General features: G+C 34.1%; 8 protein-coding genes, 2 long non-coding RNA genes and 1 pseudogene across 13 annotated transcripts; 7 read left to right on the top strand and 4 right to left on the bottom strand.

Annotated features, from left to right (window-relative positions):
• Positions 1-14,742: 14,742 nt before the first annotated feature.
• Positions 14,743-18,356, bottom strand: LOC121206489 (signal peptidase complex catalytic subunit SEC11A). Of its 3 annotated transcripts, none has more exons than XM_041077447.1 (8): positions 17,374-18,356; positions 17,152-17,270; positions 16,779-16,896; positions 16,568-16,680; positions 16,162-16,207; positions 15,736-15,823; positions 15,471-15,506; positions 14,743-14,903 (listed from the first exon to the last, which is right to left on the bottom strand). In XM_041077447.1, the coding sequence occupies exons 3-8, from the start codon at positions 16,846-16,848 to the stop codon at positions 14,843-14,845; spliced, it is 414 nt and encodes a 137-aa protein (XP_040933381.1). In that variant the 5' UTR covers positions 16,849-16,896; positions 17,152-17,270; positions 17,374-18,356; the 3' UTR covers positions 14,743-14,842. The 3 variants fall into 3 exon arrangements, with proteins under 3 accessions (XP_040933381.1, XP_040933382.1, XP_040933380.1); XM_041077448.1 differs by having other exon boundaries at positions 17,152-17,327; positions 17,405-18,356; XM_041077446.1 differs by lacking the exon at positions 17,152-17,270.
• A 25,255-nt stretch (positions 18,357-43,611) lies between these two features.
• Positions 43,612-44,732, bottom strand: LOC107899572 (uncharacterized). Its single transcript, XR_001684729.2, has 3 exons — positions 44,299-44,732; positions 44,109-44,163; positions 43,612-43,986 (listed from the first exon to the last, which is right to left on the bottom strand). It is a non-coding gene; the product is annotated as an uncharacterized lncRNA (long non-coding RNA).
• A 12,406-nt stretch (positions 44,733-57,138) lies between these two features.
• On the top strand, positions 57,139-58,518 carry LOC107898259 (probable leucine-rich repeat receptor-like protein kinase At1g35710). Its single transcript, XM_016823784.2, has 3 exons — positions 57,139-57,695; positions 57,786-57,983; positions 58,065-58,518. The coding sequence occupies exons 1-3, from the start codon at positions 57,394-57,396 to the stop codon at positions 58,516-58,518; spliced, it is 954 nt and encodes a 317-aa protein (XP_016679273.2). The 5' UTR covers positions 57,139-57,393.
• A 463-nt stretch (positions 58,519-58,981) lies between these two features.
• On the top strand, positions 58,982-59,884 carry LOC107898260 (MDIS1-interacting receptor like kinase 2-like). The gene is made up of 2 exons (XM_016823785.2): positions 58,982-59,264; positions 59,496-59,884. Exons 1-2 carry the CDS (start codon positions 58,982-58,984, stop codon positions 59,882-59,884), a joined length of 672 nt encoding a protein of 223 aa, XP_016679274.2.
• A 3,514-nt stretch (positions 59,885-63,398) lies between these two features.
• LOC121206488 (probable leucine-rich repeat receptor-like protein kinase At1g35710) lies at positions 63,399-66,530 on the top strand (annotated as a pseudogene).
• A 24,519-nt stretch (positions 66,531-91,049) lies between these two features.
• Positions 91,050-91,963, top strand: LOC121206487 (uncharacterized). The gene is made up of 2 exons (XR_005901526.1): positions 91,050-91,156; positions 91,505-91,963. It is a non-coding gene; the product is annotated as an uncharacterized lncRNA (long non-coding RNA).
• A 3,286-nt stretch (positions 91,964-95,249) lies between these two features.
• On the top strand, positions 95,250-98,443 carry LOC107947984 (probable leucine-rich repeat receptor-like protein kinase At1g35710). Its single transcript, XM_041076100.1, has 3 exons — positions 95,250-95,304; positions 95,420-97,729; positions 97,813-98,443. The coding sequence occupies exons 1-3, from the start codon at positions 95,250-95,252 to the stop codon at positions 98,205-98,207; spliced, it is 2,760 nt and encodes a 919-aa protein (XP_040932034.1). The 3' UTR covers positions 98,208-98,443.
• LOC107948715 (cullin-3A) lies at positions 98,439-102,256 on the bottom strand. Of its 2 annotated transcripts, XM_041077444.1 has the most exons (3): positions 101,729-101,887; positions 100,989-101,065; positions 98,439-100,674 (listed from the first exon to the last, which is right to left on the bottom strand). In XM_041077444.1, exon 3 carries the CDS (start codon positions 100,659-100,661, stop codon positions 98,634-98,636), a length of 2,028 nt encoding a protein of 675 aa, XP_040933378.1. In that variant the 5' UTR covers positions 100,662-100,674; positions 100,989-101,065; positions 101,729-101,887; the 3' UTR covers positions 98,439-98,633. The 2 variants fall into 2 exon arrangements, with proteins under 2 accessions (XP_040933378.1, XP_016738834.2); XM_016883345.2 differs by lacking the exon at positions 100,989-101,065 and having other exon boundaries at positions 101,729-102,256.
• A 26,567-nt stretch (positions 102,257-128,823) lies between these two features.
• Positions 128,824-132,546, top strand: LOC107938954 (uncharacterized). Its single transcript, XM_016872229.2, has 14 exons — positions 128,824-129,142; positions 129,227-129,343; positions 129,380-129,383; positions 129,426-129,528; positions 129,640-129,748; positions 129,821-129,892; positions 129,973-130,032; positions 130,123-130,252; positions 130,373-130,482; positions 130,585-130,769; positions 130,877-131,004; positions 131,094-131,383; positions 131,472-131,697; positions 131,789-132,546. Exons 1-14 carry the CDS (start codon positions 128,885-128,887, stop codon positions 132,403-132,405), a joined length of 2,409 nt encoding a protein of 802 aa, XP_016727718.2. The 5' UTR covers positions 128,824-128,884; the 3' UTR covers positions 132,406-132,546.
• Positions 132,547-133,670: 1,124 nt separating this feature from the next.
• On the top strand, positions 133,671-135,512 carry LOC107926286 (40S ribosomal protein S9-2). Its single transcript, XM_016857107.2, has 3 exons — positions 133,671-133,794; positions 134,131-134,512; positions 135,159-135,512. The coding sequence occupies exons 1-3, from the start codon at positions 133,767-133,769 to the stop codon at positions 135,340-135,342; spliced, it is 594 nt and encodes a 197-aa protein (XP_016712596.1). The 5' UTR covers positions 133,671-133,766; the 3' UTR covers positions 135,343-135,512.
• A 1,949-nt stretch (positions 135,513-137,461) lies between these two features.
• Positions 137,462-140,168, bottom strand: LOC107926294 (probable leucine-rich repeat receptor-like protein kinase At1g35710). Its single transcript, XM_016857120.2, has 2 exons — positions 138,131-140,168; positions 137,462-137,897 (listed from the first exon to the last, which is right to left on the bottom strand). The coding sequence occupies exons 1-2, from the start codon at positions 140,129-140,131 to the stop codon at positions 137,874-137,876; spliced, it is 2,025 nt and encodes a 674-aa protein (XP_016712609.2). The 5' UTR covers positions 140,132-140,168; the 3' UTR covers positions 137,462-137,873.
• Between the last annotated feature and the right edge of the window lie 4,011 nt (positions 140,169-144,179).

The following is a 144,179-nucleotide window of genomic DNA, read 5'->3' as shown; positions in this document are numbered from 1 at the left end:
ACAACGAATATTATGTCAGGTCAGGATGTTGTCAAGTAAAGCAGATCTAACAGCCCGTTTTAAGTTAAATCGGAACAATAGTTTCGGGACCATAAATTTGACTTTAAAAAAATTATTTTATTATTATTTTAATATCTATAGTATAATATTAGAGTTGTGTGAAATTTTCCAAAGAAATTTTATTGTGTGAGTGCTCAATTTGATAAAAAGGACTAAATTGCATAAAGCGTAAAATATGAGTTCTATTAGTTAAATGAGCCAAATGAATATAGAAATGAAATGATGAGCACTTGCATGGCAATTAGACCAATTGAATTATGAGTGGACAATATTGGCCATGGGTTAGATGAATTTTATTGTTATAATTAAAGGTTATAATAGTAATTTAATAATTAAAGTTAGTAAAATAATAAAAATGAATGGCTATCATATTTTTCCTATCTTTCTTCCACCGAAAATGAAAAGAAAGAACAACCATGGAAGCTTGAGTATTCGGCCAAGCTTTGAAGCTCAATTGGTGAGTGGTTTTTGCTCGGTTTTTAATAATTTCTACGTTTTTGGAGATCGTTGCTTCGTAATCTAGCTAGCCCATGCCTCCGATTTCGAAACTGTTAAAGATTTTGATAGTTTCCATTGTTGAATATATGTGTTAATTGATATTTGATGATGGATTATGAAACTTTGTTGTTAGTTTTACAAGTTTTATTAAGCAATTTTGAGGAAAAATGCAAAATAGGGACTAAATGGTGAATTATTAAAATTATGTGGCTAAAATGTTAAATAAATTATAAATATGGGATGTTAAGGATGCTTGGGTAAGGGCTTAATTGCATGAAATTGTGATATTATGTGATAATGACTAAATTATAAAAATGTGAAAGTTTAGGGGTAAATGTGTAAAATTACCTTAATGTGAATTTTGGATTAAATTGAATGATTTGTTGATTAAATAAGTAAAATTTGATATTATATAGATTGAGAAAAACGAGATTTGGATCTAGAATGGGGGAAAATAAAGTATTGGATTAGTCGACATAATTCGTAGTTTCAGTGAACGAGGTAAGTTCGTATGTTTAATAAGCATTAAATTATATATGATAAATGCTTAATTGATATAATTATGGTGGATACTTTAATATTGAATTTAATTGTGAATACAATGCTTCGAAAATGTTTGACGGAGATTCGACAAAGTAAAAGTCCCTGTTGAACCTTAGGAATAGATAGGATACAAATGTCATGACATTAAGGTTATTGAGATTACGTGTAAGACCATATTTGGGATATGGCATCGGTATGAGATTTCGTGTAAGACCATAGCTGGGCTATTGGCTTCGATACAAGATTACATGTAAGACCATATCTAGGATATGGCATTGGTATGGTACTATGTGTACTAGATTCCTGAGCATCCTTTAGTAATTCCAAATGGTTCAATGGGAAAATTTGATAAAACGTGGTTACAAGTGATGGTATGACTCAGTCAAGGTACTTGTGATAGAAATCGACAAGTAAGTGATAGTATTAAATTTCATATGATGAGTAAGTGGAAAATTATGAGAATTCATATGGTTTTATTGATTATGAATATGTAATAAATATTGGATTGAATGTGAAATATCTTGAATTGCTTATGTATATGTAAATGTGAATGAATTGGTAAGAAAGTGCTTGATCCATATGAAAATTGAAATGAATAAACTTGTGAATCTCTCGGTTAACTATGTGAATGGATTCATAGTATAAAGGTCAAAACATATGAGTAACATTATAACATATGTAAATGCTTAGTATGTGTTTATTTGATAAGTTGAGTTTATTATCATACGAGCTTACTAAGCTTTATAGCTTACTTTGCTTTCTTTCTTATGTTTATAGAGTTTCAGAGGCTTGCTCAGGTTGGAAGTCGTTGGAGATTTCATCACACTATTCAGTGATCGTTTTGGTACTTATAAACTTTGAGAATTTGGTTATATGGCATGTATAGGCTAGTTGGTTATGAAGTGTATAAGTGATCTTTGGCTATTGATTGCTATGTGGTTGGAAATGGTTATATTCATGCTTGATATTCATGATTATATTCAAAATTTTAATTTTTCACTGTGACTGAAAACTATTTTTCTAAACTAGATTTTTCCAATAAGTGTTGCTAGTTTTCGAGCTAATTACCACCCGCCTTTTTCTTCCTCCCACCAACCTTTTGCTTCTTTTTTTCTCCTCATTCACTCTATGTGCCTTCTCTATTTTCAATTTGTAGATTTATTTTATGGGTATCTTCATTGCCTGCACAAGTTGCGATGGACAGGTAAAGGTGTCTGTTGTCGTTGAACCTCCACCAACTACCAACAATTTTTTTTGGAAAGTGGATTGATTGTAGATATTTGAATGATGGCACACCATTGGTGTAACACCCCAAAAATCTCTTATATTTATTTTCATGTGTTTGTGACACAAATAATTGTCTGCTTTTGTGGTTAAGTGCTCTATGTGTGTGTGTGTGAGGTCCCAAGTTCAAGCCATGACTTGGGAAAATTTTGGTATTTTTATGAATAAAGCCCTATATCTGATCAGTAGGCTTATAATTAAATGTGGGTAAAATATGTCAGAATGGGACTGCTGGTTTGGTGGTTAAGTGGAGAGCAAAGGAGCAGGAGGTCTGAAGTTCGAGTCTTTGTGCAAACAAGGGATTTATTTTGCTGATGTGTCGTATGGGTGTTTTGGTTTAGCCGAAATACTACAGTGTTTGAGTGAGGGTTGAATTCAGTTGTTGAGGAGATTATGGTGGACGGTTTGGGGGATTTTGAGGGTTAGTAGGAGTGTGATAGACGGTTTAGGAGGGAAATTAGGGATATGGGGAGAAAAGTAAAGAGTGGGGAGTTGGTTTAGATAAATCTGAGGAGAATTTAGGGGGGTTATTAGGAAATCTTTTTGATAATACTCTAGAACGACATATTTTATGTGCTAATTGCATGATTATTTTGAGTATGATCCTACTAGTTTGGATTATTTTGTGGTTTTTTATCTTTTAGGGACAAAATCAGAGACAAGAGGAAATTTAAGGGTAAAAAGTGCAAATTTGAAGATATAATGGGCCAACATGCAAAGAAAGAGAGAAGCGGTGCCAAAAATGCAAACATGGAAGACCCAAGGGCTAAAATGCAAAAAAAAAGATTTTGTAGCAAAAGACTCTATTTTAATTTCAATTATATTTGGCTAATTATTAAGGATTTTTATTTAGATTTAATTTTAGGATTTATTTTCATTTATCTTTATTTATCTTTATTTATTTGTATTTATCTTTTAGAATTTCATTAGGAATAGACTAGGTTTTCTAATACTATAAATAGGGGATGGAGTGGCACATATTGGAAATCTTTTTTTTTTCTGTAATCACTCCCTCTCCCAAAAAACTCTGTCTTTTTGTTCTCTCCATATTTTCTTCAATAAAAATCTCACTTCTATTATATTTATTTCTTTCCCAAAAACCATGAGCTACTAAAGCAATCTAGCCGAAGGTTGTCAAAATTTCCCAAAAAGGTTCATGAGGCCTAGAATTCGCACTTAGCCTTCTTAGCAGGGTATTCATCGCTTCTCCGCATTACGAGACTGACGCTTCCGTCCATGTCCCTTAATAGGTAATCTTTTCAACTTGTGCAAGGAACGGCCGCTTTGTACGTTTTGGAAAGGTTGCACAGTCGGTTCATTGGTTTTCTGCGTCAAAGGTTGGCGGATCCAAGAGAAAAAACGGCGTGGTATTTGCCATTGGGAAGAGGTGATCTAGCAGAAGATAGTCCCACAAAAGCGATTATTGGCTAGAGTCAGGCTCTGCCAAATCGTAAGTCCAAATCCATGGAGCTGGTGGTCGTAGGCGTCCTCTTCCACTATAACTGGCTTATCCTACTTGAGAAGGGTTACTTAAAAGCCAAGGATTGAACCCAAGGCGAAACGAGACAATCGGAGGCTGGAATCTCGCCACATAAGAAACTTTCTCTTTTCCCAACTCTATTTATTTTTATATTCCTCATTTTAATTTCTTCAATTTATTTAATTTCGCAATTTCAATTCACTTTAAATTCTGTTTTTATTTTTCTAGATTCTTAATTCTATTTTTTTATTTTTCAGGAACGCAGGTTTTCTTGGCCAAGAAATTGTCCAGGATTTCAAGAAACGAGCATTCATACAATTCGGTCCCTGAAGATTTAACCCTACTTCCCCTTTACTGTTATTTTTACTATTTTATAGGGAACATGATATTTTTGGCGCTCTCAACGACCGCATCACTTTTTAATTTTCATTTTTTTCCCTTACCGAAATTTTTCCCTTTTCCCAAAAACCTCTGTTGTTTTCTCTCTTTGCTCCCCTTCTGTCGAATTCTGCTTCTCCTTTCCCCTACCTTTGACTTTTTCATTTTGCCTTTCCCTTGCTTCAATTTGTTTTGTGTTGCAAACTATGTTGCCGTTTCTCTAGTAAGTTAAATAAGGTAGAGTTTGTTTCTTCCCAATTTTCGGTTTCTCCCCTTCTTACTGAAAGTCTCTTGACGTTTTCCCTTTTTCTTTCCCTAGCCGAACCTTTGCCTTGCTTCTTCCCCCTTTTTGATTCTTTTTATTTCTTCTTTCTTTTTGCGCATTGTCCTCTCCACCCTCTCGGTAAGTTTAGTCTTGAGTACACTTTAAACTAGGATGTGGTCAAGTATTGATAAGGATTCTTTTAGTGATTAGGGGTTTATCAAAGGGCTGTTTATCATTCGTCAACGTTTTGAAGGCGGGGAATTCCTGCTACTGGATTGAAGGTAATGGCTTACAGCTCGAAAGTGAATACTTTGCTTTGGGATTTAGATGTATTCGATGGGTTAATCTTTTAATCAAGTGTATGTTGCTGATTTTAGGTTCCGGGAGTGCTCGGGAGTTTTAGGCTTCAAAATCCAAGCAGGTGTATAACCACAATACTAAAAATGGCAATCGGTGAAAAGCTGAAAAATGGGGCTGTGGACGCCACATAGGCGTATGAAATTTTTGGGCCAAGCTGTGAGATCCACACGGCCAAGGCCAGCCACACAGTGGACAAAATGGGCGTGTGGGCCCATTTTCACTGTTTTGTTGTTAAGGTTGCACGAGTCACCCGAGTTGACTGTGGACCCACTGTAGGGTCGGTAAGCTTACTTAGACCTCTAATTAAAAAATGACTGTATGACTGATTTAAATGAATTTATATGTTATCGAGCATGATGATATTTCACTGAATTGATATTGTAACACCCCAAATTTTGGGCTTTGGGTTTGGGAGCACCTAAAATTTTTGAGAGCAAGAAAGTGACACAAATTGCATGTTGGCTTTAAGTGGCTAAGTGTTTGGGCATATTTGAGAGTGTTGGAAAAGTCCTGGGTTCAAACATGGGCTTTAGCTAAATTTTTTATTTAAGTGAATAAAACCCTTGGTATTTGGAAGTAAGCCTTTTAAATAATTAAGATTAAAATGTGACATAAGATGAGCTTGTACTCCAGTAGTTGTGGCGTCATTAAGGTGGCAAGGGAGTTTGAGTTTGAGTTCAAGTCACTCTATGCACAAAGGAGTATTTATTTTACTGTACAAAAGAGTATTTGGTGGAGTTTGAATAAGACACTACAAGGGTGGTTGGAATTTGACCTGGTCAAGGAATGGATTATGGAGAAAATCATAGAGGTTGAGGTGTGGGAGAGGGGTGTGTCATTTTTGAACTGTAAAGCACTTAGGAATTTCAGTTTCGAGAAGTGAGTGCAAAAAGAGTTTCTAATAGTGCCTTTTCCCTTTGCTGGTTTTGGTTGTACACTCTTCTTTAAGTTTCTCGACTCTCATCCTTTTGCCTCTTTTACTCTCCTCCTTCTAAAACTATTTCTCTTTCTTTCTCTTTAAACCGAATGCATACTTCCTCCCTTACTCAAACCCTATCTTTTTTTTTCATTTATTATTTTTGTAGCCTGGAGACTGTGGCCGATTTAATTAATCTTCTTCTCCTTCCTTTCTCAATTGCTTTCTCTCTAGATTGATTATTTTTAAACCTTTTTTTCCCCTCTCAACATTTTCGGTTTTGACAAGTTTTTCTCTTGGCCAATTATTGTTTGGTTCCTCTGTGAAAGCAACTATTTTTCCCTTCTTTTTCTTTAGGTTGTTGTTTTTCCTGGGGTTACTGTCAGAAGTTGGGGATTATTACTAAGTTAGAACGCTCCCTTGTTCTCTGTTATTACTGATATTCCATCGTATTTTTACCCTCACTGTGCCGAAATTTCTCTTTTTCCTTCTCTGCTGACTTTGAATTCTATTCGGTTCTACATTCATGACTTCAGTGAGTATGTGTTTCGCTAAAGATCAATTATTTTCGTAAATATATGTTAATAGGAGGTTCGATTTGTTTGCAGATATTAGTCAAGGAGTGGGTAATCGCTCTTGATCAATAGTTTGGTGCGAATATTCTTTGGCTCAAGCAAGGGTAGGTGGTTATGGTTTAAGTGACTAAGTGTATTGATTAAGGCTAGTTGTATTTCTATTGACATGTGATTAATCGTGTGTTGTGAATGGATATAGGTTTTGGTACTCGAGGACTATTCGCATTGTTTTCACAAACAGGTGTGTAACCACACCCTTCCTTAATGTAGATTGGCAAAAGCCGAAAAGTCGAAGTGCCAAAACCTCGGCATTTGAGGCCTCACGAGCGTGCGATCACTCATAGGGTAAACTGAGCCCACAAATCATGGGTGATAGACTGTAAAGACCACCACGAGCGTTTCCATGGACGTGGGCGATTATGGGCCACGTTGGGCCAAAATGGGTTGTGTGGGCCCAATGGGCTCATGGGCTCCACACAGATTAAATCCACGGTAATTGATAAATATTGGATTGGGCTATGTAAGTCATATAGTCGTAACTGAATTTAGGCTAAATGTGCCACACAAGCGTGCGGGCCCACTTAGGCCGAGTAATGGGCCTTGGGCCCATTTACACCGTTATGATCATTGAGGTTATCTGTGTCGCACGAGGTGACTGTAGACCTTCGGGAAGGTTGTTACCTGAGCTGAAACCCCAAAATAGGTAAAATGACCATTATGCCCCCGAAGGGCAAAATGACTAAAATGTCCCTACATGTTATATGATTGTTATTGTATGCCATTTATGATATGTTTGCATTCATGTAAGATTATGCTGGATGGGGGACGGGATCATTGGTTTGAAGGATGTATGACTTGTTAGGGTCGCATGGTCGCCTGACGATTGTGGATCCATCGACGGCTTAAAGCCATTATGTGATTGGCAATTTTGCTGCAAAATTGGTTAGTGTCGCAACCGGTGCTACCTCAAGAGTGTAGGAATGGGTGGGTTGATTAAAACCCCATAAGATTGTAGGGTTGGATGGGATGCGGAGTGCAGGGTTAGTTGAGTATTTGTGCATTGCATAATTCGATTCTGATTGTGACATGGGCTCAGGCCCAACTAAGGCTACTATGGGCTAAGGCCCAAGTGCCATCATTATTGTAATGGGCTAAGGCCCAAGTGTCATCATTATTGTAATGGGCTTAGGCCCATATTGATGCGATGCATGCTTTATGATCGATGAGGGTTGTTCATACTGAGTTTTCATAAACTCACCTCTCTCTTTTAAATTTTCCAAGTAATCCTCAGTAAGAGGTTCGACGTGTGGGAGGACTCGGAGGTGGCCACACTACGAACAGCTTTAAATTTTCGCTTTTTCTTTTACATTACTTAAATTACTTTTTCTTTGGGTTTTTGATGTAATAAGGCCTTTTCTCTAATTTGCTAGCTTTTAATTTGGGGTCTTTTTTAACTATTATGATTTATTTCTGTTAAAAGTAGAGCACGGTTTTCCAAAAGGATATCTATTTTCAAAACATCACGTTTTCGCAACAAACATGTTTTTAAAAGTAAGGCTGGTTTAAAATGGTTAACAAATAATTAAGTTGACTTTAGAATTAAACAAAATGGGCTTTTATCTTTCAAGCGAGATTTATTAATAAGACAAAGTTTTTTTTCGAAAAAACATTTTAAAGTGACACGCCAGATTCGGCCATAACGTCTAGGTCGGATTTGGGGTGTTATAGATATCAGAAATGCTTCTGCAACAAACATGTTTTTAAAAGTAAGGCTGGTTTAAAATGGTTAACAAATAATTAAGTTGACTTTAGAATTAAACAAAAGGGGCTTTTATCTTTCAAGCGAGATTTATTAATAAGACAGTTTTTTTTCGAAAAGCATTTTAATGTGACACGCCAGATTCTGCCATAACGTCTAGGTTGGGTTTGGGGTGTTATAGATATTGTATGTATTACTAGCATGTCAGAATTGTATATTGCATTGCATCAGGTTAGGGGTTGATATTGTTCGAAAGAAGTGTACTGAAAGGCTTCGAGCCTATTTTATTGGAAACTCAGCTGCAAACTACTGTCTAGTGCTGTACTCAGTACTACTTGGAGTGGAGGGATGGGTGGGTTGATTATATCCCCACATGGAGTGTAGGGCTAGACGGAGATGGTGTGTAGAGGCTGATTGGGTAGGATTTTGTGACTGCATATCTATTACTTACTGATACTGATTACTGATATTGTAATGGGCCAAGGCCCTAATGCATGACTGCTTCTGCATTGAGATGGGCTAAGGCCCTAACTGAAACTAAATCTAAAACTGGAAAGGGCTTAGGCCCAGACTGTGATTGCATTTTATCTGCTTGTTTTATATGGGGATTACACACTGAGTTTTTGTAAACTCACCCATCTGATTTATCTGTACAGGTAATCCCCAGGTTTAGGTGGATTGGTGCGGCGGAGGACACAGCGGTGGCGACACGACCTCTTTCTTATTGTTTAGTACTTAGTTATGGATTAAATTTTTATTGGGAGATTTTTTATGTAATATGGCCTCTATGGATTTTTACTTTAATTTAGAATTTTTAATGTTTTTGGATTATAGCTGCTAGTGTTAGGAAAACTCGAGTTTTCAAAAGAAACAAACGTTTTAACAAAATACTCACAAATACGCAAATTGTTTTAAAAGCTTCCACATTGAATAAATATTTTGAAAACTTTCGACTGATTAAATAACGCGATTTTAGAATTAATAAGTAATAACGAAAAGTTTCTAAACGGGAATTATTTTAAGCAAAGTTATGGTTTTCAAACACACTACCATGTGACATCGCCTGATCCGGCCATAATGTCCAGCCCGAGTTTGGGGTGTTACAATCGACTTCTTAATCTGTATATGTTTTGAGAGTATTTCAGAAAAATAAATTATTTCATGAGTCCCTTCGGACCCGTGTTATCTTAAGTTTTATTTTTGTTGTTGTTTGTTTTCCATTGTTTAATAAGTCTTTACTTTTGAATTTTTTTTGTCTTGTCTTGTACAAGTTTTTAGTCTGTCTTACGCATTTAGTCTTACTTTTACAAGTTGTTCTAGGGATGATTTTGTCGTCGTCCTCTCTAGTTTGGTGGATGCTCGGGTTTTGTCGATTTTGCCCGCCAATTTGAACCATCTGATGCTGCTTTCCTACCATGATATTTGATTACAATCACTTCAAATATGTTGTGCTTGAGTTGTGACCAAGTCGATTGTCAATGTGTCATAATGTTCTATTGATACTAAGGTTGTCGTGTTGTTGGAGCTTATCTTTCACTGGCGATGAGTGTTTGTTGTTTTTTTTCCTTTTCCCAAATGATATGATCTCATTCATGGAATAAATTTATGATTTTTTTTCTTTCAATTTTAATGAGTTTAGTTTTTGTTTTTAAATAAATTGAAAAAAAATTAAATTAGAAAAAAGTGATGGAACAGTAACCAAGAAATTAGTGTTAAGATGGAAGTCAATTTAACCAAGTGTATTCCTTGTATATTTTGGTTTGAGCCCAGTGGTTACGGCTTGGCATGAGAAGCCTATGGCCCACGCAGAAACCATCATTGTCTTCACAAGCAGCATTCGTAGAAACTAGATAGAAACCATTAACTATATTTAAAATTTCGCCACCGAGTAAATCAACATTGGTTTAATAATGCATATTATGATTTTATAAGATGTTTGTGTTATCTTAATTTTTATTTTTCTATTGTTTAATAAGTTTTTACTTTTGAAAGTTTTTATAATTGTCTTATACAAGTTTTTCAGTCTTGCTTTTGCAAGTGATTTTAGGGAGGGTTTTGTCATCATTCCCTTTAGTTTGGTGGATGCTCAGTTCTTTTGTTGATTCTGCCCGCTACTTTAAACCATCCGAGGCTGATTTCCTATCGTGATAGTTATTTGCAATCTCTATAGATATGTTGAGCTTCAGTTGTGATAAAGCCGATTGTCAGCGTGTAATAATGTTCTATTGATATTGAGGATAAAGCTTTTGTCGTGTTGTTGGAGCTTGTCTTTCACCGCTGACGAGTGTTTGTTGTTTCTTTTTATTTTTCTCGAATTGTATGATCTCATTCATGGAATGAATTAATGATTTTTTTTCTTTTAATTTTAATGAATTTAGCTTTTGTTTAAAAAGAAATTGAAAGGAAAAAAAGTGACGGAACACTAGCCAAGAAATTGTGTTTGAATAAAGATGAAGATGGAAGTGAATTTAAGCAAGTGTATTGCTTAGGAAGTCAAGGTCTTCCTTGTATATTTTGGTTTGAGCCCAGTGGTTACGGATTGCCATGAGAAGCCTATGACCCACGCGGAAACCATTATTGTCTTCACAAGCAATATTCCTCGAAACTTGATAGAAACCATTAACCATTACTGTCAACATATTACACTCTCCACCAAGTAAGTCAATGTTGGTTTAAGCATGCATATTATGCTCGCACTTCTAACATGGAGCCCTTGATGGAATTTAAGTCTTCTAACTTTGTGCTTCAATCTACACAAAATCAATTTATTTGATTACTCTCATTTAAGTAGTTAGTAGAAAATGAGTTTCACATATACCAAAAAGTGTTATTTAAGCATTAGAAAATTAAGTAGTCATAAAATATGTTTGATATATATCAACAAGTGTTGGGTGTAATTGTAAGACACATTATACTTTTAAAAGAGAATATATGTTCAATCTTAGAGACAATGTTGTTGAAAAGGGTGTTCATGAACTCCGAACATGGACCGCAAAACAGACATGTAGAATTTGTGATATAAATGAAAATTTTGAAGTTTAAAGGTAAAATATTCAAAAGATAATGTTAAAAGAAATAAAATGAAATAAAAAATTCTACATTAAGTGATAAGTAACACTTTATCTATTTATCATTTTTCATACTTCATTATTGAAACAAATTCTATAATTTATTTTTTTATCGAACATGCTTAAAAAATTAAGTGAATAAAAATATTAAATTTTAGATGATTTAGTTTTTTTCAATTGATTATCAAACAATGGCAAAGTTAAATCTTAATTTGGTTTTAGAATTAAAATTAAAACTAAAAGTTTGGTTTTAGATCAAGGGGTTAGAACAAAATTTTAAACCATAACGGGACAAGTTGAGTTATTTTTAAAGTTTGGTTACTTTAGTTTGTAATAATAATTTAGACGTAAGATTTTATGATTTCTATCAATTTGATCATGATTATATTTAAAATGATAAAAAAAATAAAATTCTTTTTAAAAACTTAAAAAATTAAAAATTATGTAGAAGTGAATATTTAGTAATATTTTTCTAAAAATAATATAAGAGTTGATTTTCCAAGTCTTTGCAATATTGATTCTGGATGTTCTTCAAAAGCATGAAAGTCAACTAGAGAATATTACTAATTTGGTTTCAAGAAATCAATTACAACATTTCACGTTGGTGTGATAATAAAAAAACAATATAAGAAAATGTTTTGTCAAGCATTGCTATTTCTGGACCCATCAATATAAACATGTAGGGAAATGTTAGGTAAAGACTAGTAAAGACTTTGAACTTTCAAGTCAATAATGGTCGATTGATCTCTTATGGACATGATTTTTAGTTGTTCTACAAGTTTTTTCAGGGCATCAATAGTAAATAATTAAGAGAGATGATAGCATGTGGAAGCAACGCATTACTAACTTTTATTGTCGAACTGGAATATATAATTTCAACGCATTACTAAATTTGAAAAAATATTTTCTAAGATAGAATAGTATGTATATACATATATCCCTTTTATTTATATATAACCTAAAGTTGAATATTATATGAGATAGTCCTTTATGATATAATTACAGGTCCTATGCCAGCAGTTGTTGGAAATTTGAAAAATCTTGTGAGTTTAAATATATCAACGAACAAATTGGTTGGTCCAATCTGACATTGCTTTATGGAGTGGTATTAGTAAAATAAAAAAAAGCATCGCATTTTATTCAATTATCACCTTCTTAGAAGCTTCAACAAAGAAAGACACAACATTTGCTATAACTTCCAGTTTACTTCTAAGAGACGAAGACAAGTCCTTAACATAATATTAATCAATCTGTGTTAGACAATGCCTAAAGACTTTGAAATTAATATATATCCAATGAAAAATATTATAATACTACTTACAAGATTACAGATTCACTAAAAGCAGTACTGAGTTGTAATAGTTAATTCCTAAAACCTTACAAAAATTTTCTGAAGAATACCAAATTATTGAATACGTAGGAAATTAAATTAAGCAAATTATAAAAATTCAATAAATAAAAAAAATCAGTCAATTAGCGGTACTTTCAAAAGTTACTTTTTGCATAAGCACTTGAGCTTGGCACCAAGCAAAGCTTCAATGGCCCAATGCTCCAAAACAAAAAATACTTAATGATAACACATCTTTAAGTGCTCAATATTTGTAAGTGACACATCATGAACCCTACAGATTGCCAATTCGTCAACATCTTAGCTATAAAATGCATGACATTGCTCAAAATGGTGAACCATAATTTAAACATTTTAATCTCAAAATAACAAAATTGCTCAATTTAACATAAAATCCGAGGCAAATACAAATGCGAACATCCACTACATTAAAGGTCTTGAAACAAAACTCAAACCATGTCTACTAATGTAGGAAATGGTAAGTTCCCATCAGAGGCTCTTTTAGGAGTGCCCTATTGCCAATACTAGCTTAAGGTTTACTCGTCTTCCTCCTCATCACCATCTCCACCAGCGGCCTTCTTGCCAGCTGCTTTTTGATTCTTTCTCTTCACTCTTCCGGGACGGCCACCTCCGAACGGACTTGTCAGAGAGAAGTCGATATGTTTCTGGGAGTCAACCCTCACCATAAAGGATGGAATGTTAATCACCTGCTATTATAGCCCAATTTTACCCACTCTTAAACCTCAACCATTCACCGGAAATCGCTCAGCCCTCTCCCCTCTCTCCTTTTTTTTTTCTTTTCCCAGCTCCCAAATGATTTTTTTTTTCTGATTTTTAGGCTATTTATAGCCTCTAAAAAGGGCACCGTTTTGACCTTGGGATCCAGGGCATAAAACGACGTCGTTTTGCCCTGGATAGGGTCGACCCGACCCTACCCACTAGGATCCGTGTGTTTTTATAGTGGAAGGGTTAATTGCGCTTTTAGCCCTCCGCATTTTTATTATTTTTCAATCAAGTTTTTAGTTATTCTAATTTGGCCCAAAATACGTCGTGTTTTGCAATTTGGTCCCCCGTGCTACGCTGCGTTTTGACTAGGGGATTTATTGCTGTTTGGGTCCTCCTAGGTTACGCGCGTGTTGTGTTTTGATCCTTTTTCCTTATTTAGTTTTAAAATCGCCCCAGAACATCGTTTTTGTTTCAAATTTAGTCCTTTTTCTAGATTTAAGTTATTTTCACATTATCTTTTTTATTTTATTCATTTTAAATATTATTTATATTATTCTCATGATTATTACTCTTGTTATTACTATTATTTTTATTCCTTTATTATCTATTATCAATATATTATTACTATAGCTAATATTATTATTCTAATATATACTATGCACATATTTTTATATTATAATATAGTTATGTGATATTATTAATAAGTTGTTTTTTTTTACATTGTTAGTATGTATATTATGTATGTATTATGTAAATATTCTAATAGTATATTATATATATATATGTATTTTTCATATCATTATGCATATATGTTTTTATTATCATATTCTTATATGTTGTTATGCATCACTACACCAAAACAGGCTTTTAGCGGCGCTTTTTTAGGCCTTTAGCGGCATTTTTTAGCGCCACTAAAAGTATGCTAAAAACGCCGCTAATGACAGCGTCGCTAACTTTAGCGGCGCTTTTCCCACAAACGCCGCTAAAGACCATGACCTTTAGCGTCGCTTCCCTACAAACGCCACTAAAGACCAAGACCTTTAGCGGCGCTTCCCCACAAACGCCGCTAAAGACCAAGACCTTTAGCGACGCTTTTCCCACAAACGCCGCTAAAGATATTGAGCTTTAGCGGCGCTTTTTCCCACAAACGCTGCTATAGAATAGACCTTTAGCGGCGCTTTTAACACAAACGCCGCTAAAAATATATCTTTTAAAAAAATAATTTTTTTCAAATAATATTTATTACTATGATAAATATTATATTATGTTTTAAGGATAAATAAAAATATTATTTAAATTAAATTTTCTACGAAAATTTTAACTTTAAAACTAAATATAAATATAACAATTAATGAACTTAAATTTAGAATTTAAAATAATAAATTAATAACACAATTAAAATCCAAAAGTTAGACCACTTAAGTAAAAATACAAATTTAGAATCAAAACTAAAATAAATAATACATATGCAAGGTAATAAAATATACAATGCATTTTCTTAATCAAGTAAATCTTGGTAATAAAAGATATAATACATTTACTTAATCAAGGAAATCTTGTAATGAACTCAAAGCAATGAGCCTTAGAGAAAAACTTTTGAGCATGGCTTCGAATTTGAACCGCAAATTTGGCTCCTACATGCTCTGCAAGAAAATAAGAGTAACTTAATCTGTTCAAACCATAGTGAACATGGCAAAGATACGTAAATCAATTCAACTTTTTAAGATAGTTTTATAATGTTATAGTAAATTAGGTGTCTTATAATATTATAGTAAATTATTAAAAAAATACATCTAAAAAATATATCTCAACTTTTTAAGATTGTTTGTGGAATAAAAAAAGTACACTACTGATATATCTACTCACTTAAGTCAATATAGGTGGAAAGTATTCATCAATATAAATTTAAAATATTAGAACATATCATGCTTAAATTCCAGTTAAACCCTTAAGCCTATATTCTTAAATTCCAATTACCATCAACAATTGCAGAATCTTCTAATTAGCTTCTTTGTAGAATATTTGAACATGATATTCCATAGTCAGAATACATACATCAACAGGTTAAATCAAAGTATTAGAACATATCATGCTTAAAGATAATAATTAGATTTATCTAAAATCAAGCCCGATTTAACTGGTACTAAGTAAACCTATTTCAAGTTTTTTTTTTCTGGGCAGCCTAATTTTTGGAAAAATTTAGAACAAACCTCAGGTAAGCATAAGTGAACGTTATGGGATCCTTTCTGCCATGCAGAAAACATAAAACATTAGTTCAGAGAAGATATATAAAATTAAAAATACAATAAATAATAAAACAGAAGAGTAATTTTACTATTGAAGTGTGATGAACTTGAAACTCAAAGCATACAGCACAAATGGTGATGCAAGAAAATCCTAATCAGAGTGTTTTACAAATGTTTTCACTTCTAGAACTTGTTAACACTTTGAGAAATATATAGGTGTTTGATTTACCCAACAGCTCTGCCCATGATGTATTTTTGTTGCAACCAACGATTACTAGATGTGTACAACATTCTGTCATCGTAGAGATTAGCATCTCCTGATGAATATGTCCAGTCAAAAGATTAAAAAGGTTAGCATACTCAAGCAGTAGCTGTACATATGAAGATATTTAAAGAATGATCAACCACACACACACACACACATATGAAAAAATGAGAAGAACTTGGAATGTATTTAAGACCATTCCACAAGTAAACAAACAAAACTATTTGGAAGTGTCCACTCTCCACTTCATTGGTGCGGAAAGAGATTTTAATAGTCAGAAAATATTTTCATGATTGATAATAAAAAGTTTAAAGTTCGTTGAAAACAAGCAAACAAACCATAACTTGTATTTGCTCACATTCAACTAGCTTGATATCAAGGATATGCTACCTTTAGTGAGTATATCAGCTTCTTTGCTATCTCGCTGCTCATGAACCTGACAAAGCATAACCAAACATGCAATGTACTAAATCCAGCATACAGAATAACCAGGCGGGGACCCGTTAATTCAAATAATTTACAGCCATAACACCTATATAAATTTCAGAAAGAAAATGTTCAACCACTAGTACACAGCTCATGAACAAGACTGTTAGAGTTGACCATGGTGTTAACCTTATCAAAACTATTTGTTTCTACTTTCTAGAGATTTTCTACATCAGAACATAAGAACCTTCTGTCACTTGTCGTTCAAGCAGTTCAACATTTGGCAAATTTAAATTTATATGACTATCACAAATCAAAGCTCAAAATTTTTAAATACTTAATTTTAAATACGTGTAAAAAATTGGCTCACTCGTTTGAAACCGGGTTTCATACTCCCAGATAGCACAACCACCACCGGCGACTCGCTCCCAATAATGCAAATCAATCCTTTCCATATTATCAGTGCCGATGAAATAACCATTCCTTAACGAGATTTAAACTAAAAATTTCAATCATTATCCGATGGAATTTTTTGAAGTATAAAAGGATTTTAAAGAATTAAGAGAAAAGTGGAAACGCACCGAGGCTGATGGCTTGAGAGAGAATTTGTCCAATAAGAGTTGATTTCATATTTTCTTCAATCCACCCCATTGGAGATCAATGCTTTTCTTGTCTTAACGATTTACAACACGCTGCAGGCTGCAAAAAAAGAATGGAAATGAAAAAAGTAACAAAAATAAGAAACCTGCAAAAGGAAAAAAAAAGAAAGAATAATGTGCAAACATAACAAGAATAATTTAAACATACTCGATTAGTTTGAGACGTAAGCTTAATTTGATTAATTCCTCTAAATCGAATTCATTTTCTAGTCCGAGTATATCCAACAATTAGATTCACTTTTAATGCACATACTGAATGCACCTAATAAAAATGATTATATATAAAAAAACTTACATGAATTATGTACCAAATTGCAAATGTTAGGCAAGAAGCTAAAGCCAACAAGGAGCCTAAGACTTGATCGCCAACAGCAGCATGTTTGGTGCTAGTATGATGGTGTCCACCATGTTTGACTATGTTTATGTTGGTTGACCAAAGATTAAGTTCTTGAATTATTCTGGTATCAAAACCTATACACTAAAAAAAACAGATTATATGAGGAATTGTGAAAGTTACCTTTCAAAGATGAAAGCAAGTGGAGTTATACAAGCAGTGGCGAAGATGAATCTGTAAGCAATGAGTGCTCTCATGCTCATTCCCTCAACCACGGCCAATTTATAGAACGCAATCACAGCTGCAAAATAAAAATCAATCATCCAAGAAAATAAATACTGGGTCACAGACACCAAAAAGCTTCTGGTTACTCAAAGGGTCTGAGAGTTGCCTTTGGCTTCTGAACCTCTGAAACTGGACTGGAGCAAGCTACCAAGCTCCTCTTCCCACGAATCACTACTAAATCGCGGCGTAATTGAAGTTCAATCTTTTCGATATTTCTTCTCCTCAGCTGATGGTCGATTGGCCTGACACTTCCCCCGGGTGGGTGACTGCCCTTATCGTGATTCCCTCCTTCTTTCGGGTAAAGGTTAGAGTGATGAAGGGAAGGCTCGAGGTCGAGGTGGAGCACCCACCATTCCCTCTTTTAGTGTTATCAAGTCTTCTGTGGAGGTAGGAAGCCAGCTTCTCCCTTTTTTGACGCTCCGCTTCAACATGATTTAGAGGCTCTTCTCTTCCATTAGTCGATTTTCTCCCCTATTTTTGAGGCCTCTTTTCAGGCTCTACGACTGGACTACTATCGGCCTCCTTAACAACGGAAGCTTCAAGATCAGAGTGATCTGAATCCTCGGCACCCCATTTGATTTCACCACACCAGATGAAGGTAAAATTACACCTGAAGTAAACGAAAGCATAGCTTCTTCGTTGCTCCCTCTTGAATTAGGCGACCTCTTCTTGTTCTCCACGGCGAACGGAGAGTTTCCTGTGAACAAATTCCCATTCCCACTTCTCTTACTCTCACCAAAATTCAATATCTCTCCAGATTTAGGTTTCAACAAATGAGAAGATGAATTCCCATTCCTCACACTGCTACTCTCATCAAAGAAGATGAATCATCTTTGGTACCTCCATTTTAGGGGGAAATTTGGGGTTTTTTCGTTTTTGGGTTTTAGGGGGGAAATTTGGGAAAAAATCAGCGCAAAATTTTTTAAGTAAAATGAATTTTGTGGCGTTTTTATAAAAAACGCCACTAAAAATAAAATTAAATTTTAATGATTGACTTTTTCTTACAATTTTATATTTAATTATTATATAATTCATATCAAATTTAAATAAATAAATTTTGAAAATTTAAGTAATATTTTAGATAAATTTTAAATTTTTTATATAATTTTTTATGTAAGAAAACAAAAACAAAAACAAAAAATTTTAAAATATGAAAAAAAAACTTTAAAAAACTATATTAATGATAATTTTAATAAATTAAAATTCATATTATCTCTTTTATTGTCAATCTGTTACATTAATTTGTTACATTAATTTATTTATTTATCAATTTTTTCAAAAATCTAATATTTAAATATATCAAATGATTTAAACCATTTAATCTAAATTTAGATTAAATATTTTTAAATATAAAAACATTAATTAATTGTATAAAATTTCATCATTTAACAAATATAAAGTAAACCTTAAATCCTAAACCATTTAATATGTATAAAATTGATCTATTATCTCTTATATAATTCAAACTATAATCATAATTTTAATATATTAAAATTAATATTATCTCTTTTACAATTATATAAGAAATTATTTAATATATAAATTAAAAAATACCAATTAATCTAAACCCTTAACCCCTATCTCCTAAACCCTAAATCATAAAACATAACCCCTAAACCCCTAACCCCTCTTTTACAATTATATAAAAACTTAATTAATATATGAATTAAAAAAATACTAATTAATCTAAACCTTAAACCCTAACCCGACCCTAAATCTTTAAACCCTAAATCACTAACTCTTAACCTCTAACCTTTAACCCCTAACTACTAACCCCTAAATCTTATTTAATATATAAATTAAAAAAACACTAATTAATCTAGACCCTAAACCCTAACCCAAATCCTTAACCCTTAACCCCTACACCTTATTCAATATAAACTAGAACACACTAATTAATCTAAACCCTAAACCCTAACCTGGCACTAAATTCATAAACCTTAAAATACTAACTCTTAATCTCTAACCCCTAACCCCTAAATTACAACCCTTAAACCAAAATCCCTAATCCATAATCCCTAATTCCATAATCTATAAACCTTAAAATTGTAACTCCTAAACCGGCCTTAAATCCTAAATTAACCATATACCCTAAACCATATATATTAAACCCTAAACTATAATGTTAATTAATTAAATATTTTAAAATTAATATTATCGTATCTTTTACAATTTAAGTTTTATGATATTTTATTTTACTCATAATTTAATATATTTTTTCTAGTAAAGTAGTTTAAATAAATTGTGATTGAAAAATAATAATAAATAGTTAGGAGTTAGGACTTCTCTTAAATAAAAAATTTTGTATTAAAAAATATTATTTGTTATCATTTAAATGTAAATTTGACCAATATATAATAAATACAACGAAATATCTATTTTTTTAACTTATAATAAAAAAATATAATTGAAACATTACATGAGAATATATCAAAGAATGAGATAATTGAGAATATATCAAAAGCGGGCATTAGCGGCGCTTATTCAAAAACGCCGCTAAAGGCCCGAGCATTAGCGGCGCTTCTTCCAAAACGCCACTAAAGGCCCGAGCATTAGTGGCGCTTCTTCACAAACGCCGCTAAAGGCCCGAGCATTAGCGGCGCTTATTCAAAAATGCCGCTAAAGGCCCGAGAATTAGCGGCGCTTTTCAAAAACGCCGCTAAAGGCCCCAAAAACTCAGAAAACGACGTCGTTTGGCTTATGTTTTTTGCGGCGCTTTTTGGAAAACACCGGTAATGCTTATTTTTAGCGGCGTTTCTAAAAAGCGCCGCTAATGCTCGACCTTTAGTGGCGTTTTTATAAAAGCGCCGCTAATGCTTGATTTTTAGTGGCGTTTTTTGTCCAAACGCCGCTAAAAACGCCGCTAAAAGCCTATTTTGGTGTAGTGCATATATTTTAATATTGTCAGCTATATATCTTTTATATTATTGTACGTATATTTCTAATATTATATTGTATATTTCTAACACATTATTATATATATACTTATGTAGCATGTGAATAGTTTTTATTTACTATTATCATTTCTAATATAGGTATATGTTGTGTATATTTTATATATGTTATGTACATATTTTTAATGCTTTCATCTATGTATTACACCATTCCATGTATATATATTTCTAAATCATCCTATGCACATATTTTTAAATACTATGTTATATACATGCATACATATATTTTTAATACTATATTATGTGCATACTATTATTACATTTATTTTTTATCCCTATTGTGTTTATTATTAATATTAGGACATATTATTTCATTACTTATTTTTGTATGTATACTATCCTATATTTATATTCTTAATACTACTATATACATATTTTTGTATATTACATATATATGTTTTTAATGTTATATTTTTATTTATCATGTATATATATTTCTTAAACTATTCCATCTACGTATTTTGATCATATTATGTATATACATTCTTCATATTATATTATAAATTTATCCTTTTAATACCATTATGTATATAGTTTTTTTTATATTCGTTACTATTAAGTATATCGTATGTGTTCATTTTAAATATGTTTGTACTTATATTTAGTATTATTATGTAAATATTTTTTCACTCCTATATTACGTACATACTCCTAACATCATCATTATGTATATGCATTCATTGTTTCTATTTCGCGTTTAATTCTAGTATTATGTCTAATATCGCATATATCTTTTTATTTTAATTATTATCACATTTATTATTTGCTCCAATATATTCTTTCATTTATTTATTCTTATCAATATCGCTTTGCATTCCTTCGAAAATCATGTTCTTGTTTTCTAATTAATTTCAATAAACAAGGCAACATACTGATTTAACATTAAGTCATCGATTTCATCGCTATGTTGGGTGAACATCAATCGACTTGTGTTAAAACGGTATGTCCTTCTCAAAAATCAAAAAAATTAAAAAGTTCTCGTGTTTCAACCGAATCACGACTAAATGTTATATTGAACTCGTATTTTTGAAAATCAAAACAACACGTGTTTTACAAGATACCAATTTTGGGCGTCGCGAGGGTGTTAATACCTTCCTCGTGCGTAACCGACTCCCGAACCTTACTTTTTCTCTGTATTTTAACGTAGACCTAAACTCGGCCTTCTTTTAGTTTTAAAAATAAATTTACTAGGTGTCCGATCACACCTATAAAAAGGATCGGTGGCGACTCCCTTTGTTAATAAAATCGAAAGTTAGTTTAGTTTTCAAATGTTTAATAAATCGCCACAATTAGCGACCAAGCGAAACTAAAATTTTTACGTCGCTACAGCCGGCGACTCCACTAGGGACGATTTTTGAGAGTCGAGTCGAATTAAACGCGTGTTGTCAAAATTTTCAAAGTTCCGTGTTCAAATTAATATTTAATCATGATCCTTAAGTTTTGTTATCGAAAAAAATTCATACATACATATCTCCTAATTTGTTTTATCTTTCGTTTTTCAGCTTTAAGTTTTTTGGTTTTAGTTTTGTAGTTTTAAAATAAATGAAAGGTTTGCAAGTTTCTCCCCACGCATTGTGCACATGCATTTTTGTTGCATAACATGAGCTCTATACCCGGGCTCCGTCCCTGTTAAGTGAAAGTAAACGCTACGCCTTCGTGAGTTAACTCGTTCCTCCGCACAGGCTAGTGAATACTTTCGGGTTACATATGACTTATGCTTTCGTGAGTTAACTTGTCCCTCCGCATAGGCATAAGTAAATGTAATCACTCGAATTGATCTCGTAAGCCTATGATGGGCCATGACCGAGGCTCTGTACTAATCTTAGTAGATGACAGTACAGACGATTCGAGTACCCATCTAGAACCAAAACCGCATATAGTGAACCATACGAGCCATCCAACTAGAGCCGTGCCAAACCTCTGTCCGTTTACTAGTCACCGAAATAATAGTACACGGGAAAAACACATCTTACCTTCTGTTTCTTTTACATTTACGCTTTCTATGCAAGGGAATCGAGTCCATTGGACCAAGTAGCTTAATTTATTAGATTGCCTACAGTTTTTCTCTGTTCATATGTGTTGTGCTAACCAAGTTTGTTTATTTTTATTCTTATTTTACATCATGCATTATAGGCATCATATTAGGAAGGTGTTGACTGGAGATCGGTTGCCAAAAAACGGGTTTCTAATGGAAGAGTCAATTATACAAACAACCGAGAGGAATGCCGCGGTTTGAGACTGGTCTCTAAAGACTCAGAAAGAAAGAGAGGATAGTCTAGTGGAGGGATGTATTGCCAATCTGCCCGAGCACGAAACTGTAAATGTTCGCCAAAATAACCTTGAAGATTTGGTTCGGGTGTGGAATCAGTGGGACTCGGATACTAGGGGTATCTTCATTGAAAGATATGGAGACATAGCCAACTTGATTGCTGTCAGCGTAGACAAACGATTGATCCAAGCCATGGTCAGATTTTGGGATCCGGCTTACGCATGTTTTATCTTCAACCAATAAGATATGACTCCGACTATAGAGGAGTACGCTGCTTTGCTCCGTGTCGATAATGTACAACCCTATAAAATATATGTGAAAGAGCCTAAGCCAATGACCTTCAAGAAAAAGTTAGTAAGATTGACAGACATGACTGACGCGTGGGTCGAAAAATAGATAAAGAAGAAGAATGAAACTACTTGCATCCCATGGTCTTCCCTACGAGACTTGGTTCTGAACCATCCCGACATGTTGAAAAGGGTAAATTTGTTCGCTCTGGCCATTTACGATTTGATCATCTTCCCAAAGGTCCTTGGACACATAGAAGTTGCGGTGGTAGATTTCTTCGAAAGATTGAAACAAGGAATCAACCCCGTCCCAACTATCCTGGCTGAAACCTTCAGATCACTAAGTAGCTGTAAGAAGAAAGGGGAAGGTCGTTTTGTCGGATGCGCGCAGTTACTCAATGTTTGGATTCTGAGCCACTTCTAGAAAGTAAAGCGCACACCGTTCCATATGTTTTCTAAAACATTCTCCCCGTTAGAAGCTTATCTCAAGAAAGAATGACCGAAGGAGGTCACCGAACAACACTGGGTCTCAGTCTTTCAGAATCTTCGCGCCGATGACGTAACTTGGAGAGCCCCGTGGATACGCCCGTCAGTTCTGCTATACAAGGCCGGAGATCAAGATTGGGTGCCACTACTCGGGTTATGGGGAGGAGTTGGATATGCTCCGTTAATGGTCCAAAGGTAATTTTCTTCACTACAATTCGTACCCGCCACCGGAGGATTAGCACAATCAGAGTTTGTTTTTGTGGGTGAAGGATATATGAAGAGGGTCCGAGATACTGCAAAGTCTTGGAAAAGAATTCATCACATGGAATTAGCTCTATATGCTGATACCCTCACTCAAGATTACGACATATGGAGAAAGCAACGGGTGAACACCCAGCAAATCTCGTCGATAAATTACACCGTCCAGAATCCTTTCTCTACAGAAGTGCCATCCGAGCTAGAAATAGCAAGACAGGAATTTGAGCGCGAAAAGGTTAAAATGTTGCGGGACATTAGTATTCTTCAAGAAGAAAATTACCAGTTGAAGATTGACGTCCAGATCAAAAGGTCTAAAATCGAGAAAGTACAAAAAGAAGTTGAAGTTGTAAGAAATGACTTAAGGGACCTTCATCTGGAAAATAAAAAGTTAAGAGTCACTATCAAGAATAGTGGGTTGGGTAAGTCGTCAACAGAATGGAGAGAAGAATTAAACAATGCTAAAGGCGGGATGGAATTTTAGAAAAAGAGGGCAGAGAAGGAGGAGAAAAAGGTTGCGCGGGTTATGATAGAATTGAGAAAGAAAAGCGCTGAACACGAAGCTATGTCTACCAAATGGACAGCCAGTCAATCTGAACATCAAAACTTAAGAGAAAAAGTACGGGATCTAGAAGATGCGTTGCGAGCTCGTCAGCAACAATTAGATACTCTCTTAAAAGCCTTGGAAGAAAAGAATGATCAATATGATAGAGACACTCACGCTTATAAAACAGACCTCCAAGAAAGAGAAATGTAACTTGGCTTTTTGATCAACAAAATCCGTGAAGCGGCTGTGCACATGGTACAACTATCAGATGAAGCAGAGGATTTCAGTTGCCAATTCCCGTCGAGCCAACAATCGAGTATATCGGAGTTCTTAGAGCGAGTAAAGAAATATGGCGATATAGCTAGGAAGTTTGTGTAATGGCCGAATCAAAAAGTGGCGAAATGTTTTGTAATGAACTCTTTTTATGAATGAAATGCCTAATAGGGACTATCTCGAGATCAACACCAATTTCTCCCATTTCTTTCATGATTGGCATTCATTCAACATTAGTCATTCATTCATTGCATATACATATCCCATAATCATTCGCTAAGGTTAGAATCATATAACTCGCAGTTGCAACACTTCAAATCTAGAACCACGCCATTCGTATAAAACGCGTCGATAAGCTAGAGCAATGGAGGCTGAGTTCAATGAAAGAATCGAAAGGATGGAAAGAGTCCAGAAGGAATTACAAGAACAACTGGTTAAGTCACAGCAAGAAACGAGGGATTTGATGGTAAGATCTCGAGAGAAATCACTTGAACAAAAGGATCAAATGGCTAAAATGATGGAGATGATGTCAGTTTTGGTCAAAAGAAAAGGACCCATGCAGAACCCCGACAGTATGGAACCTCAATCGAGAATTAATCATGACCAGGATCCACTCTATCCCCCAGGATTCACTCCACCGCATGCCCATGTAGCACAAAGAGGTATACTCAAGAGGAATCCACAGGCTTGGAACAACGACCTATGCCATTTGCTCATCTAGGGCAAGGAACATTTATGTCAAATCCCGGAGCAACCCCTGCCAATCCTGTAGTTCAAGATTTAGATGATCCAGCCGAAATAGCCAAGTTAAAAATAGATTATCACGAGGCTCAAGAGAAGTATAGAAGTTTGGAAGAAAGACTCAAGGCAATAGAAGGCACTGAAGCCTTCTTGGTACTAGGTGCTAAAGAACTCAGTTTGGTACCTGATCTAATTCTGCCTCCGAAGTTCAAAGTGCCTGACTTCGGAAAATACGATGGCACATCTTGTCATGTTTTGCCGAAAAATAATAGGTTAAGTGAACGAAGATAAGCTACTTGTACATTGTTTTCAAGATAGTCTGGTAGGATCGGCTCTTCGATGGTACAACCAGCTCAGTAAGGAAAGCATCCGATCTTGGAAAGACTTGGCGTTGGCATTCTGTGAGCAGTACAAGCATGTATCAGATATGGTACCTGATCGGATGACTTTACAAATGATGGAGAAAAAGCCGTCAGAAACTTTTAGACGGTATGCGCAGAGATGGAGGGACGTCTCAGCCCAAGTGGAACCCCCACTAACAAAACGGAGATAATCGTCCTTTTTATCAACACCTTAAAGATGCCGTTTTATGACAAACTAGTGGGAAGCGCCACGAAGGACTTTGCGGATATTGTAATATCCGGTGATCTTATAAAGAACGCCGTCAAGAGCGGTAGAATGGAAGGTCAAGAAAGTTCAATAAGGGTAGCAACCATGAAGAAGAAAGAACCAGAAGCCCACATGGTGGGAATGGGAAGTCGTTATGCCCCTAATCCATATCCAAACCAACCCCGACCTTGAAGTTATCCACCTCCAAATTTCTATTATCCCCCTCAAACCCCTTACTACCAAGCACCACCTCCTTCCTACCCCGTATACGCTACGAACAACCAAAGACCCGTTACCACATTCCCACAAAACACGGTACTCGCTCAAAGCTAGCCCAGAAACGAACCAATACCAGCAAGGCCTAATCCCGAGAGACTGCAATTTACTCCTATCCCTGTGTTGTATGGGGAATTGTACCAAAACTTCTGGAGAAACAACTGATTTCTCCCCATTACATGGCACCCCTTAAACCTCCATACCCAAAGTGGTACGATCCAAACGCTAGTTTTGCATACCACGCGGGGAACCAGGGGCATTCCACGGAGAATTGCCTAGCCTTTAAGAGGAGAGTTCAAGGACTCATTGACGCGGGTATCCTACGGTTCGATAGTGCCAGTAACGCAATTGGGAACCCGTTCCCTAACCATGCTGAAGGGAATGTGAGCACAGTGGGGAAAGAGGACGAATGGAAAGTCAGAAGATGTGTTTTGGAAATAAGGACGCCTCTGCAGAAAATCTGGGAAGTACTGGTTAAGAAAGGATTGCTTTGTCACCCCGATAGAATTCTCGGAGAAGAAGGTCAAAGTTTTTGCAATTTCTATGGAATTGTAAGACACGACATTCAGTCGTGTGAGGAATTTAAAAGGTTGCTTCAAGACCGGATAGATAATAAGGAGATCAAGATCATTAATGAAAGAGAGGCCAATGAGAAAGAAGTATGTGCCTCTGACAATCAATCGCAGGTTGTCCGTATAGCGCCGATCGACCATTCGTAATTTATTACGATGCAAGGAAGGAACCGGTGAAACCAAAATGATAATTGAAGTACCGTCTCCTTTCCCTTACAAGGACAACAAAGCAGTACCATGGAAATATGACATTAATATCGTCACACCTGAAGATGAAAAAACCAAAGCCATGACTGGAAGCGTCGGGAAAGTAGGTCATTTCACTCGTAGTGGAAGATGTTATTCGAAGGAGATAAAGAAGAACAGTGACTTGAAACAAAAAGGAAAAGCACCGATGTACGTGACCGAAGATGAGTATGAAACTGTGCCTGAACAAGAAGCTAAAAAGCCTGTGGACAAGGAGGAAGCACAGGAATTCTTAAAATTTATCAAGCACAGTGAGTACAACGTGGTAGAACAATTGAGTAAGTAGCCAGTGCGAATCTCGGTATTATCTCTGCTGTTAAATTCAGAACCACACCGGAACGCTCTGCTGAAAGTGTTAAATCAAGCTTATGTGGCAAACAATGTATCCGTTGAAAAACTGGATAGATGGATGAACAACTTGAATGCGGATAATTTCATTTCTTTTAGTGATGATGAAATACCGCCCAATGGTAGAGGCTCAGTAAAAGCATTTCATATCACAACCCGTTGTAAGGGCTATATAATACCGAACGTGCTCATCGATAATGGATCGGCACTCAATGTCATGCCTTTGGCCACACTTTCCAGGATTCCGATGGATTTGTCCTATCTAAGGCCCTGCCATTCTACAGTAAGGGCATTCGATGGAACAAGATGAGAGGTCATGGAAAAAATTGAGATCCCTCTCGAAGTGGGTCCCTACATATACGATATCGAGTTCCAGGTCATGGACATTACACCATCATATAACTGCCTTTTGGGAAGACCCTGGATCCATTCCACCGGAGCAGTCCCATCATCCCTCCATCAAAAGGTGAAATTTATTATGGATGGTTGTTTGGTCATTGTCGAGGGAGAAGAAGACATTGTCGCATCTATCTCTGCTGATGTGCCATACCTCGAAGTAAGCAAAGACGCAGTAGAATATTCCTTTCGATCCCTTGAATTTGTCAATGCCACATTCGTCGCTGAGGGAAACAGAATTCCCTAGCCAAAATTGTCGAGAAATACCAAGATGGGTGTCAAGTTGACTGTAGGAAAGGGAGCCCGAGCAAGGAAAGGTTTGGGAAGGTACCCGCAAGGAATAGTTAGGGCTCTAAAGCCAGTACACCACAAGGCCCAATACGGTTTAGGGTTCCAGCCGGACATGCGTCAAAGAAGAAAGCAGTGGAAGAAAGATCAGGAAAGAAGGATCGCGAGAACACTAGACCGAGAACCAGAATGGGAGCCCATGGAATTCCCTCCTTTGTCAAGAATATTTACGTCTGCAGGAATGATATACCAAGGGCAGTATATTACACAAAGCACAATGTTAATGATCGAAGAGGATTTTCAGAATATCAGTATAAATGTTATTGACAAAGGAGCTGACGCGAGTAAAGACGTCTGAAAGATACGCCCTTGTCCCTCGGGTTTCATGTTGAACAATTGGACTGTCGAGGATCTTCTTGTAGTTTATAAGTCTTCAGACTAATGCTCAAACGTTAACATTCTGTTATGTCCTTAGATATAACAGAATTCTTTTGTAAGAGCTTGCATTCGCTCTTTATCATTCAAATGAATATCAATGAAGATGCATTTTGTCATAATCTTTCACATTATCACTAATTTCATAATCATTTTCTCATTTCATAGCCAATCCTTACATTTGCCTCATGCCATGCCATAACATTTCGTTTTTTGGTTCCAATACTTGGATGCCCCTCTATAGTTTCCTTTTCCATTCAACTTTCAGGTGCTCAAATGTCAACAGCATGAACAAACCCGTTATGAGTGCTGAAATCGATTTTCAGAAGGTTGTTTGTTTAGGAGAATTCGAAGCTGAAGAAAATGCTGAAGACTATGTCTCGTCTCCTGACTTGCTAAGAATGGTGGAACAAGAGGATAAACAGTTTTGCCTCATCAAGAATCTGTTGAAATAATAAATCTGGGAACTGAAGAAAGGAAGCAAGAAGTGAAGATTGGGACTTCTATTTCAGGGGGCACCAGGCATAATTTGATTGCTTTGCTCCGCGAGTACAAAGATGTATTCGCATGGTCATATCAGGACATGCCAGGATTGGATGAAGATGTAGCGGTCCATAAGCTCCCATTAAAACCAGAATGCAAGCCCATTCAACAAAAGCTAAGACGGATGAGACCTGAAATGTTGTTGAAGATAAAAGAGGAAGTCAAGAAGCAATTTGATGCTGGTTTCCTACAAGCCTCCAAATATCCAGAATGGGTGGCTAACATAGTCCCGGTACCAAAGAAATACGGCAAAGTACGAATGTGCGTGGATTATTGTGACTTGAATCGAGCAAGTCCTAAAGATAATTTTCCCTTACCGCACATTGATACATTGGTGGATAACACAGCAAAACATTCATTGTTTTCTTTCATGGACGGATTCTCGGGGTATAATCAGATCAAGATGACCCTTGAGGATATGGAGAAAACTACCTTCGTAACAATGTGGGGAACATTCTGCTACGAGGTGATGCCATTTGGGCTAAAGAATGCTGGGGCAACATATCAAAGGGCTATGGTAACGTTATTCCATGACATGATGCATAAAGAAATAGAAGTCTATGTCGACAATATGATTGCTAAATCTCGAGGGAAAAAAGAGCATGTAGTGAACCTGAAAAAGTTGTTCGATAGATTGAGAAAGTTCCAGCTAAAGCTCAATCCAGCCAAATGTACATTTGGGGCTACCTCGGGAAAATTGCTGGGCTTCACTGTCAGTGAAAGAGGTATCGAGGTTGATCCAAATAAAATAAAAGCCATTCAAGAGTTACCACCTCCGCGCACGCAAAAGGAAGTCAGAGGATTTTTAGGGAGGTTAAACTACATCGCCCGATTCATCACTCAACTTACTAACCAATGTGACCCAATTTTTCGGCTTCTTCGAAAACATAACCCGGGAGAATGGAATGAGGAATGCCAGGTGGCCTTTGATAAGATAAAACAATATTTGTCTAGTCCTCCAGTGCTAGTACCGCCAACTCCGGGAAGACCATTGATATTGTATTTGACTGTGTTCGAAAATTCAATGGGTGGCGTACTGGGGCAACATGACGAGTCAGGAAAGAAAGAAAAGACGATCTACTACCTCAGTAAAAAGTTCACTAAATATGAGGCAAAGTATTCATCCATTGAAAAATACTATTGCGCTCTGGTTTGGGTAGCTCGGAGACTCAGGCAATACATGTTGTATCATACGACATGGTTAATTTCAAAGCTAGATCCAATAAAGTACATAATGGAATCACCTACACTCTCAGGAAGAATGGCACGGTGGCAGATCTTACTATCAGAGTACGACATCGTCTATATGAGTCAAAAGTCAATAAAAGGTTGCGCAATAGCTAACTTCTTAGCAACCCGAACAATGGATGAATATGAGCCATTGAGATTTGATTTCCCAGATGAAGACTTGATGTGCATTACAGAAAAAGAATACGCGTCACCAAAAGATAAGTCATGGAAGATGATCTTTGATGGTGCATCGAATGCATTGGGACACGGGATTGGAACAGTCTTAGTATCACCAGAAGGGAACCATTATCCGTTCATTGCCAGGCTGAATTTCTTCTGTACCAATAACATAGCGGAATATGAGGCCTGTATCATGGGTCTTCGTGCAGCAATTGAACGAAACATCAAAATTTTAGAAGTATACGGAGACTCAGCATTGGTGATTTACCAAATCCGTGGAGATTGGAAGTGAGAGACTCAAAATTAGTTAAATACAGTGATCTAGTGGCAGGACTAATCAAGGAATTCAAAGAAATAACTTTTAGTTACCTCCCACGAGAAGAAAACCAATTTGCTGATGCCCTGGCCACTTTGGCTTTAATGTTCAAAGTAAACAGAGAAACAGAAATAATGCCTCTTCAAATGAGCATACATGAAGTCCCTGCACATTGTTTCAGCATTGAAAAAGAGCCAGATGTGTAACACCCCCACGCCCGAAACAGTCGCCGGAGTCGAGCTTGAGGGGTTACCGAACATAATTTATCAAATTAAGAACTTCAAATCATTAGTTTCTACATTCACAGCTTTCTAACTACCCGCGTCACAGTTACAAGAAAAATCATATCTTAAGTTACGAAACTCAAAATCAAGATCCGTAAATTTTCCCTAAATCTAGACTCATATATCTATTCACTAAATTTTTTCTAGAATTTTTGGTTGGGCTAATTAGTACAGTTCAGGGTTCAACTGCTCTGACCTATGTGTATTTCAAATCAGATATTTCTCTATACAGAAATTAAATGACTATGAGGTTTGTTTATCTTAAAATTATACTCAATAAGGAATCTTTACATATAAATAAAAACTTCTAATTATTTTTTTAAAATTTATTATGAATTTTTAAAGTCAGAACAGGGGATCCAGAAATCACTCTGGCCCTGTTTCACAAAAGTTTAAATATCTCATAAAATATAATTTATATGCCTGTTTTGTTCAATCCACATGAAAATAGACTCATTAAGCTTCAATTTCATAACTTATTCATCATTTAGTTCCATTTATACTATTTTTAGTGATTTTTCAAATTCATGTCATTGCAGCAGCAATATTCTGTTTTAAGGCAAGTTTCATCTTTCCATGAATTTTTTTTATGAACTAGATAACCTATTAAACTTCCATAATATCAAACATGATCTAAATTAGCCATCACCATGACTTATCAATATCAAACATTTTCTCAACCGACCATGGCCATATCATAAAATTATTTACACAAAATAAGTATATTGCTATACATGCCATACTTAAGTTTTACAAGCCATTTACCCAGATGAAAGTCCTTTGGATAGTGTGATCGAACCTTCGACCCGTCCCGATTCCTGAGCTGGCTTGTTCAAAACTACAGTAAATAAAGAGGAGGGGGTAAGCATAAATGCTTAGTAAGTTCATATGTAAATAACAAGTAACATAACAATACAAATATACCAAACAACTTTAGCATGGTATCACCAAAACATATATCACATTTCTAAACATCATTCATCATCTTACCACCTTATCGTTGTTGTATCTATTTTCAACCCGAGGGTTAAGAACATACCTGTCCAAAGTGTCCATTTCACAACACTTACCAAAACATCGCTTGCATCTTAAGTGTTCTTCCATTTCACTAGAAATTTCACCCGTTGAACACATCGGAATACAACTCGGGTACACGGATAATTTGCACATAAGTGCCTCATATGTAATCAAGAAATCATGTAACCCGCCCCTAAGTGAACTCAGACTCAACTCAACGAGCTCGGGCGTTCGCATCCATAAGTGAACTCGGACTCAACTCAACGAGTTTGGATGCCTAGTTACATCTCACGAACTCGAACTCAACTCAACGAGTTCGGACATTCGCATCCATAAGTGAACTCGGACTCAACTCAACGAGTTCGGATGCCTAGTTACATCTCACGAACTCGGACTCAACTCAACGAGTTCGGATGCTCAACCATCCTAGTGACATGTCACTTGTATCCTAATCTATTCCTAAGGTTCAAACGGGTGTTTTCCTCGATCACACATCTTTGTCGTCTTCCACGGAATATCGAAATCGATACTTCGGTGATAGTTCATACTCATCAAGTAATTCACATAATTACATAATATTCAACAATAACCACAAAGCATAATATTTCATGATAATAATCAGCATTATATCATATAAACAACATTAAATTGCTTAAAATGACAATTATGTTACTACATTTACACATGAACTTACCTTGGTACCAAAATATAAAGATTTTGCAATTTAGTCCACAATCTTTTCTTTTCCTCGATCGCGACTTGAATCTCGTTTCTCTTGATCTATAATGCCAAATTAATCTTATTTAATACATACATTCATCAAAACAGCATTTAATACGAACTTTGGAAAAATTACACTTTTGCCCCTAAACTTTTGCATAATTACACTTTTGCCCCTAGGCTCGGGAATTAAACTTTATTCCTTATTATTATGTTTTATAACATGCTGATCACTTTTCCCTTCTATGGCAACATCAAATTCTCTCTCTAACATATACTTGTGACTATTAGGTATTTTTGCCGATTAAGCCCTTTTACTCGTTTTCACTCAAAACCGAGTAGCACAAGTTGTCTAACATAATTTAAAACCTCATATTCTATCATAAAACATCAAAACACACAATTTTCACCTATGGGTATTTTTCCAAATATGAACCCTAGGTTGAATTATTGCTAGCATAAGCTTAATCGAGCTACCGGGATTCTAAAAACGTAAAGAACATTAAAACGGGGCTTGGAATCACTTACTATGGAGCTTGGAAGCTTGAAAAAAACCCTAGCTATGGAGAACCCTTGAAATTTCGGCCTAATGAAGAAGATGGACAAAAATTGGCTTTTAATTTTGTTTTTAATTCATTTTAATAACTAAATGACCAAAATACCCTTACTACTAAACTTTCCAAAAATTCCTTCCATGTCCTAATTTTGTCCATGAACTGAAAATTGGTCAAATTTCTATTTAAGACCTCCTCATTAATATTCCAAAACAATTTCATACTAAAAACTTCTAGAATGCAAGTTTTGCAACTTATTCGATTTAGTCCCTACTTTCAATTTAAGCACTTTAGGCATAGAATTTCATCACGAAATTTTCACACAATCATGCAATCATATCATAATCATCAAAATAATTATAAAATAATTATTTTTATCTCAAATTTGTGGTCACGAAACCACTATTCCGATTAAGCCCTAATTCAGGATATTACAAGATGGACGGCCATGGTTCCATGACGTCTTAGAATATATTAAGAATCAAAAGTATCCTGAACAAGCAAACGAGAACGACAAAAGAACAATCAGAAGAATGGCAGCGGGATTCGTTCTTGATGGGGACATCCTGTACAAAAGAGGAAAAGATCAGGTGCTCTTAAGATGCGTAGATGCTGTTGAAGCCAGAAAAAATACTTAAAGATGTCCATGAGGGAATTTGCGGGACACATGCCAATGGCTTCACTATGGCCAGAAAGATTATGAGACTCGGATATTACTGGCTGACGATGGAAAGCGACTGCATTAATTTCGCACGAAAAAAATGTCAAATTTATGGTGATAAAATTCATGTAGCCCCTTTGCCTCTTCACGTCATGACTTCCCTATGGCCTTTTTCTATGTGGGGCATGGATGTTATAGGGCCAATTTCCCCAAAAGCTTCTAATGGACACCGATTCATTTTTGTGGTTATTGATTACTTCACAAAATGGATAGAAGCCGCATCGTTTACCAATGTGACGAAGACTGCGGTTTGTAGGTTTTTGAAAAAGGAAATTATTTGTCGATATGGTTTGCTTGAAAGAATCATTTCAGATAACGCCTTGAATTTGAACAACAAGATGATGAAAGAAGTGTGTGAGCAATTCCAAATAAAGCATCATAACTCCTCACCCTATCGCCCAAAGAAGAACGGAGCTGTTGAAGCAGCCAATAAGAATATTAAAAAGATTATTGGGAAAATGACCGAGACATATAAAGACTGGCACGATAAGCTACCATTTGCTTTGTATGCATATCGCACATCTGTACGGACATCTACAGGGGTAACTCCTTTCTCTCTGGTCTATGGAATGGAAGCCATGTTACCCATCGAAGTTGAGATCCCTTCTCTACGAGTCTTAATGGAGTCAAAATTAGAGGAAGCAGAATGGGTTCGAGCTCGATATGACCAATTAAACCTCATCGAAGAAAAACGTCTGAAGGCAATTTGCCATGAATAGATGTACCAGAAGAGAATGATCGCAGCCCATGACAAGAAAATACGGCCAAGAGAATTCCACGAAGGAGAACTCGTGCTGAGAAAGATTCTCCCAATACAAAGAGACCTACGAGGAAAATGGGCGCCGAATTGGAAAGGACCATACATCGTAAAGAAGGCATTCTCGGGCGGAGCTTTGATTCTCACCGAGATGGATAGGAAGGAGTTATCGAATCCAGTGAACTCAGATGCTATAAAGAAATATTATGCTTGAAAAAGGAAACCAAGATGAAAACCCGAAAAGGGCATCTTAAAAAAAAAGAGAAAAAAGGGTGATCAAGGTGAAAACCCGAAAAAGGCGTCTTGATTAACACAAAAGATTAGAATGAAAACCCGAAAGGGCGTTCTAATGAAGCAAGCACTGGCTTAAAAAGTAAGGCATTTTGAACGGTGGGTCAAATAATGAGACTACCGTATTTGAAGCATTTCTGAAAGCTCGAAATCTTTTACGCAAGAAGCCATGCTCGAAAAGATTCTTGATTGAGGAAGGTGGAAGAGTTCATGATTGAATATCTAGAGTATTTGTATTCGTTGAATGCAATCCCTTTTCTCTTTATGACACTCTTTTACTATCATTGGTTAACTTTCTTTGTTTGCTACATTTGAAATGAATAAATGTGAGGTATCCTTTTGTCCCTACCTGACCATTTTCATGCATCTCATTATGTGGTTCATTTACATGATAAATAGTGAAATGACATACTCTAAACAAAAGAAATGTTAAGTATTACCCGAGTAAGAATTTGATAAGTACAAGAGCCTCAACGCAAGGACAAAGCTCAACCAGGGGCAAAAGAGTGATATTTGAGAAACATTGATTACTCGTGAAACTTGAGGACGGGTACAGGGCCTAAAGAGAAAGTCAGGAGCCGAAGTAATGAATACAGATAATCACGAAAATCATGATGAAAAAGGGCATACGACAAACATGCCTAAGACACATAGCATAATCATGTAGGCATAAAATCATTTACGACAAACATGTGCATATCATGATAACATCATGCATGACATTTCTGCTTTTCAATTTCTGCTTTCCAAAAAAATTAACTCATATTATGAGAGGTGAGTTGAGCCTCAGGACACGTTGAGGTGATTTCAATTTATGTTTTGCAAAAAAAAAACCAACTCATATTGCGAGAGGTGAGTTGAGCTGTGGGTTCACATGTCAAGTTTTAAGGAGTCAATTCATATTGAGAGAAATGAGTTGAGCCCAGGATCATACACCGAGTAAAGAATAAAGACTGGAGCTGATTGAAGGCACTAGACTTTGTCTCCCTGAAGTTGCAGTGGAGCTGATCGAGGTTATCAGATATTGCCTTTCTAAAGTTACAGAAGAGAAGACTACAAACCTTATCTCGCTGAAGCGGTAGAAGAGCGTATCGAAGTTGCAAGTCTTATAGATGCAGTGAAACAAATCGAAGACGACGAATCTTGTATCCCTGAAGATGCAAGTAGATTGAAAATACAAGTTTCTATCTCTTTGAAGTTATAGTGGATTAAACCAAAGCAACAAGATGCGGTGGAGTGGAAAGAGATTACCTGAACAAGAAGAGCACCAAAGAAATCAAGACTCGGCAAGACTGGGCAAAATTTTCCTTTCTTTTGTCTTTGCTCTATTCCCGTTACACAACAATAAGCAATGAGGTGCAGCTGTTATAGCCCAATTTTGCCCACTCTTAAACCTCAACCCTTCAGCCCAATAAACCCAACAGCCCAAAACCCAATAAATAAATAAACCATTACAAATTAACCCAACAACCTAGCCCAATTCAAAATACTAGCCCAAAAACTAAAACATCTTTCAGCAGCAAACCCTTCCCCAAGATGCAGCCACCAAAGTTTGGCCGCATGCCCCCTCTGCCTTTGGCCATCACGTGCACCACCCACACCTGACACACCTGCAACAGAGACAAAAACAACAGCAAGAGAAAGCATGCGAAGGATGGTGGAAAGAATAAACAAAAGAAGACAGGAAAGGAACGGAGAAACATGCAAAGCAAAAGCAAAACAAGTAGAAAGCAGTGAAAATCACATGTAATCGGCTATAAAGCCGAAAGAGAATCAATGTAACAGGGGGGAATTTTGATCAATACAAAGAATTTATCTTCATTTTTGCATCAATATTAGCAGATTAAAACCAAGAAAGAGAGTGGATAGCGTCGAATACAAACCAAAAATCTCAGAAATCAAAAGCTAAAAAATCCTAAGGTGATTTCTATTCATCCTATTTTAATTTCGCTTTGTGCTTATTTTTCCACATACATACACTAAAACATATAAACAAGGAAATATAAAACAAATAAATAAAAAACAAAAAAAATATAAAGTTTTACCTTTCCGGCCACCGTACACGGTGGCTGGCGCCAGCGCCGGCGAAGGTCCGGTGACGGACCGGTGCCCCCTCCCCCCACCGGAAATCGCTCAGCCCTCTCCCTTCTCTCCTGTTTTTTTTCTTTTCCCAGCTCCCAAATGATTTTTTTTTTCTGATTTTTAGGCTATTTATAGCCTCTAAAAACGGCACCGTTTTGACCTTGGGATCCAGGGCATAAAACGACGTCGTTTTGCCCTGGATCGGGTCGACCCGACCCTACCCACTAGGATCCGCGTGTTTTTATAGTGGAAGGGTTAATTGCGCTTTTAGCCCTTCTACATTTTTATTATTTTTCAATCAAGTTTTTAGTTATTCTAATTTGGCCCAAAATACGTCGTGTTTTGCAATTTGGTCCCCCGTGCTGCGCTGCGTTTTGACTAGGGGATTTACTGCTGTTTGGGTCCTCCTAGGTTACGCACGTGTTGCGTTTTGATTCTTTTTCCTTTTTTCGTTTTAAAATCACCCCAGAACTTCGTTTTTGTTTCAAATTTAGTCCTTTTTTCTAGATTTAAGTTATTTTCGCATTATCTTTGTTATTTTATTCATTTTAAATATTATTTATATTAATCTCATGATTATTACTCATGTTATTACTGTTATTTTTATTCCTTTATTATTTATTATCAATATATTATTACTATAGCTAATATTATTATTTCTAATATATACTATGAACATATTTTTATATTATAATATAGTTATGTGATATTATTAATAAGTTGTTTTTTTACATTGTTAGTATGTATATTATGTATGTATTATGTAAATATTCTAATAGTATATTATATATATATATATGTATTTTTCATATCATTATGCATATATGTTTTTATTATCATATTCTTATATGTTGTTATGCATATATTTTAATATTGTCAGCTATATATCTTTTATATTATTGTACGTATATTTCTAATATTATATTGTATATTTCTAACACATTATTATATATATATACTTATGTAGCATGTGAATAGTTTTTATTTACTATTATCATTTCTAATATAGGTATATGTTGTGTATATTTTATATATGTTATGTACATATTTTTAATGCTTTCATCTATGTATTACACCATTCCATGTATATATATTTCTAAATCATCCTATGCACATATTTTTAAATACTATGTTATATACATGCATACATATATTTTAATACTATATTATGTGCATACTATTATTACATTTATTTTTTATCCCTATTGTGTTTATTATTAATATTAGGACATATTATTTCATTACTTATTTTTGTATGTATACTATCCTATATTTATATTCTTGATACTACTATATACATATTTTGTATATTACATATATATGTTTTTAATGTTATATTTTTATTTATCATGTATATATATTTCTTAAACTATTCCATCTACGTATTTTGATCATATTATGTATATACATTCTTCATATTATATTATAAATTTATCCTTTTAATACCATTATGTATATAGTTTTTTTTATATTCGTTACTATTAAGTATATCGTATGTGTTCATTTTAAATATGTTTGTACTTATATTTAGTATTATTATGTAAATATTTTTTCACTCCTATATTACGTACATACTCCTAACATCATCATTATGTATATGCATTCATTGTTTCTATTTCGCGTTTAATTCTAGTATTATGTCTAATATCGCATATATCTTTTTATTTTAATTATTATCACATTTATTATTTGCTCCAATATATTCTTTCATTTATTTATTCTTATCAATATCGCTTTGCATTACTTCGAAAATCATGTTCTTGTTTTCTAATTAATTTCAATAAACAAGGCAACATACTGATTTAACATTAAGATATCGATTTCATCGCTATGTTGGGTGAACATCAATCGACTTGTGTTAAAACGGCATGTCCTTCTCAAAAATCAAAAAAATTAAAAAGTTCTCGTGTTTCAACTGGATCACGACTAAATGTTATATTGAACTCGTATTTTTGAAAATCAAAACAACACGTGTTTTACAAGATACCAATTTTGGGCGTCGCGAGGGTGCTAATACCTTCCTCGTGCGTAACCGACTCCCGAACCTTACTTTTTCTCTGTATTTTAACGTAGACCTAAACTCGGCCTTCTTTTTGTTTTAAAAATAAATTTACTAGGTGTCCGATCACACCTATAAAAAGGATCGGTGGCGACTCCCTTTGTTAATAAAATCGAAAGTTAGTTTTCAAATGTTTAATAAATCGCCACAATTAGCGACCAAGCGAAACTAAAATTTTTATGTCGCTACACCTGCCTTCCGACTCTATTTTGATAAAAAATAAAAAAGATCTTTTTATCATTAATAACATTATGTGATATAAAGTTAATCGTGGAAATTATGCGTATGTACTAAAATAATTAAATATTACGAAAATTTTATTAATAGAAGCATTATTCTTTTAAGTATGGTCCGCATTAGTTGTTTAGATTTTTATATAAATGGCATACTGGTTATTGCATCAAATTTTATTAATTTTGTTACATAAAAATTCAATGAGTGTGCCATATTCTAGTATGATTATTTTACTTTACGAATTCAAAATAGTCATTGTTTCGAATTGAGTTTTAAATAAAATTAATTGTAATTTTATAAATTAAATATTAAAAATATTTTTAGTTGAATCATATAAATGGAAAGAAAATGTTATAATTATAGTTATTTTTTTATTAAGTTGGTGTTATGGGTTAATCAAGTATATTAATTCAGTTGTGAAATTATTAATTTACCCTCTCACATATAAATTAAGTTATAAGAATGTATTTTTATATTTATATATATAAAATAAAAATTCGAAACACAATTAACTTTATGATTATAACCAAAATAACAATTAATTTTTATATAAACTTTTAAATTAATTTTTATATAAACTTTTAACAAATATACGATTTAAATAATATCTTTTGGCATAGGAGTGTTAAATCTTAAAAAAGAAAAAGTAATTCTCTTAACATACTTTAACAAATTGAATACTAAACCACTTAATCTGTAAAAGCTAAAATATGAGATAAGTATTTGTACTAAAATTAAAATTTAGTCATTATATTTCTATTCTTAAGAATTTAATTCCTCTATGTTTCAAATTTCTGAATTTAAGTTTAATTGTTAAAATTACTTTATTATTATTAAATTCGTTTGGGATTTAGGATGTCGAATTTGGGAATGGGTGATAATACTTTAGGGATTTAGGATGATGAAGAAGGGGGAAATGGAACTGGGGAAAAATGGGAAAAATGTTAAGCGTATTAGGTGTGGGTAAAAAATAAGACAGCTAAACGACGAAGTTTTGAACAAAATAATTTAACATTAGCAGCGTTTATAACCTAGCGCCACTAAAAATGCACCTATTGCGACGTTTATGGTTTTAGGGGTTATAGTTTAGTGTTTAGGGTTTGTTAGGGTTTAGGGGTTTACTATTTTAGGGGTTATAGATTAGTGTTTATGATTTTTTTGGCGTTTAGGATTTTAGGAGTTATATGACTTTTAGTGGCGTTTTACCAAAAGCGCCGCTAATGCTCTGGTTTTTAGCGGCGTTTTACCAAAAGCGCGGCTAATGCTCTATTTTTTGGCAGCGTTTTACCAAAAGCGCCCCTAATGTTCTATTTTTTAGCGGCGTTTTACCAAAAACGCCGCTAATGCTCTGGTTTTTAGCGGCGTTTTACCAAAAGCGCCGCTAATGCTCTATTTTTAGCGGCGTTTCGAAATTGCTCTGTGTTTTACAATTTTTGTGGCATTTTTTGATAAAACGCCGCTAAAGCCCTATTTTCCTGTAGTGATCAGGTTACATTTCGGGGCATTGATATTATCTTTTGGACAACAAAAGCATGCATCGAGCAACAAACATATTTAAGTAGGCTTACATATACAAAACATATCAAACAGCGAATCAAGTATCCATGCATCGCATAAAGTAATAAATCGCAGAACTTGCAAACCAAAAGCCACATTGGCACATCAGTAATCAGCCAAGGGATTTTTCAGAAAACTAGAGGCAGTCGATCATGTAACATTTTAAAAATAAATTTTAAATTTTCTGTAACATTTTTTTAATAAATTTTGTTTATGATTTTTAAAAATAAATTTTATATTTTAAAATGGCTTAATTAATTTTGTTCTATTGGGTACTACAATTTGTGATGAATATGTCGTGAATTATGCCTTTTTTTGTTATTATTTAAGTTGGGGTTTGTTAGTTTACTCCATTCCCTTTAGTCATGGTAACTTATTCATTGCTTGAGAAACTTTCATATATGTATGTATCCACTTTAGTCATGGTAACTTTAGTCATATATGTGATATTATGAAAAGTTTGCATCTTTTTTGTAGTGATCAAATATTTGTGTGGCATTATTTTGTGTAGATGGATCGTAATCAAGATCAAAATGCAATTGTCGGAGTCGTGGCTTCAGTTTTAGCTTTTGGGGCTCTCTGGATTAAAAAATTAAAAACTAGGAAGGAAATTGCTTCTCACCCTCGTGTGAATCGAGATTATGAAAGAGGAAATTATATTAATAGTATTTTATATAGTGGTGACTAGCATTGTATTGATGTGATAAGGATGAGACCGATAGCCTTTTTTAATTTGTGTGATATTCTTAGTAAGAATAATTTGTTACAGTCAACTAAATCGGTGAATATTAGGGATCAAGAAGTTACATTTTTACACATAATTGGTCATAATGTGAGGTTTCGAGTGATTGGATCTAGATATTATAGATAAATTGAGACAATTCAACGTTACTTTAGGGTTGTATTGAGAGCTATTTTGAAATTGTATAAGCTAGTTATTAGATTACATGATGAGTCAACTCCTAGTGAAATCAGAAACAATCCAAGGTTTTATCCTTATTTTAAAGATTGTATTGGAGCATTAGATGGAACTCATGTTCGTGCATCTATTCCACTTAGCATTCAAGAAGATTTTGTAGCCGTAAAGGGGGGACGACACAAAATGTATTGGCTACCATTACATTTGATTTGAAATTTTCCTATGTTCTAGCTGGTTGGGAAGGTAGTGCACATGATTCTCGTATTTTAAGTGATTCACTTTCACGCCCAAAAGGATTAAAATTTCTGGAAGGTAAGAATTATAAATCATTAAATACCAAATATTTCTATTGAACTCATAATTTATTAGTAATAATTATGTTTTGTAAAATTATAGGTGAATATTATCTTACTGATGCTGGATATGGCATCCGAAATGGATATATTGCCCCATATCATGGTGTCCGATATCATTTAAAAGAGTTTAGTGCTCAGGGGCCTGAAAACACAAAGGAACTCTTTAATCTTCGTCATTCATCATTGCGAATCACTATTGAACTTTTTTTTAGAATTTTGAAGAAACGGTTTCGTGTATTAGATGCTGAACCATTTTGGAATTTTCAAACTCAAGTAGATATAGTTTTGGCTTGTTGTATCATTCATAATCATATAATGGGAGTTGATCCTAATGATTTACTTAATCAAGGATTATACGAGGAGCCTGAGTCTGATTTGATAATACCAACTCTTATAGAGCGAGAAGAAAGAGAAGAAGCAAGAGAATGGTCTGCTAAGAGAGATGAAATTGCACAAACTATGTGGATTGATTATATGGCTAGAAATATTAGGTAGGTTTAGGGCTTAGGGTTATTGTTTCTATGTTATGTATGTTTTAGTATTAATTTTTTTCTTTTTTTTTGTTAATGTTGGTTAGATAATGATATTGAAATTTTAGTTTGTTGGATTTTGAAATTATTATGTCTGGAATTTGTTAGATATTGAATTTATTATGTTTAAGCTTGTTGGATATTGAAATAATTGACAATGAAAATTATTAATGTAGAATAGGTAAGGGCAACAAAGAAGGGACCTCCAAGCAATTCAGGTGGACAAAACCGATGGAACATCTTTTTCTTGAAATTTTAGCAGGGGAGGCCCAGAAAGGAAATAAGCCTTCTAACACTTTCAAAGTAGTTTCTATTAATCGAGTTGCCGAATCTATTTCTGAAAGATTTCAAGTCCAATGCGATGCGAAGCATGTGGAAAATCATTTGAGGACTTTAAAAAACCAATGACAGATTATATGTACAATTCGGGGTAAAAGTGATTTTAGATGGGATGATAACATGAAAATGATCACATCTGATAGAGTGATATATGATGCAGCGGTGATGGTAATATATGTATATATATGTTAAGTCTATTTCAATTGTTTTTTACTTGTTATTCTAATTATGTATAATATCCAACAGACACACAAGAAGTATAGACCAGTTTTTTAATAAAAGCATTTAACATTATGATGAAATGACTTTGGTTGATGGCAAAGATATGGCAACAAGAAATTTTGCCAGAACATTTGCTTACATAGATTTGGATGATAGTAACCAAGATTCAGTGCCTATAGACTGCGACAATGAAGAGACTGAAGAGGTAAGAACAAAAGTATCTCCATCTGGCACATCCAAACGTAAAAGAAAAAATGCTCAAGAAAGTGTCATTTGTAATAGGCCCATTCACCTGGGCCCATTAAAAAATAGAAATTAAAAATCAAAAATAAATAAAAAATAAAAAAAAAACACACAAATAAAAAAAATCTACATACCAATGTCCTTTTACAAATTTTTAGGCCCAGATAAAGAGCTTATACCAGCCCAAATACAATTTCAACCCAAATTCATAAACCCCTAGCCCGAACAGCCCATACTCAAAAGGAATCCCAGCAGCCAAGCACCAGAAGCTTCTGGAACATGCAAGAACAGTGTCAGGGGGTTGGATCTCACGAGCGGTTTCCTCGCACGGTTTCTTTCATGCGTGCCTCTCCCTGCTCCTCCGTACGGATGATCCTACAAAAGGAATACACGAGAAAAGGCCAAGCTAATAGAATATAACAGATGACAACAAATAAAATGTATTTTTATTTTTTATTTTTCTCTGTAAATTTGGCTATAAAAGCCGATGATTGTACCTGCAAAGGGACGGAGACATTACGCACACTCTACGCACACTAGGCAAATCCAATACTGAGAATAAAAAAAATCAAAAAGGTGATTTAAGATTTTTCTTCCGTCTTCAATATTTTTTTTTCTTTTTTGCATATATCATGTCTTTGATTTTCTTTTAAAAAAACAAAAAAGCAAGAAAAGCGAGAAAGTTACCTTCGTTAAATGCATCGATGAGATCCCTTGGCTTCTCCGTCTAAATCGGGGTTTGCAATGCAGATTATCAAGTGAAAATGGTCTTGAGTGTTGATTTCGGTGGAGGTAAAGGCTGCTTCTACATCACTCACCAATTTTAATGGTGCACTGGTGATGAACAGGCCTTAGCAAATGGAGGCTGCTGGAATGAACCCTAGAGAATTGATTTTGGATCTGTGAATTTTTTTTTTTAAATTGTTGGCTGCGTTTAAAAAGGAAATGGGAAAAGAAAGGTTTTAAATAACCTATTAAACAAAACGGCGCCGTTTACACCCATGGAGGTCTGCGCGTTGGCCTGATAAAGGAGCCGGATCTGTGCCCTTTTTGTTTGAATGGGTAAATTTCGCGCTGGATCCCTCTTTTCGCGTGGCGCCTCCAATTGTGCCCTATATGTCTTCTTTGTTTTTTTGTAATTTGGCCCTATAATTTCTACATTTTTTTTTATTTTGGTCTGTGATGCAGTACTGCATTTTGGGCTTGGGAAAATTTATAATTTCAGTCCCTATACATTTATGTGCGTTGAGCATTGATCCATTTTACAATTACCTTATTTGCAAATTATCCTCCTTATTTTACTGCAATCTTAATTTGGTCTTATATTTGTACAATCGGTTAACTTAAAATACATTTAATATGTTTATGCCTTAATCCATGTTAATAATTTTGTTTGTTACATTTGTATAATTATTTTAAGATTTTTTTTTATATTTTCACATTATGTATCCTATTTCTTTAAATATTTTATATATATTTGTATACTAATCATTCTTATTAAAAAATTTTATAATAACTATTGTTTTGAATGTTTTAAAATTCTTTTTATATTACATTGTTTTAATACCTTATTAATAAGTGTTGTAAATATATTTATATATATGTCGATACATAAATTATTTAAAATATTTCTTGATTTATGTCTCATTTAAATGTCTGTATGTACATATGATTCTGTTTTGGAACTCCATCTTTGTATTTATAAAATTGCTACATTGAAATGTTTCTCCATATTATGTTATCCTAGTATGTTATTTAGTATCTCTTCTAAATATTTTTAAGTAAAATGGTATGTACATAGTTTATATGATAATCTAATTTCGTATGTATTTATGTTTATACGCATTTTTTTTAAAAAAATAAAAAATCTATTATGTGTGTTATACCTCGCCATGTATTGTTATTTCTTTATATTTAATATATTATTTAAGTTATCATTAAGCATATATTTTTGTATTTATATTTAATTTGCATACGTTATTAAAACCATGTTATTTTTTAAATATATAGCTTTTTTAAATTTGCACCTAATTATTTTTATTAAATGTATAGTATAGAGTTAAGTTAATTTTATAATTCACATTTTTGTTTCATGTTATTCTAACATTTAATTATTTTTAAAATTTCTTCACATGTATATAACCCATATTAAATTATTTTATTATAGTCTACATTATTGATTTTAAATTAATATTTCTTTTACGTATATATTTTTTTCTTTAAAATTATTCATGCGTATAATGTGTTTCTTTTAAGTTATATTTTATATCATACAATTTATTTATTGTATACACTCTCATATTATTCTTTTGTATGTATTATTTATATGTTTCATCAATCCAAATCAATTTGTTACATGTAAGCTTATGTTATATATTATTTGTTTTAAATTTCCCTTTATAAATATAGCTTTACATACATCATTAAATTTATGTATTTTGCAAATATAGTATTACCTTTTTGTGTATATAATTATATTTTTTAAAAAAATTCATTACGTGTATTATTTATATATTTATTTAATTTTTCATACATTGTTAATTTCATGCCTTTTTTTTTACAAACAAATATTTTCAAACCTATTTATATATACATGTTTTATGAATTTGCTATGTACATTATATCCTACCATGTGTTTTATGTTTCTTTTATATTTTATATGTTATTTAAACTACCATGCATATTGTCGATTTTTTTTTTAAATTTTTGTTTAAAATATTTTGTATATTAAATTCGATTCAAATGTTTTATTCTACAATATTTATGTCAAATAATTATATATCCCAAGCTTTCATACCAACTTGTCAACTTATGTTATGTGTTAATTAATTCATCATTATTTTGAAAATGTCTTGTACTATATATTGATTTCTAATTCCATGCTATTTTGTGCGTATTTGGTGGATCATTTTATATTATGTCATGTTAATTATTATTGTACATCATTTTTGTATTGATTGTTCGTCATCCATGATTAAGAATTTGGTCATTTTACTTAGAATAGTTGTACATAATTGTGGATTTATTAATTGTGACTTGTTGTATCCTATTATTTCATACTCATTAACCCTTTTTCATATAAATGTTTTGATACAATTCATTAAACATTCCCTTTTAAAACGGATAAAAGTGTTTTGAGCAAATTTCCAATTTTCTTTATCATTCAAAAATTCTGAAATAAGGCAATATCCAATATTTGGGGAATTCAAAAAATCGTGTTCAATTGTACTGGGTATGATTTTTCCGGTGAACTAAATATTTGGATAACCTTTTATAATTTTAGTGTACGAGTTTTCAAAAAGTCAAAAATCAATCGTGTTTTTAAAGGTATAAGGGATCGTATCCAATCGTGCTGGGTATGATACTGCATATCTTTGAAACGAGAAAATTTTGACCACTAATTTAAACTGTTCAAACATTTTAAAAAGAGTCATACTTTGGAAAATCTTTTCTTTAAAAGACATTTTGGCATAAGGTTAGCATCAAATCAATTTGGTACCAATTTTTGGGTGTAATGAGGGTGCTAACCCTTCTTCATCCGTAACCGACTCCCGAACCCACTTTTTGATTTTACATGAATAAAGCGTTTTAGTAGGTGGCCCAATCACACCTAAATCAAGAGATTGGTGGCGACTCCACATTTTTATTTTCAAAGCCGATTCCAATTGTTTTCAAAAGAAAAAAAAAGGGTTTCGATATCGTTGATGAACAAATTAAATTTGTGGGTGAACAACTTGGAAAAATTGCTAATATTTTGGAACAATTTATTGCAGATAAGACACCACATCTTTACGAAGAAGTGATGTCGATGGAGGTAGAAGGATTTGATGATGACTTCATGTGTTCAGTATTTGATTATCTAGTGAGTCATGAATACGAGGCCAAAGCTTTTTTAGTTAAAAGTAAGAAGCATAGAAAAATTTGGCTTCAAAAATTTTCTCAAGGTTGAAGATATTGATACTTTTAATGTGGTGTAATATTGCACTTGGACAATGTTGTTGTTATCATGTGGTGTACTACTAATTATGCATTTGGATAATATTACTAATTTCTAATATTAATTGTGGTTTGAAAGCTAATTTATAATTATTTAATCCTTGTTTTATTTTTTATAACACAATTAGAAATAATTTATTTGACTTTGGTTGTTTTTAATTTATGAAGGTTAATGTTCTAGCTTGATAATTGAGTATTATTATATATTTAATTTGATTTATTTATTTATAAATAAATCATTTCAATATATGTAAAAATAATTTAAAATATAAATTTATTAATATATATAAAAACAACTTTTTCAGAAAATATTTTCAGGAAATCTGCCAAACAATAGAAAATATTTTACACAGATTCATTCAAACACCAAAAAAGTAAATCATTTCTAGAAAAGTAAATCATTTTCCATAAATCATTTTTCGGAAAATATTTTACTGGCAAACAAACGGAGCCGTAAGTATCAAACTCAACAAAAAAAATATAGGGAGGTTAAAATATTGTACTTTTCTTATATTTGAATTGCAACCCTCTACTTCTAATTTTGACGATTTTATTAAGTTTATTAGCTATTTTATCTATCGTTTTAAATATGTATAATTATTTTTTTCTTAAGAATTCGTAGTATGAAATTTAAATTTATAATAAAAATTAAAAATTTTAGATAAAAAGTGTTATAAATAATATTAATTTAAAGACAAAAATATCCCTAATTATTTTGGTGTGTTTTTATGAATTTGGGATGGTATTTTCCTCTAAAGCTTTAGGGATGAAATTCGTCCTTAATCATGAGGAAGATTTTTCATATTCGTCTTCAAAATTTTTCAGGAACATGGTTTTAAAGGATAATTGTTGGAGACGAATTAAGTCGTCTTTAAATATATTAGGGACGATTCTTAAACTTTTAGAGACGAATTTAATTGTCCCCAAAGCCACTAAATTTTGTAATGCATGACATATATTAGATGATATATAGTGTTATCAATTCTTTCAATGTCGCACATAGCATTGCCCACGTTCTATTATAATTTTAAATAATTTTTATAATTAGGACTAAAATGAAAAATTTTGAAAACATTAAGGGTTAAATTTGTTAATTTTTTTAGAATTAGGATTAAACTGTTAGGATTTGTAAATATTAGAAGGATAAATTTATTATTAAGTCAATCAAACAAAACTCACATTAGACTTTTGTTAAGCAACCAAATGAAGAGTGATTAAAATATTTAATTTCGAAATTTGAATAACTAAAACGTGAAAAAAAAATTAATAACAATTGAATGAGAAAAATGGAAAGAACTGAATAATTGAGTGACTATTCTTGCATTTTATCCTTTCCTTTTTTGAAAACGTGAAAACGGGGAAATTGTTTTGTCAAGTACAGTGAGGGCCACTTCTTTATAGCATTGCTTTTCCTGGACCCATGTATATAAAGACGTAGGCAAATGTTAGATAAAAGACTAGCAAAGACTTTGAACTTTCAAGTCAATAGTGGAGGACTGATTTTGGGATTTTTTTTTTGTTTTTTCTATTTCCTTTTCCGATTGTTGTGGAAATGGGTATTAGTTGTTGTATATGTTTTGTTCCTCAAGTATTTTTCAAGGCATCAATTGAGTATATGGGTTTAAATAGGGTTGAATGAGCATCAAAATAAATAAGCAAATTAGAAATAACTGAATAATTGAGTCCTTATTCTTTCACTTTATCCTTTCCTTTTTGAAAACGGGGAAAATGTTTTGTCCTAGTAAAGTGAGGGCCACTTCTTTATAGCATTGCTTTTCCTGGACCCATTTATATAAAAACGTAGGCAAATGCTAGATAAAGACTAGCAAAGGCTTTGAACTTTCAAGTCAATAATGGTGGGTAGATCTCTTGTGGAAATGGGTTTTAGTTGTTCTACAAGTATTGTTCGAGGCAACAATTATAAATAATTAAGACATATGGTTTTAAATGGGCGTTTTACCCAAAAAAAACCTATTTTTAAATTTAATTACGGAAATGGCCCTTTTTTTGGTTATTTACCAGACTAGGCCATTTTTCCCGAAAACGCGTCCACGTCAGCACATTTTCAGAGTACGTGTCAGGAAAACACTTTCCTGGGGGAGCGTTTTTGTCCACATTAGCAAAAAACACTTCCTGGAGGGCGCGCTTTGATGACGTGGACAAAAACGCTCCCCAGGGAAGCGTTTTGCCCGTTTTTACGTTAAGGTTTTAAGGGTTTTTACAGTTAGGGTTTTTTATAATTTAGGGTTTATGGTTTTTTTATGTTTTAGGGATAGGGTTTTTAGGATTTAGGGTTGGGGTTTATAAAAAAAAATTAATTGATTTGGGGTTTAAATTAACTATTAATTTTAAATACTAAATATTAAATTAGAGTTTAAGGTATTAGGGTTAATTGATTAAAATTAGGGATTGATTAAATTAGGGTTTAAGGTTTAGGGTTAATTGATGCATAATCATTTAAACATACTATTTTAATATTTTATTTCTTATAATATTTTAGTAAAAAAACCCTTAAATAACTCTTAACGTGTAAACAACAACTTGGTAATTCGATTACTTCAGCGTTTAGGTTTTTTTCCCTTATCAATGGCTTAGATCATTTTATTTTTGATCCACCGGATAAGTTTTTTTTACCTTGTAACATGATCATTTCTGATTTTTTTTAATTATTGATTTCCAATATATACCTACTGGCGCTATGCTAAGTTTAAGGTTTTGAGGAAAATTTAATTAAATTAGGGTTTAGGGCTTTAGGGTTAACTCATTAAATTAAATATTAATTTTAAATACTAAATACTAAATTAGAGTTTAGGGTTTTAAGGTTAATTGATTAAATTAGGGTTTAGGATTCTGAAAAAAAAACTCCCACGTGTACGTCCTTTTGCTACAGTAGTTCATAGAAAAATAATTCTGAGTAGACATTTCTAAACAAATAGTGTCAAAAACGCTTTAACCAGGATGCACTGTCGGCAAAAGTTCTGAAAAAGCTCCCACGTGGATGCTCTTTTGAAACAGTAGTTCGCAGAAAAATGAGCCTACAAATGAGCTAAATTTTATTCTCAGGTTACATAACTTACAGCAAAAAAAAATTAGAGAGGCTAAGAAGAAAAGAAATTGAAGATGAGTGATCGTATTAGTGTTGTTATTTACTATGATGGTGAGGTCTGTAACACCGAAAATGGTGTTGTTTTTTATCGGAGAACAGAGCGAGACTGGTTTTTAACTAGAACATAGATTTGACAGAACTTCGTGAAAGAATTAGGCGTAAAATCTTCGAAACAACGCCAATGAAAGTTTTATCTATTAAGTATCGATTTTGTGCATCATTTGATCCTGTGACATATGACTCATTCGACATTAAACGCGCTTATAGCTTGGAGGCAATGGTGCAGACTCATCTCGCTAGTAGATCACCCTATGTTGAGTTATATGTACAATTTTCATCGCCAAATGATACATTTGCAGCTTCAACATTTAATGTCGGTTGAGAGGAATACACTATCCCTGCCCGACACTCCGTTAGTGGATGGAAAAACACGGAACCACCTGTGTTTAGTAGCAGTATGGAATACCCAACCCCTACACGACACTCTGTTAGTGGATGGGACATGTACCTCAGTGGGTCGATGTTTGATGCTGGAAATACGTACTGGGGAATAACATCAACTTCTAGTGGTTGGCAATCCACATCTGATTGGAGACGTTGTGAAACGTCCACAAGAAGGGATGATATACTCCCTACGACATCCACCGGCGAGGGGACCTCGTTTGTTGCAGATGATGGTGGGTTAGATGATGAGTCTGATGTTGATCTACCTTGAAAGCCCGGGCCCAATGGTGCAGAAGTTGCATTATTTTTTGAACCGAAGCCTGTTCCAACCGTACCTGAAGATGTTGAAAGGGGTTCAGATGAAAAAGAAGAAGATCCACGATTCCGGGCATACTTACCTCCAGCCCACATGCATAATGTCGATCTATCTCAAGATGATGCGTTAGAGTTTCAAGATCTACCATACAGAAGGCGTGACCATACAAGTTCTTCATTGGATTCGGGTGAATTGGAAGTTGGTAAGGAGTTTTCCAATAAAGATAGTTTTCTTGGTACATTAAAACAACATAGCATCATGAACGGGGTTAACTACAAAGTGGTTATATCCAAATCTGATAAGTTTGAGGCCAAGTGTGCAGTGCAATATGGTACATGTTCATGGAAAATCATGGCCTCGTTGAGGAAAAAGACAGGCTTGTGGGAGATAAAAAAGTACAAAGGTCCACATACATGTGTTGCCTGTACAGTATCACTAAACTTCTGGGGTTTTTGAATAATATTGTTATTATGTAACGTTGCATTATTTAATGTACTTCATTGACAGGTGTTTCACATGATCATCCTAAGATGGATTCAGATATGTTAGCTACCTTAATACTACTGACGATGAAGGCGGATCCCAGAATTTTAGTACCGGTCTTAATTGCCAATATTCCTAGCCAGTTGAAGTACATACCCTCTTACCGCAAGGCTTGGATAGCTAAGCAGAAGGCATTGGAAAAGATGCATGGTGGGTGGGATGCTTCATATAATGAAGTGTGGCAGTGGTGTCAGGTGCTGGAGAGATATGTCCCAGGTTAAGTAACAGACCTTGAAACGGAACCTGCGTACTACAACGATCGATTACTCCATGGATGCTAAGTATTTAAGCGTTTGTTCTGGAGCTTTAAGTAATGTCAAGACGCATTTCTATATTACAAGCCATTGGTACAAATTGATGGTACCTTTATGTATGGTAGATATACCCATCGGCTATTGCTAGCTGTGACACAGGATGGCAGTGGGAGAATCCTTCCAATTACGTTTGCAATAACACTGGGGGAGTCAACTGATGACTGGGATTTCTTTCTTTCTAGGTTAAGGAGGCATGTCTGCCCCCAACCTAATATCTGCATCATATCAGATCGGGGCACCGGAATACTTTTCGCAATTGAGCGACAGGGAAGCCTATGGCATCGCACACACCATCGGTATTGCCTAAGGTACGTTGCATCCAACTATTACGGGCAATATCGATCTACAAGTGAACGACGGCAAGTGACCAACATGGGTATTTAATCTCTACTAATATAATCTCTTTTTATTTTGAATGGAAAAGTGGTATGTAATTTTCGCTATCATCTTATATTGGTAGGGTCTGAGATAAGTAAGGACCGTTTTTATGAGATGTTGGCAGTTTTACGTTCAATTAACGAAGAAGGTGCAAACTACCTCTGTAACATACCTTTCGAAAAATGGACACAAGCATACGACGGCGGCCTATGATATGGTCAAATGACCTCGAACTTGGCTGAATGCATAAATTCTGTTCTAAAAAGAAGGCGTCATTTTCCGATAACATCGGTTGTGTGAGAGACGTATTTTCTTTTAGCGGGACTATTTCCAAAGTGAGCAGCAAGGTATCAAGGCCAAATGCAGGGAGGCATATATGGTGCGCGAAGGTATTGCAAAAAATTAACAAGGCGAAGGCACGGGCCAACACCATGCACACAGTGTATCACGATCGCAACAACCTATGGTTTCGTGTGACGGAGTTTGACAGGCCGAACCAAGGTATTGTTGGCGGCCAATATTGTGTACACTTGAGAAATAAGACCTGCGATTGTGGAAGGTTTGACGCACTTTGTTATCCATGCGCTCATGTAATTGCAGCTTGTCAGAATCTCCGTCTAGATCCCATGAGCTATGTCGACGAAGTGTACAAACTGGAAACCATGTACAACGTGTGGAGACACGTATTCCCACCTGTCCAACATAAGTGGCCGTCTATATCGCTTGCTCCATTTAAGCTGTTACCGGATAGAGAATTGTATCGCAAACCAAAGGGTCGACCTTACTCGACTAGAATACGTACCAATATGGATATCGAGAAACAACCAATCAACAGAAGTTGTGCGGATGGTGTAGGAACCCAGGCCATACAAGTAGATCATGTCCAAATCGAAATAGTTGATAGTTGTCGTAAAAAACTATGTTATATTATTTATATTTTATTAAATGAAACTATGTTGTATTATAATTGTTTTATTCAAAAGAATTTTTATTTTATTAAATGAAACAATATAAAAAAGTTTGTACAAATATATTAAAAAAATTAATATCTGTAGCAGTCAGAATCAGTGCCACGTGAGGGTCGTCGACGGGTCTGTGCTGGATTCCTCATTTGACCAGCTTCCGGCGAGGGTTGTGGTTCCTCCGGTAGGGGATCTGGTTCCTTGATAGAATAATGACTGCGATGGTGTTTGCATCACACATGGTGAAGGTGTTTGAATACCGTAAGGTGATGGGGATTGGTAGAAAGACGAGCTCCCCGATGGCGCCTCATGCGATCCCTCATGTGACAGCGGCCTATAGAACGGCGGTTGACTCGGAGTAATCGAGAGCGGAGATAAACCGGGCCATGGATTCCAATCTGCCATAGGACTAGAAAAAGGAAACATATAAGGGTTAGGATATATATAAGGGCTAGGATACGCACCTAGCGTAACCTGAAAAGGCTGTGACGTTAGTGTCGTCGATTAAACTATTGGGCCTGCTGATTGTGTGGGCGTTGTTGATGGGCCTGCGTCGTCGTCCCTTCTTCTTAGATTTAAAGGCCCCCGTCGTTCCCTTTGGGCACGAATTTGTCGTCGCCTCTCATTTTCTGACAATAAATATGGCTTGCCATGGATCCTAAACCATGGCATGTATTCTGGTAAGCACGCTAACTCTGAAACGATGATCGGTTCCTGAGTAGGTATATAATCATACCGATTTTCCCATATTTCGATATAGTGTGACCAGTATCTCGGCCAATCCGTATGCAGTTTCCGTAAGTCGGCTTTGTGCTCATCATCAAACACCTCGAGTGCCACGGGAATCGGTTGTCTGAATCCAAATTGCCTCAATACTTTATCTGACTGGTGCATCTCCACGGTAGCATAACTAATGCGACTGTCACATGCCAAGATTTTGGATTTTGAAGGAATTCATCCGGAATGACTGCCCGAATTGCCGGATCCTCGTATGGTGTGTATTGAAACTATATGAACATGATAAAAATATTACTTATATACATAACACATAATACATGATACTAAATACTAAATACGAAATGACTATTTTATTATGTATATATATTTTATTTAATACTTACTTGTGCTTCCGATCGTTGGTCTAATACAAGTCGTATATCTTCGAGAGAGGTAAGTATTCCGACATACTCGCCGAATGGTTCCACCTAATTAAATAAATTTTTAGCATACAATTTTATTCTAAATCTACGTAATAATTGTAAAATCTAATATAAAATTTACCTTTTTATGAGTGGAAATGTATATGGGTGGTCTACTCGAGGACATAAAAATGGAAAATGAAACCGTGCCCATGATTGCAGTAGTGATAAGCAACCTCTTATTTTGGCTTTGTTCGGTGGCGTCGCCCCGAACATTTCCTTGTACAATGTTGCCAACACGACAGACCTCCAACTCAATTCGCCAGCTGCTCTAAAATCTACGAGTTTCAATAGTCATCTCAGATGTACGAGGTTTCGTGATAAGTCCAGCATCAAATAACATCCAATCATCTCAAGAATGTATGCACAAGCATATCGTATTCTTTCGAGTTCAGTCGAATCATTATCCGACTTCGGGAATGTGTCTCGTAACTAGCCCATCTCGATCCGACCTCCGTTAATTTTATCAGGTATAGCACCCAAAAGCTTGTAGCATATGGCTCCCCAATCAGTAGATGATGCGGACTCGGTGACTGCGTACCCATCCACCGGCAATCCCAATTGCAAATGCACGTCTTCCAGAGTGATAGTACACTCTCCACATGGAAGATGAAAAGTGTGCGTCTCGGGTCTCCACCTCTCTACCAACGCACTGATTAGTTTCGGGTCCAACTTGCACCCCCGGCCTATCGTGGCCACGTGCCAAAATCTCGCTTCCCGCAAATAATTCTCGATCAACGGCGATGGAGGACCAGGCATATTACGGATGTAGCATTGCAACATCCGATCTACAGACTATTATAAAAATTTATAAAACAAAAATTAATTAAAATTGCATAAATTAATTAATGCAAACATCATAAATGAAAAAAAAATCAAGTAGTATTGAAATTTTAATTATAATTGCATAAATGAAAAAAATATCAAATAGTATTGCAAATTTAATTAAATTTGCGTAAATTAAGAAAAAATCGAATAGTATTGAAAATTTAAAATTATCACTTACCATTGTCATTTGATCAATGGAGATGTGCTTATTATCGAGACGGATTAATTTTTCGGCCATTGCTAACACAATCAAATTTTTTTATTTAAAAAATTAAATTCAAAAAAATTTTAAACAAATAAAATTGTTAGAATTTTTGTAGAAATTTGATAGAATTTTGAGAAAATTTCAATGAAATTTGATAGATTTTTGAAGGGAATATTGAAAGAATGTTGAGAATTATAAGAGAATTGTGTAAAAAATAAATGAAGGGAAAGGAATTTTGATAGAATTTTAGAAATTGTGAGAGATTTGTGTGAAAAATGATTTTGGGGGGGGGGGTTTATAGTTTTTTTTTTGGACCGTTGGAAGCCAACGGTCAAATTTTTTACCGGTGCACAGACAAAACGCTTCCCTGGGGGAGTGTTTTTGTCCACGTCAGCAAAGCGAGCCCTCCAGGAAGCGTTTTTTGCTGACATTGACAAAAACGCTTCCCCAGGGAAGCGCTTTCCTGACACGTACTCTAAAAACGCGCTGACGTAAACGCGTTTTCGGGGAAAATGGTCTAGTCCGGTAAATAACCAAAAAAAGGGTCCAATTCTATAATTAACTTTAAAAAAGGGCTTTTTTTAGTAAAACGCCCGTTTTAAATGTCAATTTATAAATGTGTGATCCGAGTTAAATGCAAAAGTAACGTATTACTAATTTTAACTGCAAAATTGGAAGAACACCGAACCTTATTTAAATCCATATATTTAACCTCAACTTGGTAGCTCATACAAAACATCTAGTATGATTTAACCACATAGTTACAAATTTATAAATTTTTTAAAAGTATTAATTTTTTATTAAAAAATAACAATACTATTCTATTAAAGTTTAATGGTTATAATTTTTTTTTAAATTGACATCTACTCTTTTATCATGTTAGTATAGTTATTTTTTTTAAAAATGTATAACGTTAAAAATTCTACAAATTTTTAAAAAAATTGAAAATATTATGATTTTTTAATAATTTTTAAATTTTAAAAGAGCTTAATTGATTTTTTAAATTTGTTAGTAAAAACTTTTTTACTCTTTAATTTTATTAATTTCAAAATTTTCTAATTTAATCCCTATAAAAAAGAGTAGGTTTGTTTTCCCAATAATTTGTTACTAGAGACTCTGAAATTAATATATATATATATCCAATAAATTTAAATCAGTTTTATATGTAGTTAAATATGAGTTTTGGAGTCCTCAACGTAATAGATATGAAATCCTACTCTTACAGTTGTAGCTCTACCTTCTTTTTACTCTCTATAATTGTAATCACTAGTACAAGTACAAGAGCAACAAACGATGATTCTCAATGGTTGGCAACGGAGGCAAAAGCCTTGATGAAAACAGGGTGGTGGAGTAATCATAGGAGAGTTGGAGACCATTGTATGTGGCCTGGTATCCGATGCAATGCTGGAAGTGTCATCGAGATTGATCTTAGTGGCCATGGTTTGAATGGGGGCATAACACCTCAAATAGGAGCCCTTTCAAAGCTTAAAGATGGAGAATCTTGTTTCTCTAAATTTGACAAGAAACCTTATTCTTCATACACCTTCAGCTATAGTTCTTTTGACCAATCTCACCCACTTGATTCTGGACTTAAATCTATTGGACAACATTCCTCCCGAAATATGCAACCTTAAAAAGCTAATGACTCTCCATCTCAGATACTGCTACCTCCGTGGTCCTATTCCACCAAATATTGGAAACCTAGAGAGTATGGTTGATCTTGATCTCTCAAACAACAGTCTTGTTGGTCCAATCCCATCTTCTGTCAGCAACTTAACCAATCTTGCCTCGTTGTACCTTTAAAGCAACAAACTTAATGGATCTATTCCACAAGAAATTGGTAGATTAAGGAATTTGGTTGCATTCGATCTATCCTACAATAGGCTTATTGGTCCAATCCCATCTTCTGTCAGCAACTTAACCAATCTTGCCTCGTTGTTCCTTCAAAGCAACCAACTTAATGGATCCATTCCACAAGAAATTGGGAGCCTAAAGAATTTGGTTGCTCTGGATCTATCCTCCAATAGTCTTGTTGGTCCAATCCCATCTTCTATCAGCAACTTAACTAATCATGCCTCGTTGTACCTTCAAAGCAACCAACTAATGGATCCATCCCACAAGAAATTGGGAGACTAAAGAATTTGGTTGCATTTGATCTATAGACTAAGGAATTTGGTTGCATTCGATCTATCCTACAGTAGGCTTGTTGGTCCAATCCCATCTTCTGTCAGCAACTTAACCAATCTTGCCTCGCTGTTCCTTCAAAGCAACAAACTTAATGGATGCATTCCAAATGAAATTAGAAGACTAAGGAATTTGGTTGAATTGGATCTATCCTCTAATAGTCTTGTTGGTCCAATCCCATCTTTTGTCAGCTACTTAACCGATCTTACCTCGTTGCTCCTTCAATGCAACAAACTTAATGGATCCGTTCCACAAGAGATTGGGAGACTAACGAATTTGGTTGCATTGGATCTATCTTTCAATAGGCTTTCAGGTCACATCCCATCCTCTCTGGGCCAGTTCTCAAAATCGGTCTCTCTCTACCATAATAAGGATTTATGTGGTTCCATTCAAGGCTTCCTTCTTTGCATTTTATCCCCAACTGTAAATTGAGAAAGAAATAGCAAAGTACAGCGCAATCTGCCTGTCACTACTATTCCAGTTCCAACTTTGTTATTTTTTATCTCAACTTTTGCATTGGTGATATTCACCCTTTGGCGACGATATAGAGCTAAAGCTTTGAAACATGATCCAAGTCCAACCAAAAATGGAGATTTATTTTGTATTTGGAATTTTGATGAAAAGATTGCATTTGAAGAATCATCAGAGCAACAGAGGATTTTGATATCAATATTACATTGGAACGGGTGGTTATGACAGTGTTTACAGAGCAGTCTTACCAAGTGGCAAAGTTGTTGCCTTAAAAAAACTCCACCGATTGGAAGCGGAGCAACCGGCTTACGACACAAGTTTCTGAAATGAGATAAAGTTTTTAACAGAAATATAACACAAGAACATCGTCAAGCTACACGGATTTTGTCTCCACAACCGTTGCATGTTCTTGATTTATGAATATATGGAAAAGGGAAGCTTGTTTTATGCCCTGAGCATTGATGAGGAACCTATGGAATTGGATTGGACAAAAAGAGTGAACATTGTCAAAGGTGTCGCACATGCTCTATCTTACATGCATCATGATTGCACCCCTCCAATTGTTCATCGAGACATCTCAAGTAATAACATTTTGTGGAACTTTGAATTGGAAGCTTTTATTGTTGACTTTGGGACTGCAAGACTTCTTGATCCTGATTCATCTAATCGAACTGTAATTGTTGGGACGAATGGATATATTGCCCCAGGTTCTACACCTTCACTCTCTTCTTTTCCTTTTCATTTAGTTTCTGCTGCTTATTTGTTTCGAATTACATATTAGAACAATGAGGGAAACAAGTAGGAAAAGCCAAATTAAGAAATATCAAATATAAATAAAAAAATAAATTCTAGATTGGAGAATTCAAATGCAAACATACATGTTGATTACAAAATATAAATTAACATGTATTTAATTATTTTTGTTTTTGAAACTACAGAACTTGCTTATTCGTTGGTCGTGACCGAAAAATGTGATGTTTATAGTTTTGGAGTGCTAGCGTTGGAAGTATTGATGGGAAAGCATCCTAGTGAATTATTGTCAACACTATCATCATCATTGTCTCGTGTCCAAAATTTCATGCTAAATGAAATTTTGGACCCTCGATTATCAACCCCGAAAAGTCGAAAAATGGCAGGAGACATCACTTTTATTGCTATCATTACTTTTGCATGTTTACGAGCTAGACCCAAAGCTCGACCAACAATGAAATTAGTGTCTCAAGAATTCCTACACATCAAGTCCCCAATTGCAATGCCTCTTCATGAAATATCATTGATCAAGCTTAAGAATCATGAGATGTTTATGAGTGATGAAAATCACAAATAAATAAATAATTTGAAGTTGATATAATAATATAGGAACCAATGGAAAGTGATAAGTAGAATTAAATTTTGGCTGATGGTCACGAAACTAACTATAAATTCAACTAAGGCAAGCGCACCTATCGAACAGTAGTATAGTTGTGGTGAGACCGGAAATATCATATCCACAAGGACTAAAAGTAATAGTATTAACCTTCTTTTTATTATCTAGCCTAAGAATAAGGGTGTTTGTTTTTAAACTAAAGCTAATTAACTAAACTGAGAATGCACAGAAAGTAAATTAGGGAAATACTTTTGGGAAAACTGATTGATTTAGACAGTACCCAAGGAAGAATCCACCTAGACTTCACTTGTTATTTGACTCTGAACTAGACGATTTATTCACTTGACTTGATCCATAGAAATCCCTATTTTATATTATTATCTCTCTCGAGACTAACAACGTCTAACCCTAGGTTGATTAATTGAAATCTCTTTCTAATTAAAACCCCTAGTGGTGTATTAACTTGATCTATGGATTCCCTTATTAGGTTTGACCCTAATCCAGCAGATTTATGTCACCCTATGTCTAGGGGTGCAATTAACTCCGCTTAATTATGCTAGATCTACTCTTAGAAAGTGACTTTTGCTCTTCTGAATAAGCACAACAATACTTGAATTAATATCCTGGAATATTAAAGTAAGAATTAAGAACACATAGTTAAGAACAAATCAAGTATTTATCATATAATTCAGAAAGTAATAATAAGATCCGTCTTAGGTTTCATCCTCCTTAGGTATTTAGGGGATTTAGTTCATATTTGTAAAAGAAAACATCTCAAAAGAATAATAATAACAAAACATAAAGAAAACCCAAAAACTCCTAAAGGAAATTGAAGGGAGATCTTCAGTCTTGAAGGAGAATCCGGCTTCTAAGATGGATCAATCGGCTTTCTTCGAGTAATTCCTTGCTTCCTACTCTGTGTGTCCTTTCTCCTCTTATCCTAGGGTGTTAATATAGGCTTTGGAATGCTTCTAACCCTCAAAAGTGCCCTTTTCCGAATAGAATTAGGTTTGGGCTCGACAGGGACACGGTCGTGTGCCACGCCCGTGTGGTATGTTGCTTAGGCCGTGTTAAAGTCTGTTAAATAGACACGGGCGTGTGGTCTACCCGTGTGAGGAAGTCCAGGCCGTGTTGATTTCCCACGTTAGCCTATTTTCTCGTTTTTGGCCCGTTTCTTGCTCTTTTTACTCTCCTATGCTCACCTAAGTATAAGACATGAAATTAAAGGATTAGGGGCATCAAATTCTACAAATCTAGTGATAATTCATCCAAAAATGTGCTAAGCATGGGATAAAAATATGTATAAAATATGACTTATCATTGGCCAAGGCACTTCATTGTTATTCATAGTTGGTTTCTTGTTTTCGTACAAAATATTTAAAATTTTGGGTTCAAAGACATGACTTTTAATAATTAGAACTATGTTTGCTGATTCTTTTTCTTTTTCCCGAATTATATGATCCTATTCATGGAATGAATTAGATTAGTTTTCGCTTTAAAGAAATTGAAAGGGAAAAATTAAAATTAGAAAAAGGTGATGGAACACTAGAAATTGGTGTTTGAATAAAGATGAAGACGGAAGTGCATTTAAGCAAGTGTATTGCTTAGGAAGTCAAGGCCTTCCTTGTCTATTTGGTTTGAGCCCAGTCGTTACGGATTGACATGAGAAGCCTATGACCCACGTGGAAACCATTATTGTCTTCACAAGCAGCATTCCTCGAAACTAGATAGAAACCATTAAACATATTCAGAATTTCTCCAAAGTAAGTCAACATATTACACTCTCCACCGAGTAAGTTAACGTTGATTTAAGCATGCATATTTTTCTTGCACTGGTGTTGATTTTAGCACATTATACTCTTAACAGAGAATGCAGGTTTAATCTTAAAGACAATATTGTTTAAAGGGACCTTCATAAATCTGAACATGAACTGTAAAATAAACATGTAGAACTTCTGAGATAAATGAAATTTTTGAAATTTTAAAAGTAAAATATTTAAAAGATAACGTGAAAAGAAATAAAATAAGATAAAAGATTCTACATTAAGTGATATACTTGTCATTTTTCATACTTTATTATTGAAACAAATTCTATAATTTGATTTTTTTATTATTATAGATTATCAAACATTATTAAAAAGTTAATTGACTATTTTCTAAATGATTTAGTTTTTTGTTTCAATCATTATTTTTTTTAGAATTAAATCTTAATTTCATTTTAGAATTACAATTGAAAATTTGGTTTTAAATCAGGGCTAAATTAAACCTCATCTAGATTTTTGGGGTTAGAACAGAATTTTAAACCATAAGGGGACAAGTTGATTTTTTTTTCATATTTTATTTTTTTTAATTTGCAAATGTGAATACCAAATTAAGGTGGGATTGAATAAATTTATTTTGTTTTGATTAAATTCAAAATCGGTATTAAATTTGTGAGTGGGATGATTGGAAGTGATATTGTTGGGGTAATTTTTTTTAGTAAATTATACTATTAATCATTAAATTATAAAAAAAATTATTTTGGTCACTTAACTAAAAAGAAATTATAATTTTATTATAACATTTTCGAAATTGCTTTTTTCACCCAATTATAAAGTGACTTTTTTAGTTGGTAAAACAACAACTTAGTCTTCAAATTTCATACTTTCTATCAATTTAATCTTGATTATATTTAAAATAATAAAAATTTGAATTTCTTTTCAAAAACTTCGAAAACTCTAAAAATTAAAAATTATATAAAAGTAAATCAAAATAAAAAATAAATAAAGTGAGAGAAAATGGGGGAAATTTTTTTTAAACCCTCCAAAATTTATCTTTGTATTATTTGTCTAGAAATATTCAATACTCATTATTTAAAATAACATTGAAAAAATAAAAATATTAAGCAAAATTATTGGTTCTCTTTTTTTTACCTCTTCTTTCTTTAATATGGCTTTTTTTCTTATAAGAAAAAAAAATAAAATTAAAAATAAATTTTTTTTTTACAATTTGGGTTTTGAAAAAAATTAAATGATTTGAAATTTTGAGTTGAGTCTAAAAAAAATTTTTTTGTGGTGTTTTTTTTTTGTTTTTTGTTAAAAATTTGCCATCAGAGTCGATTTTACAAGCTTCTGTAATATCAGTCATGAATGTTCTTCAAGAACATGAAACTCAACTTAGAAGACATTACTAATTTGACTTCGAGAAACATGAAGGAAACATGTAATGACATATATATTTTTTATTTGACTGATTCAACAACATATTGAAGTTTTTATATTTTTTTAGTATTGTTTATATAATTTTTTATTTTTTAAAATAAATTTGAATTTTTTATATAGTATTATTATACCAAATGTGGCTTTTTAACATTGATGTGATATAAAGAACAATTAAAACAAGTTGATTAGTTTGGAAGTGAAGGTCTTCCATTACGGCTTGCCATCAGAAAGCCCATCACCCACGCAAAAACCACTAATGTCTTTATTTACAGTTTCTACTCTGAACACGTTTGGGATTTTGTGTATAATCATAAGAAAATCTAAACTACAACAGGCAGAGGGGTTGTACTTCAATCTTCAAAGACTAGATTTTAAAATTTTCCATATTTTGTGCTAGAATTTTCTCTCACTCAAGAATTTTTTAATAATTTTTAGATTTTAAAAGGTTTAATTAATTTTTTCAGTTAGTTTCAAAAAAATTTTAATTTACTTTTTTTTTCCAATATTTGTTACTAAAGACTTTGAAATTAATATATATCCAATAAAATTGAATCAGTTTTATATGTATTTAAATAAGCTAATGTTTGAGAATTGGAGTCCTCAACTTCATAGCTATGAAATCCTACTTTTACACTTCTATCCCTACCTTCTTTTTACTCTCTACAATTGTATTGACTGGTGGAATTACAAGAGCAACAAACGATGATTCTCAATGGCTGGCAGCAGAGGCAAAAGCCTTGATGAAAACAGGGTGGTGGAGTAATCATAGGAGAGTTGAAGACCATTGTATGTGGCCTGGTATCCGATGCAATGCTGGAAGTGTCGTCGAGATTGATCTTAGTGGCCATGGTCTGAATGGGAGCATAACACCTCAAATAGGAGAACTTTCAAAGCTCAAGTACCTCAACCTGTCTTGGAATAAACTTCTAGGTGAGTTACCTTATTCAATTGGAAACCTCACTCAATTGGCAGTGCTTGATGTTTCTTATAATTATATTCAATCCATTCCCAAGGCAATTCAGAAGATGGAGAACCTTGTTTCTCTAAATTTGTCATGGAATAGCCTTACAGGTAAGTTACCTTCTTCAATTGGAAACCTCACTCAATTGGTTGATCTTGATCTCTCAAACAACTGGCTTGTTGGTCCAATCCCATCTTCTGTCAGCAACTTAACCAATCTTGCCTCGTTGTACCTTCAAAGCAACAAACTTAATGGATCCATTCCACAAGAAATTTGGAGACTAAGGAATTTGGTTGCATTAGATCTATCCTCCAATAGGCTTGTTGGTCCAATCTCATCTTCTGTCAGCAACTTAACCAATCTTGCCTCGTTGTACCTTCAAAACAACAAACTTAATGGATCCATTCCACAAGAAATTGGGAGACTAAAGAATTTGGTTGCATTAGATCTATCCTCCAATAGGCCTGTTGGTCCAATCCCATCTTCTGTCAGCTACTTAACCAATCTTGCCTCTTTGTTCCTTCAAAGGAACCAACTTAACGGATCCATTCCACAAGAAATTGGGAGACTAAGGAAATTGGTTGCATTGGATCTATCCTCCAATATGCTTGTTGGTCCAATCCCATCTTCTGTCATCTACTTAGCCGATCTTGCCTCGTTGTTCCTTCAAAGGAACCAACTTAATGGATCCATTCCACAAGAAATTGGGAGACTAAGGAATTTGGTTTCATTCGATCTATCCTTCAATAGTCTTGTTGGTCCAATCCCATCTTCTGTCAGTTACTTAACCAATCTTGTCTCGTTGTTCCTTCAAAACAACCAACTTAATGGATCCATTCCACAAGAAATTGGGAGACTAACGAATTTGGTTGCATTGGATCTATCCTTCAATAGGCTTTCAGGTCACATCCCTTCCTCTCTGGGCCAGTTAACATATTCGGTCACTTTCTACCATAATAAGGGTTTATGTGGTTCCATTCAAGGCTTCCTTCCTTGCGCTTCATCCCCAACTGTAAATCGAGAAAGAAATAGCAAAGTCAACCGCAATCTGCCTGTCACTACTATTCTAGTTCCAACTTTGTTATTTTTTGTCTCTAACTTGTGCATTGGTGATATTCACCCTTTGCCGACGATATAGACCTAAAGCTTTGAAACATGATCCAAGTCCAACCAAAAATGGAGATTTATTTTGTATTTGGAATTTTGATGGAAAGATTGCATTTGAAGACATCATCAGAGCAACAGAGGATTTTGATATCAAATATTGCATTGGAACGGGTGGTTATGGCAGTGTTTACAGAGCAGTCTTACCAAGTGGCAAAGTTGTCGCCTTAAAAAAACCTCCACCGATTGGAAGCGGAGCAACCGGCTTACGACACAAGTTTCCGAAATGAGATCAAGTTTTTAACAGAAATACGACACAAGAACATCGTCAAGCTCCACGGATTTTGTCTCCACAACCGTTGCATGTTCTTGATTTATGAATATATGGAAAAGGGAAGCTTGTTTTATGCCTTGAGCATTGATGAGGAAGCTGTGGAATTGGATTGGACCAAAAGAGTGAACATTGTCAAAGGTGTCGCACATGCTCTATCTTACATGCATCATGATTGCAACCCTCCAATTGTTCATCGAGACATCTCAAGCAATAACATTTTGTTGAACTCTGAAATGGAAGCTTTTATTGCTGACTTTGGGACTGCAAGACTTCTTAATCCTGATACATCTAATCGAACTGTAATTGTTGGGACGTATGGATACATTGCCCCAGGTTCTGCAGCTTCACTCCCTTCTTTTCCTTTTTATTTAGTTTCTGCTGCTTATTGTTTCGAATTACATATTAGAATAACGAGGGAAACAAGTAGGAAAAACCAAATGAAGAAATATCAAATATAAATAAAAAAAAATTAATTCTAGATTAGAGGATTCAAATGCAAACATACATGCTGATTACAAAATATAAATTAACATGTATTTAATTATTTTTGTTGTTGTAATTACAGAACTTGCTTATTCATTGATCGTGACCGAAAAATGTGATGTTTATAGTTTTGGAGTGCTAGCGTTGGAAGTATTGATGGGAAAGCATCCTGGTGAATTATTGTCAACATTATCATCATCATCGTCTCGTGTCCAAAATTTCATGCTAAATGAAATTTTGGACCCTCGATTATGAACCCCGAGAAGTCGAAAAATGGCAGGAGACATCGCTTTTATTGCTGTCATTGCTTTTGCATGCTTACGAGCTAGACCCAAAGCTCGACCAACAATGAAATTAGTGTCTCAAGAATTCCTACACATCAATTCCCCAGTTGCAATGCCTCTTCATGAAATATCATTGATTGAGCTTAAGAATCATGAGATGTTTATGAGCGATGAAAATCACAAATAAAAAAATAATTTGAAGTGACAAGTAGAATTAATCTTCGCCAAGGCCCCTCATTGTTATTCATAGTTGCTTTCTTGTTTTCCTACAAAATGTTTAAAATTTTGGGTTCAAAGACATGACTTTTAATAATTACAACAATCAAGATTAATCTTCAACTTTAGTTAAAATATTTCTTTTTTAATTAATAATAAAATTAAATATAATAAACTTAGCTCAGTTGATGAATCTTGAAGTCAAAACTTAATTGAATTTAATTAATTACCTTCTCCACAACAGAGTACTTATTTGATTAAAATAATCAAATCACAAAATGAATTACATTATAAAAACAATTTTAATTCTCATATCAACTATCTTAATTTACATTAAATAAAAAATTTATTTAATTTCCATTGTTTTCAATTCTTTTTAGGTTTTGATTTTATTGAATATGGTTTAAATGACTTCTTTAAACAGAATCCACATTTTAATATAATTTTAGAAATAAGTTCAATTTTAATTTAATTTTAGAATTAAAATTAAAAGTTTGGTTCTAAATCCTGGTTTAAATTGAATCACATCTAGATTGTAGGGGTTGGAACAGAATTTTAAATCTTAAGGGGTCAAACTGATTTTTTTTTTTTGCTTTCAAAATTGGTTTTTTATTTTTTTTAATTTGCAAATTTGAACACCAAATTAAGGTGGGATTAAATAAAATTTATTTACTGATTTTAGACTCATTTAAACTCAAATTTACTGATTAATGATTTCTTTTTTTAGTTTTGATGTCCCAAGCTTTTAATATAATAATATTTAAATTGAATTTTTATTTATATTTCCTAAATCATTTGATGAAAATATGATTAGAAATTTTATCAAATATTTTCAAAGCATTTCAAAGACCTGTAAAAATGTCTAAAAATATGTTTTAAATGTGTTTTAGCTTATCTAAATATTTTTATCCAATACTAAAATATTTAAAGTATTTTAAACTCATTTTATACAAGCTTAAAAAGAAATATTAATACCCTAATTTAATTGTATCGGTACAACTAGGACAATAAGCAAAATTGTGAAACCCTAAAGAAAGTATTGATGCTTCTGAACTGTATCGGTACAGATTGACTTGTACCTATATTATAAGCTCCAACAACTACTATTTTCAAACACTAAAACATTACAGTTGACAACGTTACAACATTAAATTTATAATAATAATAATAATAATAATAATAATAATAATAATAATATGCGAATGGAAAAATGTAATAATCTTTAAGAATAGAATAATACAAACAACAAGTATTTAAATAAAGAAAATATAAACATTACAAATTTTAATATGTATATAAAGAATATAAGATAATAAATAAATAAACATAACATATAAAATATATCAAGGGTTAGAAATTAAACAGCTAAGGATTAAATTGTAATTTAGACGAAATTTAGGTATAGATTTTAAAAAAAGAAAGGAAATGGCAGATTGAAGGGCTAAAATAAAACGCACGCAAAGGTGCAGGGACTAGATGGGAAATTATTCCCAGTCCTCAGAGTGCGCCGTTTTATAATGGACCGAAATTAAACAAAAATAAAATTATGTGGCAAAATTTTAAATACATAAAACATGGATAGGGCTAGATTGAAAAGTATAAAAAATGTGGAAGGATTAAAGCAGAAAATAACCCATTTTGCTTAAAACCACGCGGATCCCATCCGTGCTGATTGGGTCTCGAGTCGGCCCAGGTCGGTCAAAACGACGCCGTTTTAGGCATCTGAGGCCAGTCCCAAAATAGCACCGTTTTAAGGGGCTATTAAAGTCAACAATTTCAAAAAAAATCATTCCAACTGTGTTTTAAAAAAATTCTTTTTCTTCGTTTTTTTTCTTTGAAACACGCCCCAAGTCTGGCCATGGAGTCGTCGTGAGCCCGCCGTGGGCCACCAGTCATCAGCAACGACAGTCGTTGCCTCCGGTGGCCAAAGAGAGAAAAAAAAAGTCTTTTTAACCTTCACCTTTTAAAATCTCTTTTTTAAAACCCTTTAACCCCCTTTTCTTAAAACTTGATTTGAAACAAAATGCCAAAACCCTAGAAAATTTAAGAAACCTTTCGATTTTCGGTCACCCCAATGAGGTTTTCAGCGAACCACCACGAGTCCAGCCACCTTCCAAGCCAAAGAAGTCTCCAGCAAAGGCAGTGAAGGTAAAGGTTTTTGTATTTTATATATATATATATATACACACACACACACGATATGTTTAAGAAAAAAAAATATATAAAAGAAAAAATACCTTTCTTAAAAACTATTGTGAGTTTTTTTTATATTTCTTCCCCTCCAAAATTATATTGATTGTGGTGGCTTTTATAGTAAAATAATACATTAGATTTTTGGTTTTTCTATGTATTTTCTATTGTTTCTACTCTGTCTTTTTGCTACTGTCTCTGCGTATGGTTTCTGTCCTTTGATCCTTTTGCAGGTCTGGCGCTTAGTCAATGGAGGAGAGAAAGGTGGACCTTTTGCTACTTTGGTGAAACAGCGGCAAAAAGGGTGTCAGGCCTCGGGATGAAGAGCGTTGATGTGGCAAAAGGGCAACGGCACCAGAAACCCTTGAAAGTTTTTAAATGTTTTGGGCCATTGACCTTCCTTTTCATTTAGGCTTGTAATTTATTTTTCTATTCATTTGTAAATTGAATTGGTGTTGTAACTTGGACTTTGGACTTATTTTTATTTTTGTTTTTGTTTTTGATTTTTGTTTAGGGCCACAACTAGTATTTTTCAAGGCATCAATTATAAATAATTAAGACACATGGTTTCAAATGTCTATTTATAAACGTGTGATCCGAGTTAAAATATAGAAGTAACGTATTGCTGACTTTAATTTCAAAACTGGAAATATATCGAACCCTATTTAAAACCATATATTTAACTTCAGCTTGGTAGCTCATACAAAACACCAAAGCCTGATTTAACCACATAGTTACAAAATCATAAAATTTTTAAAACTATTAATTTTTTATTAAAAAAATAATATCGATCCATTAAAATCTAATAATTATAAGATCTAAAAAATAATGACCCCTACTCATTTATTGAGTTGGTATAGTTATTTTTTAATAAAAATATCATTTTAAAAATTCTACAATTTTTTAAAATTATAATTTTTATGATATTTTTTTTATAATTTTTAGAATTTAAAGGACTTGATTAATTTTTTTTTTAATTTAGTACTAAATTTCTTTTTACCCTTTTACCTTGTTAGTTTTAAAAGTTTCTAATTTAGAGTAGCAGTTTTTTTCCCAATAATTTATTACTAGAGACTTTGAAATTAATATATATATATATATATCCAATCAAATTAAATCAGTTTTATATGTATATAAATAAGTTAATGTTTGAGAATTGGAGTGCAGCTTCAGCCCTCAACTTCATAGCTATGAAATCCTACCCTTAAACTTGTATCCCTACCTTCTTTTTACTCTCTATAATTGTAATCACTAGTGGAATTATAAGAGCATCAAACGATGATTCTCAATGGCTGGCAGCAGAGGCAAAAGCCTTGAGGGAAACAGGATGGTGGAGTAATTACAAAATTACACAATTTCATTCTAATTTCATGCTAGCCGAATTTCATATAGCTTCATAGCAGTCCAAAACTTTTGTTTATTTCACCTTTTAACCACTCAAATAGTATAATTCACAATTTAATCCATTTTTGACATGTCAAAAATCACTTTACAAACATAATTTAACTTTTAACAAGCTTTCATATTTCAACATTAAACATTCAAGAGCTCAACACTCATCAATGGCATTTCACAAAATCATGAACACATTCAAAAATTAAGACATGGGCTAGATAGTACTCAAAGCAACGATCACAAAAATGTAAAAATTATCAAAAATCGAGTTAGAAAACACTTACATGCACAAGTACTAAGGCCGAATGCTTCAAATGTAACAATCGAGTCTTTCTTTTTCTTATTTTCGACAGACCACCGTGAACATGAAGCTAAATTTGATTTTTGTTTTATTTTATTAACTATTACACACAATTGACCATTTTGCCCATGACTTATTTCACCAACTAATGTCCATCATTATCCACCATTAAAATTAATGGTATAATTTACATGTAAGGACCTTTAATTTAATACTTCATAGCTATTAGGCACTTTAACAAATAGTATGCAACTTTTACACTTTACGAGATTAGGTCCTTTTTCGTAATTACGCATTCAAACGTTAAAATTATTTCACGAAACTTTCACACATAGCAATTAACATGCTGTAAACACCAAAAATAATATTAAAATAATTTATGACCTTGAATTTGTGGTCCCAAAACTACTGTTTCAACTTAGCTAAAACTGAGCTGTTACAGAAGTTCTACGGTTGCAAGCAATAATGATCCACAGCCCTAAAGGACAAGTATTTCAACAATAAATTGAGGATATATTGGGTTGAATGAATTGAAATGGTCAAATGGATTGTTTTAGTATGTGTTTGGGATGTTTTGGTGTAGGTAAAGTTGAGCATTTGTGCACAAGATAGGTAAGTTTGGACAAAGCTCGAAATAGGTATCAAATGGCTCAAATTTTGCCAAAAATAGAATCTTCCTCCCAAAGACTATACTTCCTCTTTGCAACGTTGATCGACAATATATGACGTCGCAACGTCGACTGTTCTGATGTTGTGACGTGACAAACTATTTGGCGATGTCACGACATGGAAGTGATGACATCATGACGTTGATATTAAAGTTTTGAAACTTTGGAATTTTGTCCTATTTCATGCTCGGGCCAACAAAAAAGCTTTCATAAGTTTGATTAAGGCTCGAAATTGATTATATATCGTAATATGAAAGTTTTTATAATGTGAATGAATGTTTGAATGATTTATTTGATGGTAGTTGCTCCAACAATGGATGTGACATCCTATAGCTTGGACCTAGCAATCGGGTCGGGCGAGGTGTTACAAGAATAGTGGAGAAGGTATTTCGATTGAAAGTCAAGAACGATATAGACAGGGGCGAAGCCAGTGGTCTGGCATGGGCCCCCGCCCCCACTAAAATGTAAAATTGCTCTTTTGGCCTTTAAAATTTTTTAAAATTTTTAAATTAGCCAAGGTAAAATTGTACTTTGGCCCCCCCTAAAATTATAAAAATTCTATTTAATCCTTTACAAATTATAAAGATATAAACTATAAAAAATTAAAATTTTATCCAGCCCCCTCTAAAATTTTGTTCTGGCTTCGCCCCTGGATATAGATCCATCTCACTCAAAGCATAGGTACTTTTCAAGAAAAGTTTATTGCTATAAATATCATATAGTGACTTCGTTTTCAAAATTTTAATTTTTCACTATGACTGAAAACTATTTTCCTAAACCAGATTTTTCCAACAAATGGTGCAAGTTTTCGAGCTAGTTACCACCCACCTTTTTCTTCCTCCCACCAACCTATTGTTTCTTTTTTCTCCTCATTCACTCAATGTGCCTTCTCTCTTTTCAATTTGTAGATCTGTTTTGTGGGTATCTTCACTACCTTCACAAGTTGTGATGGACAGGTGAAGATGTTTGTCGTCGCTGAACCTCTACCGGCCACTAACAGTTTCTTTTGGCAAGTGGATTAATTGTAGATATTTGAATGATGGCTCTCCATCTGCTTCTTAATTTGTATATGTTTTGAGAGTGTTTCAGAAAAATAAATTTTTCCATGAGTCGCTTTGGACCTGTGTTGTCTTAAGTTTTATTTTTTTGTTGTTTGTTTTCCATTGTTTAATAAGTCTTTACTTTTGAATGTTTTTGTCTTGTCTTGTACAAGTTTTTATTCTTGCTTACACATTTAGTCTTACTTTTACAAGTCCTTTTAGGGATTATTTTATCGTCATCCTCTCTAGTTTGGTGGATGCTCGGCTTTTTGTCGATTTTGCCCACCAATTTGGACCATCTGATGCTGCTTTCCTACCATGATAGTTGATTACAATCACTTAAAATATGTTGTGCTTGAGTTGTGACAAAGTCGATTGTCAATGTGTCATAATGTTCTATTGATACTAAGGTTATCGTGTTGTTGGAGCTTATCTTTCACTGCCGACGAGTGTTTGTTGTTTTTTTTTCCTTTTCCCAAATGATATGATCTCATTCATCGAATAAATTAAAGATTTTTTTCTTCAATTTTAATGAGTTTAGTTTTTGTTTTTAAATAAACTGAAAGAAAAAAAATAAAAATTAGAAAAAAGTGATGGAATAGTAACCAAGAAATTAGTGTTAAGATGGAAGTCAATTTAATCAAGTGTGTTCTTTGTATATATTTTGGTTTGACCCCAGTGGTTACGGCTTGGCATGAGAACCCTATGACCCATGCGGAAACCATCGTTGTCTTTACAAGCAGCATTCCTAGAAACTAGATAGAAACTATTAGCTATATTCAAAATTTCTCCACCGAGTAAATCAACATTTGTTTAATAATGCATATTATGATTTTAAAAGATGTTTTAGACCCATGTTATGTTAATTTTTATTTTTTCCATTGTTTAATAAGTCTTCACTTTGGAAAGTTTTTATCTTGTCTTATACAAGTTTTTTAGTCTTACTTATTCATGTAGTCTTCCTTTTAGAAGTGATTTTAGGGAGGGTTTTGTCATCATTCTCTTTAGTTTGGTAGATGCTCAGTTCTTTTGTCGATTCTGCCCGCTGCTTTAAACCATCCGAGGCTGATTTCCTATTGTGATAGTTATTTGCAATCTCTCTAGATATGTTGAGCTTGAGTTGTGATAAAGCCGATTGCCAGTGTGTAATAATGTTCTATTGATATTGAGGCTAAAGCTTTTGCCGTGTTGTTGGAGCTTGTCCTTCACCGCTGACAAGTGTTTGTTGTTTCTTTTTTTTTTCTCGAATTTTGTGATCTTATTCATGGAATGAATTAATTTTTTTTTCTTTTAATTTTAATGAATTTAGCTTTTGTTTAAAAAGAAATTGAAAGGAAAAAAGTGATGGAACACTAACCAAGAAATTGGTGTTTGAATAAAGATGAAGATGGAAGTGAATTTAACGAAGTGTATTGCTTAGGAAGTCAAGGTCTTCCTTGTATATTTGGTTTGAGCCCAGTGGTTACGGATTGCCATGAGAAGCCTATGACCCACGTGGAAGCCATTATTGTCTTCACAAGCAATATTCCTCGAAACTTGATAGAAACCATTAACCATTATTGTCAACATATTACACTCTCCACCAAGTAAGTCAACGTTGGTTTAAGCATGCATATTATGCTCGCACTTCTAACATGGAGCCCTTGATGGAATTTAAGTCTTCTAACTTTGTGCTTCAATCTACACAAAATCAATTTATTTGATTACTCTCATTTAAGTAGTTAGTAGAAAATGAGTTTCACATATACCAAAAAATGTTATTTAAGCATTAGAAAATTAAGTAGTCATAAAACATGTTTGGTATATATCAACAAGTGTTGTGTGTAATTGTAAGACACATTATACTTTTAAAAGAGAATATTTGCTCAATCTTAGAGACAATATTGTTGAAAGGGGTGTTCATGAACTCCGAACATGGACTGCAAAACAGACATGTAGAATTTGTGAGATAAATGAAAATTTTGAAGTTTAAAGGTAAAATATTCAAAAGATAATGTTAAAAGAAATAAAATAAAATAAAAGATTCTACATTAAGTGATAAGTAACTCTTTATCTATTTATCATTTTTCTTACTTCATTATTGAAACAAATTCTATAATTTATTTTTTTATCGAACATGCTTTAAAAATTAAGTGAATAACAATATTAAATTTTAGATGATTTAGTTTTTTTCAATTGATTGTCAAACAATGGCAAAGTTAAATCTTAATTTGGTTTTAGAATTAAAATTAAAATTAAAAGTTTGGTTTTAGATCAAGGGGTTAGAACAAAATTTTAAACCATAAGGGGACAAGTTGAGTTATTTTTAAAGTTTGGTTATTTTAGTTTGTATAATAATAATTTAGACGTAAGATTTTATGATTGCTATCAATTTGATCATGATTATATTTAAAATAATAAAAAAGGGAATTCTTTTTAAAAACTTAAAAAATTAAAAAAATTAAAAATTATATAAAAGTGAATATTTAGTAATATTTTTCTAAAAATAATATAAGAGTGGATTTTTCAAGTATTTGCAATATTGATTTTGGATGTTCTTCAAAAGCATGAAACTCGACTAGAGAATATTACTAATTGAGTTTCAAGAAATCAATTACAACCTTTAACGTTGGTGTGATAGAAAAAAACAATATAAGAAAATGTTTTGTCAAGCATTGCTATTTCTAGACCCATTGATATAAACATGTAGGTAAATGTTAGATAAAGACTAGCAAAGACTTTGAACTTTCAAGTCAACAATGGTCGATTGATCTCTTATGGACATGGTTTTTAGTTGTTCTACAAGTTTTTTCAGGGCATCAATTGTAAATAATTAAGAGATATGATAGAATGTGGAATTACTAACTTTTATTGTCGAACGGGAATATATGATTTCAACGCATTACTAAATTTAGAAATCAATTTGAAAAAATATTTTGATAATATAGCATGTATATATATTACATAAAGTTGAATATTATATGATATACTCCTTTATGATATAATTACAGGTCCTATGCCAACAGTTGCTGGAAATTTGAAAAATCTTGTGAGTTTAGATATAACAACAAACAAATTGGTTGGTCCAATCTTACATCACTTTATGGAGTGGTACTAGTAAAATAAAAAAGCATCGCATTTTATCACCTTCTTAGATGCTTCATTTCAACAAAGAAAAACATAACATATTGTTGGAGTTGTGACTTGAAACAAAGTAATTACAGCAAAGTCTTAAGCTTTAAGCAATAGTGACTTGCTGAACAAACAAGAAACTCGGGCTAGAAGAACAAGAAAAGAAAGCTTAATTTGAAGCAGAAACAAGAAGAAAATTCAATGAAAAATGATTCATTGATAATTTGAAAAGTAAAACATTACATATATGAAGTAATTAACTTGTCAAAATACAGAAAGTGTTACTTAAACACACCTAACTCGACTAACAATGTCTTGAAACTTATAAAACATTACTTGCAGACTTGGTTAAGCTGATTTATCAAATCTATCAGCACCAAATTACAACAAATTCATTACAAACTTAGTTCAATTGTAACTAAAACAAGACATCATCAAAATATCAAAATGACAGCTGCATGTGCTTTAGCTGCTAACTTCATGGCTCGATCTCAAGGGCTGCATGTAAGCCAACTTCTAACACTCCTCCTTGACTTCCATGCTGCAAACTCCCAACTTGGCTCTCAAATTCTTGAACCTTGACACGCAAAGAGGCTTTGTCAAGATATCTGCTAACTGATCTTCAGAACTGCAATGAACCAGTCTGATTTCTTGAGATTGTTCCATTCCCCTAACAAAATAAAACTTGATCTTAAAATGTTTTGTTTTCCCATGAAACACTGGATTCTTTGCAATTGCAACAGCAGATTGGTTGTCACATCTGATCTATGTTGCTTCTCTTTAATGCAAGTTCATATCTGCCATGATCTTCCTTAACCAAGTTGCTTGGTTAACTGAGCTGCTACATATTCTGCTTCAACTGTTGATTGAGCAACAATAGTTTGCTTCTTTGAACTCTAGCAAAAAATTGCTGAACCAAGGGTAAACAGATACCCTGAGGTGCTTTTCATGTCATCTATCGATCCTGCCCAATCACTGTCATCAGCAAAACCAAAGAGTTTCATGCTGTCAACCTTGGTAAACATCATCCCAAATTTACTTCCAACAGGCTTCTTCTTTTTTTCCTAATAATTTGTTACTAAAGACTTTGAAATTAATATATACCCAATAAAATTAAATCAATTTTTTTATGTATTTAAATAAGGTAAAGTTTTTTTTTGTAGGTATCTTCGTTGTTTTCATAAGCTGTGATGGATAAATAACGGCACTTATCGCCGATGAACCTCCACTGGCCACCAACTGTTTCTTTTGGAATGTGTGTTGACTGTAGATACTCGAATAATGGCTTTTCATCAGCTTCTTAATTTGTTTTTATTTTGAGAGTATTTTAGAATAACAAATATTTTGCAAGTTGCATTGGACCCGTGTTATCTTAAGTTTTTTTTTGTTATTTTCCATTGCTTAATATGTCTTCATTTTTAAAAGTTTTTCTTGTCTTGTACATGTTTTTTAGTCTTGCTTTTAGAAGTGATTTTAGGGAGGGTTTTTTCATTGTCCTCTCTAGTTTGGTAGATGCTCGGTTCTTTTATCGATTTTGCCTGCCACTTTAGACTATTTGGAGCTGATTTCCTATCGTTATAGTTGCTTGCAATATCTTCATATTTGTTACACTTGAGTTGTGATAAAGCCGATTATTAGCGAGCCATAATGTTCTGTTGATGTTGAGGCTAAAGCCTTTGTCGTGTTGTTGGAACTTGTCCTTCACCGCCGACGAGTGTTTGTTAATTCTTTTTCTTTTTCCCAAATTATATAATCCTATTTATAGAATGAATTAATGAATTTTTATTTTCAATTTTAATGAGATTAGTTTTTGTTTTAAAGAAATTGAAAGGGAAAAATTAAAATTAGAAAAAGGTGATGGAACACTAGCCAAGAAATTGGTGTTTGAATAAAAATGAAGATGGAAGTGAATTTAACCAAGTGTATTGCTTAGAAAAAGAAGTTTGAGCCCAGTCGTTACGGGTTGCCATGAGAAGCCTATGACCCACGTGCAAACCATTATTGTCCTCACAAGCAGCATTCCTCGAAACTAGATAGAAACCATTAACCATATTCAGAATTTCTCCAAAGTAAGTCAACATATTACACTCTCCACCGAGTAAGTTAACGTTGATTTAAGCATGCATATTATTCTTACACTAGTGTTGATTTTAGCACACTATACTCTCAAGAGAGAATGTAGGTTTAATCTTAGAGACAATATTGTTTAGGTTTAATTTTAGAGACAACATTATTTAAAGGGGTATTTATGAAATCAGAACATGGACCGTAAAATAAACATGTAAAATTTTTGAAATAAATGAAATTTTTAAAATTTTAAAGGTAAAATATTTAAAAGATAATGTGAAAAGAAATAAAATAAGATAAAAGATTCTACATTAAGTGATATACTTGTCATTTTTCATACTTGAAAAAAATTCTATAACTTGATTTATTATTATTATTATAGATTATCAAACATGATTAAAAAGTTAATTGACTAAAAATAAGATCTAAATGATTTAGTTTTTTCTTTCAATCATTATTTTTTTTAGAATTAAATCTTAATTTTATTTTTAGAATTACAATTAAAAATTTGGCTTTAAATCAGGGGCTAAATTAAATCTCATCTAGATTTTTGGGGTTAGAACAGAATTTTAAACCATAAGGGGACAAGAAATTATTATTTTATTACTAACATTTTCGAAATTGTTTTTTTCACCCAATTATAAAGTGACTTTTTTAGTTGGTAAAACAACAATTTAGTCTTCAAATTTCATACTTTCTATCAATTTAATCTTGATTATATTTGAAATAATAAAAATTTGAATTTCTTTTTAAAAACTTGGAAAACTCTAAAAATTAAAAATTATATAAAAGTAAATAAAAATTAAAAATAAATAAAGTGAAAGAAAATGGGGGAAATTTTTTTTAAACCCTCCAAAATTTATCTTTGTATTATTTGTCTAGAAATATTCAATACTCATTATTTAAAATAACATTGAAAAAATAAAAACATTAAGCAAAATTATTGGTTCTCTATTTTTTACCTCTTCTTTCCTTAAGATTGCTTTTTTTGTTATAAGAAAAGAAAAAAAATTAAGAATATAATTTGTTAAAAATTTTGGGGTATATATTTTTTTTGGTTAAAAATTTGATATCAAAGTCGATTTCACAAGCTTCTATAATAGTCCTGGATGCTCTTCAAGAGCATAAAACTCGACTTGGAAGATATTACTAATTTGGCTTCGAGAAATATTGAGGAACCATGTAATGATACTTTTTTTTTGACCTATTTTTTATTTGAATGATAATTATTTCTCATACATATTAATTCTTCAACAACAACATATTGAAGTTTTATATTTTTTAGTATTGTTATATAGAATTTTCTATTTTTTTTAAATAAATTTGAATTTTTTATAATTTTTGTATAGTATTATTATACCAAATGTGGCTTTTTAACATTGATGTGATATAAAAAACAATTAAAACAAGTTGATTAGTTTGGAAGTGAAGGTTTTCCATTACGGCTTGCCATCAGAAAGCCCATGACCCACGCAAAATCCACTAATGTCTTCATTTACAGTTTCTACCCTGAACACGTTTGGGATTTTGTGTATAATCATAAGAAAATCTAATCTACAAATGGCAGAGGGCTTGTACTTCAATCTTCAAAGACTAGATTTTAAAATTTTCCATATTTTGTGCTATTATTTTCTCTCACTCAAGGTATTTCTGATTTTTTTAATAATTTTTAGATTTTAAAAGGTTTAATTAATTTTTTTAGTTAGTTCCAAAAAAAAAATTAATTTACTTTTTTTTCCCAATATTTGTTACTGTATAAGCCCAAATTGCCCGGGCCCGATGTTAAACATTTACAAATTAAACCCAAAACCCCTAACCCATTTACTTTATAAATGACCCGGGCCCAAATACATAATAATTCCCTAAACCACATAATGCGATGCGTGAAAATAGTCAGGTAGGGACAAAAAGGGTACTTCACATTTATTTATTTCAAAGGTAACAAACAAAAAAAGTTAAACAAGAATAGTAAAAAGTATCATAAAGAGGAAGGGGATTGCATTCAACGGATACAAATGCTCTAGATATTCAGCTCATGAACTCTTCCACGTTCTTAATCAAGAATCTTTTCAAGCACGTCTTATTGTGCAGAAGATTTCGAGCTTTTAAAATGCTTCAAATACTGTAGTCTCGCTATTTGACCCACTGTTCAAAACGCCTTGCTCGTTAAGCCCAGTGTTTGTTTCATTAGGACGCCCTTTCGGGTTTTCATCCTAATCTTTCGTGTTAATCAAGACGCCCTTTTCGGGTTTTCACCTTGATCTCTTTTTTTTTAGATGCCCTTTTCGGGTTTTCATCTTGATTTTCATTTTCTTCAAGCATAATATTTCTTTACAGCATCTGAGTTCACTAGATTCGGTAACTCCTTCCCATCCATCTCGGTGAGAATCAAAGCTCCGCCCGAGAATGCCTTCTTTACGACGTACGAACCTTCCCAATTTGGTGCCCATTTCCCTCGCAGATCTTTTTGTATTGGGAGAATCTTTCTCAGCACGAGTTCTCCTTCATGGAATTCTCTTGGTCGTACCTTCTTGTCATGGGTCGCGATCATTCTCTTTTGGTACATCTGTCCATAACAGATTGCCTTCAGGCGTTTTTCTTCGATGAGGTTTAACTGGTCATATCGAGCTCGAACACATTCTGCTTCTTCTAATTTCGACTCCATTAAGACTCGTAGAGAGGGGATCTCGACTTCGATAGGTAGCACAGCTTCCATTCCATAGACCAGAGAGAAAGGAGTTGCTCCCGTAGAAGTTTGCACAGATGTGCGATATGCATACAAAGCAAATGGTAGCTTTTCATGCCAGTCTTTATATGTCTCAGTCATTTTCCCAATAATCTTCTTAATATTCTTGTTGGCCGCTTCAACAGCTCCGTTCATTTTTGGGCGATAGGGTGATGAATTATTATTCTTTATTTGAAATTGCTCACAAACTTCCTTCATCATCTTGTTGTTCAAATTCATGGCGTTATCTGAAATGATTCTTTCAAGCAAACCATATTGACAAATGATTTCCTTTTTCAAAAATCTGCAAACTGCAGTCTTCATCACATTGGCAAATGAAGCGGCTTCTATCTATTTTGTGAAGTAATCAATAACTACAAAAATGAATCGGTGTCCATTAGAAGCTTTTGGGAAAATTGGCCCTATAACATCCATGCCCCACATAGAAAAATGCCATGGAGAAGTCATGACATGAAGGGGCGAAGGGGCTGCATGAATCTTATCGCCATAAATTTGACATTTGTGGCATTTTCCTGCAAAACTAATGCAGTCGCTTTTCATCGTCAACCAGTAATAACCGAGTCTCATAATCTTCCTGGCCATAGTGAAACCATTGGCATGTGTCCCACAGACTCCCTCATAGACATCTTCTAGTATTTTTCTGGCTTTAACAGCATCCACGCATCTCAAGAGCACCTGATCTTTTCCTCTTTTGTACAAGATGTCCCTATCAAGAACAAATCTCGCTGCCATTCTTCTGATCGTTCTTTTGTCGTTCTCATTTGCTTGTTCGGGATACCTTTTATTCTTGATATATTCTAAGATATCATAGAACCATGGCCGTCCATCTGGCTCTTTTTCAATGCTGAAACAATGTGCAGAGACTTCATATATGCTCATTTGAAGAGGCATTATTTATGTTTCTTTGTTTGCTTTGAACATTGAAGGCAAAGTGGCTAGGGTATCAGCCAATTGGTTTTCTTCTCGTGGGAAGTAATTAAAAGTTATTTCTTTCAATTCTTTGATCAGTCCTGCAACTAGATTGCTGTATTTAACTAATTTCGAATCTCTCACTTCCCAATCTCCACGGATTTGGTAAATCACCAATGCTGAGTCTCTATACCTTTAAAGTTTGGATGTTTCGTTCAATTGCTGCACGAAGTCCCATGATACAGGCCTCATATTCCGCTATGTTATTGGTACAGAAGAAATTTAGCCTAGCAGTGAACGGATAATGGTTCCCTTCTGATGATACTAAGACTGCTCCAATCCCGTGCCCCAATGCATTCGACGCACCATCAAAGTTTATCTTCCATGACTTCTCTTTTGGTGACTCACATTCTTTTTCTGTGATGCACATCAAGTCTTCATCCGGGAAATCAAATCTCAATGGCTCATATTCCTCCGTTGTTCGAGTTGCTACAAAATCAGCTATTGCACTTCCTTTTATCGACTTTTGACTCACATAGATGATGTCGTACTCCGATAGTAAGATCTGCCATCGTGCCATTCTTCCTGAGAGTGCAGGTGATTCCATCATGTACTTTATTGGATCTAGCTTTGAAATTAACCATGTCGTAGATACAATATATATTGCCTAAGTCTCCGAGCTACCCAAACCAGAGCGTAACAGTATTTTTCAATTGGCGAATACTTTGCCTCATGTTCATTGAACTTTTTGCTGAGGTAGTAGATCGTTTTTTCTTTCTTTCCTGACTCGTCCTGTTGCCCCAGTACGCAACCTATTGAATTTTCGAACACTGTCAGATACAAAATTAATGGCCTGCCTGGAATTGGCGGTACTAGTACCGGGGGGTTAGATAAATACTACTTTATCTTGTCAAAAGCCTCTTGGCATTCCTCGTTCCATTCTCCGGGATTATGTTTTTGGAGGAGTCGAAAAATTGGGTCGCACTGGTTAGTGAGTTGAGCAATGAACCGAGCGATGTAGTTCAACCTTCCTAAAAATCCTTTGAATTCTTTTTGCGTGCGCGGAGGTGGTAACTCTTGAATGACTTTTATTTTATCTGGATCAACCTCGATACCTCTTTCACTGACAATGAAGCCTAGCAACTTTCCTGAGGTAACCCCAAACGTACATTTGGCTGGATTAAGCTTTAGTTGAAACTTTCTCAGTCTTTTGAACAACTTCTTAAGGTTTACTACATGCTCTTCTTCCCCTCGGGATTTAGCAATCATATTGTCGACGTAGACATCTATTTCTTTTTGCATCATGTCATGGAATAACGTTACCATAGCCCTCTGATATGTTGCCCCAGCATTCTTTAATTCGAAAGGCATTACCTTGTAGCAGAATGTTCCCCACATTGTTATGAAAGTAGTTTTCTCCATATCCTCAAGGGCCATCTTGATCTGATTATACCCCGAGAATCCATCCATGAAAGAAAACAATGAATGCTTTACTGTGTTATCCACCAACGTATCAATGTGTGGCAAGGGAAAATTATCTTTAGGACTTGCTCGATTCAGGTCACGATAATCCACGCACATTCGTACTTTGCCGTCTTTCTTTGGTACCGGGACTATGTTCGCCACCCACTCTGGATATTTGGAGGCTTATAGGAAGCCAGCATCAAATTGCTTCTTGACTTCCTCTTTTATTTTCAACAACATCTCAGGTCTCATTCGTCTTAGCTTTTGTTAAATGGGTTTGCATTCTGGCTTTAATGGGAGCTTATGAACCACTACATCTTTATCCAATCTTGGCATGTCCTGATATGACCATGCGAATACATCTTTGTACTCAAGGAGCAAAGCAATCAAATTATGCCTGGTGCCCCCTGAAATGGAGGTCCCAATCTTCACCTCTTGCTTCCTTTCTTTAGTTCCCAAATTTATTATTTCAACAGATTCTTGATGAGGCAAAATTTGTTTATCCTCTTGTTCCACCATTCTTAGAAAGTCAAGAGACGAGACATAGTCTTCAGCATTTTCTTCGGTTTCGAATTCTCCTAAACAAATAGCCTTCTCGAAATCGATTTCAAGATTTGTAAAGGGTTTGTTCATATCGTTGATATCTGAGCACCTAAAAATTGAATGGAAAAAGGAAACTATAGAGGGGCATCCAAGTATTGGAACCAACAAACAAAATATTATGGCATGGCATGAGGCAAATGTAAGGATAGGTTATGAAATGAGAAAATGATTATGAAATTAGTGATAATACGAAAGATTGTGACAAAATGCATCTTCATTGATATTCATTTAAATGATAAAGAGCGAATGCAAGCTCTTACAAAAGAATTCTATTATATCTAAGGACACAATAGAGGGTTAATGTTTTAACATTACTCTGAAGACTTATAAACTACAAGAAGGTCTTCGACAGTCCAATTGTTCAACATGAAACTAGGAGGATAAGGGCGTATCGTTGAAACGTTTTTACTTGCCTCATTTCCTTTGTCAATGACATTTATACTGACATTCTGAATCCCCCTTTCAATTAATAACATCGTGCTTTGTGTATTATCCTGTCCGGGGTATATCATCCCTGCAGATGTAAATGTTTTTGACAAAGGAGGGTACGTTATTGGCTCCCATTCCAATTCTCGGCCTAAGGTTCTTGCAATCCTTCTTTCTTGATCCTTCTTCCATTGTTTTCTTCTTTGACTCATGTCCGGCTGGAACCCCAAACCGTATCGGGCCTTGTGGTGCATTGGCTTTAGAGCCCTGACTATTCCTTGCAGGTACCTTCCCAAACCTTTCCTTGCTCGGGCTCCCTTTCCTACAGTCAACTTGACACCCATCCTGGTATTTCTCGACAGTTTTAGCTCGAGAATTCTGTTTCCCTCAGCGACAAATGTGGCATTGACAAATTCAAGAGATCGGAAGGAACATTCCATAGCGTCTTTACTCACTTCAATGTATGGTGCGTCAGCAGAAATAGATGCTACAATGTCTTTTTCTCCCTCGACAGTGACCAAACAGCCATCTATGATAAATTTCACATTTTGATAGAGGGATGATGAGACTGCTCCAGCAGAATGGATCCAAGGTCTTCCCAAGAGACAATTGTATGATGGTGTAATGTCCATGACTTGAAATTCAACATCGTATATGTAGGGACCCACTTCTAGAGGGATCTCGATTTTTCCCATGACTTCTCGTCTTGTCCCATCGAATGCCCTTACTGTGGAATGACAAGGCCTTAGATATGACAGATCCATAGGAATCTTGGAAAGCGTGGCCAAAGGCATGACGTTGAGTGCTGATCCATTATCGATGAGCACGTTCGGTATTATGTAACCCTTGTAACGGGTTGTGATATGCAATGCTTTCATGGAGCCTCTACCATTGGGTGGTATTTCATCATCACTAAAAGAAATGAAATTATCCGCGTTTAGGTTATTCACCCATCTGTCAAGCTTCTTAACAGATATATTGTTTGCCACATAAAGTTGATTCAACACTTTTAACAAAGCGTTCCGGTGTGGCTCTGAACTTAACAGTAGAGATAATACCGAGATTCGTGCTAGCTGCTTACTCAATTGTTCCACCATGTTGTACTCATTGTGTTTGATAAATTTTAAGAATTCCTGCGCTTCCTCCTCGTCCACAGGCTTTTTAGCTTCTTGTTCAGGCACAGTTTCATGCTCATCTTCAGTCACATGCATTGGTGCTTTTCCTTCTGTTTCAAGTTACTATTCTTCTTTGCCGGCTCGATCTCTTTAGAATAACATCTTCCACTACGAGTAAAATGACCTACTTTTCTAGCACTTCTAGTCATGGCTTTGGACTTTTCAACTTCAGGTGTGACGATGTTGACGTCATATTTCTACGGCACCGCCTTATTATCCTTGTAGGGGAAAGGAGATGGCACCTCAATTATCACTTTTGGTTTCACCTGCTCCTTCTTCGCGTCGTAATAAATTATTAACGATCGGTCGGCGCTATACGAGAAACCTGACGATTGATGGTCAGAGGCGCATATTTCTCCTCTATCGGCCTCTTCGCCTTTATAAAAAATCCCAATCTCCTTATTATCCAGACTGAATGTCGTGTCCTTCAATACCATGGAATTCACAAAAACTTTGTCCTTTCGCATTTCTTCCTTCGAATATTCTGTTAAGATGACAGAGTAACCCCTTTTCAGCTAGTACCTCCTAGATTTTCTGTAGAGGTGTTCTTATTTCAGAAACCCATCTTCTACTTTTCCGTTTGTCTTCTTCTCCCACTGCGCTTACATTCCCTTCAGCGTGGTTTGGAAATGGGTTCCCAGACGTACCGCTAGTACCATCAAAACGCAGAATACCCGCATCGATGAGTCTTTAAACTCTCCTTTTGAAGGCAAGGTAGTTTTTCGTAGAGTACCCCTGGTTCCCGGCATGGTATGCACAACTAGCATTTGGATCGTACCATTTCTGGTATGGAGGTTTAAGGGGTGCCATGTAATGGGGAGATATTAATTGCTTCTCCAAGTGTTTTGGGTACAGTTCCCCATACGACACAAGAATAGGGGTAAATTGCTGTCTCTCGGGATTGGGCCTTGCTGGTATTGGTTCATTTCTGGGTTGGCTTTGAGCTGGTATAGTGTTTTGTGGGAATGTGGTGATGGGCCTTTGATTTTTCGTGGTGTATACGGGGTAGGAAGGAGGTGGTGCTTGGTAGTAAGGGATCTGAGGAGGATAATAAAAATTCAGAGGAGGATAATTTCGAGGTCGGGGTTGGTTTAGATATGGATTAGGGGTATAACGACTTCCCATTCCCATCATATGGGCTTCTGGTTCTTTCTTCTTCATGGGTGCTGCCCTTTTTGAACTTTCTAAACTTCCATCCTCCCACTTTTGATGGCATTCTCAATAAGTTCTCCGGATATTACGATATCTGAAAAATCCTTCGTAGCACTTCCCACCAGCTTGTCATAGAATGGTGCTCTCAGAGTATTGATGAAAAGGACTGTTATCTCAGTCTTAGTCAGTGGAGGCTCTACTTGGGCCGAGGTATCTCTCCACCTTTGCGGATACTGTCTAAAGGTTTCTGCTGGTTTCTTTTCCATATTTGTAGGGTCATTCAATTAGGCACCATATCCGATACATGCTTGTACTTCTCATAGAAGACTGACGCCAAGTCCTTCCAGGATCGGATATTTTCCCTACTAAGCTAGTTGTACCACCGAAGAGTCGATCCTACTAGACTATCCTGAAAACAATGTATGAGTAGCTTCTCTTCGTTCACATAACCGGTCATTTTTCGACAAAACATGACAAGATGCGCTTTTGGACACCTTGTCCCATCGTACTTTTTGAAATCTGGTACTTTAAATTTCAGAGGCAGAACCAGATCGGGCACCAAACTAAGCTCTTTGGCACTCAGTGCAGAGAAGGCTTCAGTACCCTCTATTGCTTTGAGTCTTTCCTCTAAGCTCCTATACTTCTCTTGAGCCTCGTGATCACCGGTTTTCAACTTGGCTATTTCCGCTGGATCGTCCAAATCTGGAACGAGTGGATCAGCAGGACTAGCCCCAGGGTTTGATACGAACACTCCCTACCCCAGATTAGCAGGTGGTACAGGTCGCTGCTCCAGGCCTGTAGGTTCTCCTTGAGGGCGTTCTCTTTGCATTACATGTGTGTAAGGTGGAGTAAATCCTAGGGGATAGAGCGGGTCTTGATTGAGGTTAACCCTTGACTGCGGTTCCACAACGTCAGGGTTCGTAGGTCCCTTTCCTTTTACTAGAGCTGACATCATTTCCATCATATTGGCCATTTGGTTCCTTTGTTCGAGTGATTCTTCTCGAGATCTCACCATTAAGTCTCTTGTCTCTTGCTGTGACTTAGCCAGTTGTTTTTGTAATTCCCTTTGGACTCTTCCCATCCTTTCGATTCTTTCATTGAACTCAGCCTCTATTGTTCTAGCTTGTCGACGCGTTCTATACGAATGGCGTGATTCCAGATTTAAAGTGTTGTGACTGCGAATTATATGATTATAACCTTAGTGATTGATTATGGGATAGGTACATGCAATGAATGAATGAGTGCATAAATGAATGTCAATCATGAAAGAAATGCAAGAAATGGGTGTTGATTTCAAGATAGCCCCTATTTAGGCAATTCATTCATCAAAAGAGTTCATTACAAAATATTTTTCCATTTTCGATTCAACCATTACACAAACTTCCTAGCTATATCGCCGTATTTCTTTACTCGTACTAAGAACTCTGATATGTTTAATCTTCGACTTGGAGGGAATTGGCAAATAAGAATTTCAGCTTCTTCCGATAATTGTACCATGTGCATGGCTACCCCACGAACTTCATTAATCAAATAGCTAAGTTGCATTTCTTTTTCTTGGAGGCCCTCTTCGTAAGCACGAACGTCTCTGTCATACTGACTATTTTTTTCTTCCAAAGCCTTCAAGAGAGTATCTAGCTATTGTTGACGATCTTGCAATATATCTTCTAAATCCCGTATCCTCTCTTTTAGTTCTTGACGTTTAGATCGACTAGTCATTACCTCGGCAGACATAGCTTCATGTTCGGTGTTCTTCTTCCTTAGCTCCATCATAGCCCCGCAGTCTTTTCCTCCTCTTTCTTCGCTTTTCCTTTCCAAAATTCCATCCCGCCTTTGATGTTGCTAATTTTTTCTTTCCATTCTGCCGACGACTTGCCCAGCCCACTATTCTTTATTGTGCCTCTTAACTTCTTATTTTCCAGATGAAGATCTCTTAAGTCATTTCTTACAATTTCAGCCTCTTTTTGCACTTTCTCGGTTTTGGATCTTTCAATCTGAACGTCGATATTCAATTGGTAATTTTACTCTTGAAGAGTACTAAGGTCTCGAGACATCTTGGCCTTTTCTTGTTCAAATTCTTGTCTTGCCATTTCTAGCTCAGACAGCATTTCCTCCGAGAAAGGATTCTGGACGGTGTAGTCCGTTGACGAGATTTGCTGACTATTCACCCGTTGCTTCCTCCAGATGTCGTAATCTTGGGTGAGGGTATCAGCATATAGATCCAATTCCATCAGATGAATTTTCTTCCAAGACCTTGCAGTGTCTCGGACCCTCTTCATATACCCTTCACACGTAAAAGCGAACTCGGACTGTGCTAATCCTCCAGTGGCAGGTATGAATTGTCGCGAAGAAAATTACCTTTGGACTAATAGCGGGGCATATCCAACTCCTCCCCATAACCCGAGTAGTAGTACCCAATCTTAATTTTCAACCTTGTATAACAGAACCGAAGGGCGGATCCACGGTGCTCTCCAGGTTACATCTTCAGCTCAAAGGTTCTAAAAAACTGAAACCCAATGATCTTCGGTGACATTCTTTGGCCATTCTTTCTCAAGATAGGCTTCCAATGGGGCGAAAGTTTTTGAAAACATGTGGTACGGTGTGCCATCTACTTTCCAAAAATGGCTCAAAATCCAGACATTTAGTAACTGCGCGCATCCGATAAAGCGTCCTTTCCCCATTTTCCTACAACTGTTTAAGGATCTGAAGGTCTCGGCCAAGATAGTCGGGACAGGGTTGATTTCTTGTTTCAATCTTTTGAAGAAATCCACTACCGCAACTTCTATGTGTCCAATAACTTTCGGGAAGATGATCAAACCGTAAATGGCCAAAGCAAATAGATTTACTCTTTTCAACATGTCGAGATGGTTCAAAACCAAATCTCATAGGGAAGACCATGGGATGCAAATGGTTTCATTCTTCTTCTTTATCTGTTTTTCGGCCCATGCGTCAGTCATGTCTGTCAATCTCACTAACTTTTTCTTGAAGGTCATCGGCTTAGGCTCCTTCGCATATACTTTATAGAATTGCACATTTTCAACACGAAGCAAAGCAACGTACTCCTCTATAGTCGGTGTCATATCCTCTCGATTGAAGGTAAAACATTGGTAAGCTGGATCCCAAAATCTGACCATGGCTTGGATCAACCGTTCGTCTACGTTGACAGTAATCAAACTGGCTATGTCTCCCTATCTTTCAGTGAATATCCCCCTAGTGTCCGAGTCCCACTGGTTCCAAACCCGAACCAAATCTTCGAGGTTATTCTGACGTTAAAAAACAAGAATAAGATTTTCGAAATAATGCAAAGCGAATTGATGAAAATAGATGACAGAGCTAGAAATATATTGAAGCAAATATAAATGCGACAAATATATTAAAACCATAAAGATATATGCGACATTAAATGTAATATTAGAATCAAACACGAAATGGAAACAATGAATATATATAATAGTATTAAGAATATGTACGCCAAAATATATATATGTGAATAGTAATAGTGTCAGAAATATACTATACATAATATTTGAAATATATACATGAAATAATCAAAATATATATACTACTTATATTGTCAAAATATATACATGATGTATAAAAAAATTAAATCTTGAAAGATGTATGTGCATAGTAACACTAAAATACACGCATAATGCATACATATATATAATATATATATAATGAATATTTACAAAGTACATTATAAATACTAATAATCATAAAGAAAATTATATACATTGATAATACTATATAAATACTCGTATATATTTTAAAATGAATACATAATAACATTAGAATAAAATAATAAATATAGTAATAACTATAAGGATATATGAAAATAATACTATATATAAAAAATGTATACAAAAACGATAGAATATATGTACTAATATTAATAATAAAAATAGTAGGAATAAAATAAATGTAATAATAATATACACACAATATGGTAATAAAAATATGCATATACAGATAATAATATTTAGGAATATATATATAAGGTGATATGGAGATATGTACATAGAATAGTATATAAAAAACTAATAATATTGAAAATATATATACATAATATAATATGTAAAAATATAATATAGTATTCAAAATATATGCATGATATATAAAAATACAATATAAAAAGATATATATATATACATAATATATAAAAAATGCATATATAATATAACATCAAAATATTTACATAATATGTACATATTGGAAATAATAAAAAACCTATTACAATACTACATGGATATATACCTATATATATACTAGAGATATATACATACATATATAAAACATAAACTAAGATTAACAACAATAGTAATAAAGATAAAAATATATACATAAAACAGTAATAATATATATATAACTACTAAAAATAAAAATAAAGAAACATGTATGATATGTATATAAACCTATATGATATATATATTTATATTAGAAATGATAATAAAAAAGACTATTCGTATGCTATATAGATACGGACATATATATATAAATAATAATGATATTATAATATAGATGGTATTAGAAATGTACAAAAAATAGTATGAAAGATAGATAGCTAGTAATATTAAAACATATACATGATAATATAATATTAAAAACATATATGTATATATATTAATATGAAAAATGCATGTGTATATATGATATAGTATTAGAACACTTACATAATATACAAATATAAATACTATTAATGTTTAAAAAAACTTAGTAATTATATTACATAGATACATTATAAAAAATATATACGTATTATATATATATAGTAGTAACTATAATAATAATATATTAATAATAAATATAAGAGGAATAAAAATAACAGTAATATATAAAAAAAGAAAAAGAAAATAAAGACAATACGAAAATAAACTAAAATCTGAAGAAAGGATTAAATTTAAAACAAAAATAAAGTTTTGGGGCAATTTTAAAAATAAAAACAAAGAGAAGGACTTATTTGAACACGGGCAACACTATGGGGGATCAAAAGCACAATATTACGAATTATTAAAACGTTGCGTATTGAAAGGGACCAATTTGCAAATCGAACTAGATTTTAGGGCCAAATTAAAAACAAAAAAGACCTGATTATAAAGACATGAAAAAGCGGAGGGGCTAAAAGTGAAATTAGCCCCTCAAATGAAAAACACGCGGATCCTTGGAGCGGGTCGGGTCAACAAACGGGCTAGGCCAAAACGACGCCGTTTTGGGATTAAAGAGCAACCCCAAAACAACGTCGTTTTGGGAGGCTATATAAAGGCCAAATTTTTTTAAAAAACTCATTTGCAGCAGCAGAAAGAAAAAAAAAAGGAGAGAAGGGAGAGGGAGCTGGGCGATTTCCGGCCATGGGCCGGTCTTGCTCCGACCACCGTTCGTCGTCGCCGGCGCCGGCCACCGTGGAAAGGTAAAAATTTTATATTTTTATATTTTTTATTTATTTTAATAATATGTATATATGTATATGAGAAAACGAAAGAAAATAAAAAAAGAAACAAGAACAGATTAGAAAAAAAATAGAAAAAAAATAAAAAGAAAATCTAAAATCACCTTACGATTGCGTTTTCCGTTTGTTTTTTTGGTATTTTCCTCTGTTTTTCTTTGATCTATGCTATTTTTGTTTAAGTCTCTCTTTTGATAATATATGAATGACAAAAAAAAAAAAAGAGAACCCTTTTACAAAGTTTTAAATTAGCTTTTATAGCCTTTACAAATTCTCTTTTTTGCTTTGTCTTTTCGTGTGTTTCTCTTGCAGGGTAGTTGAGTGGTGTTGCAGAGTTGGTGGCCGGTGCCAGTGGGCTGACGTTGGTGACGTGGTGTCAGAAAGTGGTTGCGGCACAAGTGCGAGGGTGGATAGGTGGCTAGGGTTTCTTGATTTGTTTGGTTATTGGGCTAGGTTGTAGTTGGGCTAAGGGTTTTGGGTATTGTTTGGTGGGTCAGGTAGGGCTAATGGGTTTAGTATTGTTAAATCTGTTGGGTTTGATGGTTTTGGGTTAAAGTTTGTTTGTAATTGGGTTGTGGGTTAAAATTTGAATTTAATTGTGGGTTGGCTGATGTGTATTAGGTAGGTTTAGTTTGGGTTAGTTTATATTAGATGTTGGGCTTTGTAATTATAATGGGTTTGGGTAATTTGTCTTGGGTCCAAGCCCGGGCAAATATTGAGCTATACAAAAATAACTTTTATAACTTGTATAAAAAATAATTTCTTAAATCATGTACGTGTGTTTGAAAAACTATAAGGTAATTAGTAATTGATTGCAATTACTCACATAATTACCCCAACTTTCAACTCCCTAAGAATTGAATAGTTTAATTGAAGTATTATAATTACATTCAATTCAGTGGATTCATCAATTATAATGGTTAACCAAACATGCTATACCTTTATAATCGCAAGTAATTACACTCAAATCTAATAATTAATTAAAATTAAAATTTTCAAAATCATATATTTTGATGTCTAAATTAAACTGATTTTTTTCCAAACAATTGCAAAGAAAATTCATGAAATTAAGTTGTTTTCAAATAATTAATTCACATTGGAATTTTCAAATAAGATGTCACATTAATAATATTTCAATCATTAAAATATTATATAAGACATTTTGCCTTATACAAGAAAATATGAAAATACTAAAACTTAATCCAGTTTAATCTGCTAAAGGAAATGACTCTAACACTGAGCTAATTCAGTTAAGCCTCTGAAATTAGCTTAACTTCATAAAACTTAATCCTGTTTAATTATTCTAAACTCTCTAATTTTGTTTAAAAGAGTTTTCAAATATATATATATGATTTTAAATTTGTATGCTCTAGCATAAAATTCATTATATTGTAGCAAGATTTTAATGTGATATGTTTAATTTTTTAATTTAACTCAAACAATTTCACTCGATTCGTCTCGACTCGAATTTCATGATTTCACTCGACTCAATTTGAAAAAAATTCCAAATTAAGTTAGGATGATAAAATGAGCCTCATCAACTGGATTAACTCAAAATTATTTAATTTGATTCTATCCATCACTTATCCCTAGCAATTGCATCATTGATACTAATAACAACATTTTTAATGTATACTCATCTTTTCTAATCACTATGCAGGCACGAAATGGAAATTTCCATGAAAAAGAAGTATTGCATATGAAAAAGTAAGTTCCATGACATCGACTGAAGCAATAACAACAATTGCAAAAAGATGACTCCTATAAAAATCCATCAGTTTGGAAACTATAACGTATACGATACAACTGAGTTTTTTTTTTCACCCGTTACGCTTTGAATTATGTTGACAATAAATATAATTTATTTCAATTAAAAAATGAGTAGAATTTAGTAATTTATTATGACCTAAATTATTGGTAAAGTTAAAATTAATTTGTTTTCTATAAAAACTTTTAGTGTCTAGTATTTATGTGTAATTCAATCTTTCCATCATATATCCCGAATAAGCTAAAAGGCATGGCATGGTGTCTACCTTTGCTCATCCATGTCAGACTTGCAACTCCTTGTATTAACTTAGATTATCGGCCTTCACTAAAGACTTGTAGTTATACAAGTCAAGAGCAAAAAAAATATGTCCCCTCATATCACTTGGGGTGATGAGTCTTTTCTGAACCACTCCATCACCTTCGTATGTCATACCATACTTAAAACATTCTACTTTAAGCACCTATCAATGCGAATCTATTTGGTGATGAATCAAAGTATGACAGTCAACATACAAGGAGAGTTTGTGTCTTTAAGTCTAAAGATTATTTACACTACCAATACATGCATGGGAGTATTTCTATAGACATTTGAGTGAAATATCAAATGGAACTCTCATAGCGAGTCAAGTTATATTTTATAATTTTTCAGAACTTTTTAAAAATTATTAATATATTTTCAATAATTTTTATAATTTTTTTATAATTTTTACATTTTTAAAAATATTTTAATAACTTGACAAGCAACATCAACATACTTCCATGTGACATGTCAAATGTCAACTTGTCATAGCTTCCGTCAACCATATCAACAACCAATATTGATAAAATCAGTCAATAACAGTTTTCATTAACGAAATGAGCCAATTATTTTCCCACTGAATGCTCAATTGGATTCATTTTTCTTTTATGAGTTTAATTGATTTTTTAACTTTTTACTAAGGTGTTTTTTACCCTTTAACCTTATATTAATATTCATTACTTTATTAAAAAAACTGGTTTTTAGGTAATTTTTCCTACTGAAATGATATCAAATGAACTCGTAACTCTAATTCAATAAAATATATGAACCTCATTAAAATCTGTCAATAGTGAAAACACCATTAATTTGTTTGAAGTCTCCACTTTTTGGGTCTTAATGGCCGAGTAATTTCTTAGATAGAAACTGAAGACAATATCTAAAGTAAATACCACGTTAACAGCCTAAGTCTTTGGAAAATAAATTCCATCACGACTGAACCAAAAAAACCCTTGAGTCATAATCGTTTGTGGAAAATTAGGCATTTAATGGAAAAGTATATCCACAAAATGATCGAAAAGGCTTGGGGCCACAATTAAATCAACATCTTTAAATTTTTAAACCAAATTAAAGATGGAATCGTCGTTGTCATGGGATCAACATTTGCAGCTTGTAGGGGGTGTTCCAGTTTCACGTGTAATGAATTTCCCATGTTTTTTGCATGAAAATTTTGATTCAATGAGAAAGGAAATATTTTCAAAATCATGAAGTTTTGGATTCAAATTAAAATTATATTTTTTTCCAAGAATAATCGGATAAAGTGTAATTATTAAATAGTAATTACAAGAGATTTATAATTACAAAAAATTATGATTTCTTAAACATGTTTGAGTCACGGAGTATAATTACATCATAATTTCTTATATTATATTTTGTAGTACAAATTGTAATTTATTATTTATAATTACATAATTACTTAATTTATATATTTTTTAAAATATTAATTACTATAATAAATTATCATTACAATTAAAAATTTTTTAAACATGTAACAAAAATTAAAATAAAATCATCATATTTAATATGTTAGTCCAAAAAAATAACTGATAATATGATTACTAATAAAAATAATAATAAAAAACAATTTATGTTAGGTTATAATAATTTATTTTTTTTGAACAATGAAATTTAAACCTAGACTATTCCTTGGAAAGGTAAATACTCCCAACAGGCTACAACTTAAAAGGTTTTCTAGATTTTAACCATTTTTATAATATAATTTTTTATAACTTAAACTTGCATAAAAAAAATTTAAAGTTAAATCATGTATGAATTTTCTGTGAGAAATTAAAATATCTGGAAACATGCATCGATTTGTTTTGATGAAAATTAAAATCAGGAGGTATCATTATCAAGAAATATGGACCAGAGGAAGAGCAAAGATTCAATCCTATAATATAGTATTTGCATTATTGACACTAACAACATAGAAATTTCCATGAAAAAGAAAGCATTGCGCACGAAGAATTAAGTTCCATGACAAGGACTGAAGCAATGACAACAACTGGCCCCTACAACTATTGCAACAAGACTTTGAATCCTTTGATGAGTTCCTTTAAATTCATCAGTTTGGAAACCATAACATATATGCTACCACTAAATCCTTACCAGATTAAACATGGCCTCATCCTTAACCATTTCTGTTGTTCTAGGGGTACTGTGAGCTACCATCCTTCTTTCCTTTGCTACAACTGTGACTGCAGCATATCCATCGCCATTGGAGTCCGAAGCCATAGCTCTGCTAGAAAGCAGGTGGTGGAGTAACCATAGCAGCAATACTTCACAACGTTGCCAGTGGCCTGGTATAACCTGCAACACTGCCGAAAGCATCACCAAAATTAACTTATCTGATGCGCCCAACATTGAGGTTGGAGATAGATTTGGGAAACTGAATTTCTCTTCATTTCCAAATCTTGTCCTTCTTGATCTTAGTGATCATCAACTTAGAGGAAAAATTCCGCATCAGATAGGTGATCTATCAGCATTTCAGTACCTTGACTTGTCCAATTGTGGTTTATCTGGTGAGTTACCTCCTTCGCTAGGGAAGCTGACCCAATTAAAATTCCTCGACATTTCCTATAATGATAATATTAATGGTTCCATCCCTCCACAATTGGGGAATCTAGAGAAACTTGTGACTTTAAACTTAAGTCAATGTGGAATTGTTGGTCCAATCCCTTCTGCTTTGGGTCAATTAACCAATCTCCAATCTCTAATCCTTTGGGGGAACCAAATCAATGGATCTATCCCATTAGAAATTGGATATTTGAGAAATTTGACTTATTTGGCTCTCTACAACAACAGACTTGTCGATTCAATACCCATTACTCTGTACCAATTAACCAATTTGGAAATTTTGGACCTTGATAATAACCAACTTCAAGGTCCTATTCCCCAAGAAATTTGTAATCTAGCAAATTTAACTGGATTGTACCTCTCCCAAAACAAATTAAAAGGTCCTATTCCCCAAGAAATTTGTAATGTAGCAAATTTAACTGTATTGTACCTCTCCCAAAACAAATTGAGTGGTTCAATCCCTTCTTGTATTGGTAGTTTATCAAAGATGCAGTACTTAAGCCTTGGTTCTAATCTATTAAAAGGTCCTATTCCCCAAGAAATTTGTAATCTAGCAAATTTAACTGGATTGTACCTCTCCCAAAACAAATTGAGTGGTTCAATCCCTTCTTGTATTGGCAGTTTATCAAAGATGCAGTCCTTAAGCCTTGGTTCTAATCTATTAAAAGGTCCTATTCCCCAAGAAATTTGTAAGCTAGCAAATTTAACTGGATTGTACCTCTCCCAAAACAAATTGAGTGGTTCAATCCCTTCTTGTATTGGCAGTTTATCAAAGATGCAGTCCTTAAGCCTTGGTTCTAATCTATTAAAAGGTCCTATTCCCCAAGAAATTTGTAATCTAGCAAATTTAACTGGATTGTACCTCTCCCAAAACAAATTGAGTGGTTCAATCCCTTCTTGTATTGGTAGTTTATCAAAGATGCAGTACTTAAGCCTTGGTTCTAATCTATTAAAAGGTTCTATCCCAAAAGAAATCGGCAAGCTTTTTGATCTATCAAGTCTAAACCTTAGCTTCAACCAACTCTCAGGTCCCATCCCTATCTTGTCTGCTACTGATCTCTACATTGTCGACGCTGGAAATGGTTATAACAAGATTTCTCCCGATCCATTTGAAGGCAACAGCGATTTATCACCCTATATGTGTCCTTCTCCAGTAACCAAAAAAGCCAACAGCAGCAGAATTCCTTACTATATCAAAATATTCCTCCCTATTGCCATCTTATTCACATTCTCCATTTTAGGATGTTTGCTATTTTCACGGTTTAAGCTCAAGAATAACCATGTCAGCGTACAACCAACGAAGAATGGGGATTTGTGTTCCATATGGAACTATGATGGAAAGATAGCATACGAGGATATCGTTGCAGCAACAGAGGATTTCGACTTCCGATACTGTATTGGAGTTGGTGGTTATGGTAGTGTTTACAAAGCAAAACTCCCTTGTGGTAAAGTAGTTGCTTTGAAGAAACTTCATCATTTAGAAGCCGAAAATCCAACTTTTGACAAGAGTTTCAGGAACGAGATCAAGTTTCTATCAGAAATACGACATCGAAACATCGTGAAGCTTCACGGGTTTTGTCTACACCAACGATCCATGTTTTTGATCTATGAATACATGGAGAAAGGGAGTTTGTTCTGCAACCTAAGGGATGAAGTGGATGCTGCAGAAATGGATTGGACGAAAAGAGTAGAGATAATCAAAGGCATAGCACATGCTTTGTCTTACTTGCACCATGATTGCTACCCTCCAATAGTTCATCGAGACATATCAAGTAACAATGTTCTTTTAAACTCTAGTTCTGAGGCCTTTGTGGCCGACTTTGGAACTGCTAGGATGTTGGAGCTTGATTCATCCAATCAGACTATTCTTGTCGGAACTTGTGGCTATGTAGCTCCAGGTGATGTTTTCTTTTTTACTTGATTTACTGACCTTTTCTCTGAACATATAATTGAATTTCTTCTTACTAATTTGTGTATGTAGAACTTGCGTATACAATGATTGTCACCGAAAAATGCAATGTTTATGGCTTTGGAGTGGTAGCACTGGAAACATTAATGGGAAAACATCCTGAAGAAGTGTTATCATGGTTGTCATCACCAACTTCTTTGGTAAACATGAAGCTGGTTGATGTGTTAGACAACCGTTTACCACTTCCAACAAGCCAACTAGTTACACAAAATCTTGTTCATGTTGCTACACTGGCATTCGCTTGCTTAAATCCGCAACGGAAGTCCCGACCAACAATGAAAGAAGTGTGTGAAGAGTTCCTTTCTCGCCAAACATCCTTGGGAATTCCCCTTCGGACGATCTCTTTGTTACAACTCATGAACTGTGAAATGCATATTGGAGGCAAAACTAAAACTTGTGATGTTTAAAGTCTATGCGCTTGTTGTTGATTAGTTTTTGTTTATCATGCTGTGATAATTTGTTTGTAAACCATCGCCGGTTTTATATATGATGGAATGAATTACAATGTTAATAAACCTGTTTATTCGGTTGCTTTAGAAGACAAATTCTGCAATTTGATCCAAATATTAAGACATCATCCCTGGCTGCTTCCTTGAATTTTGTGCTTCTTTCAAACCAACTCAAAGATAAATAAAATATAAGTAAATTAAGGGTGAATTAAAGCAACAAAATGCAATCAATACATACATCAAGAATTCACCTCAACTATCTATAATTCATGAAACAATCTCTCAACTTATACAATGTAAGTGAGATTCCACAGACCTGATATTCAAAATCAAAAGCAATAAAAGGCGTCATCAAAACCCTGGCAAGTGAAGACGACGTTCTTTTCAAGCAAGGTAGCGATACAACTTCCTGTCACCTTTATCCCTCTCCAGGAACTCCCGCTCGATAAGGGACTCGATCCGTTTCTTAATTACAACAGGGTTGGGCAGAAACCGTGACTGTAGCTGTTTTGTGACCTCAGCAACAATGTTGTTATGATCCAGCACACGCCTAGCTTTCATGATCCTCACGATTGCTGCCTCAATTTGCGGTTTTCGATCTTCCTCCACTCTCTGCCTAGTTTCTTGATTTTCAGGTTCCGACTCCCTTTGCGCAGCCACAGTGCCTATCTTGACCTTGAAGAACTTGCTTGTATACTTGTCATTGAAAAGAAAGGTATCAGTGTCTGCTATGTCCTTGCTCATAGGTTCCTTGCGAAGCACATTTTTTCCCTTAACACAGGCAAGAGACTGCAAGCACCTTTTCAAGTCCGAGGTTGGTATCTCGGTCACCTGCTCGATCTCCTTATAGCTTAGTCGATCAGCATCGTTGAAGAGCATAAGGACACACATCTGGTATGTGGAAACATTCAGTTCATGCTTCTGTCCCTTACCAAAGGTTGCCTTCAAATCAGCTGTTCCCATGTTAGTTTGCCAAGACAATCTCCGTCCGGTATGGGTACCTAGGTAATAATTACGGAATTTCTCACATATTCCCAGAATTTCAGCAGGAAGGTTGCATGTAGTAATAGGTTGAGTTGGCCAAGATCCTGTTGTCAGAACCTGGACAGAAAGCATGGGACCATCCCCTATATCCGAACCATGACTTGCATGGAAACCTTGCATCGTATCTTGTGATGTCTTCATATCTGTGAACATACCCTCCAACTTTGAAGTAAATTGATACCCACACTCTGTTTTGAGCTTAACGATCAAACTTCTTTCAGCATCATCAGAGACGGACTTCCCTGAAAGAAGCCTTTTGGCCAAGTGTTGTTTGTAGTACTTCTCGAAAACATCTTTCTCTTGAAGGTAACGGAAGAGCATCATCACCTTGTCGAGTACCAATTCCACATCCTCTTCAGTAACCCCCCTCAAACCTTTTCGAAGCTTGTCATCAACAAACAAAGAGATGAACTCTGGAGACCGAGAATTCAGATTGATGAAATATTCAAATGAGGAATTTAAAGCATTTTGAAAAGTCTTGTCATTTCTAAATGCTGAAGTGATAATCTTGTCGTATTTGTCCTTTAAATCCAACAAATGTTGCACAAAATCGACAGGATCCTTCAGCCTTTCAGGATCAGTGATTAACTGCTTACCAGTATCACGAATGAATGAAGTCATGACATCTCTGATTAAAACAAGCCCATTGGATACTTGACGAAACAAGCAATACATCCTTCCTAAGTCCTCAAATTTTTCATCGACAATCATATTAATCAACCCCGAGTTCTCCATTTGCACAAGCCTGTGCATATGACTTTCAATCATCTCCGTTTCTACCACATTTGTTATCTTGACTTCACTTCTGGTGTCCAAGTAATGCGAGACTCTCTCTATTTCTTCATTTAGGCGCCTCTCGGCTTTCTTTAGATACTCCCCACAATCACAGGACTCTATGAACTCTTGAGACTCGAGACGATAAAAATCAGCTGAAACCTCAAGAAAATGCTTCTCGAAATCATCCTGATAAACGGAAGGACCTAGATCCATTAACATCTTTGTGATACTTCTCATTAAACCCCTGTCTATGACTTCACCGCTCCGTTCTCTCCTTACATTTTCAAGAAGTATAGCCTGAAGCCTAGACTGGATTGCATGGAAATGGATGACGACATCCCTCCATAAATTTAACCCAAGCTCATGAACTGGGGTTTTGTGGGTGTTTGGGATGAAGGTCCTATCCATGTACATCAATATATCTCGGATCATTTGCAATGCCTTGTTATGCTCTGCCCATTTTCTGTTAAGTTCATCCAAAAATAATCCTCCCTGAGCAGCCTCAATTGAATTACTAATCTCCTTTAGATGAGAAGTCATAGTAGTGACAAGCCCGGAATACAGTTTCTCCCCAAATTTATGCAGTACCATATTGTATGCATTCCTGGTTTACATTAATGCTTAGGTGTCAGAATCCTAAAATTTTGCAGATATCAAAGACAGTTCTATGGCAGATCTCAACACAGCTAGAAACTGGAAGCCATTTCAATAATATTAAACTACTTCATCACATAAGGCACATTATATATTCAATAATCACAACAGCATTTGTTTCAAGCACACATATAGCTAAAAACCTACCATCTACATCATAACATTTTCATGAGTTATTAAAAGTAATATATGAGATGACAGTTTTGAGGAATCAAAGATCCAAAAACAATAGCACAACTTTGTAAGAAGCCTCTCCCTTAATACCGTGTATATTGCCGTCAAAATGGCAGAGCTCAAAAACTCCAAAAATTTCCAAGTACTAGCAAAAGAGAGCCATGCGACTGCAAAGGAAACAGGAAAAGAAAAAAGGGATGAGAACTATCTATTAATGCGGCCCTTTCAGAAGAACCAGCAGTGGCATCTGTACCAGCCAGTTTGTCGACAGTCCTCATGACTACTTAGACAGTTCACAAAATTGGAGTCCATTTGCAAGTGTCATCGACCTTCAGCTTCCAGAAAATATAAACAACACTTCATACACCATTTTCAGATTTCATTTTTAAAAATGGCACCCCACCAAGTTCAAAATCAGAACCCAAGTACCCTACTGCTTATCATGCCACCTATAATTCATCTCTGCATTTAGTACCCATAAACCACTTGCGGCATTTTCTTTTTCCATGTTAATTTATAGAACCTCAATTCAATAGACAATGGACTAAGAAACTTAACAAAACCAGTATCTCGGCAAGTCTTCATAGCCTAATTATATAAATTACAGAACTCAGACATGATCCCATTTTATATTTACAAAGAGAAGCTTAAATATAGTTTTAGATTCTCAATTGTTCAAAGAAATCATCAACCTGCATATTTTTAAATAATTAAACCAAAATTCTATCTAATTTTCACACCACAATCAAAATACTTCAAGTAAAAGATGCAGAATTTAACAAAATTACATAAAAATTATAACAAAAAAAGGAGAGAAAAATAAATCTAACCTGTAAAGTTCTTCAAAGCTAAGTCCACTAGCATTATGATTATAAATTTCATGAATAGCATGTTCCAGAATCTTCCACGTCTTCTCTGCATATTTGGGATCAACCACCACCCTATGCTTAAACGCCTCTATTTGAAACGCTTTTTTCTTCTGAGCACTCATTTCCCTTTCTCAATTTTCTTTGTCAATCAAGCTTCAAATAAAAAACCCGCCTATAATCCAACCAGATTAACCTTTGAAGCCCGGAATTTGATATCAAAGTTCGATAACGACCCGAATTCAATTACTGGGTTTTGTTTTTCATGTTTAGGGAATTGAATTCTGGGTTTTTGAGATAAGGGGAAACAAAGAGAGAATTTGTTTGGGTTTATATGAATTGAAAGGTTTGAGGGAGGGAATTCGAAGGTTTTTCAAAGGAAGAGAAATGCTGATTTTAGCTTGCTTGTGTTTTACTTATATTTCTGCTCTTTCTTTTCTCTGTTTTAGAATTTTTCAGGTTTTTTTAATTTATTTTTTGCTTAATTACGTTCCTTTGCCAAAATAATTGGAAAGGAATAGCTTAGAAGGAAAACACTTTTGCTTCTAACTTCTTCCTTTTTTTGGTTATTTTTATTACTATAAAATTTAATTTTTATATATTTTGAAATTTTAATAATTCAAATAAAAATACTAAGAACAAAATTATTTTTTATATTTTGAAATTTCCTTTTAAATAAAAAATAAATAAGAAAAAAATTGTTTTTCCCATATAAATTATCATAGGCAAAGCAATAAAAATTTCTTAGAAAGACAAAAGTAAATTTAAATTAATTTATATTATTAAAGGAGTTGTAAGATAATTCTACCACTTTTTCCCGATGAAGAGGATAGGAAAGGTAATACCACCCATAGGTGATGTGATGTCCACTCTTATTATAATTCCACAACAGTTGAACTTCTTCCTCTTTCTTTTATTAATGGTTACAAATTCAAATTATGTCTAATTTTTTTATCAAAAATTAATAAAATTATATTTTTACTATCGTAAAAATATATAAAAAAATTAGTTTCATCATTGATTAGATATAGTGATAAATCACATTATATCCTAGATATAAGAAAGAGAATATATATTTAAATTTCGATATTAAAAATGATACTTTAAAAAAGACAATTACAAACTTTACATGAAACCAACATATCTACTCAATTTCACATCTTAATAATACATGCATAAATAAAATAAAAAATAATATTTGATATAAATAAACCCTAATAATTAATAATATATATACTAAAGCAATTTAAGCATGCTATGCTAACAATCGTATGCGTCATACATAAATTGTAACGCCCCAATTTTTGGGAATCCTGTGAATGTTGGTGTAGCGACGTAAAAATTTCTGCTTTCGGTCGCTAATTAAGGCGATTATTTGAAAATTTACACCGACTTTTGATTTTATTAAAAAAGGGAGTCGCCACCGATCTTTTTTCTAGGTGTGACCGAACACCTAATAAATCATCATTTTTTAGAAAAGAAAACTTATTCTTGCACAAAAATGAGGGCCGAATTTAGGTCTACGTCAAAAGCCAGAGTAACGTTAGGTTCGGGAGTCGGTTACGCGCGAGGAAGGTACTAGCACCCTCGCGACGCCCAAAATTGGTATCTTATTAAACAGGCGTTGTCTTTAATTTCAAAGAACGAATTCAATTTAATATTTAATCATGATCCAATTGAAAAATGAGAATTTTTAAAACACGAAAATTTTGAAAACACGAAAATTTTTGAAACCTGAAATTTTTTTTTTTAGAAAAACACGAAAAATTTTGGAAACACGAAAAGTTTACAACACTAGAATTTTGACAAATTACCTATCCTCATCTGCATTTTAAAAATAAAATTTGATCACTTACCAATAATCATAAAAATAAATATCCTATTTCAAAACACGAGAATTTTTAAAATTTTCGATTTCTTTTAAAAGATTGTCCCATTTTTAACACGAGCCAATGATATTCACCCAACATAGCGATGAAATCAACGACCTTATGTTAAATCGATACGTTGCCTTATTTATTGAAATTAATTAGAACATGAGAAAAAATATTCCTAAAGTGAGAAATTAAAAATAGATAAAGGACGCAAAAAATGATATCATTAATGAAAAATATTAACATGTAATACTAGAATATTAGAATAACAATAATAATGATATTTACAAAAAAATAAAAATAAAAACAAATCATGTACTAATAATAAAATAGGAAAAATGATATTTTTGGTAATAATAATATAAAATAATAATATGTACAAAAAAAATACATATATATAGGCATATAATAAAAGTATGTAATAATAATAATATCTACAATAAAAGAAAATATTAGGAAACGTACATAAAAAATATATACATAATATAAATATAATATATACAATATACACATATGATAAAAAACTATTAATATGTACATGTATATTTATATACATATTAAGTAAAAGTACTAATGCTAACAATATTAATAATAAATATAATAATAGATATTTATGCATATAATAGTAAGAAACGAAACATAAAGAATATATATATAGCTAAATATAATATAATAATAACAATATATAAAAATAATAGTGATAACAATATTACATATATAACATGATTGATATTTAAAGTTGAATTAAATAGCAAAATAATATGAAATCCAAGGTAAATACGAAAAATAAATGAAAAAGGGCCAAAATTGGATTAAAATCAAAACTTTGGGGCTAATTTTTTAAAAAATATAAAGGAGAAAGGACCTATTAGAACGCGCATAAAACTGTGGGGGACCAAAAACACAATTAATCCTCCCTTCAAAACATAACATAGCAAGAGGGACTAAATCGCAAAGCGCTACATACTTTAAAGCCAATTTTTGACAAAAAAAATCATTTTGAAGAGAGAGAAAAAAAAAAGAAGGGAGAAAGAAGAGAGAAGGGAGGGGGAAAAGGAAATCCGACCAAAGGGGGTCACCGGCCGATCGTCAGCCGCCGCCCGTCGCCGGCGCCGGCCACCGCCCACGGTGGCCGGAAAAGGTAAATTTTTTTTCTTAACAATATATGTATATATAAAGAAAGAAAAAACAACACAAAAAAAGAAAAAAGATTCGAAAGAAGAGGAAAAAAGAAAAAATGCAACCTTTTTATTGATGTTTCTTTTGTGTTCAAAATTTGAAGGAATTTTTGTGTTTGTCTCATTTTTCAATCTTTGTAAAATCCCCCCCTTTTTTTCTTACATGATTTTTGAATGGCTTTTTATAGCCATCTTTCACATGATTTTCTATTATTTCTTTTTCTATTTTATAGGTGGTGGTGGTAGACAATGGATATCAAAAATAGGAGGAAAAATGGGGCAAGTGGGAAAGTGGCTAGGTGGCTAGGGTTTCTTGGTTTTTTTTGGGGTTAGGTTTTTTTTGGGGGGGCTTAATGGGCTTTTGAATTGGGTTTAATATTTGGGTTTTGTAATGGGTTTGGGTAGATGTAAATGGGTCATGGGTTAAGGGTTTTAGTGGGTTTAGAGGTTTGGTTGGGTTTTGATATAATCGGGCTCGGGCAATTTAGGCTTCTACAGCTGCCCTTCTTTGTTCATTGTCGTGCAACGGGAATAGAGCAAAGACTTTCAAGGAAGACCAAATTTTCCCGGTCTTGCTAGGTCTTGACTTGCTTTGGAACTCTTCTTGTTTAGTTAGTCCCTTTTCAGTCCACCGCATCTTATGATATACGCATCTTATGATATACGCCTTGTAGCTTCAATCTATTCCAATGTAACTTCAAGGATATGAAATTTATGGCTTCGATCTACTTCACTGTAACTTTAGAAAGGTGAGATCTACAACTTCAATCTTCTCTTCTATCGCTTCAGTGAGATAAGGTTTGTGGTCTTTTCTTCTGCGACTTCAGAAAGGTAAGATCTGATGCCCTCGATCAACTCCACTGCAACTTTAAGGAGACAGAATCTGACGTCTTCAATCAGCTTCAATCTTTATTCTCTACTCGGCATGTGATCCTGAGCTCAACTCATTTTTCGCAATATGAATTGACTCTCTAAAACAGACATTAAAAACAGAAATTGAAAATAGCTTCGCGTGTGAGCCAAGGCTCAACTCACCTCTCGCAATATGAGTTGATTTTTGAAACTTATCTTGAAAAGCAGATTTTGAAAATACCTCGACATGTGACTCGAGGCTCAACTCACCTCTCGCAGAAATTAAAAAGCTCAACTCACCTTTCGCAATATAAATTGAAAAAAATACCACAGTGTGTGATCTGAAGCTCAACTCACCTCTCGCAATATGAGTTGATTTTTTTGAAAGACAGAAATTGAAAATACCTCAGCATGTGAACCGAGGCTCAACTCACCTCTCGCAATATAAGTTGATTTTTTTGAAAACAGAAATTGAAAATACCTCAACGTGTCTTGAGGCTCAACTCATTTCTCGCAATATGAGTTGAATTTTGAAAACAAAAATTGAAATTACCTCAGCGTATCCCGAGGCTCAACTCACCTCTCGCAATATGAGTTGATTTTTTTGAAAGACAAAAATTGAAAATACCTCAGCATGTCTTGAGGCTCAACTCATTTCTCGCAATATGAGTTGATTTTTTTTACAACAGAAATTGAAATTACCTCAGCGTGTCCTGAGGCTCAACTCACCTCTCGGAATACGAGTTAAATTTTTTTGAAAAATATAAATTTAAAAGCAGAAATTGAAATTACCTCAACGTGCCTTGAGGCTCAACTTACCTCTCGTAGTATGAGTTGATTTTTTGAAAGACAAAAATTGAAAATACCTCAGCATGTCTTGAGGCTCAACTCATTTCTCGCAATATGAGTTGATTTTTTTGACAAAAGAAATTGAAATTACCTCAGCGTGTCCCGAGGCTCAACTCACCTCTCGCAATATGAGTTGAATTTTTTTGAAAAATATAAATTGAAAATACCTCAACGTGTCTTGAGGCTCAACTCATTTCTCGCAATATGAGTTGAATTTTGAAAACAGAAATTGAAATTACCTCAGCGTGTCCCGAGGCTCAATTCATTTCTCGCAATATGAGTTGATTTTTTTGAAAACAGAAATTGAAATTACCTCAGCGTGTCCTGAGGCTCAACTCATTTCTCGTAATATGAGTTGATTTTTTTAACAACAGAAATTGAAATTACCTCAGCGTGTCCTGAGGCTCAACTTACCTCTCGCAGTATGAGTTGATTTTTTGAAAGACAAAAATTGAAAATACCTCAGCATGTCTTGAGGCTCAACTCATTTCTCGCAATATGAGTTGAATTTTTTGACAACAGAAATTGAAATTACCTCAGCGTGTCCTGAGGCTCAACTCACCTCTTGCAATATGAGTTGAATTTTTGACAATAGAAATTGAAATTACCTCAGCGTGTCCTGAGGCTCAACTCACCTCTCGCAATATGAGTTGAAATTAAAACACAAAAATTGAAAATACCTCAGCGTGACCTGAGGTTCGACTCACCTCTAGCAATATGAGTTGATTTTGAAAAACAAAAATAAAAAGGCTTAACTCACCTCTCGCAATATGAGTCAATTTAAAACTAAAAATACCTCAGCGTGCCCCGAGGCTCAACTCACTTCTCGCAATATGAGTTGATTTTGAAAAAGTAGAAATTAAAAGGTTCAACCCACCTCTCGCAATATGAGTTGATTCTTGACAAACAGAAATTGAAATTACCTCATCGTGTCCTGAGGCTCAACTCACCTCTCGCAATATGAGTTAAAATTAAAACACAAAAATTGAAAATACTTCAGCGCGACCTGAGGCTCGACTCACCTCTAGCAATATGAGTTGATTTTGAAAAACAAAAATAAAAAGGCTTAACTCACCTCTCGCAATATGAGTCAATTTAAAACTAAAAATACCTCAGCGTGCCCCGAGGCTCAACTCACTTCTCGCAATATGAGTTGATTTTGAAAAAGTAGAAATTAAAAGGTTCAACCCACCTCTCGCAATATGAGTTGATTCTTGACAAACAGAAATTGAAATTACCTCATCGTGTCCTGAGGCTCAACTCACCTCTCGCAATATGAGTTGAAATTAAAACACAAAAATTGAAAATACCTCAGCGTGACCTCAGGCTCGACTCACCTCTAGCAATATGAGTTGATTTTGAAAAACAAAAATAAAAAGGCTTAACTCACCTCTCGCAATATGAGTCAATTTAAAACTAAAAATACCTCAGCGTGCCCCGAGGCTCAACTCACTTCTCGCAATATGAGTTGATTTTGAAAAAGTAGAAATTAAAAGGTTCAACCCACCTCTCGCAATATGAGTTGATTCTTGACAAACAGAAATTGAAATTACCTCATCGTGTCCTGAGGCTCAACTCACCTCTCACAATATGAGTTGAAATTAAAATACAAAAATTGAAAATACCTTAGCGTGACCTTAGGCTCGACTCACCTCTAGCAATATGAGTTGATTTTGAAAAACAAAAATAAAAAGGCTTAACTCACCTCTCGCAATATGAGTCAATTTAAAACTAAAAATACCTCAGCGTGCCCCGAGGCTCAACTCACTTCTCGCAATATGAGTTGATTTTGAAAACAACAATTAAAAATACCTCAACGTGTCTTGAGGCTCAACTCATCTCTCGTAATATGAGTTGAGTTTCCTTGAAAAGCATGAATTAAAAACATCAAAATACCAAAACCTGCCCTTTGGTAGAATTCGGGTGTCTTTTCCTTTGATTCAGTGTGACTCTCATTCAAGATTTCTTGCTCTGTTGGAGTACCTGTATATGCCATGTATGATGTTATCATGATATGCACATGTTTGTCTTAAATGCTTTTATGCCTACATGATTATGCAGTGCTCCTTAAACATGTTTGTCGTATGTCCATTTAGCCACGATTGTTGAGGATCTGTGTTCATTGCTTTGATTCTCGACTTTCTCTTCAGGCCTTATACCTGTCTTCAAGCTTCACGAGTAATCGACGTTTCTCAGATATCATTCTTCTGCCCCCGATTGAACTTTGTTCTTACTTTGAGACTCTTGTACTTATCAAATTCTTATCTGGGTAATGCTTAGCACTTTTTTTGTTTAGAGTATGTCATTTCACTATTTATCATGTAAATGAACCACATAATGAGATACATGAAAATGGTCAGGTAGGGGACAAAAGGATACCTCACATTTATTCATTTCAAATGTAGCAAACAAAGAAAGTTAATCAATGATAGTAAAAAAAGTGTCATAAAGAGAAAGGGGATCGCATTTCAACAAATACAAATGCTCTAGATATTCAACGCATGAACTCTTCCACGTTCCTCAATTAAGAATCTTTTCAAGCATGGATTTCTTGCGTAAGAGATTTCGAGTTTTTAGAAATGCTTCAAATACTGTAGTCTCTCTGTTTGACCCACAGTTCAAAACGCCTTGCTTTTTAAGCCAGTGCTTGCTTCATTAGAACGGCCTTTCGGGTTTTCATCCTAATCTTTTGTGTTAATCAAGACGCCCTTTTCGGGTTTTTTCCTTGATCACCTTTTTTTTAAGATGCCCTTTTCGGGTTTTCATCTTGGTTTCCTTTTCAAGCATAATATTTCTTTACAGCATCTGAGTTCACTGGATTCAGTAACTCCTTCCCATCCATCTCGGTGAGAATCAAAGCTCCGCCCGAGAATGCCTTCTTTACGACGTATGGACCTTCCCAATTTGGCGACCATTTTCTTCGAAAGTCTTTTTGTATTGGGAGAATCTTTCTCAGCATGAGTTCTCCTTCGTGGAATTCTCTTGGCTGTACTTTCTTGTCATGGGCTGCGATATTCTCTTCTGGTACATCTGTCCATGGCAGATTGCCTTCAGACGTTTTTCTTCAATAAGGTTTAACTGGTCATATCGAGCTCGAACCCATTCTGCTTCTTTTAGTTTTGATTCCATTAAGATCGTAGAGAGGGGATCTCAACTTCGATGGGTAGCACAGCTTCCATTCCATAGACCAGAGAGAAAGGAGTTGCTCCCGTAGATGTCCGCACAGATGTACGATATGCATACAAAGCAAATGGTAGCTTCTCATGCCAGTCTTTATATGTCTCGATCATTTTCCCAATAATCTTTTTAATATTCTTATTGGCTGCTTCAACAGCTCCGTTCATCTTTGGGCGATAGGGTGAGGAGTTATGATGCTTTATTTGGAATTGCTCACACACTTCTTTCATCATCTTGTTGTTCAAATTCAAGGCGTTATCTGAAATGATTCTTTCAGGCAAACCATATCGACAAATGATTTCCTTTTTCAAAAACCTGCAAACCGCAGTCTTCGTCACATTGGCAAACGATGCGGCTTCTATCCATTTTGTGAAGTAATCAATAACCATAAAAATGAATCGGTGTCCATTAGAAGCTTTTGGGGAAATTGGCCCTATAACATCCATGCCTTACATAGAAAAAGGCCACGGAGAAGTCATGACGTGAAGGGGCAAAGGGGCTACATGAATTTTATCACCATAAATTTGACATTTGTGGCATTTTCGTGCGAAATTAATGCAGTCGCTTTCCATCGTCAGCCAGTAATATCCGAGTCTCATAATCTTCCTGGCCATAGTGAAACCATTGGCATGTGTCCCGCAAATTCCCTCATGGATATCTTTAAGTATTTTTCTGGCTTCAACAGCATCTACGCATCGCAAGAGCACCTGATCTTTTCCTCTTTTGTACAGGATGTCCCCATCAAGAACGAATCCCACTGCCATTCTTCTGATTGTTCTTTTGTCGTTCTCATTTGATGGTTCGGGGTACTTTTGATTCTTGACGTATTCTAAGATATCATGGAACCATGGCCGTCCATCTGGCTCTTTTTCAATGCTGAAACAATGTGCAGGGACTTCATATATGCTCATTTGAAGAGGCATTATTTATGTTTCTCTGTTTGCTTTGAACATTGAAGCCAAAGTGGCTAGGGTATCAGCCAATTAGTTTTCTTCTCGTGGGAAGTAATTAAAAGTTATTTCTTCGAATTCTTTAATCAGCTCTACCACTAGATCACTGTATTTAACCAATTTCGGATCCCTCACTTCCCAATCTCTACAGATTTGGTAAATCACCAACGTTGAGTCTCCATATACCTCTAAAGTTTTGACGTTTCATTCAATAGCTGCACGAAGTCCCATGATACAGGCCGCATATTCTGCTATGTTATTGATAAAGAAGAAATTCAGCCTGGCAGTGAACGGATAATGATTCCCGTCTGGTGAGACTAGGATTACTCCAATTCCATGCCCCAAGGCATTCGACGCACCATCAAAACTCATCTTCCATGGCTTCTCTTTTGATGACTGGGATTCCTTTTCTGTGATGCACATTAAGTCTTTATTTGGGAAATCGAATCTCAAGGGCTCATATTCCTCTATCGTTTGAGTCGCTAAGAAATCAGCTATTGCGCTCCCTTTTATCGACTTCTGACTTACATAGGCAATGTCGTATTCCGATAGGAGGATCTGCCATCGTGCCATTCTTTCTGAGAGTACCGGTGATTCCATCATATATTTTATTGGGTCCAGCTTTGAAATTAGTCATGTCGTATGATACAGCATATATTGCCTGACTCACATTCCTTTTCTGTAATGCACATTAAGTCTCCATCTGGGAAATCAAATTTCAATGGCTCGTATTCCTCCGTTGTTCGAGTTGCTAATAAGTCAGCTATTGCACTCCCTTTTATTGACTTTTGGCTCACATAGACGATGTCGTATTCTGATAGTAAGATCTGCCATCGTGTCATTCTTCCTGAGAGTGCGGGTGATTCCATCATGTACTTTATTGGGTCCAACTTTGAAATTAGCCATGTCGTATGATACAGCATATATTGCCTGAGTCTCTAAGCTACCCAAACCAGAGTGCAGCAGTATTTTTCTATGGACGAATACTTTGCCTCATATTCAGTAAACTTTTTGCTGAGGTAGTAGATCACATTTTCTTTCTTTCCTGACTCGTCGTGTTGCTCCAGTACGCAACCCATTGAATTCTCGAACACAATCAAATACAATATCAATGGTCTTCCCCGCATTGGCGGTACTAGTACTGGAGGATTAGACAAATACTGTTTTATCTTGTCAAAAGCCACTTGGCACTTCTCGTTCCATTCTCCGGGATTATATTTTCGAAGGAGTCGAAAGATTGGGTCGCATTGGTTGGTAAGTTGAACGATAAATCAAGCGATGTAGTTTAATCTCCCTAAAAATCCTCTGACTTCCTTTTGCGTGCGCGGGGGTGGTAACTCTTGAATGGCTTTTATTTTATCTAGATCAAATTCAATGCCTCTCTCGCTGACAATGAAGCCAAGCAATTTTCCTGAGGTAGCCCCAAATGTACATTTGGACGAATTGAGCTTTAGCTGGAACTTTTTCAGTCTGTCGAACAACTTCTTCAGGTTCGCTACATGCTCTTCTTCCCCTCGGGACATAGCAATCATATCATCGACGTAGACCTCTATTTCTTTATGCATCATGTCATGGAATAACGTCACCATAGCCCTCTGATATGTTGCCCCAGCATTCTTTAACCCAAATGGCATCATCTTGTAGCAGAATGTTCCCCACATTGTTACGAAGGTAGTTTTCTCCATATCCTCAGAGGCCATCTTGATCTGATTATACCCCGAGAATCTGTCCATGAAAGAAAACAATGAATGTTTTGTTGTGTTATCCACTAACGTATCAATGTGTGGTGAGGGAAAATTATCTTTAGAACTTGCTCGATTCAGGTCATGATAATCCACGTACATTCGTACTTTGCCGTCTTTCTTCGGCATCGGGACTATGTTAGCCACCCATTCTGGATATTTAGAGGCTTGTAGGAAACCAACATCAAATTGCTTCTTGACTTCCTCTTTTATCTTCAACAACATCTCAGGCCTCATCCGTCTTAGCTTTTGTTGAATGGGCTTGCATTCTGGCTTTAATGGGAGCTTATGGACTGCTAGGTCTTCATCCAATCCTGGCATGTCCTGATATGACCATGCGAATACATCTTTGTACTCGCGGAGCAAAGTAATCAAATTATGCCTGGAGACGAATTCTTGATGAGGCAAAATCTGTTTATCCTCTTGTTCCACCATTCTTAGCAAGTCAGGAGACGAGACATGGTCTTCAGCATTTTCTTAGGCTTCGAATTCTCCTAAACAAACAGCCTTCTCAAACAGGACTCGTAACGGGTTTGTTCATGCTGTTGACATCTGAGCACCTGAAAGTTGAATGAAAAAAAGGAGACTATAGAGGGGCATCCAAGTATTGGAACCAACAAACGAAATGTTATGGCATGGCATGAGGCAAATGTAAGGACAGGCTATGAAATGAGAAAATGATTATGAAATTAGTGATAATGCGAAAGATCATGACAAAATGCATCTTCATTTATATTCATTTGAATGATAAAGAGCGAATGCAAGCTCTTACAAAAGAATTCTATTATATCTAAGGACACAATAGAATGTTAATGTTTGAGCATTACTCTGAAGACTTATAAACTACAAGAAGGTCATCGGCAGTCCAATTGTTCAACATGAAACCAGGGGGATAAAGGCGTATCCTTGAGACATCTTTACTTGTGTCAGCTCCTTTGTCAATGACATTTATACTGATGTTTTGAAAACCCTATTCGATCATTAACATTGTGCCTTGTGCATTGTTCTGCCTCTGGTATATCATTCCCGCAGACGTAAATGTTCTTGACAAAGGAGGGAATTCCATAGGTTCCCATTCTGGTTCTCGGCCTAAGGTTCTCGCGATCCTTCTTTCTTGATCTTTCTTCCACTGTCTTCTTCTTTGACGCATGTCCGGCTGGAACCCCAAACCGCATCGGGCCTTGTAGTGCACTGGTTTTAGAGCCCTGACTATTCCTTGCAGATATCTTCCTAAACCTCTTCTTGCTCGAGCTCCCCTTCCTACAGTCAACTTGACACCCATTTTAGTGTTTCTCGATAATTTAGACACGGGAATTTTGTTTCCCTCAGTGATGAATGTGGCATTGACGAAAGGGATCGGAAGGAGCATTCCACTACGTCCTTGCTTACTTCAAGGTATGGTGCATCAGCAGAGATAGATGCGACAATGTCTTCTTCTCCCTCGACAGTGACCAAACAACCATCCATGATAAATTTCACCTTTTGATGGAGGGATGATGGGACTGCTCTAGTAGAATGGATCCAAGGTCTTCCCAAGAGACAATTATATGATGGTGTGATGTCCATGACTTGAAACTCAACATCGTATATGTAGGGACCCACTTCTAGAGGGATCTCAATTTTTCCCATAACTTCTCGTCTTGTTCCATCGAATGCCCTTACTGTAGAATGGCAGGGCCTTAGATAGGACAAATCTATCGGACTCCTGGAAAGTGTGGCCAAAGGCATGACATTGAGTGCAGATCCATTATCGATGAGCACGTTCGGTATTATATAGCCCTTACAACGGGCTGTGATATGCAATGCTTTCACTGAGCCTCTACCATTGGGTGGTATTTCATCATCACTAAAAGAAATAAAATTATCCGTATTCAAGTTGTTCATCCACCTATCCAGTTTTTCAACAGATACATTGTTTGCCACATAAGCTTGATTTAACACTTTCAACAGAGCGTTTTGGTGTGGTTCTGAATTTAACAGCAGAGATAATACCGAGATTCGCGCTGACTGCTTACTCAATTATTCTACCACATTGTACTCACTGTGCTTGATAAATTTTAAGAATTCCTGTGCTTCCTCCTCGTCCACAGGCTTTTTAGCTTCTCGTTCAGGCACAGTTTCATGCTCCTCTTCAATCACGTGCATCGGTTCTTTTCTTTTTTGTTTCAAGTCACTGTTCTTCTTCACCTCCTTCGAATAACATCTTCCACTACGAGTGGAATGACCTACTTCCCCGATGCTTCCAGTCATGGCTTTGGGTTTTTCATCTCCAGGTGTGAGGATATTAACATCATATTTCCATGGTACTGTTTTATTGTCCTTGTAGGGGAAAGGAGATGGTACCTCGATTATCAACTTTAGTTTCACCGGCTCCTTCTTCGCGTCGTAATAAATTATTAACGGTCGGTCGGTGCTATATGGAAAACTTAACGATTGATGGTCAGAGGCGCATATTTCTCCTCCATCGGCCTCTTCGCCTTTATAAAAGATCTCAATCTCTTTATTATCCATCATGTTTTGAAGTACCCTTTTAAATTCCTCACATGACTGAATGTTGTGCCCTATGATTCCATGGAAACCCCAAAAACCTTGACCTTTTTCATTTCTTCCTTCGGATATTCTGTTAAGATGACAGAGCAACCCCTTTTTAGGTAGCACCTCCCAGATTTTCTGCAGAGGTGTTCTTATTTCAAAAACCCTTCTTCTGCTTTGTCGTTTGTCCTCCTCTCCCACTGCACTCACATTCTCTTCAGCGTGGTTTGGGAATGGGTTCCCAGTTGCATTACTGGCACTATCGAATCGTAGGATACCTGCATCAATGAGTCCTTGAACTCTTCTCTTAAAGGCTAGGCAGTTTTCCGTGGAATGTCCCTGGTTTCCCGTATGGTATGCACAACTAGCGAATTGTATGTTTTAACCTCAGCGAACGAGTATGGAATATGCAATGAATGAATGGATGCATGAATGTCAAATGACTGTTAGTCATGAAAGAAATGCAAGAAATTGGTGTTAATTTCAAGATAGCCCCTATTTAAGCATTTCCTTAATCAAAAGAGTCTATTACACAACGTTTCGGTCACTCGTGTAATTGACTCCTCCATCAGAAACCACTTTTTGGCAACCAATCTCTAATCAACACCTTCCTAACAAGATGTCTATGATGCATGATGAAAAATAGAAATACAGACAAACAACCTTGGTTAGCACAACACATATGATCAGAGAAAAATTGTGGAAAATCTAACAAATTAAGCTACTTGGTCCAATGGACTCGATTCCCTTGCATAGAAAGCGAAAGTGCAAAAGGTAAGAGGCGTTCCTCCTGTGCACTTATTTTAGTGACTACTAAACGGACGGAGGTTCAGCATGGCTCTAGTTGGATGGCTCGTATGGTTCACTATATGCGGTTTTGGTTCTAGATGGGTACTCGAATCATCTGTACTGTCATTTACTAAGATTAGTACAGAGCTTCAGTCATGGCCCATCATAGGCTTACGAGATCAATTCGAGGGATTACATTTACTTATGCCTATGCGGAGGGACAAGTTAACTCACGAAAGCATAAGTCATATGTAACCCGAAAGTATTCACTAGCCTGTGCGGAGGGACGAGTTAACTCACGAAGGCGTAGCGTTTACTTTCACTTAAACGGACGGAGCCCAGGTATAGAGCTCATGTTATGCAAAGATGTATGTGCACGGTGTGTGGGGAGAAACTTACAAACCTTTACGTTTTATTTAAAAACTAAACCAAAACTAAAATCACAAAAATTTTAAGCTGAAAAACAACCGAATAAAACAAGTTAGAATATATACAACACGATGCAAATGCATGATTTTTTGAAAACAAAAAATTTGAGGATCACGACTAAATGTTAATTTGAACAAGGAACTTTGAAAATTTTGACAACACGAGTTTAATTCCAGACACGACTCTCAAAAAGGGTCCCCAGTGGAGTCGCCAGCTGTAGCGACGTAAAAATTTCTGCTTTCGGTCGCTAATTAAGGCGATTATTTGAAAATTTAAACCGACTTTTGATTTTATTAAAAAAGGGAGTCGCCACCGATCTTTTTTCTAGGTGTGACCGGACACTTAATAAATCATCCTTTTTTAGAAAAGAAAACTTATTCTTGCACAAAAATGATGGCCGAATTTAGGTCTACGTCAAAAGCCAGAGTAACGTTAGGTTCGGGAGTCGGTTATGCGCGAGGAAGGTATTAGCACCCTCGCGACGCCCAAAATTGGTATCTTATTAAACAGGCGTTGTCTTTAATTTCAAAGAACGAATTCAATTTAATATTTAATCATGATCCAATTGAAAAATGAGAATTTTTAAAACACGAAAATTTTGAAAACACGAAAATTTTTGAAATCTGATTTTTTTTTTTAGAAAAACACGAAAAATTTTGGAAACACGAAAAGTTTACAACACTAGAATTTTGACAAATTACCTATCCTCATTTGCATTTTAAAAATAAAATTTGATCACTTACCAATAATCACAAAAATAAATATCCTATTTCAAAACAGGAGAATTTTTAAAATTTTCGATTTCTTTTAAAAGGACGTCCCATTTTTAACACGAGCCAATGATATTCACTCAACATAGCGATGAAATCAACGACCTTATGTTAAATCGATATGTTGCCTTATTTATTGAAATTAATTAGAACATGAGAAAAAAATATTCCTAAAGTGAGAAATTAAAAATAGATAAAGGACGCAAAAAATGATATCATTAATGAAAAATATTAACATGGAATACTAGAATATTAGAATAACAATAATAATGATATTTACAAAAAATAAAAATAAAAACAAATCATGTACTAATAATAAAATAAGAAAAATGATATATTTAGTAATAATAATATAAAATAATAATATGTACAAAAAAATACATATATATATAGGCATATAATAAAAGTATGTAATAATAATAATATCTACAATAAAAGAAAATATTAGGAAACGTACATAAAAAATATATACATAATATAAATATAATATATACAATATACACATATGATAAAAAAACTATTAATACGTACATGTATATTTATATACATATTAAGTAAAAGTACTAATGCTAACAATATTAATAATAAATATAATAATAGATATATATGCATATAATAGTAAGAAACGAAACATAAAGAATATATATAGCTAAATATAATATAATAATAACAATATATAAAAATAATAGTGATAACAATATTACATATATAACATGATTAATATTTAAAGCTGAATTAAATAGCAAAATAATATGAAATCCAAGGTAAATACGAAAAATAAATGAAAAAGGACCAAAATTGGATTAAAATCAAAACTTTGGGGCTAATTTTTTAAAAAATATAAAGGAGAAAGGACCTATTAGAACGCGCATAAAACTGTGGGGGACCAAAAACACAATTAATCCTCCCTTCAAAACATAACATAGCAAGAGGGACTAAATCGCAAAGCGCTACATACTTTAAAGCCAATTTTTGACAAAAAAAATCATTTTGAAGAGAGAAAGAAAAAAAAAGACGGGAGAAAGAAGAGAGAAGGGAGGGGGGAAAAGGAAATCCGGCCAAGGGGGGTCACCGGCCGATCGTCGCCGGCGCCGAGGGGGGAAAAGGAAATCCGGCCAAGGGGGGTCACCGGCCGATCGTCGACCGCCGCCCGTCGCCGGCGCCGGCCACTTCCCACGGTGGCCGGGAAAGGTAAAATTTTTTTCTTAACAATATATGTATATATAAAGAAAGAAAAAACAACACAAAAAAAAAAGAAAAAAGATTCGAAAGAAGAGGAAAAAAGAAAAAATGCAACATTTTTATTGATGTTTCTTTTGTGTTCAAAATTTGAAGGAATTTTTGTGTTTGTCTCATTTTTCAATCTTTGTAAAATCCCCCCCTTTTTTCTTACATGATTTTTGAATGGCTTTTTATAGCCATCTTTTACATGATTTTCTATTATTTCTTTTTCTATTTTGTAGGTGGTGGTGGTAGACAATAGATATAAAAAATGGGAGGAAAAATGGGGCAAGTGGGAAAGTGGCTAGGTGGCTAGGGTTTCTTGGTTTTTTTTGGGGTTAGGTTTTTTTTGGGGGGGGGCTTAATGGGCTTTTGAATTGGGTTTAATATTTGGGTTTTGTAATGGGTTTGGGTAGATGTAAATGGGTCATGGGTTAAGGGTTTTAGTGGGGTTAGAGGTTTGGTTGCGTTTTGATATAATCGGGCCCGGGCAATTTGGGCTTCTACAGTTGGCATAGGTTTAATTATTTTAGTGGGCCTCTAGATAGCCCAAACTTAAGATAGAACCCGACAATTTTAGTTAATTTTTGTTCCATAAGAAAAAGGGGGTGAAATTATGAAATAGAACCTATGTGAAAATGTTTGAAAATGCTATAGGCTAAATTGAAGTGGCCAAATAAATAAGAGTGCAAAATAGGAGGATTTGCATGACAAACCTCCCATTTTACATGAAGTGGCCAGCCATCATGTTGTTGTAGACAAAATATGCACTTGATATCCATAATTTATGGTACAAATTGATACAAATTGATAATAGGTTAGGTAAATGTTCCATGATAATGGGTTAGGTAAATGTTTCATGATAATGGGTTAGGTAAATGTTTCATGATAAGAATTTCATGTCTTTTGTATTAAAGAATTAAATAGATGAAATATGAAGTTTTATTAAAAGAAAAAGGGGTGAAAAGAACAAAGTTTTGTCTATCTTTGTTCATCATAGCTGAAAGATAGAGAAGAGAAAGGAGAGGAGAAAGCTCTTGAGTATTCGGTCATTAGGAGGAGGAAAATTGAAGGTAAGTTCTTGGTACCTTGCTTCTATTTTGAGGTTCATGAGTTCTTCTTGATTCTACCTTAACTCTTGAAGTATATTTTGATTTTTAGTTGTGTTGTGAGCATTTAGTCATGAATTAAAATGAAGGAAATGGTTGTTGTTTCATGTTCTTTTGATGAAAAATGGAAGATAGGTGAAGTTGAGCCAAACAAATGAGCATGCATGTGCCTTAGATGTTAAAGTGAAAAATCAGCTAACATGTTGTTCTTTAAAATGATGAAATGGAGATTATACTTAAGTAAAATCATAGATATGTGATGATTGATTGGTGATATACATGTTTAAATAACATGCATGCAAGGTATGTGTGAAAGAGTGATTTGGTAATAAATCTGCTTGGAACAGCAGCAGTAACGTGACTTTGTAAAATCACCATAAATTGTGGGAGATGAATTAGAAGCTAAATAAATTATGTAATTAAAGCTTAATGAGTCTAGTTTCAAATGAAATAAACGAGAACATATTTTGAATTCTGTACAATGAGAAATTTGAGTCGTAATGAAGAGTGGTCAGATTAGTCAAACAGTGAAACATGGAAAACTTTGAGAAAAATCTGGTATTGATTGGCTAAACCAAAAATTATGAAAATTTTATGGATAGAAGATATATGAGTCTATTTTCAGGGAAAATTAACGGCACTTGATTTGGAGTTTCTTAGCTCCAGTTATAAATGATTTATTGACTGTTGCTTAGGAAGACAGCTTGCAATGAAATTATGATTATGTGGTAAACATTGACAAAAATTTGTTAATGAGTTGCTTATTGATTTCTTATAAGCTTACTATGATTTGTAGGTGTGGTTGGCCGAATATTGTAAGGGGTTAATACTTAGTTTGTATTTGAATAGTTAGATTAACGTGTTAGTAATCCAATTGTAGGCGGTTCGTGTGTGGATCTCGTCAGCATATCGTCGCAAACAGGTGTGTAACTAATACCCTCTTTCTTAGTCTGGATCGGCAAAAGTCGAAAAGCCGAAATGTCGAAAACCGGTATTTTGTAGATTTGCGAGTGTGCGAATGCTCGTGAGGTAAATCGATTAATGTTTTTGGTAAGCTGCAAAATTTGGACTGCAAAGTGCATGATTTCTGTGCCCTCGATATTTTTGGGCTTAATGGGCCAAAATTGGAATGATGGGCCAACGGGCCCAATTCGGTAAGAACCCTCGGTACGTGATTCTGTTAGTACGTGAAAAGTAGGAATATGCATGAAAAACCCTAAAATAGATAAATTACTGAAATACCTTTAAAAGTGGAAAATTTACAGTTTTACCCCTAGTAGATAAATTACCGAAATACCCCTAGGGTTAAATTGACCTAAATGCATGTTTGACTGTTGTTATTTACTGCATGCCATGTTGTTATTATTTGATGCATGGGATTGGGGTATTGACGGAGGAAGTACTGAAAGTGGCTTGTCCACATTCTGGAGGCTTTGCCTCAATTTACTGTTAACTGAGCAGCAAGGCTGCAATTGTGGAGTGTTGGGCTGGGTGGGTTGAGCTATTCCCCACATGGAGTGTATGGCTGGTACGGGTGGAGTGTAGCGGTTGGTGGGTTGAGTAGTCTCCCCAAATGGGCTTGCATATGTTATTGATGTTGCATGTATTTCCAAATGGGCCAATGGGCCATACTGTTATCTGAATAAGGGGCTAAGGCCCAGTTTATTGTAATCTGAAAAGGGCTCTGGCCCAGTACCACTGTTACCTGAATGGGCTTAGGCCCAATAGGCTTGAACTGACTTGGGCTTTGAATGGGTTTTCCTTACACACTGAGTTTCCCCAAACTCACCCCTTTTATTTTCATCCACGCAGGAAATCCCCAACCATAGTGGGCTTGGAGCTGTGAGGGAATTCGGAGTGGCCACCTGTTCTGAAAGTTTGATTTTCTTCTGGTGAACTGGACATCCTTTTAATTACGTTTGAGGTTTTGGGCTTTTAAATGTAATAAGGCCACTTAATTATTTTTTATGGTTTTTAATATGTATTACTAAGATAGGTAATACTTATTTTAACTGTTGAAATTGGATAGCTTTAGGGCGCGTTTTCAAAAACAACAGTTGATTTCAAAATAACAGACAACAAGCAAAGCTTCCGCAATGAAAGTATTTTCCAAAATTAATCACTTTTCCTAAAAATAACTTAAACAAATCGGTTTCCTAGAAATATCCATGACGTTAAGGTGTGGCAATGGCGGTATGCATATCTAGGATTGGATCCGAAGGGAGCTTGGTACTTAAGCAGTCCGATGGACTCACCACCTCTTTTCTGGTTTCCTACCTGGTGCACAGCTTCCATTCACTTTAACCCTTAATGAATTAATCTTTTGAATATCAAGTACGATTTTCTGGACTTAGAATGGAAATTTTTTTTTTAACGTTTTTGATTTGGCATGCTGGATCCGGCTATAACTTCTGCGCCGGGTTTAGGGTGTTACATAAATGAATTACGTATGGCAGTTTTAAATATTAACATGTATATTAAAGACAAATATTAAATGTGTTTAATTAATCAATTATTACAATTTTGATTAAAATAAGATATTTTATTGAATAATATTAATAACATTCTTAGTTCAATTAAATAAATAATTTATTATTAAAATTAGATATCTTATTAAATAATAATTATATAAAAATATATTATTTAGGTTTAAGAGTGTAAAAAATCCTCGATTTTTTTAAGAAAAAGACAATTAAGTCTCTTTTTTTTTCACTCAATTGAGTGCCTTAACTATCAATATGCAACAAAAAGACCATTTAATTGTTACTGCAAAAGTTAACGGCCCAAGTTTTTTTTAGGTGTCTCCGCCATATGTCATGTTGTGGTTGTTACATGTAGCAAAAAAAAAAGATAAAAATTATAAATTATAAAAAAAAAATTAAAATTTTATAGAAAAATATTTTCAATTTATAAAAAATATGAAAAATATCTTAAGTTTATTAAAAAAATTTAGAAAAAAATATTGAAATTATTAAAAATATATAAAAAAATTTATGATAAAATTATAACAATTATAAGATTTAAAGTTCTTATCTCTGCTATGTGCCATGCCATGGTTGTGACAAGGGGCAAAAAATGATAAAATAAATATGAAAATAAATAAAAGACAATAAAAATTCTAAAATATATATAGGAAAAAATATAAAAAATATTAAAATTTTAGAAATATAAAAGATTATTTAAAGTATAAAAAGTTACAGAAATTTATTAAAAACATCGAAAGTCCTAGACTTTTGTAGGATGTGCCTTGCATTTATTGGATACATTGCGTGTACTTAAGTCGAGAATCGACGAGCAACCAAATAAGAGCAAAAACTCACGTGACGCTGGGACGAGCTAGGTGGAGCACGCTGGGATGACTCGACAACAACTAGAGAAAACAACTTCAATTTTTTACTCTCAATAGGATTTCTTCTCCCAGTTAAACTCTAATTCTTTCATGGATTTTAGAGTCTAATTAGGACTTTAGTTTTAACCTATTTAAAGGGCATTTGGAACCCTGTTTAGGAGATGAGATTCAGAAAATCATATTTGCATTAAATATCTCTTGTGTGAGATTTATTAAAGAGTTTTTATATGGAGTTTTTTAGAGAGCCTTTGTATTTGGGATATTTGAGTTTCTTTTGGGATTTGCTTTTTGTATTCGAGTTGGACACTTTCCAACATTGTACTCTTTGTTTGTTGCTTAGTGAAAAGCCGAAGCCTTATTTGTCCATGATTTTTTATCCCTCAGTGAGGGTTTTTCACGTAAATATTTGTGTTTGTTCTTCTCCACTTTTACCATCTTATTGTTCATACGAGTCGATCCCTAACAAACTGATATCAGAGCTTGGTTCGAGTTCTGTAGATCGACATGTTCAGCAATTGCAACAATGAGATTTGATATTGAGAGGTTCGATGGGATCATAAAATTCAGTTTTTGGTAGGTTAGGATGACAACACTTCTAGTTCAGAACGACTTAAAGAAGGTCATTACCAGTAAAAAGCCCGAAGGTATGGAAAAATCGAAATAGGAAGAGCTTGATGAAAAAGCTTTGTCTATGACACAGTTATGCCTCACAAATGTTATTGTTTGGAAAATAAAAACAATAGGGCTATCGAGAACAACGAAGATGTTAACCATAATCTGAGGTAGCCAGCAGGACAATGGTAATAAAAAAAGGTGATGATTTCTTATTGGTGTCAACGAGTGAAAGCTCCAAACTTACGCTTGAGTGGATCTTGAATTCAAGGTGTTCTTCTCACATGTGTCCCAACAGGGACTGGTTCTCCACATACAGTTCAGTTGAAGGTGGAGTTGTGCATATTGGGAATGACTCATCCTCTAAGGCAACTGGTGTTGGTACCGTTTAGATTAGGATGCACGACAAGAAAATCAGAACACTATCAAATGTCAAGCATGTGTCTGATTTAAAAATAAATTTCATCTCTTTGGGAAATTTGGATTCAAAAGGTTGCAGAATCAACATTGAGTCAAACAACATTAAGGTGTCTCATGGTGCTCTAGTTTTGATAAGAAGTTGAAAGATAGATAATCTTTATGTTCAGCAAGGATCAACGGTAAAGGATAAAACCACAAGTTTTTTGTTTGTTAGAGAGTCAAATTCAACTCAGTTGAGGCATAAATGACTTGGTTATACAAGCGAAAAAGGTATGATCGTTTTGGACAAGAGAAGTTCTCTTTAGTTTGCAGAAGTTGGAAAAACATAGCACTGTGTTCATGGGAAGTGTTACAGGCCAATTTTACCCACAAGCCCATTTTAAACCTCAACCCGTTACACTAAACCCAAACAAACCCGAAAACCCAACTGACCCTAGCCCAAACATAAGAGGCCCAAACCTTTGACCCAAATGCTGACTTAGGGTTTCAGTTTCTGAAACCCTAACCTGCCCTCTGCCATCACCGACCCTCTGTCACCCCACCTGCCTCTGCCAAGGTCACCTCCACCGTTTGCCCATTCCCTGCAATCAGACAAGATAGAAGCAATATAAAAAAAAACATTTGTAAAAGGGTTATAAAACCCGAATGAAGGCTCTAAAAAAGGGGGATTTGGTATCAATACAAAGAATTTATCTTCGTTTTTTTTTCATCAATACTAGCAGATTAAGACCAAGAACAGTGGATTCAATAAGATCAAAGAAAGTAGATAGCATCAAATACAAACCAAAAATCTCAAAAATCGAAAGCTAGAAAAATCCTAAGGTGATTTCTTTTTTTATCCTATTTTAATTTCGTTTTGGGCTTATTTTCCCACATACATATACTAAAACATAAAAAAAATATAAAACAAATAATAAAAAAGAAAAGAAAAAAAAAGAGAAATTTTACCTTTTCGGCCACCATGTACGGTGGCCGGCGCCGGCTCCGGCGAAGGTCCGGTGACAGTCCGGTGATCGGCTCCCCACCGGATTTCCCCCCTTCCCCCTCTTTTCTCCTTCTTTCTTTTCTTTTTTTTCTTTCCTTGGTGCAAATGATTTTTTTTCAAAAAATTTGTCTTTTATAAGGGACCAAAACGCACCGTTTTGGTCTTCCCATTAACGAAAAACGACGTCGTTTTGGCCCCGGGTCGGGTCGACCCGACCCGCTCCGAGCAGGATCCGCGTGTTTTTAAAACGGAAGGGCTATTTGCGCAATCGGCCCTTCCGCTTTTTCATGCATTTACGATTAAGTTTTTACTTTTTAATTTAGCCCCAGAATGTTTCATGGTTTTCAATTTAGTCCCTCCGTGCAGCGCATCGTTTTAACAGTTGGGAATATTGCACTTTTGGGTCCCTTTAGGTCACACGCGCTTTGCAATTTGGTCTGATTTCCCTATTTTGTTTCCAATTTCACCCCAAGAATTCTGTTTTGACTTCAATTTCGTCCTTTTTTTTGTTCTTAAATAGCATTTGTAATATTAATTTCACTAGATTATTATATCATTGTTATTTAATATTATTATTATTATTATATTTACTCTTATTATTTAAAAATATTTGTGTATATTATTATTATGTATATATATATATATATAGAATTATCTTAATTACTTTATTATTATATTATATTTATTTTTTATATTACATTACCATTTTTAGTATTAATGTTATATAATATTAGTGTATATTTTATTATATGTATACATATATATTTGTGCATAGTATCACGTTCTAATTTATTTTAATATTTTTATATCATGTATGTGAATTTAATATACTTATGTATCATATTATATATATCATATCTGCTTTTAATACCATACTTTTATATATTATTATGAACACGCATTAATATTATTAGTTATGTATCTTTATACTATTATAGTGTATTCCTAACACCATTATTATTTATATATATATGTATATATATACTTTATGCAACATACTAATAGTTATTCTTTTATTATTATTATCTTCTTTGAAATATATGTATATTATATGTATTCTTTTAACATGTGATACATACATATATATTTTATTCTATGCTATGTATATATATATATATATTTCAATATTGTTGTTTGAATTGTATGTCATCTTATATATATTTTTAATATTCTTAGCTATATTTGATATACTATTCCCATGTATATATTATTATTACATTTGTTTATTCCTACTATATTTATTATTAATATTAGTACATATATTCTATCGTTTTTGTATACATATTTTATATATATTATTATTTTCATATATCCTTATGGTTATTACTATACTTATTATTTTATTCTAATGTTATTATGTATTCATTTTAAAATATATACATGTATTTATATAGTATTATCAATGTATATAATTTTCTTTATGTTATTAGTATTTATAATGTACTTTGTATATGTTCATTATATATATTATATATAGGTATACATTATGCGTGTATTTTAGTGTTACTATGTACATACATCTTTCAAGATTTAATTTTTTATACATTATGCACATGTTTTGACAATATAAGTAGTATATATATTTTGATTATTTCATGTATATATTTCAACTATTATGTATTATTTGGTGTACATACATTTTTTATTTTATTACTATTATTAGTATATTTTCTATGTCATTAGTATTCCTAATATATATTGTATATGTTTATTTATACTATGTATATATTTTTAGTACGCATATATTTAGTATTATTATGTGTATATTTTTCATTCCTATTATCACTTATATTTTTTTTTATATATATATAGCAACATTATGTTTACGTCTCTTCTTTCATTATTTACATATTCATGATTTTATTTCGTGTTTAATGCTATTACTGTCATGTTTATTACCATATGTATTATTATTGTTCTATGCTACTACTGTCGCATGTATATTGTTAATGTTCTATATGTTGTCTGTTTCATGTATTCTTAACCTTTTATTTGTCTATCCCGAATTTAGCATAGTATTTTCTATCATGGTGCAACATCAATGTTAGTTTTCTTTTACTTACATTTGTTATATCTAGAAATATTTTCGTTCATATCTTTAAACTAATTTCAATAAGCAAGGCAATGTATCAATTTAACGTTAAGCCATAGATTTCATCGCTATGTTGGATGGAATTTGTCGGCCCGTGTTAGAGATGGGGCACCCTTCTAAAAATCGAAAAACTAAAAATCCTCGTTTGCAACTGGATCACGACTAAATGTTACATTGAACTCGTATTTTTGAAAATCAAGACAACACGTGTTTGACAAGATACCAATTTTGGGCGTCGCGAGGGTGCTAATACCTTCCTCGTGCGTAACCGACTCCCGAACTCTACTTTACTCTGATTTTGACGTAAACCTAAACTCGGTCTTCTTTCTATTTAAAAAATGAACTTTCTTTTAAAAGAAGATGATTTATTAGGTGTCCGATCACACCTAGAAAAAAGATCGGTGGCGACTCCCTCTTTATTTCAAAATCAAACTTCAGTTTTCAAGTTTTCACTAAATCGCCACAATTAGCGACCAAGCTAAAATTTTTACGTTGCTACAGGAAGAAAACTCGAGTCAGTTTTGATTTGACAGTGCACAAGATGAAGACTAAAAGTCTTTCAGTTTCAAAGTTCAGGCAGATCTTGAACTCGATTAAAATCCTACAAAATTTGAGATAGGCTCATGGTGGGCTTTGGCAAAGGAAGCATGATAAATATGAGTGAAAGTGGATATTTGTAGGGTGCGCCTTGCATTTATCATATATATTACGGGTACTTAAGTCGAGAATTGGCAAGCAACCAAAAAAGAGCAAAACGTCATGTGACGTCGGGATGAGGAGGTCCCGAACGTTGAAACGAAAGGCTACGTCGGGACGAGCTAGGTGGAGCATGTCGGGACGACGCAACGATGGCTGGAGAAAACAACTCCAGTTTTTGACTTTCAATAAGACTTCTTCTCCCAGTTAAACTCTGATTCTTTTATGGATATTAGAGTCTGATTAGGACTTTAGTTTTAGCCTATTTAAAGGGCCTTTGGAACCTTGTTTAGGGAGATGAAATTTAGAGAATCAGATTTGCATTAAATATCTCTTGTGTGAGATTTGAGAGAGCTTTTGTTTTTTTATTTCAATTGTTTTTTTAATATTTATTTGTATTGTACTATTTTTAACACAATGTCTAGAAGGTTAGAACTATCCATAATCTCTCTTCAATCCATAAATAAGAGAATAATGCACTTCAGCGCACTCGAACCAACGTCCTCCTTCATTGATAACAATACCTATGCCAATCGAATTAAACTCAATCCACCATTTGCTCTGATTGTTTAATTGACATTTTTTGGTTTTAATTATATATTTTTATATGTTCATTCTTTTCAAAATAAAAAATTTCTTTATTCCTGTTTCTTATTTACATAATAATCACTAAACTTTCAAAAAAAACATAAAATTTTATGTTATACAAATATTTCTTTATTGTTGATTGAGTTGATTGGCATAGGTATTATTGTCGCTGTAGGAGAATGTGAGTTCGAGTGCATTATCCTTCTATTTATCGGTTGTTTGGGAAGGGTTATGTTTAGTTCTAGATATTTTTTCAAAAATAATAAATATGATCACAACCTATTTGGAAAAAAAATATTTAATTTGTGGTATTATTGGTATTTAAATTACAATTTTACTTTAATTTAATTATCAATTATTATATCTTAAAATTTTATATATTTTGTTATGATTGTTTAATTGACATTTTTTGTTTTAATTTTTTTATAATTTTTTAAAAAATTATAGTTTTTTTATTTGCATAAAAATTATTAAATATATTTGTATGATGTTTTTCAAAAAAAAAAATTATTAAATGGGGATAATTGAATAATTTTAGAAAAGTTAATTAACTAGAAGTTTTATAAATTTATTATTACATGTTTAATTTGATTAAATTTATTTTAAATATTACTATATTATAATTAATTGAATTATTAAAAAATTACTAAATAATAAATTAATATAATAGATGTTCATGATAAATATTTAAATAATTGAGTAAAAATATCACCTCTCTTTTGCTTTTACGTAATCACCAAAACATTGGTCTGATGAGTTCAAACAAGCGTTACATAAGGCAGCCAAACATAGAAAACCCTGTTTCAACAGTTACAACTCTTTTACTTCCTAAAACAACACAACATAGCAACTTCAGCCTCAAATTTTATCAGACAATTGGAGTTTTGTTTCCATTTTCTTTCAACAATGGAATACCAGGATGTTTATGATGTGAAATTGAAGCCTAAAATACTAGAGTACCTGATGAATGACCAAATTCCTAATGAAAATGACCATTCACCTCAACAATGTGATTTGCAAAGAGTTGTGAATGCCATCAAGAATCTTGGGTTGCTGTCTGAATCACTGCCTGAAGGAACTAAAAACTCTAAGATCTGTGAGGATTGGGCCATTGCTGTCGATTCTTGGGTTCATCGAGTGCTGTCACTTGTCTCTAGTTCCAGGGTCAGTGTTGTTTAATTACTCTGTATATCCTCAATTATGTTTATATGGTTTCTTCTATGAATCTTTGTTCAAATTCTTGTACAGTCACGAAAATGTTGGACGGGCATATGTTTACTAGGAGTAACCTGTCGAGAATGCAGCTCCAATCGGTTACTAGCATGGTATCCGGTCTGGTTCGACAAGCTCCTAGCAAATATCCAGGCATGAGCTCTTTTTCTTCTGTACTACTTTAATTAGCATTGCATTAGAGACTATACATGTGCCTGAAATGGCTATGTTCTAGCATGGCATGTCACATGTGGTTTCTTTTTAATTATGCAGCCAGCATCAGATTATATTTCGGTGAAGGTGGCCACTTTCGCTTCGTTATTGGATCTGTTAAAGAGGTCATTTTCTGCTCCGAATTTTTGTTTTTCTTGTAATATCTGTGTCCAACACTTACACCCGAGTCTGAGTAGATTTCGTCGCTCTTTTTCTCCAAACCTTTCCTGCTACAGATTGGGTAAATATTCAGAAATCAAGAAAGATGTAACAGTGCAAGCTGGGAAGCTCATTCAACCAGTTTTGGACCTTCTATTAGATAGTGAATTCTCAGAGGTTCTAATGGTAAGCTCTAGGCAATGTTATTTTACTGCTTCATTTTAGTTTCAACTACATTGATTGCTTATTTGTGACTAGGAAGGAGCACTTGCAGTGCTATGCACCATAATTGATTCCTTTCCAGCATCATTTCTTCCTCATTATGAAAAGGTAAGTTCGGTTTTACTGAATCGCTTTTCACCGTTGGTTTCTCTGAGCTTGATTGTAATGTAAGTAAAGATGTTTTGCAGGCTGAAGCTATCATTGTTTCAAAAATTATTGCAGGCCAATGCAGTCCTAGCATGATGAAGGTGAATGCAGTTTTATTTCTGTATATCATATCTGCATGCATGATTTCATATGAATCAAAATTCTATATTTGGTTGATTTTTGATGTACAGAGCTATGCTTATTTCTTGGCATCGCTTCCGAAGTCGAGAGGTGACAAGGATAGCTGGGTTGTTATGATGCAAGATTTACTAACATCAATTGACATTCACCTCAATGATGTCTTTCAATGCCTGGAACAAGGTAAGTAACAAACTCTGTCTTGCAATTCTTGCTTCTATTGCTGTTTTTTAAAGCGATCCGATCCTTTTACGATTGATAAACATTAATGGATTAAGTTGATTCATTATTGTTGAGCATCAGAAAGCGCAGCAAATCCAGAAGCAATAAAGTCCAAGCAATTGTTCACATGCATAATCCCAACACTAATGCTTTGCTGCAGCACAATGCTGACAAATTCTTATCCGGTTCAGGTAATCTAACACGACAACATTTTCTCGATCTCATTCTCACATTTCCAAACCAATAGGTGAACGTTTGAAGAGAAAAAAAAAATCATATTTGTTGTTAAACAGGTGACTGTTCCAGTTCAACAATTATTAACTAATGTAAAAAGAATGCTAATGGTGAATGACTCATTTTCTCAAGCTTCATTGAAGTCCATGGCAATCATGCAAGAAGGATTTGTTTGCACTGAGCTTCCTGTTTTGCAGTCATATGCTTTAGATCTCCTATCTGCAATCATAAAAGGAACATCCAGGTACGTTATCAGATACAAGAATTTGTCCAATAGGGATATGTTCATTTTTCTAAGTTTTTCCATAAATTTGGATGGTCTTTTGAGGGTTGTATCCTATAATGTTGCAGCCAACTATTGCCACATGCTGGATATATCATCAGGCTCCTTAAAGATTGCTTTCACAAATGTGCACTGCCTATGCTAAGAACAAAACTTTACTTCATCATAAGGACTTTGCTTTTATCTATGGGTATTGGTATGTTTATCCTATCATATCTACTTTTATATATACTCTGGAATTCAAGAATACTGTTATGCATAAATCAAAGTTTGATCCCCATGCAGGTGCAGCCTTACAAATAGCAGAAGAACTCACCAGCTATGCATTTATTGATTTGGATGCCTACTGGTACCTAAATAGGCAGCAAGTATCCAATCAAGACTTCAAATCTACCATATTTGAAGCACCATTATTGCAGCCCGCTGACAAGAAAAGGAAACATACCGCAACTGGTTCCTTGCAGGAGAATGAAGACATGGACTATTTGGGACTGCAACTGTCAAAAAAACACTTAATTTCTCCTATATCATTGAAGATTGCAGCATTAAAGGCATTACAGACTCTCCTCACCATGGTATGTTGAGAATCCAAATATATATAAATTTTCAAATTTGATATTTTGAATGAATGAAATAAAGGGGTAAGGAGTAACTGTGCTGCAGGGTAGTGTTTTAAGACCGGATTTACGATCGAGTGTCAATGACCTGCTGATGAATGTTGCAGTCAATGCTTATGATGGGAAATGGAGAAATGATGAGGAGAATGAAGTAATGTCAACCTATACAGATTTCTTGCTTGCAGCATTGCATGCTGTTTTGGCATCTCTACTTTCCCAACCGTCTGTTAATCAACATCATCTGGTTAAGGGGCTTGAACTTTTCCGTAAAGGTTCGGATAATTAACAGATTTAGATAAGCTTTTTTGTGTTATTGGATTGTGCAATAGCTTAGTGTAAGATCTTTATGAATGGGATGTGCAGGTAAACAAGAAGCAGGAACCAAGATTGCTGATTTTTGTGGTATTGCACTTTTAGCCACAGAAATGCTCATGAATCCCATTAAAGTTTCAATTTGTGACATTCCATCCACTAGCCATGGCAGTGTCAACGAAGAAGCTCAGCATGAAATGTTACAGGATTTATACTTGGTTCCCAATGAAAACCAGATGACTCCCAAGTCATTTTCATCAGGGATGACCAACCAAAATCAAGATGATACTCTATTTAATTATCTGCTTGATAGTTACAACGAAAATCAAGCTACTGAAGAACAACAATCCAAGATAGATAGCCACAAAGCTGTTGGTGATTATCAGGTTGATCATATGCTTAAATTCCCTGGAAATGAAGATCAGCAACAAGAACCATTCCTCGTCGAGATCGAAAGAATCTCAAATGAAATCATGCATGATAAGCCATTCCAGGGTCCATTGTCAGTAGCAGAAGCCAAGCCTTTTATAGGTATTGAAAAGAGTCCTGAGATGGAATTTAACCATGTTGGCTTAGATACCATTGGTTGTGATTTCTTGGAGATAGCTGCAACACCAGTGTTGGAAAAAGCTGAAAGGTCTTGTTCTGGTCAGTTGAGGGATCACTAATCCTGGAAAAATGATCATAATATCAGATGTTTTTGAGCTAAACATATTGTGTTCAACTTGGTTGTTTCTGCATAACTTTGTACTCCATTATCTGTAAAATGTGCACTTGAAAAGACCCCAAAATTAATAAATTTAGTTGGAGCTGAGCAACTAAAACACGTACAGTTGAACAACTTTCAAAAATATTGACATGTTTTTCATTAATAGGAAAAACATAAACACAATATAAAATTATTAAATGTAACATTGAACGGTGAGAAGCTTCTCTGAGTCTCAGATTTTCTATGCCCACAAAGAATAAGAAAAAGCCAACAACCTACTCGAAATGTATATATTTATCATTAGGAATAAAAATAGACAAAACCAAATTTATTCGCACAATATTTATGTACCTACGCCTGTATTATTAATTTTACCAACTCTGACAAATCTTTTGAGAATTAAATTATATATTTTAATTGTAATAAAAATGTAATTTCGTTATTTTAATAATTTATATATATCATTTTAAAGAATTAAATTAAATTTTTATTATTTTTAAAGATTAAAAGTATAATTTTACCGTTATTAATTTAAAATTTTATATATATATATATTATAAAAATGTCTAAATAGACTCCGACTTCGTCATTGATTGAGCCAAAATATATGAAAATGACTAGAGACCACGGTATACCACTATAAACCATTCATTTAAGTTTTCATGGTTCGGGCTAAAGCTCGATTCTAAAAGATTTTTCAAGCTTAAGCTCATTTTTGAGTTGAGCTAGGCCACCCAAAAAACCTATTTTATTATTTAAAAAATAATAAAATATTAAAATTATATTTTTAGTTACTATTTTATACATATTTATAATTTAATTTAATTTAAAAATATTTTTTTATTATTTAAATTGAATTCGGACTGAACCAGATCGAAATGCAAAAATCTTTATCTAAACCCGATTCAAGTCAAACCAAATTAGATGGGCTACTGAACCCTTGGACAAATCTAACACACATTCAAATACTTTCTTTCAATTTTCTTTTTTTAATAACAATAGTGCACAATAAACCTACTTTTCGCAAACTATTTTTTTATTCTAAAGCAAATTTAAAAAATTATTATGTGACTTTTTTTAGTATTTTACATTATAAACTTTAACCGTAGTGGAATCGAAAAAATTCATAAATAAATAAAATAAATTTGTTTTGAGTTTAGATTTAATAGGCCCAAATAAATTAAGCCCATTAAAAGCCCTAAAGAGAACATTAGGGTTAATGATTTCTTTGTATATAAAGATCACCCCTTCAGTCTCCCCCATTTTCCCGAGTTTTTGTCTCTTTCGCTTTCTGGCCTCCGAGAAGAAGCCGACGCCGCCATGGTTCACGTCAGTTTCTACCGCAATTGTAAGTTAAATCCATTCTCTATTTTGCTTCTCTTTTTCATTTTGCTTGTTTTTTCTTTTTAAATTATATCTGTTGTTTAATTTGATTTCGTATCTTTACCATGAAAAGTTATATGGTGTAATTTCTATAATCATAAATGGGAAAAATTCATGTTTATTTATGGGTTTTGCTGCATTTTTTAGTAGTCTGTGAAAAGAATCAAATACCCATAAGATGTATAATGTTTTAGCTCCATTTGGGGTTAGGTTATTGATCTCTGGGTTGCTAAGTAGTGGAATTATTGTATTATTTCATTATCTTTATTTATATATTGGTGAAATTGATATGGTGTTGTAGATGGGAAGACATTTAAGAAGCCAAGGCGTCCATACGAAAAGGAACGTTTGGATGCTGAGTTGAGGCTTGTAGGAGAATATGGGCTCCGATGTAAGAGGGAGTTGTGGAGGGTTCAATATGCTTTGAGCCGAATCAGAAATGCTGCTAGGGATCTTCTCACTCTTGATGAGAAGAACCCTCGTCGTATTTTCGAAGGTGAAGCTCTTCTTCGTAGGATGAACAGATATGGACTTTTGGATGAGAGTCAGAACAAGCTCGATTATGTATTGGCTTTGACTGTTGAGAACTTCCTTGAACGCCGCTTGCAAACACTTGTGTTCAAGACTGGTATGGCCAAGTCAATTCACCATGCTCGTGTGTTGATTAGGCAACGTCACATCAGGTAAAGTTTTACATTTTTTTTTGTTTTTTGGCTGCTTACTTTCATGCCATGTTGGTTGTAGATGCACTTGTTGAAGTTGTAAGTCGAGCTTGTTTTATTACTAGGATTATGTCATGACATTTAGGGTGTCCACGGAATGTTCAGTTATTGTCTTTTATTGCACATAGCACATGGTGTATCTTTTAAATCTGTATAGTTGGTGTTCTGTTGCATCATGTTTGTTTTCCATGTGTACCGGACGTCTTCTGTTACGTGTTCATGAATGATGACTGTTTGTTTGAAAGTATTCACATATGATGAATTTGCTTCATCAGCTAAAACACCACTTTGGCTTAGAGTAGAAGTATGTTTTCATGATATAAAACTTAAAGAACATTCATTCTTTTCTTAGAATTTACATGATCGGCTGCCTCTAGTTTTCTGAAAAATCCCTTGGCTGATTGCTGATGTGCCAATGCGGCTTTTGGTTTGCAGTTGTGCAATTTATTACTTTATGTGATGCATGGATACTTGATTGGTTGATTGATATGTTTTGCATATGTAAGCCTACTTGAATATGTTTGTTGCTCGATGCATGCTTTTTGTTGTCCACAATATAATATCAATGCCCCGAAATGTAACCTGATGTTTTCTCTCATCTTAATAGAGTCGGAAGGCAGGTGGTTAACATCCCATCCTTTATGGTGAGGGTTGACTCCCAGAAACATATCGACTTCTCTCTGACAAGTCCGTTCGGAGGTGGCCGTCCCGGAAGAGTGAAGCGAAGGAATCAGAGAGCAGCTGCCAAGAAGGCCGCTGGTGGAGATGGTGATGAAGAGGAAGACGAGTAAACCTTCAGCTAGTATTGGCAATAGGGCACTCCTAAAAGAGCCTGTGATGGGAAATTACCATTTCCTACATTATTAGACATGGTTTGAGTTTTGTTTCAAGACCTTTAATGTAGTGGATGTTCGCATTTGTATTTGTCTCGGATTTTATGTTAAATTGAGCAATTTTGTTATTTTGAGATTAAAATGTTTAAATTATGGTTCACCATTTCGATCAATGTCATGCATTTTGTAGCTAAGCTGTTGATGAATTGCAGTCTGTAGGGTTCATGATGTGTCACTTACAATTACTGAGCGCTTAATTATGTGTTTTATCATTAAGTATTTTTGTTTTGGAGCATTGGGCCATTGAAGCTTTGCTTGGTGCCAAAGCTCAAGTGCTTATGCAAAAAGTAACTTTTGGAAGTGCTACTAATTTACTGATTTTATTTATTTATTGAATTTTTATAATTTGCTTAATTTAATTTCCTACGTATTCAATAATTTGGTATTCTTCTGAAAATTTTTGTTAGGTTTTAGGAATTAATTATTACAACTCAGTACTGCTTTTAGTGAATCTGTAATCTTGTAGATAATATTATAATATTTTTCTAATTATTGATTGATATTTTTGAAGTAAAATTGTAATTTTTATTGTTATTTATGTTAGTTTTATGATTTAAATTCGAAGTTTGTGGTTGTTTTTATCAATAATATTTTCTCAAAGTTTAAACTTGTATCTTTTTTTAGAGTGTAACATAGTGCTTTACAATTGCACTTAACACGAGTTAGTAACTTTAAAGTTTTTTTTTTAATTAACGAATTTAACTCTGGTTTTTTCTTTTTTTTTTTAAAATTATTTGTAGTTGTTTTAGTAATCGTTGTCTATCGTTTTAGTAAATGATTGAACTTACAAAATAAATTCTAGATGACCGAATTTAATGTTGTAACATTGTCAACTGTTTTATAACATTACGTTGTAATGTAGTGTTTGAAAATAGTAGTTGTTGGAGCTTATGGTATAGGTACAAGTCAATTCATATCGATACATTTTAGAAATATCAATACTATCTCTTAGTTTCAGGATTTTACAATTTTACTTACTATTTTAATTGTATCGATACAATTAGGTTAGGGTATCAATATATTTTTTCAAGTTTGTATAAAATGAGTTTAAAATACTTCAAATGTTTTGGTATTGGATAAAAAACATTTAGATAAGTTAAAACACATTTAAAACATGTTTTTAAACATTTTTACAGGTCTATGAAATACTTTGAAAATATTTGATAAAATTTCTAATCATATTTTCATCAAATAATTTAGGAAATATAAATAAAAATTTAGCTTAAATATTATTATATCAAAAGCTTGGGACATCAAAACTAAAAAAAGAAATCATTAATCAGTAAATTTGAGTTTAAATGAGTCTAAAATCAGTAAATAAATTTTATTTAATCCCACCTTAATTTGGTGTTCAAATTTGCAAATTAAAAAAAATAAAAAACCAATTTTGAAAGCAAAAAAAAAAAAAATCAGTTTGACCCCTTAAGATTTAAAATTCTGTTCCAACCCCTACAATCTAGATGTGATTCAATTTAAACCATGATTTAGAACCAAACTTTTAATTTTAATTCTAAAATTAAATTAAAATTGGACTTATTTCTAAAATTATATTAAAATGTGGATTCTGTTTAAAGAAGTCATTTAAACCATATTCAATAAAATCAAAACCTAAAAAGAATTGAAAACAATGGAAATTAAATAAATTTTTTATTTAATGTAAATTAAGATAGTTGATATGAGAATTAAAATTGTTTTTATAATGTAATTCATTTTGTGATTTGATTATTTTAATCAAATAAGTACTCTGTTGTGGAGAAGGTAATTAATTAAATTCAATTAAGTTTTGACTTCAAGATTCATCAACTGAGCTAAGTTTATTATATTTAATTTTATTATTAATTAAAGTATTTAATTTTAAGAAATATTTTAACTAAAGTTGAAGATTAATCTTCATTGTTAAAACATAGTTCTAATTATTAAAAGTTATGTCTTTGAACCCAAAATTTTAAATATTTTGTAGGAAAACAAGAAAGCAACTATAAATAACAATGAAGTGCCATGGAAAGATTAATTCTACTTATCACTTTCCATTGGTTCCTATATTATTACATCAACTTCAAATTATTTATTTATATGTGATTTTCTCCGCTCATAAATATCTCATGATTCTTAAGCTCGATCAATGATATTTTATGAAGAGGCATTGCAAGACTTGATGTGTAGGAATTCTTGAGACACTAATTTCATTGTTGGTTGAGCTTTGGGTCTAGCTCGTAAGCATGCAAAAGCAATGACAGCAATAAAAACGATGTCTCCTGCCATTTTTCGACTTCTCGGGGTTGATAATCGAGGGTCCAAAATTTCATTTAGCATGAAATTTTGGACACTAGATGATGATGATGATAGTGTTGACAATAATTTACCAGGATGCTTTCCCATCAATACTTCCAGTGCTAGCACTCCAAAACTATAAACATCACATTTTTCGGTCACAACCAACGAATAAGCAAGTTCTGTAATTACAACAACAAAAATAATTAAATACATGTTAATTTATATTTTGTAATCAGCATGTATGTTTGCATTTGAATCCTCCAATCTAGAATTAAATTTTATTTATTTATATTTGATATTTCTTAATTTGGTTTTTCCTCCTTGTTTCCCTCGTTAGTCTAATATGTAATTCGAAACAAATAAGCAGCAGAAACTAAATAAAAAGGAAAAGAAGAGAGTGAAGGTGCAGAACCTGGGCAATATATCCATACGTCCCAACAATTACAGTTCGATTAGATGAATCAGGATCAAGAAGTCTTGCAGTCCCAAAGTCAGCAATAAAAGCTTCCAATTCAGAGTTTAACAAAATGTTATTGCTTGAGATGTCTCGATGAACAATTGGAGGGGTGCAATCATGATGCATGTAAGATAGAGCATGTGCGACACCTTTGACAATGTTCACTCTTTTTGTCCAATCCAATTCCATAGCTTCCTCATCAATGCTCAAGGCATAAAACAAGCTTCCCTTTTCCATATATTCATAAATCAAGAACATGTAACGGTTGTGGAGACAAAATCCGTGGAGCTTGACGATGTTCTTGTGTCGTATTTCTGTTAAAAACTTGATCTCATTTCGGAAACTTGTGTCGTAAGCCGGTTGCTCCGCTTCCAATCGGTGGAGTTTTTTTAAGGCAACAACTTTGCCACTTGGTAAGACTGCTCTGTAAACACTGCCATAACCACCCATTCCAATGCAATATTTGATATCAAAATCCTCTGTTGCTCTGATGATGTCTTTAAATGCAATCTTTCCATCAAAATTCCAAATACAAAATAAATCTCCATTTTTGGTTGGACTTGGATCATGTTTCAAAGCTTTAGCTCTATATTGTCGGCAAAGGATGAATATCACCAATGCAAAGAATAAGATAAGAAACAACAATGTCGGGACAAGAATAATGACGACCAGATTGTGCTTCGTTGAAGGGCAAGGAAGGCAGCCTTGAATGCATAAATCCTTGTTATCGTAGAGAGCAACCGATGTATTTAACTGGCTGAGAGAGGAAGGGATGTGACCTGAAAGCCTATTGGAGGATAGATCCAACTTAACCAAATTCGTTAATCTCCCAATATCTTCTGGAATGGATCCATTAAGTTGGTTGAGTTGAAGGAACAACGAGGTAAGATTAGTTAAGTTGCTGACAGAAGATGGTATTGGACCAACAAGACTATTGGAGGATAGATCCAATTCAACCAAATTCGTTAGTCTCCCAATATCTTCTGGAATGGATCCATTAAGTTGGTTGAGTTGAAGGATCAACGAGGTAAGATTAGTTAAGTTGCTGACAGAAGATGGTATTGGACCAACAAGATTATTGGAGGATAGATCCAATTCAACCAAATTCGTTAGTCTCCCAATATCTTGTGGAATGGATCCATTAAGTTGGTTGAGTTGAAGGAACAACGAGGTAAGATTAGTTAAGTTGCTGACAGAAGATGGTATTGGACCAACAAGATTATTGGAGGATAGATCCAATTCAACCAAATTCGTTAGTCTCCCATTATCTTCTGGAATGGATCCATCAAGTTTGTTGCTTTGAAGGTACAACGAGGCAAGATTGGTTAAGTTGCTGACAGAAGATGGGATTGGACCAACAAGCCAGTTGTTTGAGAGATCAAGATCAACCATACTCTTTAGCTTTCCAATATTTGGTGGAATGGAATGAATATCATTATAAGAAACATTAAGCACTTCCAATTGAGTGAGGTTTCCAATTGAAGAAGGTAACTTACCTGTAAGGCTATTCCTTGACAAATTTAGAGAAACAAGATTCTCCATCTTCTGAATTGCCTTGGGAATGGAATAAATATAATTACAAGAAACATCAAGCACTGCCAATTGAGTGAGGTTTCCAATTGAAGAAGGTAACTCACCTGTAAGGATATTCCAAGACAGGTTGAGGTACCTGAGCTTTGAAAGTGCTCCTATTTGAGGTGTTATGCTCCCATTCAGACCATGGCCACTAAGATCAGTATCGACGACACTTCCAGCATTGCATCGAATACCAGGCCACATACAATGGTTTCCAACTCTCTTTTTATAATTACTCCACCACCCTGTTTCCATCAAGGCTTGTGCCTCTGCTGCCAGCCATTTAGAATCATCGTTCGTTGCTCTTGTAATTCCACTAGTGATCACAATTATAGAGAGTAAAAAGAAGGTAGGGATAGAAGTGTAAAAGTAGGATTTCATAGCTATGAAGTTGAGGACTCCAATTCTCAAACTTGAGCTTATTTAAATACATATAAAACAGATTTAAGTTTATTGGATATATATTAATTTCAAAGTCTTTAGGCATTGTCTAACACAGATTGATTAATATTATGTTAAGGACTTGTCTTCGTCTCTTAGAAGTAAACTGGAAGTTATAGCAAATGTTGTGTCTTTCTTTGTTGAAGCTTCTAAGAAGGTGATAATTGAATAAAATGCGATGCTTTTTTTATTTTACTAATACCACTCCATAAAGCAATGTCAGATTGGACCAACCAATTTGTTCGTTGATATATTTAAACTCACAAGATTTTTCAAATTTCCAACAACTGCGGGGATAGGACCTGTAATTATATCATAAAGGACTATCTCATATAATATTCAACTTTATGTAATATATATACATACTATTTTATCAAAATATTTTTTCAAATTGATTTCTAAATTTAGTAATGCGTTGAAATCATATATTCCAGTTCGACAATAAAAGTTAGTAATGCGTAGCTTCCACATGCTATCATATCTCTTAATTATTTACAATTGATGCCCTGAAAAAACTTGTAGAACAACTAAAAACCATGTCGATAAGAGATCAATCGACCATTATTGACTTGAAAGTTCAAAGTCTTTGTTAGTCTTTATCTAACATTTGCCTACATGTTTATATCGATGGGTCCAGAAATAGCAATGCTTGACAAAACATTTTCTTATATTGTTTTTTTATTATCACACCAACGTGAAATGTTGTAATTGATTTCTTGAAACCAAATTAGTAATATTCTCTAGTTGAGTTTCATGCTTTTGAAGAACATCTAGAATCAATATTGCAAAGACTTGGAAAATCAACTCTTTTATTATTTTTAGAAAAATATTACTAAATATTCACTTCTATATAATTTTTAATTTTTTTAATTTTCTAAGTTTTTAAAAAGAATTTTATTTTTTTATCATTTTAAATATAATCATCATCAAATTGATAGAAATCATAAAATCTTACGTCTAAATTATTATTACAAACTAAAGTAACCAAACTTTGAAAATAACTCAACTTGTTCCCTTATGGTTTAAAATTTTGTTCTAACCCCTTGATCTAAAACCAAACTTTTAATTTTAATTTTAATTCTAAAACCAAATTAAGATTTAACTTTGCCAATTATTTGATAATCAATTGAAAAAAACTAAATCATCTAAAATTTAATATTTTTATTCACTTAATTTTTTAAGCATGTTCGATAAAAAAATAAATTATAGAATTTGTTTCAATAATGAAGTATGAAAAATGATAAATAGATAAAGAGTTACTTATCACTTAATGTAGAATCTTTTATTTTATTTTATTTATTTTAACATTATCTTTTGAATATTTTACCTTTAAACTTCAAAATTTTCATTTATCTCACAAATTCTACATGTCTATTTTGTGGTCCATGTTCGGAGTTCATGAACACCCCTTTCAACAATATTGTCTCTAAGATTGAACATATATTCTGTTTTAAAAGTATAATGTGTCTTACAATTACACCTAACACTTGTTGATATATACGAAACATATTTTATGACTACTTAATTTTTTTAATACTTAAATAACACTTTTTGGTATATGTGAAACTCATTTTCTACTAACTACTTCTTTGGTGCTCTTCTTGTTCAGGTAGTCTCTTTTTAGTCCATCGTGTCTTGTAGCTTTGAGTTCAATCCACTGCATCTTCTGATATATGCCTTGTAACTTCAATCTACTCCAATGTAGCTTCAAGGATATGAGATTTGTGGCTTCAATCTGCCTCATTTGTAACTTTAGAAAGATAAGATCTACGGCTTCAATCTGCTCTTCTATCGCTTCAGTGAGATAAGGTTTGTAGTCTTCTCTTCTGTAACTTTAGCAAGACAAGATCTGATATCCTCGATCAGCTTCACTGCAACTTCAGGGGGACAAAACTTGCAACTTTGACCTGCTCCGCTGCAAGTTCACAGAGGCCAAACCTAGTGTCTTCCATCAGCTCCAATCTTTATTCTTTACTCAGCATGTGATTCTTTCGCAATATGAGTTAGTTTTGAAACTTAAAAGCAGATTTTGAAAATACCTCGACATGTGACCCGCGGCTCAACTCACTTCTCACAATATGAGTTGACTTTTTTGAAAAATATAAAAAAATAAAAAAATAAAAAATAAAAAATAAAAAAACAGAAATTGAAAATACCTCAGCATGCCCCCGAGGCTCAACTCACCTCTCGCAATATGAGTTTATTTTTGACAAACAGGAATTGAAAATAACTCAGTGTGCCCCGAGGCTTAACTCACCTCTCGCAATATGAGTTGATTTAACAAACAGAAACTGAAAATACCTCAACATGTGAGCCGAGGCTCAACTCATTTCTCGCAACATGAATTGAATTTTTAAATAACATAAACTAAAAATAGAAATTGGTATAGCTCAGTGCGTGAGCCAATGCTCAACTCACCTCTCGCAATATGAGTTGATTTTTTTGAAACTTAATTTGAAAAGTAGATTTTGAAAATACCTCGACATGTGAACCCAAGGCTCAACTCACCTCTCGCAATATGAGTTGATTTTTGAAAAATAATTTGAAAATACCTCAGTGTGTGACCTGAGGCTCAACTCACTTCTCGCAATATGAGTTGATTTTTGAAAACAGAAATTAAAAACAGAATTTGAAAATACCTCGGCATGCCCTGAGGCTCAACTTACTTCTCGCAATATGAGTTGATTTTTTGAAAAATAGAATTTGAAAACAGATTTTGAACATACCTCGGCATGTGGCCCAAGGCTCAACTCACTTCTCGCAATATGAGTTGACTTTTTGAAAAATAGAATTTGAAAAACAGATTCTGAACATACCTCGGCATGTGGCTCGAGGCTCAACTCACTTCTCGCAATATGAGTTGACTTTTTGAAAAATAGAATTTGAAAAATAGATTTTGAACATACCTCGGCATGTTGCCCGAGGCTCAACTCACTTCTCTCGCAATATGATTTGATTTTTTTTAAAACAGGATTTGAAAATACCTCGCATGCCCCGAGGCTCAACTCACCTCTCGCAATACGAGTTGATTTTTGAAAGTAGAAATTTAAAATACCTCAGCGTGTCCAGAGGCTCAACTCATTTCTTGCAATATGAGTTGATTTTTGAAAAATATAAATTAAAAAAATAGATATTAAAAATACCTCAGCATGTGAGCCGAGGCTCAACTCACCTCTCGTAATATGAGTTGAATTTTGAAAATAAACATCAAAATACCAAAACCTGTCATCTGGTGGAACTCAAGTGTCTTTCCCTTTGATTCAGTACAGCTATCATCACATCCTCTTGCTCTACTGGAGTACCTGTATATGTCATGTATGATGTTATCATGATATGCACATGTTGGTCTTAAGTGCCTATATGCCTACATGATTATGCTATGCGCCTGGGGCTTGTTTGTCATATGTCCCTTTTCGTCATGATTTTTGACGATCTGTGTTCATTGCTTTGACCCTTGACTTTCCTTTAGGCCCTGTATCCGTCCTCAAGCTTCTCGAGTAATCTCCATTTCTCAGATATCACTCTTTTGCCCTTGGTTGAACTTTGTCTTTGCTTTGAGGCTCTTGTACTTATCAAATTCTTATTCGGGTAATGCTTAACATTTCTTTTGTTTAGAGTATGTCATTTCACTATTTATCATGTAAATAATCCACATAATAAGATGCATGAAAATGGTCAGGTAGGGACAAAAGGGATACCTCACATTCATTTATTTCAAAGGTAACAAACAAAGAAAGTTAACCAAGAATAGTAAAAGGTATCATAAAGAGGAAGGGGATCGCATTCAACGGATACAAATGCTCTAGATTTTCGACACATGAACTTTTCCACATTTCTCAATCAAGAATCTTTTCGAGCATGGCTTCTTGCGTAGAAGATTTCAAGCTGCTGAAAATGTTTCAAATACTATAGCCTTGCCATCCGACCCACCGTTCAAATCGCCTTGCTCTTTAAGCCCAGTGTTTGTTTCATTAGGACGCTCTTTCGG

Source organism: Gossypium hirsutum, chromosome A09 (genome assembly GCF_007990345.1).
Source record: "Gossypium hirsutum isolate 1008001.06 chromosome A09, Gossypium_hirsutum_v2.1, whole genome shotgun sequence".
Taxonomy (NCBI): domain Eukaryota; kingdom Viridiplantae; phylum Streptophyta; class Magnoliopsida; order Malvales; family Malvaceae; genus Gossypium; species Gossypium hirsutum.
Note: the sequence above shows the minus strand (reverse complement) of the source record. Positions and strands in the feature narration are given on the sequence as shown.

Coding starts and splice junctions, on each gene's coding strand:
- LOC121206489 (XM_041077447.1), bottom strand. CDS start 16,848: ATGGGGTGGATTGAAGAAAATATGAAATCAACTCTTATTGGACAAATT. Junction 16,208..16,567: donor TGAAACCCGGTTTCAAACGA/GTGAGCCAATTT, acceptor ATGCTTTGTCAG/GTTCATGAGCAGCGAGATAG. Junction 14,904..15,470: donor TTCACTTATGCTTACCTGAG/GTTTGTTCTAAA, acceptor ATTTTCTTGCAG/AGCATGTAGGAGCCAAATTT.
- LOC107898259 (XM_016823784.2), top strand. CDS start 57,394: ATGGAGAATCTTGTTTCTCTAAATTTGACAAGAAACCTTATTCTTCAT. Junction 57,696..57,785: donor TTAACCAATCTTGCCTCGTT/GTACCTTTAAAG, acceptor ATCCTACAATAG/GCTTATTGGTCCAATCCCAT. Junction 57,984..58,064: donor TTAACTAATCATGCCTCGTT/GTACCTTCAAAG, acceptor TTTGATCTATAG/ACTAAGGAATTTGGTTGCAT.
- LOC107898260 (XM_016823785.2), top strand. CDS start 58,982: ATGGAAAAGGGAAGCTTGTTTTATGCCCTGAGCATTGATGAGGAACCT. Junction 59,265..59,495: donor GAATGGATATATTGCCCCAG/GTTCTACACCTT, acceptor TTGAAACTACAG/AACTTGCTTATTCGTTGGTC.
- LOC107947984 (XM_041076100.1), top strand. CDS start 95,250: ATGACAACAACTGGCCCCTACAACTATTGCAACAAGACTTTGAATCCT. Junction 95,305..95,419: donor GACTTTGAATCCTTTGATGA/GTTCCTTTAAAT, acceptor GGGTACTGTGAG/CTACCATCCTTCTTTCCTTT. Junction 97,730..97,812: donor TTGTGGCTATGTAGCTCCAG/GTGATGTTTTCT, acceptor TTGTGTATGTAG/AACTTGCGTATACAATGATT.
- LOC107948715 (XM_016883345.2), bottom strand. CDS start 101,889: ATGAGTGCTCAGAAGAAAAAAGCGTTTCAAATAGAGGCGTTTAAGCAT. Junction 100,675..101,728: donor AGCTTTGAAGAACTTTACAG/GTTAGATTTATT, acceptor AATGTAAACCAG/GAATGCATACAATATGGTAC.
- LOC107938954 (XM_016872229.2), top strand. CDS start 128,885: ATGGAATACCAGGATGTTTATGATGTGAAATTGAAGCCTAAAATACTA. Junction 129,893..129,972: donor TTCTTCCTCATTATGAAAAG/GTAAGTTCGGTT, acceptor GATGTTTTGCAG/GCTGAAGCTATCATTGTTTC. Junction 130,253..130,372: donor CTTTCAATGCCTGGAACAAG/GTAAGTAACAAA, acceptor GTTGAGCATCAG/AAAGCGCAGCAAATCCAGAA.
- LOC107926286 (XM_016857107.2), top strand. CDS start 133,767: ATGGTTCACGTCAGTTTCTACCGCAATT. Junction 133,795..134,130: donor CGTCAGTTTCTACCGCAATT/GTAAGTTAAATC, acceptor ATGGTGTTGTAG/ATGGGAAGACATTTAAGAAG. Junction 134,513..135,158: donor ATTAGGCAACGTCACATCAG/GTAAAGTTTTAC, acceptor TCATCTTAATAG/AGTCGGAAGGCAGGTGGTTA.
- LOC107926294 (XM_016857120.2), bottom strand. CDS start 140,131: ATGAAATCCTACTTTTACACTTCTATCCCTACCTTCTTTTTACTCTCT. Junction 137,898..138,130: donor CGTATGGATATATTGCCCAG/GTTCTGCACCTT, acceptor TTGTAATTACAG/AACTTGCTTATTCGTTGGTT.